Genomic DNA, 144,179 nt, shown 5'->3' with positions numbered 1-144,179 from the left:
TGACTTAGTCAAGAGCCATGCAAATCTTATGTATTATAGACTAATAGCAAATGTACCATAAATATCTCATCTCAGGACAAGGATTTATTTAATGACACCCAACAGACAGAATATAAGAGAGTCTTTTAACACAAGAAAGTGACAGCAAGAAAAAAACAGTGATAACAGTTCCTATTTATTGAGCATTTACTACACTCCAGGCACTGTGCTAAGGCCTTCACATGAAGTATTTAATCTTCAGGCAGGTAATTTTATTCACCTATTTTTTTACCAGAGGAAAGAGAAAAAACTAAGTTTAGCAAATTTTAGCAAGCTAAGTGACTTGGCCAAATTCACTTAGCTTCTAAGTGGCAGAGCTGGGATTCAGACTCAAAATATCAAAAATGTTGAGCCATGATCCAAGAAACGTCCAAGCTGTCATCAAGAATAAAACATAACCACGAATAACACACAGTCATAGAAGAACAAAATTCATTGTATTTACAAGTCAACAACATGTTATAAGGTGTACTGTGGGCATATACTATCAATTTATCCAATGTAAACAGAGCCAGAAGAGGGGGATAGAGAGAGAGATGACTGATAATTTGGAAAGATACCATGGAGAAAACGGTCTGTTACCCGCGCCTTGAAGGATGAGGAGTATTTTGACAAGTGGAAGAGAGAAAAAACATGTCCCAGGCAAAGGCAGGTGAGCACGAAGGCTCAGAAACAAAGCACGTGTTGGGTAACGTATTTTGTGCTGCTGGAATGTAGGAAAAGTAAAGGCAGACACAGCTAAAAGCAGACACTGCTAATTGTCCCCTAGTATTCATTTGTCCCTCTTCCTTTTAGTAAGAAAATCACCTTGTTTCTTGACACTCGAGTGCCCGGCAGGAGGCTGCCATTCCCAGCCTCTCTTACAGCAACGTGTGGCCATGTGCCTCGGTCTGAGTGCCAGTCCTGGAGCTGAAGTGAGGTGCTATGAAAGCACTGCCCCAGGAATTCCCTCTTTCCCCTTTCTCCAGGATGGAAATGGTGACAACTAGTGCAGCTGCTAGTTGGGACCCAGACATGGCATCCACAGGCAGAGGGTGACAAAGCTGCCCACCACACCTGGACACTTACCTGTAGACACATGGGAAAGGAAGAAGCTTTCATCTTATTTAAGTAACAGCAATTGGGGCTCTGGAACAAACTCCAGAATCATAAATATGTACTGTCTGACCCAAATCAATACACGGCCCAGCCTTGTAGGGCCTTAAATTCCATGGTAATATTTGGAAAATAGTTGGCAGGAAATAGGGTGTCTTGGTTTGACACCATCCATGCTCACACGGAAAGGTAGCATCTCACTTCTCTTTTCTTAAAGAGCACTAATAAATTAATGAAATGCCTTTCGAGCAACTGAGTTTTAAATTATGCTAGAGCTAGAGCTTGAGGGTCAGGAAAATGTGTTTGCCAGGATCTCATAGCACAGGGTAGTACTGGCTTTATTGAGAGAACTTTGCTTTCAAAACCATAAAAAGGGAAAGGAAAGTATATAAAATATGTGTCTGAGCAAAATTCCACAAGAATTTATTTGCCCCGACCTTCACTAAAGTGCTGTTCCCAGTTATTCTGGGATTAATCTAAGGTGGGTAAAGTTTAAACCAATGGTACCCAAGTAACATCCACCATTTTTCTTCTTCCATGTCAGAACATAACAACAAATTAGACTGAGAACTAGAGTAAGGTCTGTCTCATCTATGTGCTTTTAAGAGAAATGGGTATTTCAGATAAGTTAATTTTCCAGGTATCTGAAGGTTAAGTTCCCTTCCGTTACTTTATCACTGGCCAACAACAACTAAACTACTGCTACTGTTTTCAAGATGATCGTAAACAACTGCAGACACAGGCACCAGACTACATGCCAGCAATAATCAGAAGATGATCCTTTGGGTAATCAGAACCAGCATGCTTAATTTCTTTTAGATTGCCATTGTAACAGAAACACATTTAAGCATTTTCTAGAGAATGCAGGATAAATCTGTAACTCTCCTGTCTGAGAAATCCAATTGTAAGCAAAAAACATTTTGAGACATGTGGTCTATTAATTAATCACTGCTCTTTCATAAATATCGCTTTATAAAATATATTCAAGACATTATTCAACATGTGCTGTGTATTAAATATTTCTGCTACACAGACTTATTCCCCATGGATCTGTGCTAGGGAGGAACAATTTTAATGAAAAGCAAAAGTTTGTAGTTCTCAAATTGCACCTAAATCAAATAAGCAAAAAGTCAGGATACTTTTACTAGAAGATAAAACAGTCCATTTGTTTACAAGGTACTTGCATTCTTAGAAAACAAATGTATTTTACCACCATGTATAAAAGTATTTGTGTTTATAGGTAAAATGGAGTTCACCTCTAGGTTCGAGCACTTACAAATGGTTTTGTACCCACATGAATTTGTGGTGGAACATTAAAAAGCACAGGATGGGGTCAGGCATGAGGGTTCACGCCTGTAATCCCAGCACTTTGGGAGGCTGAGACAGGTGGATCACTTAAGGTCAGGAGTTCAAGACCAGCCCGGCCAACATGGTGAAACCCCATCTCTACTAAAAATACAAAAATCAGCTGGGTATAGTGATACATGCCTGTAATCCTAGCTACTTGGGAGTCTGAGGCACAAGGATCACTTGAACCCAGGAGGTGAAGGCTGCAGTGAGCTGAGATTGTGCCACTGCACTCCAGTCTGGGTTACAGAGTGAGACCCTGTCTCAAAAAAAAAAAAAAAAAAGCACAGGACAGTGCTGTGCATAGCAGGATGACCAGCATCCCTGAGCCCACCTATTAAATGCCAGCAACACTCCAATCATTGTGAAAGTAAAACCACCCGCCCCCCAAAAACTCTGAAAATGCTTCCCTGAGGGCAGTAGCACTCTCCCTGAGTGAGTACCGCTGTCGCAGTGCCTCGTCCAAAGCGCTGTCTTGATTCATTTCCTGGGGCGCATGGCCATGCACCTGCCCCACCTCGGCTTGGACATGTGCACTGGAAAACTGGCAAGGGGAGGTGTTCAGACAAACTGTCAGGTTTGCTGCTGGCTTCAGATTAGATGAGGCACTGAGCCTGAGTGTCTCATGCTCTCAAGGAAAGCATTTTTTGCATCACTGAACTGATGCAAGAAACGAGGTGGAAAGAAGGAAGAATTCTCGTGGTTTGGACCTCCTCAGTCAGCCTTACCTGCTCGGGGCCCCACAGCAGTGGGTAGAGGAGGTAACGACTGAGTGGATTTTAGCTACGGTGATAGTGAGCACTAGGGACACAGGCCCTCACCCCCAAAAGCTCTTTCTTTCATTGCCTAAGGGAGAGCAAGGAGTGTGGTAGGGAATTGCAACAGGCAGGTGGGGCTAGAAAGGTGGAATGTTGAATTCTCCTGAGAGGAGAGGGCAGAAGGCAGAAAGACAAGCACATGAGTTGCCAAATCTGAAAAAGTTTGACTGGCATCTTCAGGTGAAGGCATGGGATGTTTTCTCTGCCCTCCTGTTTTAGGGGCAGCTATGGATGGCCCAGGTACAAAGAGTATTGTGGACAGGAAGTCAAAAGAACGTGGGAGAGCCCTGCAAGCTGAGACCCCCACAAAGAATTAAGTCTCCAGTTAACGTGTAATGAGGTAGGAGGCAGGTTGGACTTGACTCCCAACCAGATTTAAGACTGGCCAAACCAGGAAGAGGTGCAGAAAGCACCTCTCCATGAGACATGCCCACCAAAGTCATGACAATTTACCGTTACCATAGCAACATCCAGTAGTTACTGCCCATTTTCTAGCAATTCCTGAATAACTTGCCCCTTAATTAGCGTGTCATTAAAAGTGGGTATAAATATGATTGCAAAACTGCCCCCAGGCTGCTGCTCTCTGCATGCGGCTATGGTGCAGCCCTGCTCCACAGAAACCATCACACTGCCACTGCCTCAGGAAAGCTGTTTCCTTTCTCTACCTGCTCACTCTTGAATTCCTTCCTGGACAAAGCCAAGAACCTGCCCTGCATCAGTAGCTCTAAAAACAGCCTCGTTTCGCTGAAACCATAGCATTCCAAAGATTCAAATGATTCTAAGCTAAACGTGCAGGTCTGTATGTCCTCAGGAAGGAAGGGAGATAGGCCAGGAACCTTGCATGGAGGAATGAAGTGCCTCTGAATGTAAGGTTTTCCTTCCTGGAGTCAGTCTAGCAAGGTTCTTTAACCACCATGAAGTAGAAGAACATCAGTCATACAGGGCTGCAAGCAAAATTCGGCCTTTCCTTGCTTTGCTTTCTGAAGTTCTATCAGCTCTAGCTCTAGGCTCTAGCTCTAGTTCTTGCTCTCTCTAATCATTTTTTCAGTTATTAAACTAGTCAGCCAAGATTTGTTTATCGTGCTTTTGGTAACTCTAGAGGAATAGAAATAGCATTATTTGCTATGGGATTATTTTTTCTCCTTATTTTCAAAAATCTGTGCACAAGTTGGAAATTCTACAAATTAATAGCTTTAAATTCCAACCTGTAATGTACTGAATGCTGTGGGGCTCTGCCTAGACCCCCCACTTCAGGAACAAGGCTCATTGCCCCAGCTTCCGGGGGTGTTGTCTGCCGATGCCCTCAGTCAAAGGGAATTGCCTTACTCAAAGCTACAGGGCCTCCAGGGAGGTAGCAGGCATGCAATGGGTGATTGATGCAAAGGGACAGAGGCCTGAGCCCTGGGCCTTAATTTGGAACATCTGTGAAGGGCTTTTCCAGCTCGAGAGCTCCCCATATGATAGGCTGAGGCTTCTTTCAGTTGCACCACTGTTCACCTTCTCTTTTTGCCATCTTGCTTTGCTCGCACCCTAACAGATATCTTTCCTGAGAGCATTCTCTAGTAAATTGCTTGCACACAAATCTCCCTCTGAGAGTCTATTTCCTGGGGAACCGAACCCACAACAGCAGATGTCAGGAGTGGTTCAAGATGACTGACTCTGAAATAGCATTTAGAGCTGGATAACTCTCTGGCTGGCTGGCTGGCAATGAGAAGCCCTTCGATGATGGTGGGGGGTGTGCTGAAAGACCCTGGCACATGGTAGCAATGCAATTGTCGCTGATTTTTTTATTTGTTTTGAGACAGGGTGTCACTCTGTCACCCAGGCTAGAGTAGGGTGGTACGATCACAGCTCATTGCACCTTCAACCTCCTAGGCTTAAACAATGCTCCCTCCTGAGTAGCTGGGACTACAGGTATGCACCACCATGTCCAGCTAATTTTTTATTCTTTGTAGAGATAAGGTCTCGCTATGTTGCCAAGGCTGGTCTCAAACTCCTGGGTTCAAGAGATCCTCCTGGTTTGGCCTCCCAAAGTGCTAGGATTATAGGCATGATCCACCATTCCCAGCCTTGTTGCTGTTTTTTCATGTCACTATTCATAAGCTGGAACGCAATACAGATAGAAGGGAACTCATGGGTGGGTAAACTCATGATGGGTACTCACGGGTAGAACTTCCCGTGAGAAGTTCACGGGAAGTAGTCAGTATACAAATTACAAGAATTATGGCCATCTCTGGGAGATATTGGTTAATCACTAATTTAAGGCAAAGTAAGAAAGCCAGAAGTCCTCCTTGACAAATTATGAAGACTCTGCTCACCTGACATTGGAAGGCAGCAAGCACTGAGATTCACACCTGAGACTCATTAATAGGAGTTGAGGCGTTCCAGAGAAGGTTGAAATCTCAACCCTAACTCGCCTGATGATAGCTGAGAGGGCCTGATCCACGGATGGCTGTGGAGGTGGGTAATAGTGCTTGGCATCCCCAAGGGCAGGACAGGAGGGCAGCCTAAAAAGTAGTGTTCAGTCTCTACCATCAAAAGATATTGAGGATGGACCATCAGGAGGCTAAGGGTGGCCAACTCAATTAAAAAGCCATGATCTCTTCTGGAGCTGAGCCAGTTTTCAGACCTGGAACCCATTGACTAAAGATAATGCCAAGGTCCAAGAATGAAGACCCTGCAATGCCTTGGCAAGTATATACGGTAAAAATTACCCCATTTCTTCCCCCCAAAGGACTTACACCCATTCACTTGGATAACCATACACAGAAAAAAGGACTATACCCCATCACTTCAAGAACTATTGGACACAGGGTCCAAATTGACCCAGGGAGACCACCCACCACACCAGCTGCCCACACACACATCGTTAGAGTGAGTGCCAGGTCATGAATAGAGGCCTGGCCCAGGTCTGTCTCACAGTCCATCCCCTGGGCCTATGTACCCTCTGTGTTATGCCCTTGGTCCCTGGAGGTAGAATTGAAATGAACACACTTGGTAGTTGATAGGACCCTCTTATCGATTCCTTGATCCATGAGGTAAGAGTTACTACAATGAAGAAAGGCAAGTAGAGGCCTCTGGAAATATTCCTTCTACCCAGCCCAGGCAGTAAATCAAAATCTATGTTGTATCCTCAGAGAAATGGCAGAGTGCTACCCTCAGACACCTAAAGGATGCAGGGGTGGTAAGTCTCCTTCACATTCCCACTGAATTCACCAGTCTGACTCCTGGAGAAAACAGATGGATCCTTGAGGATGACACTGGACTACCAAAAACTCAACCAGGTAGTCGCCCACTTGCAGCTGCTGGGCCTATGTGGCGCAGTGGCCAGAGCACGTGAACACGGCCTCAGGTATCTACTGCACAGCTCCTGACTGGTGGGTGTGTTCTCTTCCATCTGCATTCATTTTCTATTGCTGCTGTAAAAACTTGCCGCAAATTTAGTAGCTTGAAATAGCACAAATTTACTACCTGACAGCTCTGTAGGTTAAAAGTCTGACATGGGTCTCCTTGAGTGCAAATCAAAGGGTCAGCAGGGCTGCATTCCTTTCCAGAGGCCCTAGAGGAAAATCTACTTTCTTTCTTTTTCCAGCTTCTAGAGACCACCCACATTCTTTGGCTCATAGAAAGCCAGTAACATTGCATTTCTCTGACCATTCTTCCATAGTCACACCTCCCTCTAACCCCAGCTGGGAAACGTTCTCCACTTTTTAAGGACCCATGTAACTATATAGAGACCACCTAGATAATTCCTCTATCTCAAGGCCCTTACTCGTATCTGCATAGTCTCTTGCCATGTAAGGTAACATATTAACAGATCTCTGGGATTAACATGTGGACATATTTGGGTGGGGGGGGCGCATTATTCTGCTACCCTATCAGGAAGAATAACCAGAAGCAGTCTTATTCATACTGAATCAACAAGTATATAGGTTTGCCATATATTCATGGAGCAACGATATACATTTGCTCGATAGCAATGCTAATTCTCCTGCCCTTTCTCAGTATGACATTGGTTCACTATATCTGTGACATCATATCTGTCATATCAGCTTAGCAAGAAGGGAGAAGTACTTATTGGAGGCCTAGGTACTCTAGAGGGTGGAAGATAGAAAAACCTACAAAGATTTGGAGACTTGCCATGTCAGTGAACTTTTCAGGGTCTAGTAGTCTGAAATATACTGGAATCTCCCCTCCAAAGTTAAGGACAAATTACTGCATGTTTTACCTTCTATTAAGAAGGATGTGTAACACCTGGTCATCCTCTTCAGGTTCTGGAGGCAGCATATTCTACACATGGAAATACAGCTTCTGACCCATATACTGCGTGGCACAAAGGGCTACAGGCTTCGATTAAGAACCCTGAAGAGGAAAGAGCTCCACAGCAGGTCCAGGCCCATGTCAAGCAGAACCTCTGCTACTAGGGATACCTCTGATGGAAAAAGGCACCATGTGGAAATTATGTCAAACTCCAGTGGGAATATCACAGTGTAGAACCTCTAAAGTTCTAGAGAATGTCCATACTGTCTTTAGCAAAGAATTATACAATACTTGAAAAACTGTTTCTGTTGGGCAACATAGTGAGACTTCGTTCTACAAAAAATTTAAAATTAGCCGGGTGTGGTGGTGCATGCCTGTAGTCCCAGCTTCTTGGAAGGCTGAAGCAGGAGGAACCCTTGAGCCCAAGAGTGCGAGGTCACAGTGAGCTATGATAGCACCACTGCACTTCGGCTTGGTGACAGAGTAAAACCCTGTCTCTAAAAATAAAATAAAATAAAAAAATCACTCTTCCTGGCATGCCACTGGACCCTGGAGGAGATGAAGCACCTCCCTATGGAACCCAAAGTGACCCTGAAACCAAAGCTATGCATCAGGAGCTTGGTACCATTGGACCCAGAAAGCCATGAGGTCAGGCCCAGCAACCATCCATTGCAAGATGGAAGTGGTCCAAAAGGACAGAGGGCACAAGTATGCTGCATGTGCAGGTGGCCCTGATTCCCCAGTCATCCACTGCTTTTACACGAGTGCCTCTCCACAGCTCTCACTTATGTGCACAGGAAATGGCACAGAGCAGAGTGGGGTAAAGAGGGACTCTTTATGAGCAGCTGTCAGAGGAAGGAAAGGGCCAAGTTTGATTCACAGATGAGTCTGCTTGGCACATGGGTGTAATCTGAAAATGTTTCAGGCCTTCACAATAGCCCCATCCAGGTGTGGTCCTGAAAGACAGTGGTGAGGAGAGAACTTGCCAATGGGCAGAGCTTTGGGCAGTACACCTTGTCATCACTTTGTATGGAAAGAGAAATGAAATGTCCCAAGGTAAGAATATACAAACACTCATGGGCAATGAGGAATGGCTTGGATGGTTGGCAAGGGCTCTGGAAGGACAAAGACTAGAAGATACGGGACAAGGAAAAAAGACATGTGGAGGACCTATGGTAGTGGACATAAAGTGTGAAAATCTTTGTATCATGTGTTAACACCCACTTACCTACCACAGATGAGATAATAAAAAACAAGTAGACAGAATCATTTGACCAGGTGACATTAGCTAGCCTCTATCACCAACCACCCAGAGGCTGGCACAATGGACTCATAAATGAAGTAGCAATGGTGACAGGGATGAAGGCTACACATGCACCTATTTTCATGGGTTACATCTCACTAAAGTTTATCTAACCACTGGCATTGCCAAATATCCAAGCTTCTAGCAACAGAAATCACTCTGGATCCCTGCTCTGACACAATTCCTCAAGTACATCCACCAATCATTTGGTGGCAAGTTGATTACATCAAGCCCATTCCACCCAGGAAGGAACAACAATTCATATTACCTGGAATTGACACATATTCTAGGTATCGGTTTATCTTTCCCATCAATAGGGCTTCCTTAGCCACCACCACTATCTGAGGGATTCCGGAGTATTTGATCCACTAATTTGGAATTCCATGTAATATTGCATGTGACATAGGAACTGATTTTATAGCTTATTAAAGGAAGTGCAACAATCAGCCCATAACCATGGGATCCATTGGTGCATTCTGGACCACACAGAAGCTGCCAGCCTGGTATGATAATGGAATGACCTTTTTAAAGTGCAGCAGATGTACAAGGCTTGGAGATGCTCCCTGGGAAATTGGAGTGGCATTCTCCAGGACTCAACATGTGCCCTAAATCTATAGCCGTTATATTGTGCTGTGTTTGCAAAAGATAGAATACATGGTTACGGAAATGAAAGGGAGGAATGAGCCCCAATTACAATCACCTCCAGTGACTACTTAGAGAATTAGTGTTTTCCATCCTCCAACTCTAGGCTCTGTGGGCCTAGAGGTCCCAGTTCCCAGAAGGGCAACATCTCCACCAAAGGTGACAGCAAGAGTCAAGTTAAACTACAAACAGCCTCCCTGTCACGCTAGCCTCTTTATGTTAAGAGATGACCAGGAAGGAGAAGAGGTGTTATTCTCACAAGGATAATCAACCCTTACCATGAAGAGATAGGCTACTTTCACACAGTGAGAACAGAGAAGAATGTGTTTGACATTCAAGTGATCCACTGGGTGGCTCTTGGTACCCTCTTTTCCAATTTTAATAATAAATGGGCAAGTGCAGCAGCCACAGTATCAGGGGAAACCCCACCCCTGATATTTAACGTGGGTTCTTTTCTATTTCCCTAAGCATCTTGGCTGGTCTGAGAAATAAAGGGAAAGAGTACAAAAGAGAGAAATTTTAAAGCTGGGTGTCCAGGGGAGACATCACATGTTGTCAGGTTCCATGATGCTCCCTGAGCCGTAAAACCAGCAAGTTTTTATTAGCGATTTTCAAAAGGGGAGGGAGTGTATGAATAGGGTGTGAGTCACAGAGATCACATGCTTCACAAGGTAATAAAATATCGCAAAGCAAATGGAGGCAGGGCAAGATCACAGGACCACAGGATGGGGTGAAATTAAAATTGCTAATGAAGTTTCGGGCATGCATTGTCATCGATAATCCTATCAGGAGACAGGGTTTGAGAGCAGACAACCTGTCTGACCAGAATTTATTAGGTGGGAATTTCCTCAGCCTAATAAGCCTGGGAGCGCTACAGAAGACCAGGGCTTATTTCATCCCTTCAGCTTTGACAGTAAAAGACAGCCGCCTCCAAGGGCGCCGTTCATAGACCTACCCTCAGGGCGCACTCTCTTTCTCAGGGATGTTCCTTGCTGACAAAAAGAATTCAGCAATATTTCTCCTATTTGCTTTTGAAAGAAGAGAAATATGGCTCTTTTCCATCTGGCTCACTGGCAGTCAGAGTTTAAAGTCTTATCTCCCTTGTTCCCTGAACATTGCTGTTATCCTGTTCTTTTTTCAAGGTGCCCAGATTTCACGTTGTTCAAACACACATACTCTACAATTTGTGCAGTTAACGCAATCCTCACAGGGTCCTGAGGCGACATACATCCTCCTCAGTTTATGAAGATGACGGGAAGTAAAGACAGGCATAGGAAATCGCAAGGGTATTGATTGGGGAAGTGATAAGTGTCCATGAAATCTTCACAATTTATGTTCAGAGACTGCAGTAAAGACAGGCGTAAGAAATTATAAAAGTATTAATTGGGGGAACCAATAAATGTCCATGAAATCTTCACAATTTGTGTTCTTCTGCCACGGCTTCAGCCGGTCCCTCCATTCGGGGTCCCTGACTTCCCGCAACACCACAGCCTGATAAGGGCATGGTGACCTGGAGTTTGGAGCTCTCAAGAGTGAGAGTCTGGGTCACCTCACCAGATAAGCCACCTAGATGAGGAAAGGAGCAGACCAAGGCTGAGGGGCATCTACAACGGGTGGTAGAGAAAGGAGACAGTGAGTACCTCTGCAGGTGTGAGACCAGCCACAGCAGCAGGGCATGTTGTTTTAACCTTCTTATCATAATTTTCCCCCAGAAAAGAGATTAAACAGATTCCTGGATGAACTTTCCCAGATGGAGCAGACTTACTATGCAGAGCAAATGGATCCAAACAATCAAAAGATAGACTCTAGTGGATGATGTGGTAGACCACTCAGATGTCCCTGTCAGGACAAAGACACTCATTCCATCATCTTCCAGGAATGTCAGCTGCTGATGGCTTATAGGAATTGTGTTGGCCAAGGGGGTCCCCTCCCCAGGATTTGTGCTAGGCCAAAGGTTATGTTCTCTCCCTACTGGAGTTCACATATAATGATTGTTTGCTGCAGAGGTATGAAGGCATGGCCCCTTTGACTCAGTTCGGGACATGTTTAAAGGATCATCCCAGCTGCAAAGCTCCCTGTAGATTGGCTGAGATCTCTGTTACTACTGCATCATAGTTCACTTCCTCTTCCTGCCCAGCCTTGGGTCCCTCAAGGCTCATAGCTGTTGCTCCTTAAAAAGTATCTGAGTGCAAATGTCTGTCTCAGAGGGTAATTCCTAAGGAAACCAATCTAGGAATCCCAACATTTTCAGAAAAAAAAAATCACAATGATCATAATAAAATATTTCACTTTTTAAGCCTTATCTGGCTCGTACACAGTTAAATACACCGTAATTTCTGAAAGGCTGAAAAACATTGCCTAGGAATATTACTTTTGGGAAATAGGCTTGAATTCTTCAATTTACATAAGCAACACATGCACAGGGTTTGTGAAAATCTATTCAGATTTGTATGTATTATATTGAGTTCTGCAGTTACGTGCCTAGTCCAATATTTGGCTTGTAATAAATTCTCAAAACGATAGCTAATGCCATTTTCAACATCATCTACATCACCATCACTTGGCAGCTTTTTTGCTTGCCTTGTTACCTGATCCTCACCACCTTCTCTACTCTCCTGCTGCCACACAGCATTCAACTGGGCATTCTCCTCCTGCTCCTGCCATCCCAATGGTCAGATCTGTCCTCCTGCCCCCATGCTCACGGTTCGCCTCAATCCCACTTTACCCTGCAGATAAGATTAGGCATTATGCCTTCCTGAGATGATATAATTGCCTCCATTAGTGCCACAAAATATAAACCCCCCAAAAAAGCTTAACATGATTTTAAAAAACAAAACCCAAGTAAGCAATGATTTGCCAAGAGGAATGTGAAGTTTTAAATTTACTTAGTTTCCACAACTCTTTGTAAATCTCATTTGTAACCTTTCAAAAAAATATAGTCATCCCTTGGTTTGCAGAGGATGGTTCCATGAACCCCATGTATACCAAAATCTGAGTCCCACAGTCTGGCCCAGGAGAACCCACATATAAGAAAAATTGACCCTCTTTATAAGTGGGTTTCACTATCCAAGAATACTATATTTTCCATCCACATTTGGTTTAGAAAAACCCAAGTGGACTCTTGCAGCTCAAACCCAAGTTGTTCAAGGGTCAGCTCTACTTTATTACTTTATTGCAGGTTTTGTGGGGTTTTCTTGTTTTGGGGGGTTTTTTTTTTTTTGAGACAGAGTCTCGCTTGTTGCCCAGGCTGGAGTGCAGTGGTGTGGTCTCGGCCCACTGCAACCTCCGCCTCCCAGATTCAAGCGATTCTCCCGCCTCAGCCTCCCGGGTAATTGGGATTACAGGTGCCCGCCACCATACCTGGCTAATTTTAGTATTTTCAGTAGAGACAGGGTTTCACCATGTTGGCCAGGCTGTTCTGGAGCTCCTGACCTCAGGTGATCCACCTCCCTCGGCCTCCCAAAGTACTGGAATTACAGGCATGAGCCACCGCTCCTGGCCTATTGCAGTATTTTAAAAGGCTTTTTAAAATTCATTTTAAGATAGAGCTATAGGTAATAATATGGAAATAATATGGAAATATCTTTAATACATATTAAGTGAAAAAGCAGATTGGAGAACAATATGTTTAGTATAATTCCATTATGTATATCATTTACATTGTTTGCATTTTCATACCCATATTTATTTTTGTTCATTTACTCTTTCAGAAACCTATATATGTAAGTTAAAATAGCCTAGTATTAATATGCTTTTTCCCATTTCTCCTTATTTTTTTGCTTAAAAATGTTGATGTTATGCTTTTTGGCACCTAGAATATTTTAAATTTATATATATTGAGATAAATATATATATATATAAACATTCTAGGTGCCAAAAAGCATAGAGTTAAACAGTGAAATTCAATCTTTGACAATATAAATATTCTTATTATTCTGTATCTCATTTAATGCATTTTGGCCTGAATTCAGCCTTGTCTGAAGTTAATCATCATAACCCTGATATTTTCTGTTTGGCATTTTCCCATTCTTTTACAGTCAATCTTCCTGAATTTTTAAATTTTAGTTATGCTCTTATATATGGCATAAAATTTGGTTTTGTCTTGTGATATATCTAAAAGTCTTTTTGTTTTATTGACAAAAGCAATGTGTCTCATTTTTATGTTTTTGTTTTTATTACCTTTGTAAATATTTTATTATATAGAATCTGCTGTATTTGTGTTGTATGTTTCTTCTCATAATTAAAAACATGTGTGTTTTTATCCTAGAGGCTACTTTTAAAATTCAAACTTCATCAGACACCCTATAACTCTATATTTGTAGAATCTATCAATTCCCTACTGTGATCAATAAAAATAATGACATAGGATTTTCGTCTTGGTCACTTTGCAAGCTGGGGACCTCTAGCCAGTGACACCCTGCTTGGGCCTTGCTTAACCACACTACCTGCTGCAGGAGGTGGCCCTCCCACTTGGCCTGCTGGGGCCAGCTCTGGCTTGTGCACTGGTTCTCGAGTTCTTGTCCTGTGCCGAGAAGAATGAGGATGCGCTTACAATCAAAGAGTGAGCAAGGCGGGGAGTTTTATTGAGTGATAAAACAGTTTTCAGTGGAGAGGGGACATGGGGGATCTCCCTACCTGAAGGTGAGAGAGTCCCCTCAATGTGGCTGAGCCAGGACTTTTATGGGTTCAGAATGGGAGAGGGGCAGGCCGGAAGTAGTATTGGAAAAGGCAACATTCGATTGGTTAAAAGGTGTTGTTCAGAAAGAATCAACCAGAAAAGGGAGAGCAAACAGGAAAAGAGGTTCTCACTCTGGGTTGTGGGTTTCATCCTGGACAGCGGTCCAGTCTTTCAGCCCTCAGGCTGTTTTTGGTTCGAAGGTGGGGTTTCACTGGGGACCCACCCCTGTCAGTCTAGGCTTTTGGCTGCCTCCTGTTGCTATCAATAATCATTCTATTTCCTCCGTTTCCTTCACTCTGGATCACTCTTTTAGGGTTGTTTGTTATTTTGTTTTGTTTCCTATTTTGTTTTTTTTTTTTCTAGATGGGGTCTCCTTCTGTCACCAAGGTTGGAGTACAGTGGCGCAATCACAGCTCATTGCAGCTTCCACCTCCGGGGCTCAAGCGATCCTCCCTCCTCAATCTTCTGGAAAGCTGGGACTACAGGCGCATACCACTACTCCTGACTAGTTTTTATATTTTTCGTAGAGACAGGGTTTCACCATGTTGCCCAGGCTGGTCTGGAACTCCTAGGCTCAAGCAATCTGCCTGTCTCGGCCTCCCAAAGTTTTGGGATTATACATGTGAACCACTACACCTAGAACTCTTTTAGTGTTTACCTTAGAATTGTTACATACACTTTTATTACTTAATGTGCCGTTTTAAATAGCATCCTTTATCCCAAGGAGTCAACAAATTTATTTCATAAAAGATTAAATAGTAAATATTTTAGGTTTTGTGGTTCAATCTCTATCACAACAACTTAACTGCCATTATAGCATGAAAGCAGCCATAAACAATCGGTAACAAATGAACATGGCTGTGTTCCAATAAAACTTATTTATACAAAAACAGGTGGTGGGCTAGGTTTAGCCTGTGACCTGTAACTTGCCCATCCCTGCTTTAATGTAGCAATTACAGTAAGCAGTTATATAACTTTTCACCTTCTTTCGCTTGTTACTTCCAACTTTTGTTCGTTACATATGGTTCATACCATCAAGGAAAATAATATTTACTTTCTCTTATGTCACCCTAATTTCCATATTTACCTAGGTTTAGGTTCTACAGTTCGATGGATTCATTCAATGCTCACCACCAATGTTTTTATCAGTTTTCCAGCCTTCTTGCAGTTGAATATACTCTTTTATCTAGTAAATTCCTTAAGGAGGGTTCATGAGAACTATATTCCCTGAGTTCTTGCATGTTCAAATGGTAAGTTGCCTCTATAACTGAATAAAAGACAGGCTGGATACAAAATCTGCAAATCAAACTTTCTTTCTGGGAGGATTTTGGAGTCACTGCTGTTTTTTGTTTGTTTGTTTTTTGAGACAGGGTCTTGCTCTGCAGCCCAGGTTGGAGTGCAATGCGCAATCTCCGTTCACTGCAACCTCTGCCTCCCAGATTCAAGTGATTCTCCTGCCTCAGCCTCCCAAGTAGCTGGGATTACAGATGCCCACCACCATGCCTGGCTAATTTTTATATTTTTAATAGAGACGGGGTTTCGCCATGTTGGCCAGGCTGGTCTTGAACTCCTGGCCTCAGGTGATCCACCCACCTTGGCCTCCCAAAGTGCTGGGATTACAGGCATGAGCCACCGTGCCCAGCCTGTTTTCTGGCATTGAATGTTGCTGTGCAGAAACCAAAGCTCAGTCTGCTTATGCTTTATACATGACTTGATCTTATTACCTAGATGATAAAACACAGCAAAGAGTCTATACCATGAAATATTTACAGAAGTGATCAAAACAAAAGCACAATATAAAATAACATAACAGACTTATTTCTTGTGCAAATTTAAAAAAAAGACTTCTAGACGATCTCACAAAAAAAATCTAATTCCATCTATTGTTTCTTTTGCTTATAAGAAAATAATTAAAATGTTTAAAAATTTAGGAAAGTTGACTATAAAAGAATGGCAAAATGCCAAACAGAAAGAACATAGAGGTTCCAATTATGAACTCAGACAATGCTCCCAGGAGTCTTTAAATAGAGTTCAGTTGCAGTATATTTATTAAGATCTGTCTTCATGTGGATCATTCTTGGTCAATTTTCTCTGAAACCCTATTTACTTTTCCATTAAACACATTCAAGTCACTTATTGCAGGAAGTTGTGTTGAATCATATCAATAAATTTGTGTTCTGTCCCATTAATTTGATAATTTTTCTCTTGATCCTTCAGTTATTCATATTTCCTTTCCCTGTCTTCCCATTCCATCATTTTCTTTCAACCTTTTTCTTTTTCATTACCACATTTTAAGTCTTTTGTTTTGTTTCTAAAGTATTTGCTTTTTACTTTTTAGAAGTTTTGCCTTTTTCAAATAAGCATGCCTTTACTTTTTATACTTTAAATCCTTAAGATAATATAGTACTATAAATGAGAATATTTTTAAAAATCTATACATCAATTTGTAGAAAGATGCAACTCATTTTACAGAAGGTAAAAGGTAAGAGTCTGTTCTCAGAGTACACAGGCTATTAGTGTCTCCTAGCCTTTGAAATCCTTACTTTCTTTTTGTTTTACTCAGATTTCTCATGTATATCCTCTACAATCAAGAGTGTCGGTTTTCCTTCATGTTCCTTCCAACAGAGCCCTAATTTCAATTATAGGGTCTGTTTTTGTTTTTGTTTTAATTCTAGGCTCTGTGCTTGTGGGGGATGATAGATGTTTGACAGCGTTCTCACTTGTTTCTAATGTAATTGGTTTATATAGATATGTTATCATCCCTTGAAACTTATTTGGTAAACCGTATTATCCCTGTTTATATATCAGCAACTTTTAATTCAACACATCTCCCCCTGATCTTTTTGTCTCTTTCTTTTGGGTCCTTGGTTTAATTACTTTGTAAATTAATTCTAAAATATTTGCCTTTTTTTTTTTTTTCAGACAAGGTCTCACTCTGTGGCCCAGGCTGGAGTGTAGTAGCGTGATCTTGGCTGACTGCAACCTTCATCTCCCAGGCTCAAGAGATCCGCTGGGTGCGGTGGCTCACACCTGTAATCCCAGCACTTTGGGAGGCTGAGGCCGGTAGATCACCTGAGGTCAGGAGTTTGAGACCAGCCTAGCCAACATGGCAAAATGCTGTCTCTACTAAAAATACAAAAATTAGCCATGTGTGGTGGGCGCCTATAGCCCCAGCTACTCGGGAGGCTGAGGCAGAAGAATCACTTGAACCCAGCCTGGGCCACAGAGTGAGACTCTGCCTTAAGAAAAAAAAAAAAAGAGAGAGAGAGATCCTCCCGCCACAGCCTCCTGAGTAGCTGGGTCTACTGGCATGCACCTCCATGCCCAGCTAATTTTTTTGTACTTTTAGTACAAACAGGGTTTCACCATGTTGCCCATATAGGTCTTGAACTCTTGGCCTCAAATAATCCACCCACCTCAGCCTCCCAAAGTGCTGGGATTATGAGCCACTGAACCCAGCCATAATTTTTTTTTAAGTAGACTTTATTTTTTAGAGCAGTTTTAGGTCCATAACAAAATTGAGCAGAAAATACAGTATTCATATATACTCCCTGACGCAATGCGCAAATGGCCCCCACTCCACTATCAACATCCCCCACCAGAGGGGTACACGTGTTATGAATGATAAGCCTACAATGACAAATCAGTATCACCCAAAGTAATAGTTTATATTAGGCTTCACTTCTGGAGTTGTACATTCTGTGGATTTGGACAGATACATAATGACATGTACCTACCATTATACTATTATATAGAGTAGTTTCACTGCCCTAAGAATCCTCTGTGCCCTACCAATTCAGCCCTCCCACCACAGATCTTATTACTGTCTCCATAGTTTTGTCTTGTCTAGGATGTCATAAAGTTGGTATCATATGAAGCCTTTTCAGATCGGCTTCTTTCACTTAATAATATACATTTAGGCCGGGCGCGGTGGCTCAAGCCTGTAATCCCAGCACTTTGGGAGGCCGAGATGGGCGGATCACGAGGTCAGGAGATCGAGACCATCCTGGCTAACACGGTGAAACCCCATCTCTACTAAAAATACAAAAACGAGCCGGGCGAGGTGGCGGGCGCCTGTAGTCCCAGCTACTCGGGAGGCTGAGGCAGGAGAATGGCGTAAACCCGGGAGGCGGAGCTTGCAGTGAGCTGAGATCTGGCCACTGCACTCCAGTCCGGGCGACAGAGCGAGACTCTGCCTCAAAAAAAAAAAAAAAATAATAATAATAATATACATTTAAGTTTCCTCCATGTCTTTCCATGACTTGATCGTTCATTTCTTTTTAGTGCTGATTAATATTCCATCGTCTAAATGTACCACAGTTTATTTATCCATTCACCTACTGAAGCGTATCTTGGTTGCTTACATGTTTTACAGTTATAAATAAAGCAGCTATGAACATTTGTGTGCAAGTTTTTGTTCATTTGGGTAAATACCACGGAGCATGATTGCTGGATCATATGGTAAGAGTATGTTTAGCTTTATAAGAAACTAGCAAACTGCCTTGCAAAGTGGCTCTACCATTTTGCATTCCCACCAGCAATGAATGAGAGTTCCTATTGGTACATATCCTTGCCAGTATTTGGTGTTGGCAGTGTTTTGGATTTTGGCCATTTTAACAGGTATGTAGTGGTATCTCCCTTTTTTTTTTTTTTTTTTTTTTAGATGGAGTCTTACTCTGTTGCCCAAGCTGGAGTGCAGAGGCACGACCTTGGCTCACTGCAACCTCCACCTCCCAGGTTCAAGCGATTCTCCTGCCTCAGCCTCCCATGTAGCTGGGATTATAGGTGCCTGCCACTATGCCTGGCTAATTTTTTGTATTTTTAGTAGAGATGGAGTTTCACCATGTTGGCCAGGCTGGTCTTGAACTCCTGACCTCAAGCAATCCACCCACCTCAGCCTCCCAAAGTGCTGGGATTACAGGCATGAGCCACCATGCCCAGCCTCATTCATTTTTTAATGTCATAGTTTTATGGCCTGGGCTGCAACATTCTTCTAGAGTCTGTACTTCATTTGATATTTGTTTTTCCTGCTACTTTCCTTCTTTCTTGTAACATGTTTGTATATTACAAGATCCTGTGATGGTTCCTTTTTTATTACTTTTTATAGAAACAGGTGATTTTTTTTTCCCTGTATCAGCTGTTTGCTTTCTTACTCATGTGATTTTCCTGTATTAGCCAGCCAATTATGCTGAAAATGGAGACACAGAAGGACGGGGGGAAATGGGGCAACTCATATCTCCTTTTCCCTTCAGTTGTTCTTTTTTCTTTTCTTTTCTTTCAAAAAAGAGACAGCGTCTTGCTCTGTTGCCCAGAATGGAGTGCAGTGGTGCAATCACGGCTCTCTGCACTCCTGAGCTCAAGCGACCCTCCGGGCTCAGCCTCCAGGGTAGCTAAGACTATAGGCCTGCGCCACCATAACAAGCTAATTTTTAATTTTTTTGTGAAGATAGGGTCTCACTATGTTGCCCAGGCTGGTCTCAAATTCCTGGCCTCAAGTGATCCTCCCTGCTCAGCCTCCCAAAGCACTGGGATTACAGGTGTGAGCCTGTGTACACAGCTCAGTTTTTCTTTACTCATCAGTAAGTCAAAGGTACAGACTGTTGGTAGAAAGTCTGCATATCAAAAAGTGAAATGAAAACAATCTGAGTTCATTTTGTATAGCATTTCCATTGTTCTGGTAAACACAAAATATATGTGAATATAAAAACTAAGAAATGTAAATTGTATAATTTTAGTGGTTCTGCATAAAATTTAAATGTTCTTCTATTTACATTTAAAATTGCCATTTCATGCTAATATTAAATTTAAATTTTTCTTTTCTTAGAACAACAATAAATTTTTAAAACTTCATGACAAGTCGAGAGAGAAAGTGCAGAGGAAAGGAAGGAATTTTATGTTTTAGTAATTTTCATGTCACTTTTTCCTTGAGTTTTGAAGGAGGGCCCGGCATTTTCAGGCTCTGCAAATTATGTAGCCAACCTTGCGTAGGAGGTTAGTGCTAGAAAGACCTTAGAGATTATCTAGCTCAATCCATTCATCATACACAAAAGATGGACTGGGAAAGATGAAATGATATTTTGATGAGGAAATTAAAAGGGGAAAAACTTCCTCCATCTTCAGATCTTCAGGAGTGAACTGGAGTTTCACTGAAAGACACTAAGTCCACGGGGAGCCACACCTCTCAGATCTGTCTCTTTCCAGGTTATCTAATACCCACTCCCTCCCATGTTGATCTGGGCTTCTCTCACATTAGAGGGCAGTAGAGCCAAGTACCCAGCATCCTTTGCAGCTGCTGCATATTTTGGCCCCGTGTCCACCATTCTGGGTTTCCCCCAGTGGGTGTCCTTCCCACACATTCAACATCCAAGCAAGATCCTTCACCACCAACAGAATCCCGCCAGCCATGGGCACCTACGGGGACTTCCAGTGGACACGTGTTCCATTCTTGGGAACATTCGGTTTCTAAGAAGTCCACAAAGCCTTTAAAAGTTTGGAAAAAGAGTTGAAAAGAATTGTAAGAGGTGGGATTTAGAGGAGAACGGGGAGTCCCGATGCAACTCTCTGAGTCTTCCTCCCTTAGACAACTTTTTCCTTCCTATGAAGAGAGTATGCAAAGAAAAAAACAGAGTACTAGAACTGAATTGGGAACAATGCAATGTCTTTTTCTATTGCTCTGGCAAAATCCTTGCTGAGAAACTGAGAAGTGTTGATTCTGAAGGTTTTTTTAGAAATTCTTTCCAAGGCAACTTGATTCAATAACATACTTAACAAGAGTCTTTTGTCAGACATCCCGTCCTCTGATATTTTAGAAAACACCACACAGACACACACACACACGCATGCATGTATGCACACACACTTTCTTTTCACTTTTCTTCCCATCTAGTGCAAGGTATGCCCAGAGCACAGCAAAGCAACGCTTGTACCTTTGAAAGGACACCATGTCCTTTCAAAACATGATTTTGAATTTCACCCTGCCTTCTTTCCACCTACATTAAAACTCTTGAAGGACATTTTCTTCTAAGGATATCTTTTTTGGGACTTCTTCATGTTGCCTGCAAATTATCTCTTTCTGAATCACAGCATTTTGGGCACAGACCATCACTGCCCATGGAGTGATGAAGCAGACTGGGGCTGTGGTTACAGAGTCAGAAAGAAGGGTTTCCTGCCCCAGGGACCACCACACCCTCTCCCAGCATTCAAGCTGCCCAAGCTTTCTCAGAAAACATCTTTTCAGGCTGTCACCAGCAGTGGGTTTTACCAAAAAGGACCCTCTCTCTGGCTTCCTTGCTGATTTGTGGGTCTTGCTGGATCCACCCGCTCACACACGGCCCTCCCTACAGACCTCTGCTTTGGCTGGATTCTTCCCTTCCGCTGGCTCCTACATGCTGGACTTCTGGATTCTCATTTGCTTCCTGAATTTTGTCACCGGGACTCAGAATTCAGTCCTCCTGTCCAGTTCCGCTCTTGCGAGAGCCAACTCACATGCAAACCCTCAAATTCTTCCTCATTGCTCTGAAGCTGGTTCCGGAGCACTTGAGCAGGGCCTGTATTCTCGCATAATGTCATAGTGTTGCCTCCCGCACTAAACTGTAAATCAGGAACAATGACTCCAGGCCTCCCCTTCCGCCCAAATGCCTGGTGCTGGACTGGTATGCCAGTACACATTACATGCTCAGTAAATAATTGCTGTCTGAAACAGATGTTCTCCACTACAAGCACAACATTCCTTGTTAACATACCTGCACAAAAACCAAGAAAATAAATGTGGTTGTAACTTTGATTTCATTTTGATAAACGTCTTTCAGTTGTGTTTCCAGAACCCCTCCTCCATCAACTTCAAAAGGCTGTGAACCAGGAGGTTGTCACACACCTAAGATCCAGAAAGCCACGTGGACTGCTCTGCCCAGCTGCAGGGCACTAGGGGCTGTTGAACTCTAAACAGACCCTGGGATTATTTATAATTGAAAATCAGACTCCGAGAGCCTTTAGAGTCATGAAGGAATGTATTATTCTCCTTCCCCACGTGTTTCTCCTCTGTTTTTCCCACCTCCCCCTCTGACCTGACATCCGACCACACTCACAGCAGGCTTTTCAGATCCCCCCGGCCTCAGAGCACCTGTGCTTGGCAGACAGCCGCCTTCCTGCTGGACTGAGACCCACAGACCACCTGCACGCCCACACATACCCTTCTGACTGCAATGGAGCATCAAAGACTGAGAGCGAGGACCGGGTGGCCAGCTGAGGCGGAAACTCCGCCAGGGCTGACTTACTCCCAGGCTTATCTCAGCAGGGGGCTGCAGAAGTGGGGACAGGGAATTGAGGCCACTGTGAGTTTTCGGTGTAAGCTTAGTCCCATTTCCAATCCACATGATCACCTCCCTGCCCTCTTCTCCTCCGCATTCTTAGCCTGAGCCAGTCCCTCCCACGAACACAGCAAAGGCCAGGTGACCAAGAAAGTGGAATAATAAAGGATTTTAGACTGGGGGAGGCAACTAATGATCTTCTAAGCCAGTGAATAAAAAACTCTTTTAGCTGCCCAACCTTTCTTCAAAAGAACCTTATTGGAAAGTCAAACAGGCAAAACCTATAAAAACCCAGAAAGAACAATCCACACTTCTGCTCTCTGGTTTTGCTTCTATCTGGCTATGATGTTTTCATCATTTTACTCTTCTGTCTTAGTTCCTTTTCATTCCTGACAAGCAGAGGCCTCTGACATCTCAGAGCCCAAACGCAAACATGGGTACAGCAGTGCTTCTAAAGCCAGCAGTGCCAGGCCAGCAGCAGAACTTCTCTTGCCCATCCGGGAATGGTGTTTACCGAAAACCAGAGAAGACAGGCACATTGATGAGTGCATCAGTCAGAATATTCTTTCTTGAGAGTGGCTGAAACCTGTATTAGTTTGTTCTCACATTGCTATAAAGAAATACCTGAGACTGGGCAATTTATAAAGAAAAGAGGTTTAATGGGTTTATGGTTCTGCAGGCTGTACAGAAAGCATGGTAGCATCTGCTTCCGGGGAGGCGTCAGGAAGCTTCCAATCATGGCAGAAGGTGAAAGGGGAGTAGGCATCTCACATGACAGGAGTAGGAGCAAGAGAGGGACGTGGCGGAGGAGCCACACGGTTTTAAACAGCCAGATCTCACGAGAACTCACTCACTGTCATGAGAACAGCACCAAGGGGATGGTGACAAACCATTCATGAGACATCTGCCCCCATGATCCAATTACCTCCCGCCAGGCCCCATCTCCAACATGTGGGTTACAGCTCAACATGAGATGTAGTTAGGACACAGATCCAAACCATATCAAAGCCCAATACAAATAAGTTTAATTAAAATGAGGCTTTATTGGAAGGATAGTGGAACATCCACACACATACCTGGGCTCCCAGTACCTAGAATCGGGCCTCAGTGCCATGAGGACCCCTCTTTCTCTGCCTCTCCTCTCTCATTCTCTCCAGTAGAGATGAGTTTTCTCTGTGTGACCGCAAACACAGCCTCTGGGAGCTTTAGATTCCCATCCCTCCAGACTCCCTCAGCCAAAATGCCCTCACCACCACCTTCTTTTCAAACAATCCTAGGAAAGCCTCTGATTGGTCCAGATTCCGCCTGAACCAATCACTGTAGCCAGAGGGATGGACACATGCTCTCCCCATGGCCAGGGTGCAGAGTTCTGGGACTGGCAGCTCCCTCCCGGTCACCGGCAAGGAGACCAGGAAGAAGTAGTTCCCTGAAGAAAGAAGGGCTTCTGTTAGCTGGATGGTGAACAGCACAGGTTCTAAATATTTCGATAGAGACTCTCTTGGAAACTCCTATAACCGAAAAGATGCTTTAACCAAAAAGATTGTACCTTTGACTTCAGAATCAAAGTAACTGTAACTGAATTCCATAACTAAGAATTTAGTCCTCCTGACCAGTTCTCTCTATTGCTCTTACAAAAAACAACTCAAATGCGACCCCTCAAGGCCTTTGTCATTGTTCTGAGGCCTGTTCTGGAGCACTTGAGCAGTGCCTACATTCTAACATAGTATCTGATCTAATTAATGTTTGCCTCCTCCACTAAACTCTAACTCAGGAACAATGAGTCCAACTCCAAGCATTAGAGGCTGGGGCAAGAGAGCCTTGCAGAGCTCCTCAGACCACCCGCAGAGGGAGCCCCCACTCTCCTTCCCTACACACCAGAATTAAAAACCAAACATTAGCTGGGAATGCATGTGTTGCTTTTCTTTTGAGACTTGATTCAACTTGAAAGGACTCTTCGCCTTATCTTGTGCAAGTGAGCAAGGGAAGAGTGTTGGTTCTATGGTGCAATAAATAACCTGTCATTATAAGAGGCCTCTCTCCACTTAGCCATTTGGAAACCATAATCTGACATTACAGAAGCTTTTCTTGTGAGACCAGAGATATCTGAATCACTTCTCTTTTCAAGCAACTTCAGCTCATGGCTTTCCATGCTATTAGTGGAACAAGTCCAAGCTATCGTTGATTTGTGGTCGCTTGATTGGGTCCTGAAAGGAGAGGCTCTGCTTTGCAAGGAGGGATAATTGCCTGGGAATCCTGCAGAGTAATTTAATTCCTGTGCAGTTGGAGGGACCACAAATTTGGAGAAACTTAACTCCTCTGGAGAGATGACAATATATGCGAAGGTTCCTCTCTCCCGCGCGGGCCCTTCCTTTCATCTGACAGCTCACTTCAGCCCTTTCTGCCTCATCAATTTTCCTGACACCGGGAATGTTTTCCTAGAAAAGAGGAGATTCTTCTCAGATCCTGCCACACAAAGCCTGAGGCCACTTAGAAAATGATCCAGCTGCATAGCCTGTCTAACAGGTCAAACCACCGTATTCTTAGGCACAAGGTCAGCATCTAAACTCTTGCAAGAACCAGCTCAAATGCAACCCCTCAAGGCCTTTGTCATGGTTCTGAGGCCTGTTCTGGAGCATTTGAGCAGTGCCTACATTCTAACATAGTATCTGATCTAATTAATGTTTACCTCCTCCACTAAACTCTAACTCAGAAACAATGAGTTCAACTCCAAGCATTAGAGGCTGGGGCAAGAGAGCCTTGCAGAGCTCCTCAGACCACCCGGGAGCCCCCACACTCCTTCCCTATACAGCAGAGTTAAAAACTGTCTGAATTTCAAACTTACTCCAGCAACCGTAGGGTGGTCAGAGTGGGAAGATAGTAGTGTGTGAGGCCAAGAAATTGACCATCCTTTACTAATAGGAAGGGAGAGACCAAAGCTGCCTGAACCCGAGGGCCCACGGGCCCATTATAGGAGTCTTTGGTACCATTTGAACCAAAAGAGTTGATAGATCACTGCTATGGGTATTCACAGGTTGAAGGAAAGATACCAATGAGATTGCACTTGCTTCGACGTTGGAAACCCAGCTTCATTTTCAGAACCATAACAACCAAAGGTTATCGCAGGCTAGGAAGGGACTTTTTCTTCTCAATAAACTTTCTGTTTTGGAATAATTTGAGAAGTACAGAAAAGTTGCAAATACAGTACAGAGAATTCCCATATGCCTTTGACCCAGTTCCCACTAGTGTTAACATCTTTCATTACTATGCTACATTTGTCAAAACTAAGAAATGAACATTAGTACAATACCATCAACTAAATTTCAGACATGATTCAGATTTCATCAATTTTTCCATTAATGTTCCAGGATCTCATCCAGGATCCCACACTGAATTTAGTCAACATGCCTCTTTCATTTCCTCTGACATGTGATGGTTTTGTAGTTTTTCCTCATTTATCATGACCTTCACAGTTTTGAAGGATACTAGTCAGATATTTTGTCCCTCAATTTGGGTTTGTCTCATGTTGTCTCCTGGTTAGACTAGGGTTATAGGGTTTGAGGAAGAAAAGCCAAAGGTGAAGTGACTAGAAGGGATTTTTTAAAAGAAGAACAGGTGGATCAGAAGTTACAAACTGACTTATCTTCAAGCCAAATCCTGTTTTGTTTGTTCCATCCTATGTTTCTTAGAAATGTTGTATTAATTTTGTACTGAATTTTTCCAATTCAGATTTCCAGTGTCTCTTAAAAAGTAGAAAGAGCTAGTGACTCCAGGCCTCCGAGGTAGTTAGAGGTGGGCACTGAGAAATGGTTGGCCCCTCCAGGGCTACGTCTTCTTTGGGTCACACCAGTCCTGTGGCCTACTCAGCATGGAGGTCCAGCATCAGCTACCATTGATCATGTCCATAGTGCTGGTTTTCTTACAGTAAAAAAGAATTCTCTATATTTCTATCATAACAGAAACAGACCCTGTATTAGTCCATTCTCATGCTGCCAATAAAGACATACCCAAGACTAGGTAATTTATAAAGAAAGGAGATTTAATTGACTCACAGTTCCCATGACTGGGGAGGCTTTACAATACGGCAGACAGTGAAGGAGCAAAGACACGTCTTACGTGGAGACAGGCAAGTAAGCTTGTGCAGGGGAACTCCCACTGATGTAACTATCAGATCTCATAAGACTTACTCACTTTCACAAGGACAGTATGGAGGAAGCCACCTCCATGATTCAATTATCTCCACCTGGCCCTGCCCTTAACACGTGGGGATTATTACAGTTCAAGGCGAGATTTGGGTGACACAGCCAAACCATATCAGACCCAAATAATCTCACCCTTCAAGAGGAATAAGGCAAGAGCAAGAAATGTGGGGAGCTAAGTCTAAGGAAAGTGCATTTAACAGGAAGCAGTGTGGATGCACTCTCTAAAAACTCCATGTGACTCTCTGCGACCACTGTCCATGTGACATGGTTCTCACCTCTTATTTGGCAACAGAAAAGAGAGATGTGGGTCAGAAGGGAAACCAACTGTAAAGGAAGTGGATGGATGAAGTGAAAGGATGGTGAAACTTATACCTGCCCTGACTTCCTCCCAAGACCTTTCCCTAGGCCAAATCCAAATCACCTCCTGGGAATAACCTGTGGCCTGCCGGGACACAGTCATCTGGCACAGACACTGGATTTCCAGTGCTGCCAGTTTCTCCTCAGAAGCCTGTTAGAGGCATGGTGAGGGTCTGCCTGAGGTCTCCCCTACTCTCCCGTTCATGCTGCCTGTGAATGAGATGTGCCCTGTCACAGGAGCTAGACTTCTGAGCCCCAGTCTCCCCTTCCCAGGAAAAACGGTGACAAAATCCCCAACTTCTCTTCTTCCTCATCCTCCTCCCCTTTCCCATCCTGCCCCAACACTCTAGCTTTGAAAGCTTTAGGATCTGCCTAGAATGTGGCCACAGCAGGTGCCAAGGCAGTGACCAAGCCAAGTCTCCCAGCACCCACTCATGTGATAAGGCCTACCCAGTACACCATAAAAGCAGACCTAGGGCAGGACAGGGGATGAGTGGGTGGGGTTGTACCTCAGGTGAAAGGAGTGAGCACTGGACCAGGAGTCTGAGGATCTGGACCCCAGTCCTTGTTCTAGTGCTGTGTGGTGCTAGGCAAATCACTTAACCCCTCTGAGCCTGCGTTATCTCAGCTCTCAAATCAGGTGACATTTTTAGCCGCCTTGCCAACCTCCTGATTATGCGATGTATAAAGATAATCAAGCCTGACTCATTCCCTTTACTCCCAAGCCCTAGTTATATCCTTCTCTATCTGTCCATAGCAGCCCAACTTTCTCTTTCACTGTACTTATATCACATTCCCTGCTTATCTGTTAAACCTGCACCCCTGCCATTAATAGAATTGCCTTGGAGACAACATACACATATTTAGACATGGGGCCTAGTGCAGTGATACCTGTTCTGGGACTTGATATAGGACGTGCTCAAGAAATGTTAAATGAACAAATGAATTCAGCAAGCAAGTAAATAACATAGTGTGTGTGAAAGTGTCTTTTCAACTATCAGGCTTGATCTAAATGTGAAGGACCAGGGATGAGACCTAACTAGTTCCTGGGTAGCTGACCTGCCCTGGCCCACAGCCAATGCCAGTTACCTGCCCCTGCCCTCTGGTCAAAAGCAATTGGATTCAAGGTTGACACCTAACTCAAATCTGTTCATCTATTGGCTGACAAACTGCCAACCAGACTCTTCCAGTATTTGAACTGTCACAGAAATAATAAATCATGAGATGAAAGTGGGTGATTGAACAGAAACATTATGCAGAGTCATGGCTGGGACAGGCATATTGGTCCATTACACTAGAAGCAACCAAAGAGAGGGGAGACAGAGAGACAGAGATGAGAGAGATCATCTAGGCCTTAGAATTGGAGAGGAGATCTCAGTTCCCAACCTTCTAGTCACATTTCCAGTCTGACTGTATTTTGTGTCTTGTCTTTGGAAGTCTGAGAGATTTTCCCTTGACATTGTAGAAGAAATCCTTTGCTTAGGCTGGGGTTGGAATGGGGATTGGAGTATCTGTTCCTTACACTCAAATAATCTTTCATTAAAACACTGGGAAAACAAGATACAATCTCTTATTAACAGGTACAATCTTATCTACAAGGAGAAGAAAAAGACACCCAAGAGGGCTGAGGCACATGTACTCATTGCAGGCAGGAAGAATTCTGAGGAATCTCCTCTGGCCCAGAACAAACCGAATCCCAAGGCTGATGGTGGGAGTGATCATTCTCTGAGGATGTTCAGAGATACTACTCTTGGATGAGCAGAGGAGGTTGAGCCAGAAACCAGGAAAAAGTTCCAAAGAAATAAAGCGTCAGACTGGCATGTTATTGCTGGAGCTGAGGGCCAACAGTTGGTGGCCAGTGCAGGCAGTCTCCCAGGACCCGCTACAGAGATTGGCTGACTAGGGCTGGGAAACCCACCAAACCAAGAGATGGCCAAGCTCACAGTAGGCCAAAACGCAAACAAATCATATGCACAAAGCAACATAACTAAGAGAAGGAGACATGGCCAACTTCAGGCATGGTCACTGGGATCCTGGTAAGAATAGAGTCCTCATCCAGAGCTGTAAGTAACTCAGATGGTGTTTGTCATAAGATTATGAAACACTGTGGGACTTGTGGTTTCTGTAATTTGTCTGCCTCAGAAGAGCTAATGTTTACTGATTTTCTTCTGTACAAGGCAGAATCATCCATTTGGTTTCCAGTGTTGAAAGCTATCAGGTTTCTGGAAGAAGCATGAACCAAAAGAATTAAAATGAATATCTCTATATCAGTTTTCTTCCTAGTCACAGAGAGTGAATATTGCTATCATGAAAGCTTTCACAAACATCCAGAATTTAATTCTTTTGCAAGTCCTCAGAAATTGAAAATGATGGAAGGAAATGAGCATTTATTGAATACCTGACATGTATCAGGCAGTGAGCTGGGGCCTTTCATAAGACAGCAGTGAACTTGATCCTTTCAAGACCTCCAAGAGTTATTGTACTATTTAACTGAAGAGAAAACTGAAGTTTACAGAAACTAAATAGCTTGTCCAATGCCCCACAGCTGTTATGGAGCCAGACTGAGATTCTGACCCATGTGTGTCTGTCTCAAGTCCCTGGTTTTTATGTGTCATCATACTGCCATTCTATGACTGGCTTCCCAAGGACCTTGGGAACCTAAAGAGCCCATGAAGGAAAGTACTTAGGCTGCTTGTGGGGTGCTCATTCTTGACTTACAGTTTCATGTGAAAGTCTTGGGGCAGAAAGGATGGGAAACATGGAAACTCCTTTTATTAACATCCTTTTGCTAATATGCTATTTTTAATTTTTTTTTTTTTTTTTCTGAGATGGAGTCTCACTCTGTTACCCAGGCTAGAGTGCAGTGGCACAATCTCGGCTCACTGCAACCTCCGCCTCCCAGGTTCAAGGGATTCTCCTGCCTCAAGGGACTACAAGGCCACCATGCCCAGCTAATTTTTGTATTTTTAGTAGAGATGGGGTTTCACCATGTTGGCTAGGCTGGTCTCGAACTCCTGGCCTCAAGCGATCCACCTGCCTTGGCCTCCCAAAGTGCTGGGATTACAGGCATAAGCCACCATGCCCTAGAATCATATTTTTAATCCACCTGGAATTTATTTTTGAATGAGATCTGAATTAGGAGGGCTTTATTTTTGTCTTAAGGCCTACCCATCTATGGTAGTACAATTTGTTTTTTAAAGTTATCCTTTTCCCATTGAATTATGACACCTTTGTCATTCATTATGTTTTTATATTCATTCACCCTACTCCTAGACTCTCTTCTTCTCTCCAGTGGTCTATTTTAGCACCAGTTCCTTACTGTCTGAATCCTGTAGCTTTGTTTTAAATTTAACTACCTGGTAAAGCAAGTCACCACTCTTAACTCTTCTCAGATACTTATTCTTCTACATCATCTTTAACATCTTTTTGTCTATTCCTGTCCATTCACTGAAAATAATCATTTTGATTCCAATTAAATTTAATTATATTTGCATATTAATATGGATTATAAATAAGAATTAACATTGTAAATTAAATCTTACATTATGAAATTAGTGTATATTTCTTCATTTACTCAATTTTGTCTCATGTCTTTTAACACAATTTGATGTTGTTTTCAAATATGTCTTTTACTCATCTTATTGGACTCATTCCTGAGTATTTTGTAGTTTTTGTTTCTACCAAGAATAAGTTTTTTTCTTATTTTCATTTTTTTTTACACATATTATTTTATGAATAAATAGACATTAATATATTTACAAAACTGAGATGCTACAGTATGAAATTGGTTATGATTCTCTTTATAGTGGATCTTTTTTCTTTTTTTTTTAATTATACTTTAAGTTCTAGGGTACATGTGCATAACGTGCAGGTTTGTTACATATGTATACTTGTGCCATGTTGGTGTGCTGCACCCATCAACTCGTCAGCACCCATCAATTCGTCATTTATATCAGGTATAACTCCCAATGCAATCCCTCACCCCTCCCCATGATAGGCCCTGATGTGTGATGTTCCCCTTCCCGAGTCCAAGTGATCTCATTGTTCAGTTCCCATCTATGAGTGAGAACATGCGGTGTTTGGTTTTCTGTTCTTGTGGCAGTTTGCTAAGAATGATGGTTTCCAGCTGCATCCATGTCCCTACAAAGGATGCAAACTCATCCTTTTTTATGGCTGCATAATATTCCATGGTGTATATGTGCCACATTTTCTTAATCCAGTCTGTCACAGATGGACATTTGGGTTGATTCCAAGTCTTTGCTATTGTGAATAGTGCCGCAATAAACATACGTGTGCATGTGTCTTTATAGCAGCATGATTTATAATCCTTTGGGTATATACCCAGTAGTGGGATGGCTGGGTCATATGGTACATCTAGTTCTAGATCCTTGAGGAATTGCCATACTGTTTTCCATAATGGTTGAACTAGTTTACATTCCCACCAACAGTGTAAAAGTGTTCCTATTTCTCCACATCCTCTCCAGCACCTGTTGTTTCCTGACTTTTTAATGATTGCCATTCTAACTGGCGTGAGATGGCTTTAAAGTTCATATGGAACCAAAAAGGAGCCCGCATTGCCAAGACAATCCTAAGTCAAAAGGACAAAGCTGGAGGCATCACGCTACCTGACTTCAAACTATACTACAAGGCTACAGTAACCAAAACAGCATGGTACTGGTACCAAAACAGAGATATAGACCAATGGAACAGAACAGAGTCCTCAGAAATAATACCACACATCTACAGCCATCTGATCTTTGACAAACCTGAGAGAAACAAGAAATGGGGAAAGGACTCCCTATTTAATAAATGGTGCTGGGAAAATTGGCTAGCCATAAGTAGAAAGCTGAAACTGGATCCTTTCCTTACTCCTTATACAAAAATTAATTCAAGATGGATTAGAGACTTAAATGTTAGACCTAATACCATAAAAACCCTAGAAGAAAACCTAGGTAGTACCATTCAGGACATAGGCATGGGCAAGGACTTCATGTCTAAAACACCAAAAGCAACGGCAGCAAAAGCCAAAATTGACAAATGGGATATGATTAAACTAAAGAGCTTCTGCACAGCAAAATAAACTACCATCAGAGTGAACGGGCAACCTACAGAATGGGAGAAAATTTTTGCAATCTACTCATCTGACAAAGGGCTAATATCAAGAATCTACAAAGAACTCAAACAAATTTACAAGAAAAAAACAAATAACCCCATCAAAAAGTGGGCAAAGGATATGAACAGACATTTCTCAAAAGAAGACATTCATACAGCCAACAGACACATGAAAAAATGCTCATCATCACTGGCCATCAGAGAAATGCAAATCAAAACCACAATGAGATACCATCTTATTTTCATTTCTAACTGGATGTGCTTATTTAGAGAAAAGCTATTGATTTTGTATGTTTCTCATATTCAGTCACCTTAATTCTCCTCTCCATCCTGGTGAGTTATTGAAGTCACTAAATTCTAACAGATTATCTAAGTAACTGAATTATGCTTATATTTTCTGCAAAAAAAAAAAAGAGATAATTTGTTTTGTTTTTCTCCAATATTTTACACATTATACTATTGCATTATTTAAAACTTCCAAAACAATACTAAATAATGGTAATAAGGGTGGGCATGGTGGCTCACACCTATAATCCCAGCACTTTGGGAGGCCAAGGTGGTCAGATCATCTGAGGTCAAGAGTTCGAGACCAGCCTGGCCAACATGGCAAAACCCCTTCTCCACTAAAATACAAAAATTAGTTGGGCGTGGTGGCACACACCTGTAGTCCCAACTACTCAGGAGGCTGAGGCAGGAGAATCGCTTGAACCCGGGAGGTGGAGCTTGCAGCAAGCCCAGATTATGCCACTGTACTCCAGCCTGGCTGACAGAGCAAGACTCCATCTCCAAAAAATAATAATAATGGTAATAGCAGGCAATCTCTTGTTCCTGATTTTAAAATGGCTTCAGTATTTCATAACTTGCTAGAGTTATTATTATGTTTAAAAAGTTTTATTCTCCTATTTTACATGGAGCTTTTATTAGTAATTTTTAAATTTTATGAAATGCCTTTTATCATCTACTGTTACAATACAGTTGTTTTCTCTTTTCATCTGTTAACCTAGTAGATATATTTTGTTGATGAATACTCTAGGTTTTTTTTTTTTTTTTTTTTTGAGACAGAGTCTCGCTGTGTGGCCCGGGCTGGAGTGCAGTGGTGCGATCTTGGCTCACTGCAAGCTCCGCCTCCCGGGTTCACACCATTCTCCTGCCTCCGCCTCCCGAGTAGCTGGGACTACAGGCGCCCGCCAACACGCGCAGCTAATTTTTTTGTTATTTTTAGTAGAGACGGGGTTTCACCGTGGTCTCGATCTTCTGACCTCGTGATCCACCCACCTCAGCCTCCCAAAGTGCTGGGATTACAGGCGTGAGCCACCGCGCCCGGCCTACTGTAGTTTTAAACTATCTTTACACACCTAAAATAAACTTGATTCAATTTCCATGTATTATTTTTACAATTTTCTACAGGATTTTATTGACCAATTTTTGCTTAGAATTTTTGCTTCTGTATTTGTAGATGAAGTTGCCTAGTTTTTTCTATCTTTATCATGCTTTAGTATTAATTATTCTAGCTTTATAAAATGAATTTGGAGCTATTTTCATATTTTCCTATGGCCTAGGATAGTTTAAATAATAGCCTGCTACTGTTTCATGGATACTGATACGACCCTCCTAGATTAGAGACAAAAGACAATTTATTACTCATAGCAATAGCAGTAGTCAGATATCAGCATCTGTGCACCAATGTCCTAAGCCCTATCTTCCCCAGGCCGATGTGAAGAGTGACAGCTGACACCTGCACATACAAAAGGTTGGATCACAGGAGAGGCATCCTGAGCTTAGGAATCTGTTTTATAAAAAGTATTAAGCATAACTAGACACTATATCTTCCAAGGTTGTAAGCAAACCTACCCTTTACTCTGAAGAGAAACACTATCTCCATCTTCCAAAGTTATTTACTATACTAACAACCTTGAAAAGATAGTCCAGTATAAGGGACAGTCAGTATTTCGCTCACAGATGCACAAAACAGTAAGAAACCCATGAATAATTACTTCCCAGCGATGTGTAGCTGAGGCTGAAAGGACAAAACATTAGTACTTATTAATCCTTAGGTAGTGGCCATATAAATGTTATTACACTATTTTCTGACTTCTGAAATAGTTTTAAAACATCTCCCCCTTGGCCGGGCGCGGTGGCTCACGCCTGTAATCCCAACACTTTGGGAGGACGAGTCACTGAATTTATTTAAGTCACTGATCTCAGGCAGATCACCTGAGATCAGGAGTTGGAGACCAGCCTGGCCAACATGGAGAAACCTCGTCTCTACTAAAATACAAAAATCTGCCGGGCGCGGTGGCTCACGCCTAAAATCCCAGCACTTTGGGAGGCCGAGGCGGGTGGATCACGAGGTCAAGAAATCGAGACCATCCTGGCTAACACGGTGAAACCCCGTCTCTACTAAAAATACAAAAAAATTAGCCTGGCGTGGTGGCAGGCGCCTGTAGTCCCAGCTACTCCAGAGGCTGAGGCCAGAGAATGGCGTGAACCCAGGAGGCGGAGCTTGTAGTGAGCCGAGATCGCCCCACTGCCATTGCACTCCAGCCTGGGCAACAAGAGTGAAAGTGTGTCTCAAAAAAAAAACAAAAACGAACATTAAAAAAAAAAAAAACTCCCCTTCGTCCCCAGAAAGAAAAAGAAACGAGACTTGTCTAATAATGGAATATTGCCTCAAGATTTAGTGGCTGATCCAATAAATATGGGTGACTTCCCTTCAGTGATGGGTGGGGCAAGGTAGGGGCCTTTTAATTCAAAGAATCTGCAATGTTGGATGGTCAAGTTAGAGGGCATTTGAAAGAGTCCCTTAGCTATTCTTACTTAGTACCTCCTTATTTCAACGCATTCATAGGTGGATCAGGTACAGATGGTTGGAAAACTCTTGGAAATCTCTCTCTCTCTCTCTCTCTCACACACACACACACACACTACACAAACACAATTACCAAATAAATCGTGCTTGGGATTATCCATGTTTCTTAATCTCTTTAGACTTTTTAAAATGAAGTCAATGGGAGGGCTGTTATTTATCATCTTAAAGCACTGGTACATGGAAAACATAATGGACATAGGAAAGTCAGTGGTGAGCAACAGAAAAATGACCCTGTTCCACAGAACTAAGTATCAGGGAAGATAAATAATTTGATAGAATAATAAGATGTGATTGGATCTCAGATCCACTAGAAATTGATTTAACCTCACCTTCCACATGTACTCAATCACTAGCTCCCTATGAAGTCATAATCCGAAAGAATAAGTACAGTTTTCTTGTGATTGTTTCTAAGACAGGAATAGAACAGCAGGGCCAGGGAAACGTTAGATTAAAAAAGACCCAGTGGGATACTGGTTAACAAAAGGTATTTACTTAGGTGACTTTGCTCTCTAGCTCAGATTTTCCTTTACAAAAGAAATTCAAATATCTAGCTTCATACCTCACATAAATACTTACTGCTTTAAAGCACCCAGCAAATCTAACATAGCATTAAAAAGTCCAAAATTAGAAATATTCTTTTGAGGTCTCTGCCCAAAATGCAAGACCAGCATCCCCAGGACCTTCTTCTCTCCTGCCCCTTCAAACATTGTGCGGACAACATTCTTGTGGACATAATGATACATAAAACACACATAAACACACACACATACACACACACACACACACATGCACGTTTACTTTCTCTATGTTTCTGAAAACTTCCCCTTATTCACTCTCAAAGTCTGAGAATGTAGGAGGGGCTCCTATTGCTGAAATAGACACAAGATTCACTAACGAAAATGATGATTTATTTATCCATCCTCTTAGCAACAATAAAAATGCGGCTGCAGTTCAATTTAAGCAAACACCTGAATAAAAATTTAGATTTATGCAAAGTATTAAATTAATATTAAATCAATTTAATAGTCTTTATTTTTGAAAAGAATCAGATTAGGCCAGGCTGCGGTGGCTCACACCTGTAATCCCAGCACTTTGGGAAACTGAGTCGGGCAGATCACTTGAGATCAGGAGTTTGAGACAAGCCTGGCCAACATGGTGAAATCCCCATCTCTACTAAAAAATATAAAACGCCTGTAGTCCCAGCTACTCAGGAGGCTGAAGCTGAGAATCACTTGAACCTGGGAGACAGAGGTTGCAGTGAGCCGAGATTGCACCACTGCACTCCAGCCTGGGCAACAGAGCAAGATCCTGTCTCAAAAAAAAAAAAAAAAAAATCAGAGTAGAATTATTGTATTTAGCAACCTCTCCTAGCAACTGTTTCAGAAAAATATTTACTCTGAAAAATGAAATGTACCTGTAGTTCATTGTTTTTCCCCAGATTTGATCCCAGGGATACCTTAAATTAGATACTGAATGAGCATAAACGCAAAAGCAGATCGTAGTTTCCTTTGAAAGCTGGACTAAGTAACAATCACAACCTGCTACATCAGATATGCTGAGCTACAGCAAATGATTTTGAAAGATGGGCTTCATCTGCCCCCTGCTGTACTCTAGGTAAATAACAGGACTCTCTAATTTAGCATTGGTAGACAAGGCTACGGCAAAAAAGACAGCACATGGTTCACCACTGTGCCCCCACCATGTAACATAGTACCTGGGATATAGTAGGCACTCAATAAATGTGTTGAACGAATGAGCATACAGGTAAGGAAAGTATGCTTACAGACTGAATAGGCATAATACCAAGTTTTACAGGCCCAAGGAAAAAAATGCAAATGTTTTGCAATGTTCATACGTTTTTGAAAATAACTTGGTGCTCATTGGGTATGTATTGGCAGCAATTCAAACTTGCTATCCTCTAATAATTCCACTAGGTTGAAAGAAACTAATTAGAATATTCAGACTTAAGGATATAGGTAAATTTTCTAAATGTGACTGTCAAGAAATAACTTTTTGAGAGCTTAGAATCTGAAAGGCATAAGGTGCAAAACCATCTAATTGTCTCCAAGACAGCAGAACTTGCAGAGATCATGCAAAGTTCCCTATGCCATCTCCCATTCCTCGCCCCAGGTGACCCCTGCAGCTGCCAGCCCTCCAGTGATTATTTCTATCTCTCGAGGATTAGTGAAGGCAGATTGGAAGATAGGCATTATATTTAATTGGGAGTACATTTATTGAATATAAAGGAAGCCATGCAAGGGCCAAGATTTCAACATTTCATATAGAGGCATCCCTTGGAGATATTGTGGGTTTAATTCCAGACAATTGAAATAAAGCAAATACCACAATAAAGCAAGTCACACAATTTTTTTTGTTTCCTAGTGCTTATACAGTTATGTTTACGTGATAATGTAGTCTATTAAGTGTGAAATAGCATCATGTCTAAAAAACAATGGATATACCTTAATTAACAAACACTTTATTGCTAAAAAGTGCTAACAATCATCTACGCATTCAGCAAGTCTTTTTGCTGGTAGACGGTCTTGCTCGATGTTGATGGCTGCTGACTGATCAGGGTGGTGGCTGCAGAAAGTTGAGGTGGCTGTGGCAATTTCTTAAAATAAGACAATGAAGTTTGAGGCATTGATGGATTCTCCCTTTAATGAAGGATTTCTCTGTCACATGTGATGCTATCTGATAACATTTTAACCAAAGCAAAACTACTTTCAAAATTGGAGTCAGCCCTCTCAAATGCTGCCACTGCTTTATCAACTAACTGTATGTAATATTCTAAATCCCTTGTTGTCATTTCAGCAGTGTTCTCAGCCTCCTCAGCAGGAATAGATTTCATCTCAGGAAATTGCTTTCTTTGTTTATCATCAAGAAGCAACTCCTCATCTGTTAAAGTGTTATAATGAGGTTGCAGCAATTCAGTTACATCTTCAAGCTTCATTTCTAATTCTAGTTCTCTTGCTATTTCCACATCTGCAGCTATTTCCACCACTGAAGTCTTGAACTCCTCAAAGTCACCCAGGAGAACTGGAATCAACTTCTTCCAAATTCCTGTTTATATTGATATATTGACCTCCTCCCATGAATCATGAATGTTCTTACTGGTATCTAGAATGGTGAGTTGTTTCCAGAAGCTTTTCGATTTACTTTGCCCAGATCTATCAGAGGAATCATTGTTTATGGCAGCTATATCTTACAAACTATATTTCTTAAATAATAATGTGTCTGGAGTTGGGTCCTTCCAGTGGGTTCTTGGTCTCACTGACTTCAAGCATGAAGCCACAGTTCTTAAAATGAAGTTACAGTTCTTAAAGATGGTGTGCCCGGAGTTTGTTCCTTCCAATGTTCAGATGTGTCCGGAGTTTCTTCCTTCTGGTGGTTTCATGGTCTCGCTGACTTCAGGAGTGAAGCCGCGGACCTTTGCAGTGGGTGTTACAGTTCTTAACGGTGGCACTTCCGGAGTTGTTTGTTCCTCCTGGTGGGTCCGTGGTCTTGCTGACTTCAGGAATGAAGCTGCAGACCCTCACGGTGAGTGTTACAGCTCATAAAAGTAGTGTGGACCCAAAGAGTGAGCAGCAGCAAGGTTTATTGTGAAGAGTGAAAGAACAAACCTTCCACAGCGTGGAAGGGGACCCAAGTGGGTTGCCGCTGCTGGCTGGAGTGGCCACCTTTTATTCCCTTATTTGTCCCCGCCCACATCCTGCTGATTGGTCCATTTTACAGAGTGTTGATTGGTGCGTTTACAATCCTTTAGCTAGACACAGAGTGCTGATTGGTGCATTTTTACAGAGTGCTGATTGGTGCATTTACAATCCTTTAGCTAGACACAGAGCACTGATTGGTGCGTTTTTACAGAGTGCTGATTGGTGCATTTAGAATCCTTTAGCTAGACACAGAGTGCTGATTGGTGCATCTACAATCCTTTAGCTAGACAGACAAAGTTCTCCAAGTCCCCACTCGACCCAGGAAGTCCAGGTGGCTTCACCTCTCAATAAGACTTGAAAGTCAAAATGACTCCTTGATCTATGGACTGCAGAATGGATGATGTGTTAGCAGACATGAAAACAATATTAATACATATTCTTATACACCTCCATCAGAGTTCACAGGTGACCAGGTGCATTGTCAATGAGCAGTAATATTTTCAAATGAATTTTTTTCTGAGCAGTAATTCTCAAGAATGGGTTTTAAATATTGAGTAAATAATGCCATAAACAGGGATGCTGTCATCCAGGCTTTGTTGTTCCACTTACAGAGAACAGGCAGAATAGATTTAGCATAATTCTTAGGGGTCTTAGAATTTTTTTTTTTTTTTTTTTTTTTTTTTTTTTTGACAGAGTCTCGCTCTGACACACTGGAGTGCAATGGCATGATCTCGGCTCACTGCAACCTCCACCTCCCCGATTCAAGCATTCTCCTGCCTCACCCTCCCATGTAGCTAGGATTACAGGCGTCCACCACTACACCTGGCTAATTTTGTATTTTAAATAGAGATGGGGTTTTACCACATTGGTCGGGCTGGTCTCAACCTCCTGATCTCAAGTGATTCACCCACCTCTGGCTCCCAAAGCGCTGGGATTACAGGCATGAGCCACTGCGCCCAGCTAGGATTTTCATAATGGTAAATGAGCATTGGCTTCAATTTCAAGTTGCCAGCGGTATTAGACCCTAACGAGAAAGTCAGCCTGTCCTTTGAAGCTTTGAAGCCAGGCATTCATTTCTCTCTAGCTATGAAAGTCCTAGATGGCATCTTCTTCCAATATAAGACTATCTCATCTACATTGAAAATCTGTCCTTTACTGTAGCCACCTTCATCAGTGATCTTTGCTAGATCTCTTGGATAACCTGTTCCCACTTCTACTTTAGCATTTACTGCGTCACCTTGATTTTATGTTATGTTACAGAGATGGCTTCTTTCCTTAAATATCATCAACTAACTTCTGCTAGCTTCAAATTTTCTTCTACAGCTTCCTCACCTCTTAGCTTTCACAGAATTGAAGAGTTAGGGCCTTGCTCTGGATTAGGCTTTGGCTTAAGAAAATGTTGTGACTGGTTTAATCTTCTATCCAGATTACTCAAAGTTTCTCCGTACCAGCAGTAAGGCTGTTTTGCTTTCTTATCATTTGTGTCTTCACTAGAGTAGCACTTTTTCTTTCCTTCAACAACTTTTTCCTTTGCATTCACAACTTGGCTAACTGGTGCAAGAGACCTACTTTTTGACAAATCTTAGCTTTCAACATGCCTTCCTCACTGGGCTTAATCATTTGTAGCTTGTGATTTAAAGTGAGATACACGTGACACTTCCTCTCACTTGAACACTTAGAGGTCATCGTAGAGTTATTAACTGGCCTAATTTCAATGTTGTTGTGTCTCAGGGAATAGGGAAGCCTGAGAAGAGGGAGAGTGATGGGGGAAGGCCAGTGGTTGGAACAGTTGGAACACACACATGTATCAATTAAGTTTGTCATCGTCTTTGGGCACAGTTTGTGGTGCCCCAATTACAATAGTAACATCAAATATCACTGACCAGAGATCACCATAACCAATACAATAAAAAAGAAGATGTTTGAAATATTGCAAGAATTACCAAAATGCTCAAGCCTGTAATCCCAGCACTTTGGGAGGCTGAGACGGGCGGATCACGAGGTCAGGAGATGGAGACCATCCTGGCTAACACGGTGAAACCCCGTCTCTACTAAAAAATACAAAAAACTAGCCAGGCGAGGTGGCGGGCGCCTGTAGTCCCAGCTACTCCGGAGGCTGAGGCAGGAGAATGGCGTAAACCCGGGAGGCGGAGCTTGCAGTGAGCTGAGATCTGGCCACTGCACTCCGGGCCGGGTGACAGAGCAAGACTCCGTCTCAAAAAAAAAAAAAAAAAAGAATTACCAAAATGCAACACAGAGACACAAACTGAGCACATGTTGTTGGAAGAATGATACCGATAGACTTTCTCGAGGCAGGGTTGCCACAAATCTTCCATTTAAAAAAAAGTGTGATACATGCAAAGAACAATAAAGCAAGGCACAAGGAGATGAGGGCTGCCTGCACCTATCTACACACCTTCCTTGGAGCAGCGGAGGCTTCCCTGAGGAGCTAACACAATGTGCATGTGTGGGGCAATTCTAAAGGGAATACAGGTAAGTAGCAATGCGTGTGACATAGACAATGGCTAGAGGACTCCGTACAAGGGAAGTATGAAATGGGCCTGACCTCTCAGGCATGAAGAAGCTGCGCCTTGGGAACCATGGATATGAATCACCTAAGCAGAAAGCAAGCATTTCACACTGGGGGAAGTGAATGAGTAGAGACAGATGGAGCACTGGCATGCCCTGAGCCGCTCTGGAGAGAAAAGCGACTTTTCTTCTCTGCTTGATAAAGTTGATCCCACCTTGCTTTTTCCCTTCTCTTTTTTTTTTTTTTTTTTTTTTGAGGCAGGGCCTCTCTCTGTCACCCAGGCTGGAGTGCAGTGGCCAGGTGGTCTCTAACTCTTGGCCTCAAGTGATCCGCCCACCTCAGCCTCCCAAAGTGCTGGGAATCCAGGCAGGAGGTACTGCGCCCAGCCCGCCTTGCTTAAAGACTCTGTAATAACTACCTTAATGATATACCAATTTTCCGCATGTCATTTCTACTGGACCTAAAACTATAATTATATCCACTTATCCCATGAGGCCAATTAGAAAGTGAAACCCTAGAGAAAATACATATCAAAACCAAAAAAAAAAAAAGCTTTTCAAGTTTTGCTTATTTACTCAGAAAACCTGAGTAATACTATTCGTGAGAATGGATTCTGTGGATGCTAGATGATGCTAGATTGGGCTACATTGTAACAAGAATTCACTTTAGAGGTTCCAAAGTTAAAGGATTAGGCAAACTAGGAGAGGTTCTAATTGTTTGCCCTAGGACATGATTCTAATTGTGTCCTAAAATCTGGACTCAATGGTGGCCTACACTAAATAAAGTTGAGATGTCAGGAATTCCTGAGTACAATGTAAAAGACTGTTTCCCCAGCCACTCCAGTGCCTGCTGGATAGCTTCAGGAACCCCATTACCATGGAAGGAGGAATGGAGGGGACACTTGGGCTCAGCAAACAGATTTCACACGGAAATTGATCTGCCTACCACCATGGCTGAGAGCCCAGTCTGTCAACTCTGAGCTTCCAATATGGTGCAGGAACCCAAGGAGATTAGTTTGGCATCTGGTTAAAAGGTTACAAAGAGCGGGGCCCGGTGGCTCACGCCTGTAATCTCAGCACTTTGGGAGGCCAAGGCGGGCGGATCATGAGGTCGCGAGATTGAGACCGTCCTGCCCAACATGGTGAAATCCCGTCTCTACTAAAATTACAAAAATTAGCTGGCTGTTGTGGCGCACACCTGTAACCCCAGCTACTCAGGAGGCTGAGGCAGGAGAATTGCTTGAAACCAGAAGGCGGAGATTGCAGTGAGCCGAGATCGCACCACTGCACTCCAGCCTGGTGAGAGACAGAGACTTTGTATCAAAAAAAAAAAAAAAAAAAAGGTTACGAAGACCACTTTCATCACCGAAAGGCTGCAATTTGTCTCCACTGAGACACTCATTCTGGTTATGGATTAGATTTCCCTGTATGGTATCCTTTTCAGATGTACTAAATACCTTAATCATGACCATAATATTCTACCCAAAGGTGCTTTTATTTTATTTATTTTTGAGACAGAGTCTCATTCTTGTCACACAGGCTAGAGTGCAATGGCACAATGTCGGCTCACTGCAACCTCTGCCTCCTGGGTTCAAGCAATTCTCCTGTCTCAGTCTCCTGAGCAGCTGGGATTGCAGGCTCCTGCCACCACGCCTGGCTAATTTTTTTGTATTTTTAGTAGAGATGGGCTTTCACCATGCTGGGCAGGCTGGTCTCGAACTCCTGACCTCAGGTGATCAGACTGCCTTGGCCTCCCAAAGTGCTGGGATTACAAGCATGAGCCACTGCGCCAAGCCCCAAAGGTGCTTTTTATGAAGAAATTTATTTTACAATGAAAGTAATAATGCAATAAGCCAGTGCTCACAAGATATATGGCAAGACCAGTGAATGCTTTTGCTGTGAAGCAGGTAACCTTCTAGAATGGCAGAATGGCTTTCTGAACTCTCCAGTACCAGCCAAGAGACAGCACTTTGTAAAAGTGGGTGTTGTCCTACCTGGTGCAGGACAGGCTCTTAACAGGAATCGAATGGTATTTTGCCAACAGTCAGAATGTATGTCTGGGTATCAATAAATAAAAGTGAGTGTATATATAAGTATAACTATCTCAAGAACACAAAGCTTTTAATTCTGAAATGCAGTTTTGTTTGGGGGTAGGAGAAACAGAAAGTAGAAGGAATGTACTGGGTGTTCTCATTTGTTTGTACTAAAACATGCCCTGATCAATGAAACCTAGAATGATTCATGCTTGATGTGCAACTTGTAAAGAATTAAGAGGTAAGGTAGATGGATCCCCCTTAAATTTTGAGAAAATCAGTGATGCACAGAGCTCGTGCCACCCAACGGGGCAATGCACATAAATAGTAAGTTCAACCTCTTGTAGTGGATGGTCAGGGACATTGGTGATAACAAAGATATTGATGAGACAACTGGGGAAATGTGAATGCTGACTGGATATTTGATATTAAGTAATGATCTATTATTTTAGGATAAAGGTATTGTGGTTGCTGATATATGCCAAGTATTTATGATAGAAATGATATAATATCTGGGATTTCCCTCAAAATAGTCAAGCTTCAGGTGGGGGGAATGGAAGTGTGTAGATAAAACCAGACTGGATATGTGCTGATAATCATTTAAACTGGGTCATAGGTACACGAAACTTCATTACACTATTCTCTCTACTTTCATATTTGAAAATCTTCATAGTAATGTCTTTAAACAACCTTTTAAATCTACCAGGCTATAGGTAGGTTTAAAAATTTTCTGCGGCCGGGCGCGGTGGCTCAAGCCTGTAATCCCAGCACTTTGGGAGGCCAAGACGGGCGGATCACAAGGTCAGGAGATCGAGACCATCCTGGCTAACCTGGTGAAACCCCGTCTCTACTAAAAAAATTACAAAAAAACTAGCTGGGCGAGGTGGCAGGCGCCTGTAGTCCCAGCTACTTGGGAGGCTGAGGCAGGAGAATGGCGTGAACCTGAAGGGCGGAGCTTGCAGTGAGCAGAGATCTGGCCACTGCACTCCAGTTTGGGCGACAGAGCGAGACTCCACCTCAAAAAAAAAAAAAAAAAATTCTGACTGACAATTGATTGAGTTTATCTGAAGACCTGGGATAAATAGAAATGAAATGTCTGGGTTAAAATAAAAGATTGTGGAGACCAAAGTTCTTATTTGCAGAAGAAGTCTTCAGGTAGTAGACTTCAGAGAGAATAGGCTGTAAAATGTTTCCTGTCAGACTTAAAGTCTGTGTTGATGTGAATGCCTGAGAGGTTTAATTAGGCATATCCGATCCCCACTTCCCATCATGGCCTGAACTGGTCTTTTAGGTTGAATTTTTAGAGAGCCCTGGCCAAGGACAAAGTCCATTCAGATAGTTAGGGGAGGTCTTAGAATTTTATTTTGGGTTGACAATTGAGTACCTATTTCAGAATTGTGGTAATGCAATTGAAGATACTCTAGTCAGGGCTCTCTGCTCCTCCCATTTGACAGACAGCCACATCTTCTCATGTAGCACCAGCCACATCCTGAGATACCATGGTGAAGGTGAAGGCCAGAGTCAATGGATTTGGCCATACCGGGCACCTGATCACCAGGGCTGCTTTTAACTCTGGTAAAGTTGATATTGTTACCATCAATGACCCCTTCACTGGCCTCAACTACATAGTCTACATGTTCCAGTATGATTCTACCCATGGCAAATTCCACAGCACTGTCAAGGCTGAGAATGGGAAGCTTGTCATTAACGGAAATCTCATCACCATCTTCCAGGAACGAGATCTCACCAAAATTAAATGGGACGATGCTGACGCTGAGTACATTGTGGTGTCCACCAGTGTCTTCACCACCATAGAGAAGGCTGGGGCTCACTTGCAGCAGGGAATCAAAAAGGTCATAATCTCTGCCCCCTCTGCTGACCGCCCCATGTTCATGATGGGCGTGAACCATGAGAAATATGAAAACGGCCTCAAGATCATCAGCAATGCTCCTGTACCACCAACTTCTTAGCCCCTCTGGCCAAGCTCATCCATGACAACTTTGGCATTGTGGAAGGACTCATGACCACCATCCACACCATCACTGTCCCCCAGAAGACATTTTACAGCCTATTCTCTCTGAAGCCTGCTACCTGAAAACTTCCTCTGCAAATAAGAACTTTGGTCTCCACAATATTTTATCTTAACCTAGACATTTCCTTTCTATTTATCCCAGGCCCCTCCAGGAAACTGTGGTGTGATGGCCACGGGGCTCTCCAGAACATCATCTCTGCATCTACTGGTGCTGCCAAAGCCGTAGGCAAGGTCATCCCTGAGCTGAATGGGAAGATTACTAGCATGGCCTTCCACGTCCCCACCACCAATGTGTCAGTCATGCATTTGACCTGTCATCTGGAAAATCCTGCCAAATATGATGACATCAAGAAGGTGGTAAAGCAGGCATCGGAGGCCCCTCAAGGGCATCCTGGACTACACTGAGCACCAGGTTGTCTCCTCCAGCTTTAACAGCGACACCCACTCTTCCACCTTCAATGCTAGGGCTGGTATTGCCCTCAGTGACCACTTTGTCAAGTTCATTTCCTGGTATGACAATGAATTTGGCTACAACAACAGGGCAGTGGACTTCATGGCCCACATGGCCTCCAAGAAGTAAGACCCCCAGACCACCAGCCTCAGGCCCTCAGCTGCTAGAAATTCCCTGTTGCACTAGGTCTCCTACCACACTGAGGATCTCCCCTCCTCACAGTTTCCATGCAGACCCCCCTGAAGAGGGAGGGGTCTAGGGAGCCCCACCTTGTCATGTATCATCAATAAAGTCCTCTGTGCTCAGCCAAAAAAAAAAATACTCTAGTCAGCAGGATTCCATGATTTTTCTCCAACAATATTCAACTGCTAGGTGTAGGTACAGGTAGAGACTTGGGTTTATAAACAGAGTTGAAGTTTCATTAAGTGGGTACACAGAGTAGCTAAGGATATTTTTAAGGAATGTTTGTAGTGCTGGACCACTGCATCTCAGCTGAGTAAGAAGGCAAGGAGATAAGGGCAATATGTATGAACAAGCAGTAGGGTGAAAGGATGAGGCTTCAATGAGATCAGAGGATTGTTTGAAAGGAAACACTGCAGTCAACGAACTGAAAGGAAGCCATAAAATCTAGATCTGGGAGGTAGTAATGACACAGTAGAAGGGTATGACTTATGAGTGAGCAGACATGGAGGAAAGGAGGTCTTTTGGGGGCTGAAGAAATCAAGAGATAGATGGGTCATTCATGTGGCATTAAGGATCCAAGAATGACCACAGAAGGAACAAGAGAAAAAGGCTGGAAGCCAGGTGCTAGAGTTATCAATGAAGGAGAGGGCATGGTAGGGAGGTCAGTAGATCGCCTACAGTAAGTTGGGGTGACAAGTGGAAAAGTCTGACAACTTTAAAGAAGCTGTTTTATTTGCTGTTTAATAGAAAAAAGACTTGAAAGGGAGCAATGGAGCACAGGAACATCACCTCTGTTAGGACCGGCAGTACCTAGGGAGGGAGAAAGCCAGCCTTGAGGGGGCTGCACGGGAGAAATTCTACTAGGGGAATAGAAGACACCAGGGTTTCAGTTAAAGTGAACAATGAAGAGAATGCACACAGAGAGAAAAAGTCTTTAGACAAAGTGTTAACAACAGACTGTGGATTATACAGAACACAAAAGACAGGTGTGGGAGGCCAGGGAAGAGCTGAAGATGGGGTTAGATTAGGTAGTGATTCTCAGTCCTAGCCGCACAACAGAATCATCTGGGGAACTTTTGAAAATACTGATTCCTGCACCCAGATCAACTGAATTAGAATCTCTAGGGGGTAAGGCCAGGGTATGCACAACATAGTAACCAAACTTTCAAATACAGTCATCACCCAGTATCCATGGGTGATTAGTTTCACGATCCCTGTGGATACCCAAATCCACAATGCTCAAGTCCCTTATAGAAAATGGCCTGCATAGAAGCTACACACATCCTCCCATATGATTTAAATCATCTCTAGATTACTTATAATAACTAGTACAATGTCAATGCTATGAAACTAGTTGCTTAGGGAATAATGACAAGGAAAACAAGTCTGTACTGTACATGCTCAGTACAGATGCAACCATTCACTCTTTTCAATTTTCCATCCGAGGCTGGCTGAATCCATGGATGCAGAACCAACAAATACAGAGGACCACTTGCTTGTACACACTAACACAAATAACAGATGAGAAGGCGGAAAATGGTATCGGTGTTTATCTCTGATGAGTACATCAGAATCTTAAGGGTGAATGTCTTTATACTTTCAAATTTTCTTGTGCATATTTCAGATTGAATTTTAAAAAGGCTTTCATTTGTTTGAGGGGGATTGCTTAAAGAAAGGAATTTATAATATAGTCTCAATTTCTACTGTTTACACATGGAATTTATTTGGTCTGTCTGACCCAATCTGTTTCTGGTAAAAGGAGCATGACATGAGCTTTGAAAAAATATCTAAAACTTAAAAATAAAGGAAAAAGCAGTCATACTGGGGCATTGCTTAGCATGCCTATCAAGAAAGCTTCTAGGCAAATTGCTAAAGAAAGTTATATATTTCTTTATATATTGAATCCTAGCAGATTGTGTGTGTGTGTATGAATATATATACATATTCACACACACACACCTATATATAGGTGTGTATATATATATACACACACACAATGAAATATTATTCAGCCTTAAAAAAGGAAATCCTGCTGTTTGTGACAAGGAACCTAGAGGACGTTATGGTAAGTGAAATGAGTCAAACATAGAAAGAAAAATACTGCATGATCTCACTTACGTGTGGAATCTAAAAGTAAAAGAAAGAAAGGGGGAAAAAAATCACATAGTAACAGAGAGTAGAATGGTGGTTACCAGGGGCAGGAGAATGGGAAGATGTAGGTCAAAGGGTAAGTCTAGAGATCTAACACGCAGCATGAAGACTACAGTTAATAATATTGTATTGTATATTCGAAATCTGCTAAGACAGCTTTTAGGAGTGCTTAGTACAAAAAAAGGAGGGGGTAACCACGTGAGATGATGAATATGTTAATTTGCTTGACTATATCATTTCACTATGTATATAAAAATGGCATGTTGCATACCTTCAACATATATAATTTTTAAAAGTTAACATATAATTGGCTTATTTTTTAATGTTTTAACATTTTTGTTTTAATTTCTAATAAGATAAATACTGGCAGACCATTTGGGTGACTCAATTTTTAAAAGCCAAAGGGGTTCCTGTGGCTAAAGCCTAAGACTCACTGATCTTGATCTGTCTGGCATTGCCATTTACTACTAAGGGCTCACATTACTCAGCATACTCATTTCAAAATGCCCTTCCTGGTGGACTACATAACTCCTATTTCTCCAATTCTGCTTTGAACCAGCCTTTTGCCATCTCTGGTTTCCTCATTAAGGAGTTGAATAAATTTTATTATGTATTCATTGTGCATTTGGATGACAGTCATGTATAAATTTCAGGATTACACTTTGATAGGAGGTATGATCTGCTGATTTATACAATTAGTCCTGAGGTTCTTTTCTCTGTAGTCAAAAGCTGATGAAAGAACAGGGAATATTATGAAGTGTCATAATCATTCTTAAACATTTCCCTAATGAAATGAAAGAAGACTGCAATAATCAGCTATGTCTAAAACTATTGTGTTCCTTCACAAAAGTATTTAAAAGGAAAGAACAAGTACAAAGCTTGTGAAGCAAAATGGCATAGTTTTGAAAGAATATCCAAGCTTCAGAATGCATCTGTAACTTGAGAGACAACATTTACTTTAACATGGAAGAAGTGCACACTTCCAATCTATGGCCAAGATCTTTCCCTCCCGATACAAGTTCCACCTTCCTCCCGGGAAAGAACACAGTACAACAATGTAATTTCAGCTCTGTCTGTGCAGAAAGCTTTCCTAGTCAGAAAAGTATAGAAACAGCAGGAGAAATCCATAATTCTGCTACTTATTAGGAAACACTTAACACTGATCTCAAGCTTCAGTGTGCGTTAGAATTATCTGAGAGACCTGGTAGAAATACAGATTTAAATTCACTATGCAATGTGGGTGGGGCCCAAGAGTGTACACTTACAACACAGCACTCCAGGTGACTCTAATTGAAAATAAAAAGCAAGCCAGGTGGAATGGTGCATGCCCATAGTCCTGGCTACTTGGGAGGCTGAGGTGGGAGGACTGCTTGAACCCAGGAGTTTGAGACCCCACCCCCAGCCCGTAAAAAATAAAAATAAAAATTCATACTTTGAGAAACTAGAGTATTAGAATTGGCTGCTTAGCTGTTCTATTTTTCTAAGAATCGTCCATGTAACCTTAATATCTAAATGTCAAGCCCCTCTACCTGATCTGAAAGGCCCTTCACCATCTGACCCAGGTCTTTAAACTTCAATTCCACTCCTACATCCATCTCTGCCCTTCAGTAACTCCCTAGAAGAGCCACGCTGGACAACTGCTGCATTCCTCCTTGATGTTGACCCTTCTCTCTCTTTCCTCTTCTCTGGGAGGTACTATTTACTCTTCACAGTGGTGTGGTAGGGTGGGTAAGTACATAGCACTCTGGACTCTAAAGCCAGTAGACCTGGTTTCAAATCCCAGAGCACACTCCCTTTGGTAAATGTGGTTGACCTCTTTGAGCCTGAGATGACTCCTCTATAAAATCAGAGGTAAGAATAACCCACGCCAAGGCTACTGCATGAGCACTGGCAGCATTTAGTATAGATGACAAACATGTTGATATCCCCCGACACACACAAAACCTTCAGTCTTCCCAGGAAAAACTGCCCTGTCCTCTCTAAATAATATAAACATCCCTCTTGGAGATAAACACAAACACACATTTTTATATGTATACACACACACACACACACACAGGCCTGTCCTTATAGGACAGCCTGTAAACCCAATTCTGGTAGGACTTATATAAGCAGATACTCAGGACGCTGCATTAAATCAAATCAGTATACTAAAGCTTTAAAAATAACATAGGCCAGGTGCGGTGGCTCACACCTGTAATCCCAGCACTTTGGGAGGCCGAGGTGGGTGGATTGCCTGAGGTCAGGAGTTTGAGATCAGCCTGGCCAACCCCATCTCTACTAAAAATACAAAAATTAGCCAGGTGTGGTGGCGGGTGCCTATAATCTCAGCTACTCGAAGGCTTAGGCTGGAGAATCGCTTGAACCTGGGAGACAGAGGTTGTAGTGAGCCAAGATTGTGCCACTGCACTCTAGCCTGGGTGACAGAGTGACACTCCGTCTCAAAAAAGGATAACCCAAATCCGTAAGGTAGCCTACCCTCACCATCCCCCCAAAGTTGTTTTACCAGGGTTTTTTTTTTTTTAATGATCATATTTCTTCATATTTTGATATTTTGATGCCAAGGGGAGAAAAAGCAACCAATATTTAGGATCCCACAGTTGCCAAATAACCAAGCTTACCTACAGTAGGTGGCATATGCCTAAGTATGGAAGGCGGATGGAGTTGAAATTGACTAATCCAGTCCATGTTAAAACATTGAGCATTTAGTACGCACAAAAATGTTTGATAATGTAAAAACGGTGCATAAAGTATGGTTTCTTCTTTCCAAGGAGCTCAACCCATTTGGGGAAAAGTACTGACAAAATGCTTTCTTCCATAGACAAAAATAGCAATGACCACCACCCTCCAAAATTCATCTTGTTCATCCTCTTCAGGAAACAGAGGAAGTTAAAAATAAGTACAATTTGGAAGATAAGTGTTTGTTTACAAATATCAGCGTCATAAAAAAGATTTAAAAGACTGTCTGCCAGGATGTGGAAATTCTCATCACATCCTCCTAACATCTGTGAGGGGTAATATCAGTCCTATTTTATAGATGAAGAAGCTGAGGCTCAACTGCTATATAAGCGTTAGCACCAATTCATGAAGCTTGTGGGGGTGGGGGGGTGGAGCTAGGAACAAAGTTCAGTTTTAACTATAAGCTCATCTCCTTTGCTTAGAATTGAAATTTAAGTATTCTTCCAGATCTAGGTTGAGTTTTTAGGTAGTCTTCACGTTTTGTAACCGAGAAGTCTAAACCATGCCATTTTAGATGACCTGTCTTACTGTCCTTGGCTGCAGACCCATTTGGCTCCAGAATGAGTATGTTGTTTACTAATTACCATATAAATTTGTCAGAAAGTTAGAGAACTCTTAAATAACAGCCCAAATGCCAGGGATGGGGTGGGGGTGGTCGGGGAGTAAGTTATGGACAAGCTTCAAGTACAGGTGGCTAAACAGCAGATCCAGCCTTAAAACAAGCAAACTTGAGGGCACGATTTTCTGTTCTTGTATCTGCTTCCCAAGCACCCTTCCTTCACATTTTATTTGATTCTCTCAACAATCCTATTATAGGAGGAAAACTGCCATAAAAAGAAAACTCTTAGCAGTTGTTTTAGTCCTTTTTCACACTGTTATAAAGACATGCCCAAGACTGGGTAATTTATAAAAGAAGAGTTGACTCACAATTCCACATGACTGGGGAGGCCTCAGGAAACTTACAATCGTGGCAGAGGCAAAGAGGCACGTCTTACGTGGCAGCAGGTGAGACAGATTGAATGAGCGAAGGGGGAAGAGCCTCTTATAAAACTATCAAATAGATCTCGTGAGAACTCACTATCACGAGAACAGCATGGGGGAAACTGCCCCCACAATCCAATCATCTCCCACCAGGTTCCACCTGGTGATTATGAGGGTTACGGGGATTACAATATAAGATGAGCTTTGGGTGGGGACACAGAGTCAGGCTATCTCAGCAATGATCCCAGGTCTAGTGTTCTCTCCTTAAAACTCCACCTACCCTAAGAATCAAAGTAACCATTAAATAATTACATAATGACCTAGGAAAATATCCCCGTTACATGAAAAAAATATATCATGTGCAGGATAATTCTATTTTTGTGTAAAACAAAAAACGAGTATATTTTATGCATATGTAGACATGTCAATAAGCAGAGGAAAGGTTCCAATAGTACACACCAAAGTAATGGTTCTCTCAGGTGTACAATCAAATGGACAGGAACATTTCTACTCTTTGCGTCATTTTTTAGAGTGGTAATGTTATGGGTAATTTTCAGCTTGTTTCGGTATTAGCAAGTTGTTACTTCCTCCACTTAGTGCCTTTAGAAATGCAGCCAAGACAATCCTTGCATCTTGAGTTGGGAATATTACTTGTCATTGTCTAAAGCTTCTGATTGAAACCTCTGGAGGTGTGTATAGTAGAGTCCTAAGTTGTAAGCCTGAGATGCCCAAGGTTCTTTTGGTTGAAGTGGTTTCCTACCTATCACACAGGACTGCCACTGAGTATGGCGAGTACTAACGTATATATGGAGGTGCTTTATTGAGCTATGCAAAGGCTGTGACTTCCCTCCCCTAAGCCCTTTCCTGTGTATCTCTAGGCAGTTTGGACCTATTCAGCTGATACATTTGGCTCTGAAAAGCAGCAAATGTCACAATCCTAAAAGGACATGAAAGTTGTATTTCACTGAGTACATTAAGGGCAGCTCAATTCCTCAGTCTAACTTAAAGCAAAATGCAAATCTGAAAGACAGAAGTTCCTAGGATCTAATGTAAGACTTCAGTAGAGAAGGTGAGGGAGCAATTCTCTGTGCTGCCTGGGAAACCCTCCATCTAGCTTTGACAGGAAGCAGTAACTGGAAGACTCCCCAAAGTCACATTCTCTTTCTGACAGAGGTTCCAAACAGAATCTAACAGTCATTTGATGAGTAATCTCTGGCCAAGTGAGAAGATGGCTACCAGAGGCACAGCAACTCAAGCTAATTTTCATCCTCACTCCACGACTATGACACGAATGGAAAAAACCCAAGATGTGCAGATCCATTCTGGTCAAGTTAGAGGGAGGGAGGGAATTCAGGACACGAATGTTTAGGCTAAAGCCTAAAAGTGTGAAATGGACTTAAGCAATGCACACTGGTAGATAAGCAGCTAATCAAAAAGCCTATTTATTACCTGGTTAAAAGCCTAAGCATCTGCTTTCCAAAAAGCCATTTGGATATAAACACAACAGACCATTAACAGCCATCACCACAGTGCTTTCCAAAATTACGTGGTATATTTTAATAGGTTCTTAATCACACTAAGACCCAAAAAAAAAAAAATCCCATAACAAAACAATGTAATTAAAACAGCACTCATACCTACAGCAAAAGAGGTCTCTTGCCCGCCCAGCTTAATTCTGAAGTAAAAAAATGTAGCAACCCCAGCAGAAAGTTCTCCGGAAATATAGCCCTCAAGAAGGAAATACTGCTATTGAAGTCTATAAGTAGCATATTTTCACAGTACAAGCAAGACTAGCTATCTTCATGAGAAGTATGTAAGGAATACTCAATAGCAGGGTCACAGATGATTGCCCCTTTCACAACAGCGAATTATTTGTATCTTAATTTGGAAGATAAATCATTTGTCCGTGAGAAAATCTGCATCTCTTTTTAAAAACCTCACTGGTAATACAGATTACTAAAAACTTTGCCACAGAAAAGATGCTAACACCAAAGCTGATGTGTCAATCAACAACTTTCAGTTTGTCTTTCCTCCTCTTACTGCTTCGTGCTTAACAATGTTCAGAATCTTCCAACAGAAACACCAAAGTGCTTTCTTGGAATCCTGCAGAGAATTGTCTTCTTTGAGGAAAGCACGCTTTTCCAGTAAGAAATGTAAGAAAGCCAATGGTCTAGATTTTAACTTTTTAAAGGTAAGCTAAGTCTTTAATTTCAGAAAATCTGCTATTATACAACAAATTATTTTTTCATTCATAAAAAACAGTCCACGGCATTCATAAAACAGGGTGGCAGAATAAAGACACTTTTCAGGTGGATTCTTTAAGAACAGATGAGTAAGTTAGCAATTTAATACAGATGGAAACAAATACAATCCATATAAAAACAGAATCTGGGAGTGGGAGGGAAGATGTATCAACCGAAGTAAATTCAGAGTTTTCACGCATGTAACTCAACACCTGCATTTTCTTCACTTAAAAAGCAAACTAAGGGCCGGGTGTGGAGGCTCACACCTGTAATCCCAACACTTTGGGAGGCCAAGGCAGGTGGATCACGAGGTCAGGCGATTGAGATCATCCTGGCTAAAACGGTGAAACCCTATCTCTACTAAAAACACAAAAAATTAGCCGGGCGTGGTGGCACACACCTGTAGCCCCAGCTACTCGGGAGGGTGAAGCAGGAGAATCACTTGAACCCAGGAGGTGGAGGTTGCAGTGAGCCGAGATCACGCCACTGTACTCCAGCCTGGTTGACAGAGAGAGACTCCGTCTCAAAACTAGGTACTTTAATAGGTGTTCATAAAGAAGACCACAAAAGTACTGAAAAAATGTTAGCCTTACATATACCACCAAAAAAAAAAAATTTACAAAAAGAGAAAGAAATTAACAATCCCCATCTACAACTAGGTTAATCATAGGATTTCCCTTACAGAGACAGACAGAGAAAAGTAACTTTTTACAAGCTTAGCTTTGAGGTACAATGCCTCAGAGCTCTTAACTGGGGTGTTTCCTGCTCATGCTCTTTTCACTATAAACAAAGGTGGTTTATGTAGTGGAATACATACTTGAAAAAATTCCTTTAAAAAGAATCACAAGTTTCATTTTATATACAACAAATTTTTAATTATGTACTGAAAATAAATTACAGGAAATAACTTTAAAATGCAACAGAGGACAAAGTCACAATAAACATTCCCATTGAATTCCCTTGGGGCGGGGGGTGAGATTGCAGTGCTCAAGATAAATATCACAAATATATCAAAAACTTCAAATTGTCTATGCATTCACACACTGACATGAGCCACAAACATTCCTTTCACAGGGACTGTACTTATTTAGCCTACCACAGGACCAGATTTTGCCATAAACTACAAAACTTTTAATACAAAATCGTATTTATATATTTATAATTCATATACATGCCCTATCTGTGATTTTAGAAAATAAAAGCTACACACTGTACAGACACTCTTAACTCATAGCTGTAGGCAACATTTTTGGATGGAATTTCTTCCCCAATAAAATTAATGGCATATTTTATGTACATGAAGGCTAAACTGCAAAAGACAGTTCAGTTTCCCAGATGTGCATCTCCTTTTAGGGCAGGTTTATAAATTTAAAAAGGCAAGACAAATGTACACCTCAGAATTACTTTCTTAGCTACAAGAGTTGTCATGTAATTTCTGTGAAGTTTCTGATACATGCATTTATGTAATACTGGTATTGAAGGCGGTAAAGCAATATACACTTTTAATGTAGTGGCTCAATAAAGGCTTCATTGTCATTCCAATCTGGTTCTTGAAACAGTGATTCATAAATTCTCTAAAAATTAAAATTTCAATGGGACACTGTGTTAAAGAGACTCTAAATAGATTTCTGAAAATATTTCCCTGAAATATCCTTTTACATAAGACAAATTCACTAACATTAGATTAAGTAAAAAGAAATAAAAGAATTAAACATGGCACAAAGGTGCATGATTAACCAATGCTCCTCAGCAAATCTGCATGCCTTAGGAGCCATTAAAAGAATGCTTAAAACTAACAAACAATTTTCACACTCTGTGGCAGCCATCTGTGAAGCCAGTTACACTAAACTACTTCTACAGTTGATTGTAAACTTTGGTTTATTTTTATTTGAGTTCTCATTGTACAGCAAGCATGAAAAAAAAGAGAGTGGAGTCCGTGAGGAGATGAACTGTCAGTCTGTCTTTAACCTGGCATGATGAGACACCTGGTCAGTCAGGCCTGCTTTGATAGAGTTTGTTACAGACTGCCTTATGTTTTCCTCCATCAAATGATCGCCCAGGGGCTTCAATACCTGTGGTATGAGAAATGTGCAAAACAAACAAAAACATGAGGTAAAAAAAGAGTTACATATAAAAATAGATATAAAAATTCAATTCAAAGCAACGATGAAAATAACCAGGAATATGGGAAATAAAAAGATGCTTCTCTCAAAACAACTTATGATGCTACTAGACATTTTATAATGCAACAAAAATTACTTTCCTCTTATTCAAACCATTTACAATTCCTATGAGATGGATGTGCAATTCCATACCCTATATGCAGCATCAAATCTGGTATTGTGTATACAGCATTTATGCAGACCGGCCCAGACGGTCCTGCTTATTGTCCTACATGTATAAGTGTGAACACTTCAGATAGAGAAAAAGGTTAAAAATACTGTCTAATTTTTCTTCTTGTTATTGTTGGATGACAGTCTCTGTCGCTGTGCTGATGAAAGAGCACGATGAACCATTCGACGTCTAGTAACTTCAAAGAGTTTGGAAAACACCTAAAACATGAAGTGATTTGTTAGGAGAATGACTCAGAGTGCCTCGAAGCTAAAGAGTTTAAGACTACAAGAACTTGAGACTGTAGGTTCTCACCTTCCTGGGACTCCTCTGAAGCAAAAGAAAAGAGAAATGCAAAGAAATTTAGACAAGGTTTGTTGACACAGCACAGATCTGACTAGTTGATCACCTTACCTCAACTATACTGAAAATGATTTTGTACACTTTAGATTCTTCCATTTAATTGTTTTGTAATAATGGTACCTCTAAAATCCTAGAATCAATGCTGTTTAAGAGATGGATATTTCTCAAAAGAAGATATTGTATAATTACTGAAAATTATACTGCAGAAAATAATGATCCAAAATTTTAAAATAGCTAATTTTTTCTTAAAAGTGAAGTTGCGCTAGTTTTGCATCCATCTTCTATTAGAAGATATCAAAGAAACATCAAGTAGTGAGATTGAGATAAAAATTTAAATAGAATAAATACCCAAATATAAACTTCCCAATCGGATCTGAATAGAGCATTTCTCTAAAGAGTAAATACAAAATCCAAATTAATATAGTGGATCACTTTATAAAATAATATCATTACAAGAAAAGTCAATATCCAATCAACTTTCTTCAAAACAAAAATGGTCTGCTTCTTCAGTCTTCGAGTTTATAGCCAAAACAAACACCGACTCGCATATCCTAGATCTTCAAATAAGCTCAGTATTTCATGAGCCCAGAAATGACATCTGAAATGTCTATTACAGAGGTCATCATTAATTACTGTAGCTTTCATTCTGGTCCTTGACATGATGTTCAAGTATTTCACAAGGATCATTTTAATAACATCCGTAAGTGGAATTTTCTGTCCACAGGTAATTCCAGCACACAGGAGGCAGATACACAAAATGGCTTTCCTTAGTAGATACTTGCTGGGCAAGAGTTCACAGCCTGGCTTTGAATTCTGCTTTGAGGTAAAAGATTATGATGGAACGTGGTTCTCTGCTCATGGCGCTTTGCTTTACTAATTAATATTTCCGTAACACAAAAGTCAAAGTTTCCTTGGTAAGAAATCCCTACAGGATTGTTCCTCATAGTACATCAGGAAATCACTACTATCTTCATGGAAGGCAATGAAGACCTGTCTACCATCCAGCATTTCTCCTGCATTGCTGCTTGCCAGTATTAGGAAAAAACTTATTTTCCTTTCCAAAAGCACCACTTCCAAACTTCTTCTCCTTACCTTCAAATCATTCGTTGTTTATATTTTCTTTACTCAAAGAAAAAAAATCATTACAGACTCTGATCCTGCCCACCATCTGGTATAATCAGGCCTACAACTAAGAAGCTATCCAGAGGACGGTACAGATTTAGGCTAACCAAAGTACATTAAAATTGTAACTTTAAAGAAAAAAATCTTCAATTCATAAAGATTCTACATCTGAAAACAGAAGACATTCTTTTGACATTTCTCATATGAAGGAAAAGTAGGAGTACAAATACTGCAAAGGATGGAAAATCACAGGAAAATAAGATTAGCCACTGAAAAACCAAAAGATAGATACCAACCTGTTCCCATAGTGTTTCAGCAATCTGATCAATCATTGTTCCAATTTCTCTGAACTCCCCAGAGTATTTAACATATGCCCAAGTACAAAGAAATGTCAGTGCTAACCCCATGACAAGGTTACACAAGACGGCTATAGAGTTTAGGCCAATGAAGCCAGTCAGTCCTGAGATTATATACATAGCAAACATGACCGCAAACAGTGTGGCTGGGGTACGAGCAGCATAGAAGATATTTTTGCCATCATTGTGCTTTATAAAATTTGCATAGGTTTCTTCAATTTCAGCTTCAAGCTGGTCCTGATAACGACGGCAGAACTCATCTCCACCCATCTTTTTTACAGAACGAAATTGTTTTATCGCCACTTCCTTGAGATCCAAGTGTTTTCGCTCCAGATCTGAAGGTGCAATGTAAGGCTTGTCCCCTCCACATACCTGGACAGAGAGAATTACAGTATTACATGCTAGAAATAATTAACACTTGAAAGAAGTTCCTGTTCATAGATTTTAGTCTCAGAAAGTCAAATCACTTACATGATTCAGTTTTAAACTCACAATACCTCACAGGTTATCATAATCTAGTTATTTTTTATATGTTGAACCTTCTCAAGCAAAATAATTTTCCAATTATGACTAACTGAAACTGAAGACAGAAAAATTTTACACTGCGCTCTGTACCTGCCTTCACTTGACCATCCATACACCATAATAGTACACAAAATTGTTGGCAAGAGAGTGGTTAAAACATAATGCCCCAAAAATATATTTTAATGTTTGAGCAAGCAAGTACAGAAACTGCTACTGGCCTTAAACTAATGCTACTAACATCAGAAGTCACTAATAACAGCACTCTGAATCACACATTTGTCAGAAGATATTTCAGTAGAGTTTATCTAACAACTTACTGCTCAAATTCTGCTCTCTAAAATGTGAATTATTTTCTTATAGTTTATTTCCAGCAAAGACCATAAAGGGGAATTAGGGAATAATGTACCAAAAGCTGCATGAATTAGCTCAATTATTTTAAAATATTTTTTTAAGTACTTTTTAAAAAAATTTAAAAATCTTCTCACTCTAGCTTCAAATTTAAATTTTAAGTACAAACCTGTTCCATACTTTTACAATAGGTATCTCTTGCTCCTGCTACTGCAGCAAGATTATTAGCTTCAGCTGTTGCCTAAAAAAAAAAGTGCCATTATTATGCAAAAAAAAGACTCTAAAAATTCTGATTAACGTAAGTTATGTACAATAAACAAGTCTGAAAATGAACCAAATAAAGTAACTTCCAGTTTTTCTTTCCTATGGAAGGGTACACTGGTATAAAGGATACAATGGTAAGTGGTTCCAATAGGACTGCCTGCCTAAGTTTGTTTCACTTAGGTTGATGTTAAAGTGTGTCTGTAGAAAACACCACATATGCTCAGGAAATGGATAAAGATAAATAGATATAACCCTAAAATGTGTGGATCTCCAGGTGCTAGGAATCGAGAATTACCCATATGGGTCTCTCTCTCATGATCAGTATTTTACAAGACATTTTCAAACCCACAGAACTTATTGCATGAATTTTTATCAGAAAATACTGTTTAATCTACTATAAAATGGAAAAATAGCCTAACGTAGTAAATTTTTAAAAATATGAATGGGTTAAAATGGCACTGTCCCAAAAGAACACCATTTGAAAGAGAAAAAAAAAAAAAAGACATATATATTCACTAGAAGTAGCTCTAAATCATTAACACCAAATAAAAATAAGACTTATTTCAAACAACATTCATTGTCAAAGACTCAGAATAGAAGCAGCTTAGTTCAGAGAGGCCCACATTAAGTCATCTTATAAAACAGAAATTTTCCTGTACTTTGAGCATCGGGAGAGAAGGTATTGTGGACTCTTACTTCTGGTGGCCTAGACACATGGAAGGCCTACAATGTGCAGTTACAAAAAATGTATGAAATCTGAGGACCCATGACACATACGGCCTTAAGCAAAATGTATTTGCGTGCAAAAAAGCACCCCCCATTTTCAGCATTTCTCTCTAAAGCAAAAACTTTTATTCTCCCTCATAAATAAGTATATGTACAACACACATCACTCTCTCACTCTCTCTACCTGAAGCATGGACTTTGGATGTGGAAGTTCCTCTCCTTGATAAATTTTGATGTAAGCCTAAAAAGGGAGAAGATTTGTTAGACTGATGGGTTATGCAATTTGGCTCACATCCCCAAAGAAAGAAAAGTCAATAAATATTAAAATAATTCACGCCATTAAAAGTAAATTCTAGGCTTTAAAAATCACCTTATTCCAACAAAGTTAACCCTATTCTCAGTATTATTAAATTATATGCTGCTAGATAATATCATAGATATTTCTATAACAAATAAAACATAAAAGTTGTAACGCATAAAGTTAGATATAAAATGTCATCCTCTTTATGAAAATAAATTCACAATTACCCCCTACTGCCAGTGTTTTAATATTTAAAAAAAAATTTTTTTCTCTTTCTTTAGAGATGGGGTCTCACCCTGACACTGAGGCTGGAGTGCAGTGGGATGATCACAGCTTACTGCAACCTTGAATTCCTGGGCTCAAGTGATCTCCCTGCCTCAGTTTCCCAAGTGGCTGAAACTACAAGGTGTGTGCCACCACATCCAGCTTAAGAAACAATTTTATCCAGTATTTTACTTTGACCAGCTTAAATTGTATTTCAGCTCAAGAAAAAAAACAAAACAAAACTTAATTTGTGGTTTAAGAGTAAGAAGGAAAAGATGAGAGTTTGTTAGAAATCCATATAGGGTCTTTCATCTCAACTTTTTTTTTTTTTTTAAGACGGAATTTCGCTCTTATTGCCCAGGCTGGAGTGCAATGGCACAACCTCAGTTCACCACAACTTCCGCCTCTTGGGTTCAAGGGACTGTCCTGCCTCAGCCTCTCAAGCAGTTGGGATTACAGGCATGCACCACCATGCCCAGCTAATTTTGTATTTTTAGTAGAGACGGGGTTTCACCACATTGGCCAGGCTGGTCTTGAACTCCCAACCTCAGGTGATTAGCCCACATCAGCCTCCCAAAGTGCTGGGATTACAGGCATGAGCCACTGTGCCCGGCTCATCTCAACTTTCTACTGACAAAATTCATTCATAATTGGGAAGGAAGCAGAGCAAGATGGCCAAATAGAAGCCTCCAGTGATTACCACCTCACAGGAATATCAAATTGAACAACTATCTACATAAAAAAGCACCTTCATAAGAACCAAAAATCAGAAGCAATCACAGTACCTGGTTTTAACTTCAAATCACTGAAAGAGTCACTGAAGAGGATAGGAAAAATAGTCTTGAATCGCCTACACCACCTCTCCCCCATCCTCTCAGCAGCAACCACATGGTGTGGAGAGAGAATCTGTGTGTTTAGGGAAGGAGAAAGCAGTGACTGTGGAATTTTTGCAATGAAATTCAGTGCTGCCCTGCCACAGTGGAAAGCAACATGGGGCAGAACTCAGCCAGCACCCATGGAGGGAGCATTTAGACCAGCCCTAGGCAGCCAGCCCTGACACCATGGGCTACAGTGCTCTGAGGTCCGAAATAAACTTGAAAGGCAATCTAGGCCCCAAGAACTGCAATTCCTGGGCAAGTCCTGGTGCCGTGCTGGGCTCAGAGCCAGTGGACTTCGGGTGCATATGATATAGTAAGACACCAGCTAGGGCAGCCAAGGGAGTGCTTGTGTCACTCCTCCCCCAAGCCCAGGCAGTGTAGTTCACAGCTTTAAGAGAGAGTCTTTCCTTCTGCTTGAGAAGAGAGGAGAGGGGAGACGAAAGAGGCCTTTGTTTTACAATTTGGTTACCAGCTCAGACACAGTAGAATGAGGCATAAGACAGAGCCCTAAGGCCCCAATTTCAGTCCCCAGCTCCCAGACAAGATTTCTAAACACACCCTGGGCTGGAAGGGAACCCACTGTCTTCAGGGGTATGACCAAGTCCTGGCAGGGTTCATCACCTGCTGACTCAAGAGCCTTTGGGCTCTGAATAAGCAGCAGTGGTAGCCAGGCAGTACTTACTATGGGTCTTGGGTGAGATTCAGAAATGTGTTGCCTTCAGGTGTGACCCAGCACCTTCCCAGATGTTGTAGCTATGAGGAGAGTCTCCTTCTGCTTGAGTAAAGGAGAGGAAGGCCGGGCACAGTGGCTCACACCTGTAATCCCAGCAATTTGGGAGGCCAAGGTGGGCAGATCACCAGAGGGCATCTCTGAACCCACCCAAGGCCAGAGGGAACTTGCTAGATTCGCCACCTGCTGATTGTAGAACCTTTGGGCCTTGATTGACCACAGGCAGTACCACACAATAGTCACCATGGGCCTTGGGAAAGACCCACTGCTATGCTGGCTTCAGGTCTGACCAGTGAAGTTCCAGGGATGGTGGCCACAATGGTGCTTGTGTCACCCCCTCCCCCAGCTCCAGGCAGCTCAGCACAGAGATAGAGACTCCATTTGTTTGAGAGAAAGTAAGAGAAGAGAACAAGAGTCTCTGCCTGGTAATCCAGGGAATCCTCCTGGATCTTACCCAAGAGCACCAAGGCAGTACCTCTACAAATCTGTAAGAACCACAGCATTATGGGCTTGAAACGTCCCTAATGCAGACACAGCTGCAGTGACCAAGATCACAACACCCAAGTCCTTTCAAATAGTTAGAAAGCCTTCCCAAGGATGACAGGTACAAACAAGCCCAGACTGTAAAGACTATAACAAATACCTAACTCTTCAATGTCCAGACACCAAAAAATATTCACAAGCATCAAGACCATCCAAGAAAACATGACCTTACTAAACAAACTGAAATAAAGCACCAGTGACCGATCCTGGAGAGACAGAGATAAGTGACCTTCAGAGAATTCAAAATAGCAGTTTTGAGGAAACTCTAACAAATTCAAGATAACACAGAGAAGGAATTCAGAATCCTTTCAGATAAAGTGAACAAACAGACTGAAATAATTGTAAAGAATCAAGCAGAAATCCTGGATCTGAAAAATGCAACTGACATACTGAATAATGCATCCAAGCCTCTTTTTTATTTTTATTTTTTATTTTGAGATAGGGTCTTGCTCTGTCTCCCAGACTGGAGTGCAATGGTGCAATACTGGCTCACTGCAACCTCTGCATCCCAGGCTCAAAAGATCCTCCTACCTCAGTGTCCCAAACAGCTGGAACTACAGGATGCACTATCATGAGCCTGGCTAATTTTTGTATTTTCTGTAGAGACGAGGTTTCACCATGTTGCCCAGACTGGTCTCAAATGATCTGCTTACCTCAGCCTCCCAAAGTGCTGGGATTATAGGCATGAGCCACCTCACCTGGCCTCAGAGCTTAACACAAGACCAGAACAAGCAGAAGAATTAGTCAGCTTGGAGACAGGTTATTTGAAAATACACAGCTGAGACAAAAGAAAAAAGAATGAAAAAGAATGAAACATGCCTACAAGATCTAGAAAATAGCCCCAAAAGGACAAATCTAAGAGTTCACTGCCTTAAAGAGGAGTAGATAAAGAGATAGGGGTAGAAAGTTTATACAAAGCAATAACAAGAGAACTACCCACACCTAAATACCAATATTTAACAACAAAAGATTATAGAACACCAAGCAGACTTGACCCAAATAGGACTACCTCAAGACTACCTACCAAACAAACTCCCAAAGGTCAAGGGTAAAGAATGGATCCTGGCTGGGCATGGTGGCATATGCCTGTAATCCCAGCACTTTGGGAGGTCAAGGTGGGGGGACTGCCTGACCCTGGAGTTCAAGACCAGCCTGAACAATGACATCTCTATTAAAAACAACAACAGACCAGGCACGGTGGCTCACATCTGTAATCTCAGCACCTTGGGAGGTTGAGATGGGAGGATCACTTGAGGCCAGGAGTTGGAGACCAGCCTGTTAAACATAGCAAGACCCCATTTCTGTTAAACAACAACAATAACAAGAAGCACGAATGGACCCTAAATGCATCAAGAGAAAAGAAACAACACACAAAAGAGCTCCAACACATCTGGGAGTAGACTTCTCTGTGGAAAACATTTTTCCTAGAATAGTATATCCAATGAAAATACTTCAAACATGAAGGAGAAATAAAGACTTCCTCAAACAAAAGCTGAGGGATTTTATCAACATCAGACCTGTCCTACAATAAAGGATTTTAATGAGCAGTAAGAAATGACCTAAAGGTACAAAACTCACTGGTAATAGTAAATACACAGAAAAACAGAATATTATAACACTAATTGTGGTATGTAAACTAATCATATTCTGAGTAGAAAAACTAAAAGACGAACCTATAAAAAATATTAACAATCACAACCTTTCCAGACATAGACAGTATACTATCAATAGAAACAACGAAAAGTTTCAAAAGTGGGGGGATAAAGTTACAGTGTAGAATTTTTATTAGTTTTCTCCTTCCTTGTTAGTTTGTTTAGGCAATCAGTGTTATCAGTTTAAAATAAATATATTATAATTGCAAACCTCACGGTAACCTCAAAAGACATACAACAGATACACAAAAAATAAAAAGAAATTAAAACATACCACCAGAGAAAATCACCTTCACTAAAAGGAAGACAGGAAGGTAGGAAGACCGCAAAACCAGCAGAAAACAATAACAACATGGCAGAGGTTAACTTCTTATCAGTAACTTTGAGTGTAAATGGGCTAAACTCTCCAATTAAAAGGCACAGAGTGGCTGAATGGGTTTTAAAAACTGGTGATACACACTTCATCTATAAAGACACGCAGAGACTGAAAATAAAAGTATGGAAAAAGATATTCCATGCAAATGGAAATCAAAACAAGAGCAGAAGAAGCTACACTTATATCAGACAAAGAAGTTCATTATATAATGATAAAGGGATCAATTCAAGAGGAGGATATAACAATTGTAAATATATATGCACCCAATACTGGAGCACCCAGATATATAAAGCAAGTATTATTAGAAACTAAAGAAAGAGGGCTAGGCGCAGTGGCTCATGCCTGTAATCCCAGCACTTTGGGAGGCCAAGGCAAGTGGACCACTAGAGGTCAGGAGTTCGAGACCAGCCTGGCCAACATGATGAAACCCCATCTCTACTAAAAATACGAAAATTAGCTGGGCATGGTGATGTGTTACTGTAGTCCCAGCTACTCAGGAGACTGAGGCAGGAGATTCACTTGAACCTGGCAGGCAGAGGTTGCGGTGAGCTGAGAGTGCTCCACTGCACTCCAGCCTGGGCCAAAGAGCAAGACTTGGTCTCAAACAAATAAATAAAAACTGAAATTATATCAAGTATTTTCTCTGACCACAATGGAATAAAACCAATAATGAGGAATTTTGGAAACTATACAAACACATGGAAATTATATTAATACAACAGGCTCTCGAATGACCACTAGGTCAATGAAGAAGTTAAGAAAGAAATGAACACATTCTTGAAACAAATGAAAATGGAAGCACAACATACCAAATGTACGGGATACAGCGTTAAGCAGTACTAAGAAACTATACAGTAATAAATGCCTACATCGAAACAGAGGAAAAACTTCAAATAAAAAACCTAACCATACATCTTAACCAGAAAAGGCAGAGCAAACCAAACCCAAAATTAGAAGAAAAGAAATTAATGAAATTGAAATAATACAAAAGATCAATGAAGCAAAAAGTTGATTCTTTAAAAAGATAAAGTCAACAAACCTTTAGCCACACTAAGAAAAAAAGAGAGACGACCCAAATAAATAAAATCAGAGATGAAAAAGGAGACATTACAACTGGTATCACAGAAATCCAAAGGATCATTAGAGGCCACCATGAACAACTATATGCCAATACATGGGAAAGCCTAGAAGAAATGGATCAATTCCTAGACATATACAACCTACCAAGATTGATCCATGAAGAAATCTAAAACCTGTCAGACCAATAACAACTAACCAGATCAAAGCCATAATAAAAAGTCTCCCAACGAAGAAAAGCCCGAAAGCTAATGGCTTCATTGCTGAATTTTATCAAACATTTAAAGAACTACTACCAATCCTACTCAAACTATTCCGAAAACCAGAGGAGGAGGGAATACTTCTACACCAATACTACAAGGCCAGTATTACCCTGATACCAAAACCAGAAAAAGACTCATCAAAAAATTACAGGCCAATATACCTAATGAACATTGTCGCAAAAATCCTAAATAAAATACTAGTCAACTGCATTCAACAACACACTAAAACAATCATTCATTATCACCAAGGGTCAGACAGGGATGCAAGGATAGTTCAACATACACAAATCAATCAATCAGTCAATGAGTGTGAGACATCATATCACCAGAATGAAGGACAAAAACCATATGACCATTTCAATTGATGCTGAAAAAGCATTTGGTAAAATTTCAATATCCCTTCATAGTAAAAATCCTCAAAAGGTACAGAAGGAACAGATCTCAATATAATAAAAGCTATATAAAACAGACCCACAGCTAGTATCATACTGAACTGGGAAAAATTGAAAACCTTTCCTTTAAGATCTGAAACAAAACAAGGAAACCCACTTTCACCACTGCTATTCTACACAGTACTGAAAGTTGTACTTCAGTACAAATTTTGAGAAAATGACAGTGGCTTCAATAAATGGTGCTGGGAAAACTGAATATCCATATGCAGAGGAATGAAACTAGACCCCATCTCTAGCCACATATGAAAATCAAATCCAAATGGATTAAAGACTTAAATCTAAGACCCCAAACTATGAAATTACTAAAAGAACACATCAGTGGCCAGGCATGATGGCTCACACCTGTAATCCCAGCACTTTGGGAGGCAGAGGCAGGCAGATCACTTGAGCTCAGGAGTTTGAGACCAGCCTGGCCAACATGGTGAAACCCTGTCTCTACTAAAAATACAAAAATTAGCTGGCATGGTGGCAGGTGCCTGTAATCTCAGCCACTCAGGAGACTGAGGCCAGGCGAATTGCTTGAACCCGGGAAGCGGAGGTTACAGCAAGCCAAGATCACGCCACTACACTCCAGCCTGGGTGACAGAGCAAGGTTCCATTTCAAAAAAATAAAGAAAAAAAAGAAGAAGAAAACACTGGGGAAACCCTCCAGGACACCAGTCTGGGAAAAGATTTCTTCAGTAATACCCTACAAGCACAGGCAACCAAAGCAAAAATAAATGCATGGGATCATATCAAGTTAAAAAGCTTTTGCACATCAAAAAAGTGAAGACGCAACCCACAGAATGAGAGAAAATATTTGCAAACTACTCATCTGATAAGGAATTAGTAACCAGAATATATAAGGAGTTCAAACGACGCTATAGGGAAAAGAAAAAAAAAATCGAAAGATCTGATCAAAACACGGGCAAAAGATCTGAACAGACATTTCTCAAAAGACATACAAATGGGACACAGGATATGAAAACATCACTGATCATCAGAGAAATGCAAATCAAACTACAGAAAGATATCATCTTCCTCCATTTAAAATGGTTTTTATTCAAAAGACAGGCAATAACAAATGTTGGCAAGGATGTAGAGAAAAGGGAATCCTCGTACACTGTTGGCAGAAAGGTAAATTAGTACAACCACTATGGAGAACGGTTTGAGGTTCCTCAAAAGACTAAACATAAAATGACCATATGATCCAGCAATCCCACTGCTAGGTATATACCCAAAAGAAAAAAAAAATCAGTATATAGAAGATATATCTGCACTTTTATGTTTACTGCAGCACTAGTCGCTACAGCTACAATTTGGAAGCAACCTAAGTGTCTATCAGTATACGAATGGATAAAGAAATGTGGTACATATACACAATTAAGTACTATTCAGCCATATAAAAGAATGAGATCCTGTCATTCGCAACAACATGATGGAACTGGAGGACATTATGTTAAGTGAAATAAGCCAGGCACAGAAAACACAAACATCACATGTTCTCACTTATTTGTGGAAGCTAAAACTTTAAACAATTGAATTCATGAGATAGAGTACTAGAATGATGGTTACTAGAGTCTAGGAAACCATTGTTCTAGTACTCTGCTATGCTATCAATACTAGATCTTATTCTAACTATATTTTCCTAGACTCTAGTCTAGACTAGAGGTTGGAGGGGGAACAGAGATGGTTAATGGGTACAAAAATATAGTTAGAATAAGATCTAGTACTTGATAGCATAACAGGGTAGTTACAGTCAATAATAACTTACTGTACATTTTAAAATAACTAAAAGAGTATAATTAGATTGTAACATAAGGAAGGGATACATGCTTGAGGTGATGGACACCCTATTTACTCTAATATGATTATGATGCATTGTATGCCTGTATCAAAAATATCTCATGTACCCCATAAGTATACATACTACATACCCACAAAAATTTTAAAAAGTAAAAATACATTTTAAAAAATTCATTCATAACTAAACAAAGATAATATGAGAGTAACTATCAAGTATCCAATAAGTGAACAAAATACACTCTTAGTTAAAACTACTACAAATAATACAACCTTCCACAACGGTCTTGTTCTGGCAGGCAAGCTATAAAGACTAGAAAAGAATAGGGGGAAAAAAAACCTATGAATACTTTACTTGAACCAGTATGAATACTTTCAGCTGCTCTTATCAAGTCCTCAGAACTCTGAGGGAGTGTTTTTGTGAGAAGTAAGGATGTAAAATTATGTTCTCCATTCCTATTATCATTCACTAATGACAGAGTAGTATTATAGTATGATGGCTTGTTCTCTCCATATCTGAGATGGAGAAAAAGATAATTTTGTAAATAAATTAAATCACTGTCTAGGAGACAGAAATCTGCTATAATCTTTTAAATATCCTTAAACACAGGTACATCTAATTCAAGTCAGAAAGATAAATTACAAATCTTACTCTTTTTTGTTTTAAAATAAAGACAAGGAATTTCTTACATATACAGATGAGTTTTAAGTCAACTACATTTCTATCTTAGACAAAGCCGTTTAAGAGCTCACCTACCTTAAAATATTCTACAAGATCTCTACAAGTGACTTTAGATCCACTTATCTCTTTTTCTACCAAATTTTCAGGGGCAAGCAGCAATGGAACCAGATTTCGAAGCTCTCGTTTAAAGTCTTCATCAATATCTAGAAAACACAAAATTGAGCAGCATATTAGTCCAAAAAAAATTAGGTCCCTATTGGTTCGATTTCATAAAATTCTGTTTTATGAAACAAGAATACATAGCTATTACTGAAGTGGATTCATTTTTTTTAAAAAAAAGAAAAGAAAAGAAAAGGCCGGGCGCGGTGGCTCAAGCCTGTAATCCCAGCACTTTGGGAGGCCGAGATGGGCGGATCACGAGGTCAGGAGATCGAGACCATCCTGGCTAACACAGTGAAACCCTGTCTCTACTAAAAAAATACAAAAAACTAGCCGGGCGAGGTGGCGGGCGCCTGTAGTCCCAGCTACTTGGGAAGCTGAGGCAGGAGAATGGCATAAACCCGGGAGGCGGAGCTTGCAGTGAGCTGAGATCCGGCCACTGCACTCCAGCCTGGGCGACAGAGCAAGACTCCATCTCAAAAAAAAAAAAAAAAAGCTCATCCAACATGCCATAGGAAAAAATATAATCCCCCCCTACTCTACTAGGCTATTTTCCCCAAACCCCCAGTAACACTGCCAGTTCAAATAATAAATAAACCATAAATAAATTTGTGGACTACCAAGACAAATTTCACTTTTAGTATAAACGAAAATGTCCTTTTTCAAGAGGCAAACAATTCATAAAATTGTATTAAGTTTTACTACTAGATTTTGTTTTACCAGCCATGCTGTGAAAGTTTTGTCAATCCCCAAGCGTTTTGCCACCACACTCAAAATAATCCTACAACATACATCAACTATACTATCACTCCCGAAACAGAGACTTATGTCTGATTTCATCAATATAATAAAATGATAAAACCTTTTAACAGACTGCAATCAATTGAAAGGAAATGCTCTCAGCCTTCAGAATTTTCAGGACATCAGTGCTGAGCTACAGACATTATAAAATAGGTTAATCAATATGCTAGACAGCTGCAAACAAATCAATGAAATGCTAGAGAAACAACACAGAGCATTACAATCACAACATGAACAATGCATCCAAACATTCTCCAGTATAAAACAGTACATTTAAGGCGCCATGTATTTTCTTAAAAAACTTTCCACCTCTAATAAATAAGTTCAGATTTTAAAAAGAATGGGAATTCCCACCTTTCAATCTCCCATCAAAACTAGGATTAGTTGCAACTTTAAGACCAGGATGTGGCAAAAGGAAGCAACCAAGATTTGAGAAACAATTGTGTATGTGCTTCCTTACATTCTGAAGCTCTTCATGTTGATTTTGTTTTACCTGAGGGCAGAGAGAGACAGGTGAAGTTGTAAACAGCAGAAAGAAAAAATTTTTTAAAGAAAACACACACAGACTCACATGCACACTTAACTCAGATGCTACTCCTAAGGAGTCTTTTTTGACAATACAAAAAATTACGAAGGCCCATTTCTGACCACTTTGTTAAGACCCCACTTTTTTTTTTTTTTTTTTTTTTAAGACAGAGTTTCGCTCTTGTTGCCCAGGTTGGAGTGCAATGGTGCGATCTCGGCTCACTACAACCTCCGCCTCCCAGGTTCAATCGATTCTCCTGCCTCAGCCTCTTGAGTAGCTGGGATTACAGGCATGCACCACCACGCCCGGCTAATTTTGTATTTTCAGTAGAGACAGGGTTGTCAGGCTGATTTCGAACTTCCGACCTCAGGTGATCCACTCACCTCGGCCTCCCAAAGTGCTGGGATTACAGGCATGAGCCACCGCACCCAGCCAACCCCACATTTTCTTAAACCAGAAAAGATGTTTTTCCCAAGTAAGCTGCCTGGAACAGCAAAAACTACAAATAAGGTAGTTAATCACAGTATCTAATAGCCAAATAACGAATTACGGTTGTGACTTATACACCAGTAAATAAATTAAGAATTTACCTTTAAAGTACTTATAACAGCAACAAAACAGAACAAAACAAAGTATAAATTTGCCTACAAATAAAAAGTTCAGCCCCTGCAAAGTAAAAGCTAAGATAAAAAAATTACAGTGCAGTACAAAGACCTTAGAAATGTGTTAGGATTTCAGGTCCCTCTCTACGTGATTATTTATGATTTATGCTAGTTATTAGAATTTTGAGAAGGGAAACTGGCATGTATTGGGGGGAAGAAAATCTTAAACTTAGAAACATTTTAGATAATTACTCATTTATCCAAATATAACTCACATAGTCTCCTAAATACTTTTCTGGAAAATAATTTTAACAAAATATGCACTATTTATAATTAAAACCTGGAAACTACCTAAATCTCCAATAACAGCAGAATGGAAAAACTGTTGTCTATTCATTCAATGGATATTATACAGCAATGAGAATAAATGAATTAAACTATATGCAACATGGATTAACCTCAGAAACATAATATTGGGTAAAAAAAAAAAAAAAAAGCTAGATTCAAACAAATACATTCTTTATGTGATTCCATCCATATAAAGTACAAAAACAAAGCCTGTGAGAAGTCAGGATAGTGGTAGAGGGTTTTGGGTGGGGGTTGGTATATGGAGGTGGGTGCTTCTAGGTGCTGGCTAAATAGCTATGTTCCTTTTTTACAAATTCATCAAGCTACACGCTTATGATTTGAGCAATTTTCTGAATATATGTATCACATTTCAGTAAGGTTTTTTCCAAACAACTTTCTTGTTTTTCACTTACATAATTCTGAGTTTAGTTAGTATGTCTATTGTGCTTTGTGTTAATTTCTTCTAAATGAACCAGAGAGAGAAAATGCGATGACTCAAATTATTTCCAAAAGTAGGGTCTGGAAATGCCTTTCGAATAATCTAATTATGTTGAATTGGTTTTAACCTCATTTAAAAAAAAAAAAAAATGGTGCTTGCTTTCCCCTTCACCTTCCGCCATGATTGTAAGTTTCCTGAGGCCTCCCAGTCATGCTTCCTGTTAAGCCTGTGGAACTGTGAGTCAATTAAACCTCTTTTCTTCATAAATTACCCAGTCTCAAGTAGTTCTTTATGCAGTGTGAGAACAGACTAATACACAAGTACTTCAATGGGGGGCTACCTTTAGGAATAAAGGATCATGATCCTTAATTTTGATTCAAGGCACCGTCTTCTTCGGTAGGAATGCAACCACTTTACTTTTCATCAATTACAAACAGAGTCACTTGGGCTAACCTGGAATACTTTATTCCAACGACAGGTAAATACTGGCAATGTGACCAGCAGTCCGGACAGCCCACCCCTTTGCCTAGCTTGGTGCTTATGCTCTCCTCTTTAAGAATTAGGTCTTACCTGTAATCTCTTTTCAAGAAACTGCTTTCCACCTTCCAAACCATATGAATGTTCATAAGGATAGCTCCAATCTCGAATCAAAAACATTAATGTCTATACACACAAAAATAAAAATTGTTTATTTTACAATAAAGAAAATTTACAAAAATAAATCACAACTCTAACAACTGAAGCCTCCCTTACTCTCCTAAACAATGCTTATCAAAAGTTATAGTAACCAAATGGTCACTTCCGGTCATGGTTATATCAAGGACCCACTTAAACAACATTCCCAGGCCCTATACCAAGCAATTACCAGCACTGAAGAACTTCACTAAATATGAAGAGTCACCACAAGCAATAATACAGGATTTTTAAAAATGAAAAACGGGTATATCAGGACATGCAGATCATAATTTTATATCATGGTTGTATAACTAACTACAAGACCAACTAATTCTTGATGGCTATCTAGACTGATTATAGATCTGGTGTCAATAAGGACATTTTCACAGGATGTTTTTACTCATAGAGGGTGAGATTTCTCAACCTCAGCACTGCTGACATTTTGGGTCAGTTAATTCTTAGTTGTGTGTGGCTGTACTGTGTACTGTAAAACGTTGAACCATATTTCTGGCCTCTATGTGCTAGATACCAAGTGGTGCTAAGCTCCCCCACAAAACTGTGACAACCAAAAATGTCTCCAGACATTAGCAAATGTCCCCTGGGTGGCAAAATTATCCAAGTTCAGAAAAAACTGATATAGGCCAAATAGGGTATATTTCACCCATAATCTGCTCAACTACTTAATAAAAATTGGCATGACTGTCTTATATTTCCTATTAAGTTTAGAATAACATCTATTAAGATAAACATTACTCCCCTTAATCTAAGTGAAAGCATTAAGAATTAGCCTAGATTCATTTATTCTATTTATCCTGTTAGCCTATTACTGGTAAGTATGCTGATGATGACATTACCAAAGGTTAGTTTCAACTGCACTGAATCTGTGGCTAGCAATGGGTCTGTTGTAATATCCTGGTGTCTCCAAAATTACAAACTGAGGTGGCTTCACAACTTCTCATAGGCAAATCTTTAAAATGTTAAAATGACTTTTTTACCTGAAATGGTTTCTGGTAGATTTCTTCCATCGCAAGTCTTCCATACTCTGTAAATAACTATTAAATTGAGTTAGTTAAAATAATGCCTCTAAAGAGATTCAAAGAAGACATGTGTAAACCTGTTCTACATCAAAGCTCCAGGTACCAGAACCTTTAAAATCATTTGAAAACCAAACATTTAATTTTCTAACACACTAGGTACATACAAAATTTCTTCCAGTTAAGAAGTCATACATCAGTTTAAACCCATACAACATTCAATCGTGTTACCAGTATTATAGGCTGCCAAGTGTAAATTCACAATAAAGTGAGAATTAAATTTTCAATACTTGGCACATTTTCTTTAAGAAACATGTGCTTGCAGCTGGGTGCAGTGGCTTATGCCTGGTAATCCCAGCACTTTGGGAGGCCGAGGTGGGCGGATCACCTGAGGTTAGAAGTTCAACACCAGCCTGACCAACACAGTGAAACTTCATCTCCACTAAATATACAAAATCAGCCAGGTGCGGTGGCGCATGCCTGTAATGCTACTTGGGAGACTGTGGCAGGAGAATCCCTTGAACTTGGGAGGGGGAGGTTGCAGTGAGCTGAGATTGTGCCATTGTACTCTATCTAGTCTGGGCAACAAGAGCGAAACTCCAACTCAAAAAATTAAAATTAAAAAATGAAATACGTACTTGCAAATGTTGAAGATCATCTTCTTGAATATTCTGAGACAGATTATATACCTGTTAAAACAAAATTTATTTTGTTTTTTATTAGTGTTTTGAATACCCAGCTTGTATATAACTTTACTTGTGGAAAAAAGGTTATTTTGTACCTCAGCACAAAGGAATCACTTAACTACTATCTTGATGAGTGACATGTGAAAAGGATTTTCTCTTTTTTCCTAACAATAGTCAAGATGGAATATTAAGGAAGAAGCAGTGGCAGTAAAATATGTAAAAAACATGAATATATGCATATTCATGGCCTAAAAGTGGTAGAAAAACAAGTGTGCTATCTAGTAGGTTTCTTTTACTCCTTCTCAAAGCTCTTTAATGTTATGATATGATCATCTTTTAAAGAGTGTAGGTTATTTCCACCATCGTTTTTCTAAATTAGTGAATACAAGGGGCAATAGTTTACAAAGATAAATTCCTCCCTGGTACAATCAGAGTATACAGTGACTCAGTGGGTATCTCCACTACCACTGACTCTAGTCTAGTGTGGTTCTCTTTTTACTCACACTCCTCAGTTTGCTTACTCATCAGTTTTTACTTCCACTCAACATGACAATTTTACTGGCCTGTGGAAGCTAATAAAAATAACAGTAGGTGGCACTATTGCCCTTTCCAGAATTTTTTGGAGGCAACTAGAGCTGATAAAGGAGGGTCTAAACATCCTCAGGAAAGGGGGATTTTCATCCATTAATTCTAAGACAGATCTTTAGAAAGTAATCTACACTGCCACAGGAGAAAAGTGGCCATCAACAGGTATCACCTCTGCTAAAATAACTTACATCTTAAGGAACCAGGGTGACTCCAAAGATCGAACAATCTGTTCTAAGAGCAAATAAGTGATACTCTGGCCAAACCACTTGGAGGTCAAGAATATAGTCAATTTAGGCCAGCAAACCTAAAATAATATTCTTAGCTACTAATTCCAAACAAGGATTTAAAAGTAATTGATGACTGAGGTGATGATTTAGATTTTAACATTTTTAACATAAACTCTGACACCATGATTAACCTATGCGGGCCTTTGCTTTTAGAAAACAGGTCTGGATCATTTCATTGTCAGGGCCAGGAAACAGAGAAAGGGATTTATTTAACTTAGATCACTAATACTTAGCATACTGTCTTGTATGTAACAGGTGCTCAGTATGTATTTGTTGAAGGAATAAATGACAAGAAGATCAAATTAACATTTATCTATCAGCCAGATATCTTACACAAGGAAAGAAAACTACCCCCTCAAAGGCAAGGAAGAAAATAATCATAATCTTAATCTTCTTGGTTATTTATACTTTACAAAGCACTTTCATATGCATTATCTCATTTAGCTCTCATTTCTGACTGCACATAACAACCACATGCAAGATAGGCAAGATGAGTAAACTCATTTTACAGACAACAAAGTGGCTGTACAGCTTTAAGTGGCTATCTAAAACCAGGTCTCTTACTATCAGAAAGTTGAATAAACAAAGAAAAAAAGACAAAGGGTAAGTTATAGGACAGAGAACTCCCTCTAGAGCCAGCTAACCTGAGGGGCTTCTGCTTGCTTCAAGGGAATCACAGTTGTGCCATCTTGCAAGATCAGAGAGAAAAGAGACTTAGAGGGTCCCCACCAGCATCACTTAGTGGGTAATGACAAATATCCCAACCTTATAATAAACTGAAGCCAAGCTGAACAGTACACTTCTTTTAGCTCATGTTAACAGCCAACCTTCTTTCCACTCTGATAGCTAGGTACTTCAAACTGAGGAAGGAGGAAAATGGGAGCTTAGAGAGACGAGTCACATGTTCCAGACATTACTGGAAAGCATTAAAAAAATCCAAGACACTGTGACAGCATCACCTATGATCTACCATTGATAAGAACAATTTCTTATCTTGGGAGGATCACATACCCATTTTTAAAAAATATTTGCAAATATACTTCTTGATACACCATCACCAGCTGCGCCTAACCGTCATACTTCAATAATTCATGTTTCAGAGATGTATCAGCCACAGATGATCTCAGAAAAGAAAAAGTAAAGAAATACCAAATGACATGTGGTAGTTTAATTCAGTCCAATCCATCTAAATTATCCAGAAAAGAAATGGCCCAGCCTGAAGAAACTAAAACCTGATAGAACACCAAATACAATTTGAATATAAGTGAAAAAGAGAAGGGATTTTATCCCTTCCTAAATGAAGATGCTAAAAATCCTGTTTATTATTACATAAGCATTATTTGGGTTTTCTAAATTAAACATTAATTAATTATTCTGCTTTTATCTCCTTTAGTTCAAATAACTGAGTACCACTTGTCACAGATATAGAATAAAAAACTAGACTTCTAAGCTTAATTACTTGGGTTTTTTGTTTGTTTTAGCCAAAAAAACAAAAAAACAAAAATATACTCTCCATATTGCTGTGTCTGGTAGCCATCTAACTGATTTCAATTACAGATAATGTGGTATCTTTCCCTTTTTAAAAAAAAAAATATATATATATTCCATAATGAAAAAATAAGAGACTGGTTGTTGGTTTATTGCATCCTTTGTAACTATCCAAAGTACAAAATTTCACATCCTAAGCCAGAAAACCATGCATGGAAATGTAAATAACCAATAAGAAATGTAAATAGCTTTCAAGAAATGTAAATAGCTCTCTTTAATTTTAATTCCTTTTTTTCCCTTCAATCAAAAGGCATTTTGCCAGCACAAGGTGGCACATGCTGATAGTCCCAGCTACTTAAGAGGCTGAGGCAGGAGGATCACTTCAGCCCAGGAGGAAAAAGCTAGAGTGTGCATGATCACACCCATGAATAGCCACTACACTCCAACCTGGGCAACATAGTAAGAATCCATCTCAAAAAAAATTAAAACGGCATTTTCAAGAGGGGCCAAACACCAGGTGCGGTGGACCGTGCCTGTAATCCCAGCACTTTGGGAGGCCAAGGTGGGCGGGTCACCTGAGGTCAGGAGTTCGAGACCAGCCTGGCCAACATGGTGAAACCCGTCTCTACTAAAAATACAAAAAATTAGCTGGGCATGGTGGCGGGAGCCTGTAATCCCAGCTACTCGGGTTAGGAGAATGAACTCGGGAGGCAGGGGTTGCAGTGAGCCGAGATCACGCCACTGTACTCTAGCCTGGGCAACAAGAGTGAAACTCTGTCTCAAAAAAGAAAAAAAAAAAAAGAGGGGTCAAATGATTATGTGAACTGATCGTACCACTTACTCTTGTGTCTCACCTGGACAGAGCTAGTCATAGTGCTCAGAGCAAACACCGTTGCACAGTCTTTGATAGTTGACTGGCTATCAAAGGCACCCTGGGTATCCATAAGCAGCACGGCAACCTAGGAATTTGAGAGTTTAAAATACTTAGTAAAACAGTGGCCAAAAATGACTATAAAAAAAAATCAAATGATAAATTTGAAAATCAGTCATTAAATTAAGAAAAGTACTTATATCTCATACATTTGACATAATAATCCATATGTTAAAGTTATCAAACATTACTAGTTCTGTGTTGTTTTGATTTCTGATATCAGAAAATAGCCCAAGAAAGAACACAGGGTAGAAAAGTATAAACAGAATTTTACTTTCGTTCCATTAGGTCTGTCAATCACAAATACTTCATTCCAAACTTGTATGCCTGTTGTTTCTCTTTCACAGCCACCTCGCCATGTAAAGCCTGTCAATGGTTCATTGTTTCCACCAATCCAACTTTGAGAATCCTGTCAAAGTTAAGGATAAATGTAAAATAAAACACAATTAAGAAATAAAAGAAACCCAAAAAATCACCCATCCTTTATTTTACAGACAGGGAAGCTAAATCCAGAGAGATAGAAAACACTGTGTAACAAACAAGTAGTTACAAAGCAGTCCTTAAATCCCATGTGGGGTTCTTTTTCTTGTAGAGATGTAGTCTCCTCCAAACTTGAATCTTCTCAAATCAGCTCACACTACTACTCTCTAGGCTTCTAAATAAGTGAGGTCATACTTACTTCCCTCCTTTTTAGAAAAATTTCCTGGCTGGGCATGACAGCTCATGTCCATAATCCCAGCATTTTGGGAGGCTGAAGTGGGCAAATCACTTGAGGCCAGGAGTTTGAGACCAGCCTGGCCAATGTGGCGAAACCCCATCTTTACAAAAAGTACAAAACTTAGCCAGGCATGGTGGCACACCCCTGTAGTCCCAGCTACTCAGGAGGCTGAGGTACGAAGGATCACCTGAACCTGGGAGGTTGAGGCTACAGTGAGCTGAGATTGCACCACTATACTCCAGCCTGGGTGACAGAGTAAGATCCTGCCTCAAAAAAAAAAAAGAGAGAGAGAGAGAAAGATTTCCTAAAATGTTAAAAATCATAAAAAAAAAAAAAAAAAAAAAAACTCGGCACCAATTATTTTAACATGTTCTTACACAGATAAGCAAAACTAAGTTTCAGGTAGAAAGACTGTCAAAACAGCATTGCTCTCTTTAGAAACAGCTTATACTCTTTAAAAAATAATCAATTTTAGGCTTGGTGCAGTGGCTCATACCTGTAACCCTAGCACTTTGGGAGGCCGAGGCAGGTGGATCACCTGAAGTGGCTGAAGTGGGCAAATCACTTTTGAGGCCAGGAGTTTGAGACCAGCCTGGCCAACATGGTGAAACCCCATCTCTACTAGAAATACAAAAATTAGCCGGGTGTTGTGGCACACGCCTATAATCCCAGCTACTCAGGAGGCTGAGGCAAGAAAATCACTTGAACCCGTGGGCAGAGGTTGCAGTGAGCAGAGATCGCACCACTGCACTCCACCCTGGCAAAAAGAGTGAAACTGTCTCAAAAGCAAAAAAAATCAATTTAAAAAATAACCCCAAGACTTGTTTGGAACCTGATTTAAACAAACTAACTATTTAAAACGCCTTTTTTGAAACCAACAGGAAAATATGAACCCAAACTGGTTATCTCATTAGATGGTGTTAAATTAGGGTAAAGAAGATTGTTTGGTGTGCTAATGATACTGTGGATAAGAAGAAAAATAATAGAGTCTTTATCTGTTAGATACTCAAGTATCTACAGTGAATGGATATGCCTGGCATTTGCTTTAAAATATTCCAGGAGGTGAGGAAAAAAGAGAACAGATAAAACAAGACCAGCAAAATGTTGACAGATATGCTGGAGTTCATTATATACAATTCTCTTTATTTTAGGGTATGTTTAAAATTTTCCACAATAAAAGTTTTTAACTAGAACCGCAGGGCTAAATTGTTATTATGAAATAATATGAAAGTTAATATATAAGGTAATTTTTCTAGAAAATTTAATCTGGGACATAATAAATGAGTACCTTTGACAGACGTCAAGATCCCTATACTTCAGTATACTTAAAGCCCACATAGCCTTTACTCAATGTACCCCACAGGAAAAATTCCTTTGTTTCAGAAATACTTCTAATAAGCTTGGATATCTAGTCTAAAACAAATTACAAAGACTGAATTAGGAGTGGAAGACGTTTAAGACAGGACCAATGAGGAACGAAGCAATTTATTAAAAGCAGACACACAGTGGCAAAAACAAAAACAAAACAGTGTCAGCCAGGCATGGTGGCTCACGCCTGTAATCCCAGCACTTTGAAAGGCTGAGGCGGGTGGATCACTTGAGGCTAGGAGTTCAAGACCAGACTGGCTAACATGGTGAAACCCCATCTCTACTAAAAAGACATAAAAAAAAAAAAAAAAAAAAAGTAGCCAGGCGTGGCAGCACATGCCTGTAATCCCAGCTACTTGGGAAGCTGAGGGAGGAGAATCGCTTGAACCTGGGTTTCACATGGGTTGTGGGAGGTGGAGATTGCAGTTAAGTTGAGATTGCACCACTGCGCTCTAGCCTGGGCAACAGAGAGAGACTCTGTCTCAAACAAAACAAAAAGTATCATCCAGACCATCACCTAACATAGCCTTAAACTTCAAACCATCTTTAATTATTATCATTATTATTATTATTCCACAAAACTCCCATCCCCAGTAGACTACCAATCCTATCAATTACAAACTTCTCTTGGATTCATTTCTTTTTCTTCAGTTTTCAATACCTTCAACTTAAAGACCTCATCTATGCTGGTCAGAAGGCTGCCACCTGAGACAATTCCATTCACAGTATATATGATGGACTTGTGTTTCAGGAGGCACCCTTCACAGGACTCAGAAGCTTATTTTGACACTCCCCAGACAAGCAAAACTGGTGATCTTGCCCCTTGACTGCATATTTGGATACTTCATATTGGTCCCTACGCAACTCCTGCTCTATCCTCTAACCCATTTTTCCATAGTCACTGAATGTTCACAAGAAATGTAATCGTGCCACTGTCCTGCTGAAAAGTCATCTGTGGCTCCCCACTACCAATAAGACCATCTGGAGATCTGCTGCATTAAGAATCCTTTTTTCTTTTTCTTTTTTTGAGACAGGGTCTCACTCTGTCACCCAGGCTGGAGTGCAGTGGCCCAATCAGCACTCACTGAAACCTCATCTTCCTGGGCTCAAGTGATCCTCCCACCTCAGCCTCCCAAGTAGCTGGGACTGCAGGTGCACACCACCACACATGGCTGATTTTTGTATTTTTTGTAGAGACGGAGTTTCACCATGTTGCCCAGGCTGATAACAATCCACCTTTAATTTACTCTTCTTGTCTGTGCTCCTGATATTCCCCACAGATCTCAACACATATCTTCCTGATTCTACCATACCAAAAAAAGTTACCATTCCCCAAACACATATGTTGTTTAGCTTAGGTATACCTCTGTTCCACCTATTGTCTGCCTAGACTCAGCCAGCAGTCAAGAAACTTCAACTTTTCTGTACTGTTAAAGCATATTATTGACACTGCATGGTTGTTACCTTTATATAGTTTTGCAGTTCTTATGTGAGTCTCTTGAGAGCAAAGGCTGTAAAGAATCATCTTTGTTCACCAAACTGCTCCTATCAAAGTACCTTGCACTGTTGTAAGTTCTCACATGGAGAATCTCATTCTCCCACAATGTCAAAAAAAAAAAATTTGGTACTTAATGGAATTTATGATTTCTAAAAGTTATAGCCTACACAAATAACTCCTCTAAGAGAACTCTGGTTTTACTCTACATTTTACTTATTTCTATCTCCTCTACAAGAAGGTAAGTTTCACTAAAGTTGTGTTTTTTTCATTCTTACAAGTATTCCCAGCACAGAGAATAGTGTGCCTGGCTTGTAGTAGGTATTCTAAGTATTTCTTAAATAAACAAAAAAGTTTACTTATAAGTTTCGATGTACTCCCTTTTGAGCATGGGTAATAAATCCAGAAGAAATATGATCTTTGTTATTATTCCTAGAAACAATTACATAAAGAAGACAGTAAAAATAAATTTTTTAAAGTATAGATGACTGAAATCATAGGCTTATATGTTTGCTAGCCGCCTCTTCCAAAGAAACTTTAAAAAGAATTGGTGTCTCATAAAAATCTACTATGTATCATCTCTTCCTAAGTTACCTTGGAATAGAAGTGTTAAAAAAAAATACTAAACTGATTAGTCAGCAAAAGGATGAAAGACGCTAAGTGTGGTGGCTACACCTGTAATCCCAGCATTTTGGGAGGCCAAGGCAGGAGGATCACTTGAGGCCAAAAGTTCAAAGCTGCAGTGAGCTATGATGACACCACCACACTCCAGCCTGGATGACAGAGTGAGACCCCGTCTCTATTTAACAACAGCAACAACAAAGATGAAAAGATAAATCAGAGAACTAATCAGATTCTTTAAAACTTGTAAAAGTCTATAATTTCTCTAACATAGTGAATACTGACAGTTTTCATAAAACACATTCATTCATTAAATATTTATGGAACATCTATCATGTGCCAGCCATTTTTCTAGGGATACAACAGTGAACAAGAATAAACATTCCTGCCCTCAAAGAGAATTTTAGTGGGAGCTAGAGGCAGCTTTGCTGATAACAGACCCTATTTGCTGTGATAATTTACTAAAAGCAAACCTAAAAACTTGAAAACACTAATCTGATACTATTTACTACTATGGAGACAAAAGCCTCAAAACTCAGAAATACAAAAAACAAACAAACAAACAAACAAACGAGTACTTACAGAATAAATCTCAACTGCCAAAGGCAATCTAAAATCACCAGAAGTTCTTTTTTTTTTTTTTGAGATGGGGTCTCACTTGCTATGTTGCCCAGGCTGGTCTTGAACTCTTGAGATCAAGCAATCCTCCCACCTCAGCCTCTCAAAGTGCTGGGATTACAAGCAAGAGCCACCATGCCCAGCCTAAAGTTTAAGTATAATCAAATAGTGAATAAATACAGCCCTTGCCAAAAAGACGTCCTACATAATATAATTATCAGCAATAAAGAAAACTTACCTATTCTAAACAGGAAGAAACAAATTCATATTTTGCCAAAGGAAAGGTACAGTCCCTAGCAACAAAGTGAAACAACTATGTAAACATTTATTTATTTAGTTAGAAAGAAAAAGAGACAGACAGACAGACAGGGTCTTGCTCCATCGCCCAAGCTGTAGAGCAGTGGCATGATCATAGCTCACTGTCCTCAACCTCCTGGGCTCTAGTGATCAAACAAGGTGTTGGTCCTCCTGCCAGGCCTACATGTATCAGAGCACACCCGCTCCTGACTGCTGGCAAGCTGACTCCCTTTCACAACGGATAGGCTGGAAAAATAAAGGTTCATACAGAAGCCATAAATCATCACAACTAGGAGCAAAAGGAATAAAAAGGATGAAATTAAGATCCAAGTAGCACTACAATAATAAGCGAGACCCTCCCTAGTTGCATGGCATTCCCCACACCACCACAAATGAAAATCTTCATCTGTATAAAACTAGTACCTATTCAGGAGACAGGTTATGAACACTCAGCCTCCAAACTGATAGACAGAATAAATACTGTACACATTCTAACCACCAACTGTATTTACTATTTTCATTTGAATATGTGAGAACACTCTGCAAGTCCTGGAACAAATTATAAAACACTTGACTTTAAAATAGTTAAAAACTGTCTAACATCTTATCCAACCCCATCCTCACCCCATACCCAACTCTTCCCATCTGGGACTGGACAAATCAATGAAATTATGACTGAACCAAGTCATAAGCCCAGGAAAAGGACAACTCTAACAACTCAGGTACATGCTAAAGAGGAATTTAATATATTTTGATAGAAGGTTCTGTTTAAAAGGTGTCTTTGACCTTGAAGACACGATGCTAAATGAAATAGGCCACACACAAAAGGACAAATATTCTATGATTCCACTCATATGAGGTGCTTAGTCAAATTCACAGGGACAGAATGTTGGATGCCGGGGGATGGGGGAGAGAAATGGGGAGTTAGTGTTTAACAGGTACAGAGCTTCAGTTGGGGAATGAAGAAGTTCTGGAGATGGATGGTGGCAATGGCTGCCCAACAATGTGAAGAGAGTTAGTGCCACTGAAGTTGTACACTTACAAATGGTTAAAGAGGTAAATTTTACATTATGCATATCTTACCAGTTAAAACAAAAAAGGTGCCCTTGAGGGCTAACAAAATGGAAGGAGCAGACACCTCTCGTAATTAAACTGAGATTTGACTTTAGAGTCTTCCATTGGACTTCCAGTTTCAACTTTCTCTTGTAAAAATTTAGAAGTCATCAGACCCATCTTTACAATAAGAAAAAACCTTAGCAAACTGAAAAATCAATAACTCTCCTTTCTCAGATCAAAGAATTGAGATCACAAGTCAAACCACCCCTACAAAATCATGACAGACAAACTAACACAAAGGATCATGAGCTGAGGTCAGCTTACCAGCAACTGCTGCAGCAACTGGTAGGAACACTTAAATGACAATTTGAATGAATTGTCAGAAGCTGAGAGTGAACTAGTTTAAGCATTAAAAACCCTAGAGTCTTAGCAAATCCCACACTTTCCTGAATATTATCTCAAAGAACTCCACAAAGTTCTCAAAGTAATAACGGAAGAAAGTTTCCCTCATGACTGACAAGGAAGGGGAAGTAACCCTGGGAAAGTAACCACTATCTGTCTGTCTGTCTGTCTGTCTGTCTATCTATCTATCTATCTATCTGTCTATCTATCTATCTCTATCTATCTAATCTACATACACACACACACACACACACACACACACACACACACACAGCAGTCCCCACAACAAAAGCCTGCCCTCCTGAGAAAACTACCTTACCAGAGCTTTATCTGACCCTAGGGAGGAGCAATCAGCCAACTCCAGCCCCATCTAGGCTTCCTGTCTAGTTTTTTTTTTTTAAAAAGAAAAGAGTCATAGACCAGGACTCAGGCCCACTAAAAAACTAAGGAGCCAGGTGCAGTGGTGTGTCTGTAGTCTCAGCTATTCAGGAGACTAAGCTCAGGAGTTCGAGACCAGTCTGGGCAACATAAGGAGACTCTGTCTCAAAAAGAATAAAAATAAAACTAAGATTTAACCATAAGGTGACATATGACATATGATGCTTCTGCTCTCCTACACGTTACCACCTCATCAACAATGCTCCAATATAATGACAGTGGATTACAAATAAAAAAGTTGCAAGACACAGAGTTCAGTAAATTCAATAAAATTTCTTGGGAAATCCCAAAGACAATGGGAGAGCAGGGAGAAACTGAAACCTCTAGGATCTGCAGCTACAAAACACATTAAACATAGCCCATCTCCTAACTAGATTAACATATAATCTCATAATAAAAGGCCAAATCTTCAGTCTTTATTACCTGATACTCCATGTCTGGCTTTCAGCAAAAAATTACAAGCCATGTCAAAAGGCAAGAAAAAATAGACTGAAAAGACAAGGCAAACATCAGAACCAGAGTTGGATATATTTCAGAATTATAAAATAGGAAATTGATCCAGGAAGAAGAGAGGTGTTTAAAAGGTGTCTTTGACCTTGAAGACACTATGCTAAACAAAATAGGCCACACACAAAAGGACAAATATTCTATGATTCCACTCATATGAGGTGCTTAGTCAAATTCACAGGGACAAAAAGCAGCATGGTGGATGCCAAGGGATGGGGGAGCGAAATGGGGAGTTAGTGTTTAACGGGCACAGAGCTTCAGTTGGGGAATGAAGTTCTGGAGATGGATGGTGGCAATGGCTGCCCAACAACGTGAACAGACTTAGTTAGACAGAAAGTTATTTATGTCGCCAATACCAGGCAGGATATATACCAAAAAATCTCTACTAGGTATGTCACGGGCCTAGCTGCAAAGTAACACAAAGAGAAAAATCTTGAAAGAAGTCAGGAACAAAACACTTTACCTATAGAGGAACAAAGTAAGAATTACACTGGACTTCCCATTACAAATCATGCAAGCAGCTGGGTGTGGTGGCTCATGCCTGTAATTCCAGCACTTTGGGAGGCAGAGGCAGGCGACTACTTGAGGTCTGGAGTTCAAGACCACCCTGGGTCAATATGACAAAACCCTCATCTCTACTAAAAATACAAAAATTAGCCAGGCGTGGTGGCCCGCACCTGTAGTCTCAGCTACTTGGGAAGCTGAGGCAGGAGAATCACTTGCGCCTGGAAGGTAGAGCTTGTAGTGAGCCAAGATCACGCCACTCCACCCCAGAGTGGGTGACAGAGTGAGGTTCCATCTCAAAAAACAAAACAAAACAAAAATCATGCAAGCAGGAAGGAAATAGGGTAAAATGTTTATAGAGCTGGGGGGAAAAAAAAGCCTCCAAACTAAAATTCTGTATCCAGTAAAGTTATCCTACAAAAGAAGTAAAGACTTTCTTAGCCAAAAACTGAGGAAGGTTGTCGCCAATACATTAGCAAAAAGGAAAATGATATAGGTGAGAAACTCAAATCTACATAAAGAGAGAAAGAATGTCAGAGAAGGATAAAAAGGTAAAATAAAATCTTCTAGATGGTTATAGTATATAGATCAGGGAAACAAATGACAGCAATGTATAAAAGACAGGAGGGAGGAACTGGGACTATGCTAAGGTAACTGCACTATCCATGAAGCAGTATAATACCTGAAAGTGCACTTAGCTTAGTTGTAAATGTATATTGCAATGCAATCAAGTTAAATGTTCAACTAAAATTGGAGAAGGCAGAAAAAAAGGGGAAGATAAAAAAGAAAAAAAAAGTACACACACAAACACCAGAAACAATTACACGCATGGCAGCTATGAATCCAATTATATCAACAATCACTTTACATCTGAATGACTTAAATATACCAAGTAAAAGAAATTGTCAGCTGGGCACAGTGGCTCATGTCTCTAATCCCAGCACTTTGGAAGGCCGAGGCAGGTGGATCACCTGAGGTCAGGAGTTCGAGATCAGTCTAGTCAACACGGGGAAACCTTGTCTCTACTAAAAATACAAAACTTAGCCGGGCATGGTGGCAGGTGCCTGTAATCCCAGCTATTCAGGAGGCTAAGGCAATTTGAACCAGGGAGGCAGAGGTTGCAGTGAGCCAAGACTGCACCACTGCATTCCAGCCTGGGTGACAGAGTAAGATTCTGTCTCAAAAACAGAAATTGTCACAGTGGGTTTTCAAAAAATAGAGCCAACCGGCCGGGCGCGGTGGCTCAAGCCTGTAATCCCAGCACTTTGGGAGGCCGAGACGGGTGGATCGCGAGGTCAGGAGATCGAGACCAACCTAGCTAACACGGCGAAACCCCGTCTCTACTAAAAATACAAAAAACTAGCCGGGCGAGTTGGCGGGCGCCTGTAGTCCCAGCTACTGGGGAGGCTGAGGCAGGAGAATGGCGTAAACCCGGGAGGCGGAGCTTGCAGTGAGCTGAGATCCGGCCACTGCACTCCAGCCTGGGCTACAGAGCGAGACTCCGTCTCAAAAAAAAAAAAAAAAAAAAAAAAAAAAAAAAAAAAAAAAAAAAAATAGAGCCAACCACATGCTATCCATTTTAAAAACCCCACTTTACAAAGACACGGGTTAAAAGTAAAGGTATGGGAAAGATATACCATGCCAACACTAATCAAAAGAAAGCTAGAATAGCTATGTTAATTACAGAAAAAGCAGTTTTCAAACTAAGAGAAAAATGACTTCTGAACAAAGGTTAGAGCTGAATTACACCAAAATACGTGAAGCAAAAATTGAACTCCAAAGAGTAATAGACAAATCCACTATTAAACTGGGAGACCTCACACCTCTTTATAGGTAGCTGATATACCCAGCAAGTAGAAGACCAGTAACACAGTTGAGCTGAACAGAATCAGCAATCAAATGGATCTAACTGACATTACAGAACACTTCATTCAACAACAGCACAATACATACTCTTCTCAAACTAAGAACATTCACCAAGGTAGACGATATCCTGAGCCTTAAAATACACCTTTAAAAATTTAAAGGTATAGATAATACAAAGTATGCTCTCATACCACAACAGAATTGAACTATTAATAGAAATCAATAGCAGAAACACAGCTGGAAAACTCCCCAAATAGTTGGAGTTTAAAACAACTCACCTCAAAATAATACAGGAATCAAGGAAATCTCAACAGAAATTTTAAAATACATTGAACTAAATGAAAATGAAAATAAAACCTATTAAAATTTCCATGATTAGAGGAGATTTGTAGCATTAGATGCATACAGTAGGAAAGAAAAAACCGTGATTAGAGGAGAAATTTATAGCATTAGAGGCATAGAGGAGGAAAGAAAAAAAGTTCTAAAACCAATACTCTAAGCTGCCACCTCACGTAACTGGAAAAGAAAGACCAATATAAACCGAAAGTAAGATGAATAAAATCAGAGCAAGAACCAATGAAACTGAAACAAGAAAACAGAAAATCACAACAGAAAAAACAAATCAATGAAACCAAAAACTGGTCCTTCAAAAAGATCAATATAATTGATTGAAGAGAGAGAGGGGGAAAAAAAAGAGAAGACAAACTAATATCAGAAATCAAAGAAGAATCATCATCACTAATTCCATGAACATTAAAAAAAAAGAATACTAAGAATTCTATGCCCACAAATTTAGTAACTTAGTTGAAATGGAGCAATTCTTGGAAAGAAACAAACTACCAAACTCACACAAGGAGAACTAGATCATCTATTTAAAAAAAAAAAAAAAAAAAAAAAAGGCCAGGTGCAGTGGCTCACACCTGTAATCCCAGCACTTTGGGAGGCTGAGGGGGTGGATCACCTGAGGTCAGGAGTTTAAGACCAGCCTGGCCAACATGGTGAAACCCCCATCTCTACTAAAAATACAAAAATTAGCCAGGCATGGTGGCGGGAGCCTATAATCCCAGCTACTCAGGAGGCTGAAGCAGGAGAATCGCTGGAACTCGAGAGGCAGAAGCTACAGTGAGCCGAGATCACACCACTGCACTCCAGCCTGGGTGATAGGCAAGACTCCATCTCAAATAAAATAAAATAAAATAAGATGACCAATAAATAACCTTCCAAAAGAAGGATTTACAAAGCCCAACTGACTTCACTGGAAAACTCTACCAAGCATTTAAGGAAGAAATGGTACCAGTTCTCTACAAATTCTTTCAGAAAATAAGCAGAGGGAATACTTCCTAATTAATTCAAAGTATTACCCTAACATCAAAACCAGACAAAGATACTACAAATAAAGGAAAACTGCAGACCAGTACATACCATGAACATAGATGTGAAAATCCCTGACAAAATATTAGCAAATCAAATCTACAATGTATAAAAAGAATTACACACCATGATCAAGTGGGATTTATTCCAGGAATGCAAGGCTGGCTCAACAACTCAAAGTCAATAAATGTAATCCATCATAACAATAGTCTAAAAAAAAAAAAATCAGCTGGGCACGGTGTCTCACGCCTGTAATCTCAACACTTTGGGAGGCCAAGGCAGCCAGAATATCTGAGGTCAGGAGTTCGAGACCAGGCTGGCCAACATGACGACACCCTATCTCTACCAAAAATACAAAAATTAGCCAGGCATGGTGGCGCACGCCTGTAATCCCAGCTACTGTGGAGGCTGAGGCAGTAGAATTGCTTAAACCCGGGAGGCAGAGGCTGCAGTGAGCCAAGATCGTGTCACTGCACTCTAGCCTAGGCGACAGAACAAGACTGTCTCAAAAAAGAAAAGAAAAAAAAGAAAAACACATATATCAATAAACACAGGAAAACTATTTGACAAAATCTAACACTCATTCAGGACTTAAAAAAAAACAAAAAACAAAAAACTCCCAGCACACTAGGAATAAAGAGAAACTTCAATTAAAAAAAAAAAAAAACAAACTACAAAAAATCCTACAGCTAACATAGCAGTGAGAAACTAGATGCTTTCCAGAAACTAGGTTAGAAAACAGACAAGGATATTCACTATTTATCACTTGTACTCAATACTACTGGAGGTTCTAGCTGGGACCATTAGCCAAGACACAGAAAAAAAAGTTTCCCAGATTAGAAAGAAAGAAGTAAAACAATCATCATTTGCAGATGACATGATCTTGTATATAGAAAACTCTAAGGAATTCGCTAAAAAAAATTATTGGAACTAATAAACAAATTCAGGATTTGTTTCAAGGATACAAGATGAATATGCAAGTCAAGTATATGAACTATAAACTTGCATGAACAATTCAAAAACAAAATTAAGAAAGCAATTCCATTCATAGAAACATCAACAAAAGGAATAAATTGAAGTGCAAAACTTATACTCAAAAACTATAAAAAACATTTTTGAAATTAAAAAGATAACATCCCATATTTATGGACTGTTAGACTTAATATTGCTAACACAGTAATATTTCCCAAACTGATCTTTCAGATTCAATCAATCGCCAATAGAATCCCAGCTAACTTCCTGTAGAAACTGAGAAGCTAACTCTAAAATTCATATGGGATTGCAAAGAACCCCAAATAGCCAAACAATCTTGAAAAAGAACAAAATGGGACTCAATTCCTCATTTCAAAATTTACTACAAAGCAACAGTAATGAAGACAGTGTGGTACCAGTATAAGAACAAGACATGGCCTGGCGTGGTGGCTCACGCCTGTAACCCTAGCACTTTGAGAGGCCGAGGCAGGCAGACTGCCTGAGCGCAGGAGTTCAAGACAAGCCTGGGCAACACGGTGAAACCATGTCTCTACTAATATACAAAAAAACTGGCCAGGTGCGGTGGCTCACGCCTGTAATTCCAGGACTTTGGGAGGCCAAGGCAGGCATATCACAAGGTCGAGAGATCGAGACCTTCCCGGCCAACATGGTGAAACTCCATCTCTACTAAAAATACAAAAAGTAGTTGGGCGTGGTAGTGCGTGCCTACAGTCCCAGCTACTCAGAAGGCTGAGGCAGGAGAATCGCTTGAACCCGGGAGGCGGAGGTTGCAGTGAGCTGAGCTCGAGCCACTGCACTCCAACCTGACAACAGAGCGAGACTCTGTTTCAAAAAAAAAATCAGCTGGGTGTGGTGGCACATGCCTGTAGTCCCAGCTACTTGGAAGGCTGAGGCAGGAGAACCGCTTGAACCCAGGAGACGGAGGTTGTTGCAGTGAGCCAAGATAGCACCACTGCACTTCAGCCTGGACAACAGAGCAAGACTCCATAAAAAAGAACACATATATAGATCATGGAATAGAACTGAGAGTCAAGAAATAAATTCATGTCTATAATCAACTGGTTTTCAACAAGGTACCAAGAGCATTCAATAAAGTGTTAAACAGTCTTTCCAAAAATGGTGCTGGGACAACCAACCAAAAAATGAAAGAACCATCTTTCATATTATTATAACATATACACATATATTTTATGTAATTAACATATTATATATTAGTATGATTTATAGCATTACTCCTAATAGTCATAAAGTCGCAAACAAACCAAATGTCCATTAACTGACGAATGGATAAATAAAATGTGGTATATCCATACGAGAGAATATTATTCAGCCATAAAAAGAAGTACTGATACATAATATAATATGGATGAACCCTGAAAATATTATGCTAAGTGAAGCCAGTCACAAAAGACCACATTTTTTAAGATTCCACTTACATGAATGTCCAGGATAGACAAATCCATAGAGATACAAAATAGATTAGTGGTTCCTTTAGGTTGAGGGTTTGGAGAAAGGATCAGCTAAAGGGCTGTTACCGGAATTCATTTTGAGATAATGGAAACTTTGTTTCTTTTTGAGGCTGCGTCTTGCTCTCTCTCCCAGGCTGGAGTACAGTAGCACAATCAGGGCTCACTGTAACCTCAACCTCCTGGACTCAAGCCATCCTCCTGCCTTAGCCTCCTGAGTAGCTGGAACTACAGATATACAACACCATGCTCGGCTAATCTTTTAATTTTTTGTAGAGATGGAGTCTCCCTATGTTGCTCAGACTGGTCTCAAACTCTGGGCTCAAGCAATCCTCCCACCTCAGCCTCCCAGAGTGCTGGGATTACAGACATGAGCCACCATGCTCTGCCAATGGAAACATTTTTAAATTGTGGTAATAGTTGCACAACTCTGTGAACATACTAAAAACCACTGAACTGCACACTTTAAGTGAATGACTTATATGGTAAGTGAATTATATCTCAATAACACTGTTAAAAGGAAAAACAGCACTTTGGGAGGCCGAGACGGGCGGAACACGAGGTCAGGAGATCGAGACCATCCTGGCTAATATGGTGAAACCCCGTCTCTACTAAAAAATATAAAAAAAAAAAAAAAAAAAAGGAAAAACAAAAAAATCAAATACCCTTAGTGTACAAGTTCAACAAAGACTCCTAGTCACATGAAACCCATTTCTATAACACTACCAGAGTCTAGGGGAGAACGAATGGCCCACTGAAGTTTCTGTTAACTGTCCATGTATTAGTGCAATGTGACATAAATCTTATGGCTTGAACTTGCTTCTGGATGAAAGAATTATGGTATACATTCTCCAATCCATAGAAAATGTATCCCATTAAAGGAAAGAAATTCTGAAGCCAGGCTCAACGGTGCATGTCTTATAGTCCCAGCTACTTGGGAGGCTGAGGCAGGAGGACTGCTTGAGACCAGGAGTTCAAGGACAGCCTGGGCAATAGAGTGAGACCCAGTCTCACAAGAAAAAGGAATTCTCAACTAAAATGCATAAGCTGGGCCACGCACACTGGCTTACACCTACAATTAGAGCACTTTGGGGAAGCCAAAATAGGGACTGCTTGAGCCCAGGAGTTCAAGACCAAGCTGGGCTAAAGAGTAAGGTGCTTCAGGGTTGATCACCTGAGCCCAGGAGTTCGAGGCTCAAGTGAGCTGTGATTATGCCACTGCACTCCAGCCTGGGCAACAGACTGAGACCACATCTTTAAACAAATAATAATTTTTTAAAAAATTTACAAGCTGAAAAGCAAAACTGTCCTGGCAGAGTGAGGGAAGGAGGTAGGGAGTTAATTACCTTAAAAAAAAGTCTCAGCTACGCATGGTGGCTCACACCTGTAATCCCAGCACTTTGGGAGGCAGAGGCAGGCGGATTACGAGGTCAGGAGATTGAGACCATTCTGGCTAACATGGTGAAATCCGTCTCTACTAAAAATACAAAGAAAATTAGCCGGCCATGGTGGCGGACACCGGTAGTCCCAGCTACTTGGGAGGCTGAGGCAGGAGAATGGCACGAACCTGGGAGGCGGAGCTTGCAGTGAGCCAAGACTGTACCACTGCACTCCAACTTGGACGACATAGCAAGACTCCAACTCAAAAAAAAAAAAAAAAGAGTCTCCTCCAAAAACAGTTAATATTAACATAAAAGGAACTTACATTATACAAGATGGCTTAACTCCCTAAATGTTCTAAATTTGGTGTTTGAGTAGTCAGTGTTTAACGGTTTGTTGCTTGAAGTATTTTTCAATAAATAGCCTAAATAAAACAAATTACTTTAGAAACAGTTAATGTAACCTACTGGAACAAAGACTTTGGAATGAAAAAAGATCTATAATTTATGTTCTCTCAAATCCAAAATGGAAATATGTGATGAAGGGAGGGCCATAATATTTATGATACTGCAAAAGAGGCAGTACATACATTTGGGGCTAAAAGTTGCAAAGGACAGAGTATTTTCAGGCAACAGGTTCAGGAATGTAACCAAGAAAATCTCTCCTAAAACACTGCAATAAAGACTTCAAACAATATTGTAAACACTTCTTTCCATCTCGTTTATTTCTGATTCCTCTACCTTTGGCAACATTTGATGAAGTTTTTCGAAGTGAAATCTAATCCAATTTGAAACCTGCATATGGAAAAATTAAAAATTAGTTTTGATTCTAAAATCCAAGTCTTAGTACCAGGGACCCCAATATGCTAAGGGGAAAATAGTCCACATAACCTCTATATCCAATCCCCTTATCTTTTTTTTTCTTTTTTTTTTCTTTTGAGAGTCTCACTCTGTCACCCAGGCTGGAATGTAGTGGCACGGTCTCAGCTCACTGCAACCTCTGCCTTTGAGGTTCAAGAGATTCTCCTGCCTCAGCCTCCTGAGTAGCTGAGATTACAGGTGCCCACCACCACCCCCAGCTAATTTTTTTGTTTTTGGTAGAGACAGTGTTTCACCATGTTGGCCAGGCTGGTCTTGAACTCCTGGCCTCAAGCAGTTGACTCGCCTCAGCCTCCCAAAGTGCTGAGATTGCAGGCATGAGCCACCGAGCCCAGCCCAATCCCCTTATCTTATTTTCAGGTAAAAATAAAAATCATCATCATCATCATCATCATCATCATCATCATCCCACAATTTTAATTTCCTTATTGATTCTTAAAATTTTGGTCAAAGTTTGCCTGCTTCTCATATTGGCAAAAATAATACAAAATTCAAATTTTCAACATTTTGTTACATAAGTTCTATAGTTTCACTTATAATAAATATTCAAAAGTGAATTCAGTTAAAGTAATAATTAAATGAATAAGCTAAACTTCTACATTAAATCTGGCAGTTTTATGAGCAAATGAACTTGTATACAGCTGTATATAGATAATTTTAAATCAACAAAATACACATCAGAATAGCTAACATTAAAAAGATTGACAATACTGTTTACAAGATATACTGCAACTCTAAGTCTCTCACAATGCTGGTGGAAGTAAAATTAGTGAAACCACTTTGGAAAAAACTTTGGCAATCCCTACTAAAATTAAATGGGTATTTTCCCATGACCCAGCAATTCTACTCCTGGGTATAAACCCAACAGAATTTACTGCTTACATCACCAAGACTTGTACAAGAACGTTCATTAGCAGTTTTATTCATAACAGACAAAAACTAAAAACCCATATGTCTATAAGTAGAAAGGGTAAATTACGATATATTCATCCAATGAAATATCACTCAGCAATAAAAATAACATACAACATATTTTTGACACATGTAACAACGTGCATACACCAGTCTTAATGCTTAGTGAAAGAAACCAGACACAGGAGTACATACTCTATGATTACATTTATGTGAAGTAGGCAAAACTAATCTACATTAATACAAGTCAGAACAAAAGTGGCCCTTGAGAGCTGGAGATAGCACTAACTGGGAAGGGGAATAGAGAGCCTCCTAGAATACAGGAAATGCTCTCTCTCCTGATCTGAGAGACAGTGGTTACAATAGCATATGTATATAAAAATTCACTGGCTATATTAAAGTTTATACACTTTATGTATATAAGTTACACCCAATAAAAAATAAATAATAGGCCGGGCACAGTGGCTCATGCCTGTAATCCGTAATCCCAGCACTTTGGGAGGCCAAGGCAGACGGATCACAAGGTCAGGAGATCGAGACCATCCTGGCTAACACGGTGAAACCCCGTCTCTACTAAAAACACAAAAAAACCAGCCAGGCGTGGTGGCGGGTGCCTGCAGTCCCAGCTACCCGGGAGGCTGAAGCAGGAGAATGGCGTGAACCTGGGAGGCGGAGCTTGCAGGGAGCAGAGATGGCGCCACTGCACTCCAGCCTGGGCAACAGAGCAAGACTCCGTTTCTAAATAAATAAATAAATAACCCAAGGAAGAAGCATTTTAAAATATTGTTCCTTCTCCAAATACATTTCATTCTTGAGAAAGAACATAAAACAAAGCTTTTCTTCACGTTTCGCACATGTCTCATGAAATCTCAGACACTGTTATCCTTAAAGAAGAAAGTAAAATCAAGTTCAACATCTCATAGGGCTCATTCTGAGATACTTGTGCTTGTGGCCAGTTATATGTAGCAGTGCGTATGGATTCTTAAAGATAGTTTTTTACTCCTGGTCTCTGGCAACAGTTTGGGGAGCAGCTCTTTAAATAGCAAAGAATAAAAACATAAAGGACAGTTTTTTAAAAGCACCATTAGCAAATATGCTGTGGATGGAGTTAAAAGTCTTGTGTAGCAAATAGAGCAAGGATCCTTTATTTACTAAGCTTAGATACCAGTGGATAGCAAGAAATTTACATTTGTATTCACACATATCCTCCCATCAGTCTAGTTCAACTCTGAAGTAAATAAAAGTAAATATTTACAAAAGAATAATTTAATGTAGGTATATCCTATAAAGTAACCTGTACTTTACATATTGTAGATATATGAGAAAATGACCAAACATAATTTTACGTAACAGTTTTTAGAATAACGGCTTTGGCATCAAACTGCCTAGTCTGGAATTTAAGCCTTGCCACTTAGAGTCTCATTTCTTCAACTACCAAGTTGAAATACAATTATCACTATCACTGCACAGGGTTATTTCTGAATACTAAGTAAGATAATGCCTGTTAAATGCTTAGTAATCAAAATACCTAGAATTCAGATTCAAAAAACGTTACATCATAAAGTAGTATGTGCTTCTTAATGGAAGAACACATCATCATCTATGAAGTACTCTTGCCAAAAGAGTGTCAAACCTGAGTCTGATGAAGTCTCTAGATTCAACTAACAACTTACAGAAGATTCACAGAACACAGAACATGTAAAACTACAACAATGGGATGCAATCAACAAATCCAGAGTGGGAAACCCTATAACCAACATCAGTATCTTCAACAATAAACTGCCAAGAAAGAGAGAGGGAGGAAGGGAAACCTAAAATGCATTAAAAACACTTTAAAGACAACCAATCACAATGTGGACCTCAGCTGGCTGGATTCAAACTATTAAAAAAAAAAAAAAAAAAAAAGCAGTTGAGGTGGCCAGGCACGGTGGCTCACACCTGTAATCCCAGCACTTTGAGAGGCTGAGGCGGGAGGATCACTATAAGTCAGGAGTTCCGATATCAGCCTGACCAACATGGTGAAACTCCTATGTCTACTAAAAATACAAAAATTAGCCAGGCGTTGTGGTGCACACCTGTAATCCCAGCTACTTTGGAGGCTGAGGCAGGAGAATCGCTTGAACCCACGAGACAGAGGTTGCAATGAGTTGAGATCACGCCGCTGCACTCCAACCTGGGAGACAGAGAAAGATTCTGTCTCAAAACAAACAAACAAACAAAAAAAAATACAAAAGCAGTTAAGGCAACTTGAAAAGTGAACACTTATAAGACATTTTATAATGTTAAGAAATTATTTTTATGATAATTGTTGTAATCTTCCAAAAATTTCTTATTTTTAAGAAACATACTGAAATATTTATAAATTAAATGATGTCTGGGATTTACTTCAAAATAATACATCAGGTGTAGAGTGAGTTATAGATGAAATGAGATTGGAATTGGTAAGTGAAAATTGTTTAGGATATGGGCATTTATTATATTACTGTCTACTTTTACATGTGTTTATTAATAAAATTCTTCATAATAAAGTTTTAAAAAACAGAAAAAACAGGAAATGGTATAAAAGTAGAAGCAACTCTATAGAGAATTAAGAATCCTTATCTAAGAGAATTCAGTAATAGCTATCATCATTACTTAGCATCAATATCACAAGCACTGTGTTTAGTTTCATGTATGTAATTCTACTAAATTAAGTTTTGACCGCTGTAAACTGATTCCTAGAATTCAAACTATTTTTACAACAGCCAGATGTGACAATCTAATCAGCATTTTTCTAACAGTTCCTACTGACACTGGAATAATCTATTTCACTTTGAAAGGGTTTAACTAAAATTATGCAGCCATGAAAAAGAATGAAATCATGTTCTTCGCAGCAACATGGATACAGCTGGAGACCATTATCCTAAACAAATTAATGCAGGAACAGAAAACCAAATACCACATGATTTTACTTAAAAGTAGAAGCCAAATAAGGGTACTTATGGACACAAAGACGGCAACAACAGATAATGGGCAGTACTAGAGGAGAGAGGGAGGGAGGGGTCAAGGGTTGAAAAACCGTTGGGTACTATGCTCAATACCTGGGTGACAAGATCATTCGTACCCCAAACATCAGCATTAGGAAGCATACCCTAGTAACAAACCTGCACACATAGACCCTGAATCTAAAATAAAAGTTAATTTTTTTTTTTTAAAGTAAACAGTGTGGATTATAACTCAAGTATAAATGAGCCCACACTGATATAAAGGATTGAATAAATAAATAAATAAACAGGGAGAAGATACAACTCTTCCCAACAGAAGAATCCTAAATAATATATTTAGATGCCTTCCTCCTATCAGAGGGTAGAGCTTAATCCTCCTCCTTCCCTATTCTTTGAGGTTGGGGTGGAATGACTAAAAAATAGCAAGTCTGCAGTGGTGAAACCTGGCAAACACAAGCTTAACCAAGGGATGAAGAGTAACATTCCTAGCAGTATCACATGACTATACGCACCCCCAGATACAATGTGATGAGAAGGGTATTTGACCTCAGTAGTATTCTTTCCAAAATCCCATCACCTCAGTCTAACCATGACAGAAATGTAAGACAAACTTAAATTGAGGAACATTCTTCAAAATACCTTACCAGTACTCCTCGAAATAGTCAAGATCGCCAGGCTCCTGCCTGTAATCCCAGTACTTTGGGAGGCCAAGGCGGGCAGATCACCTGAGGTCAGGAGTTTGAGACCAGCCTGGCCAACATGGTGAAACCCCATCTCTACTGAAAATACAAAAATTAGCTGGGTGTGGTGGCAGCCACCTGTAATCCCAGCTACTTGGGAGGCTGAGGAGAGATAATTGCTTGAACCCAGGAGGCGGAGGTTGCGGTGAGCCGAGATTGCGCCATTGCACTCCAGCCTGGGCAACAAGAGCAAAACTACGTCTCAATTAAAAACAAAAAACAAAAAAAAAGGCCGGGCGCGGTGGCTCACGCCTGTAATCCCAGCACTTTGGGAGGCCGAGATGGGCGGATCACGAGGTCAGGAGATCGAGACCATCCTGGCTAACACGGTGAAACCCTGTCTCTACTAAAAAATACAAAAAACTAGCCGGGCGAGGTGGTGGGCACCTGTAGTCCCAGCTACTCGGGAGGCTGAGGCAGGAGAACAGCGTGAACCCAGGAGGCGGAGCTTGCAGTGAGCTGAGATCCGGCCACTGCACTCCAGCCTGGGCGATAGAGCAAGACTCCGTCTCAAAAAAATAAATAAAATTAAAATAAAAATTAAAAAAAAAAAAAAGAAAAGAAAAAAAAGAAAAAATGTCAAAGTCAAGATCATGAAAAAAAGGAAAGGCTGATAAACTCTCACAGACCAGAAGAAACTAAGGAGACATGAGAGCTAAATCTAGGAATCGTATTCTATATTAGATCCTGTAATAGAAAGATGAGCACCAATGGAAAAACTGCAGAAGCCTGAATGAAGTCTGGGGTTTAGTTAACAGTACTGTACCAATATTGGTTTCTTAGTTTTGCAAATGTATCACACTAATGATAACATTAGAGGAAACTAGGTAAAGGGTACAGGTATACATGCTCTCTTTGTTGTATTTCAATACAAAAAAATGTGTTTGAAAACTTAAAAAATATATGACCTCTAATATTGTGTTACAAATGGGGAGGAAAAAAAAAAAACCTTTAAGAAAAATCAGTCTGGGCATGGTGGCTCACGTCCGTAATCCCAGCACTTTGGGAGGCCCAGGGGGGTGGATCACCTGAGGTTGGGAGTTCGAGACCAGCCTGACCAACATGGACAAACCCTATCTCTACTAAAAATACAAAATTAGCTGGGCATGGTGGCACATGTCTGTAATCCCAGCTACTTGGGAGGCTGAAGCAGGAGAACCGCTTGAACCTAGGAGGCGGAGGTTGCAGTGAGCCAAGATTGTGCCATTGCACTCCAGCCTGGGCAGCAAGAGCGAAACTCCATCTCAAAAAAAAAAAAAATCAGTTGACTAAAAATCGTAATATCAAAGCAAAACCCCATCAACAGTTAAATGGATAAGTAAAATCTGGCACAATCATACAGCAGAATATTTAATTTTATTTTTGTTTATTTTTGAGACAGAGTTTCACGCTTGTTGCCCAGGCTAGAATGTGTTGGCGCAATCTCGGCTCACTGCAACCTCCGCCTCCCAGGTTCAAGCGATTGCCCTGCCTCAGCCTCCCAAGTAACTGGGATTACAGGTGCCCACCACTACGCCCAGCTAATTTTTGTATTTTTAGTAGAGACAGGGTTTCATCATGTTGGCCCAGCTGGTCTCGGACTCCTGACCTCAGGTGATCCACCCACCTTGGCCTCCCAAAGTGCTGGGATTACAGGCGTGAGCCACTGCGCCCTGCCCTCATACAGTAGATTAAGGAAACAAAAACAATGCAAAAACATGGGTACATCTCAAAGTTAGAATGTCAACAAAATAAGCCAAACACAGAATACCTATGGTATGATTTCATTCATGTAAAGTTCAAAAACAGCAAAATGAACCTGTGGTGAGAAGCTCAGAACAGCAGTTACTTTGGGAGGGTAGATATTAACTGAGAAGGAACACAAAATGGGGGTTGTTCTATATTTTCATCTGGGTGGTGGTAGTAAGGGTGTATACCTACGTAAAAAATTTCATCAAGCTGTACCCTTAAGATTTGTACACCTTTTCTGCATGTAAATTATACTTCAAGGGGAAAAACTTTTTAAGGAAAAGATACATTTATCTAAAGCACACCCCTAAATAAGTAAATAAGAATTAGAAGGGGGGGACGGGGTATAGAATACTTGAGTGTAACATTTATTTAGGAGGGGAAAGTCAACATCCCTCACACCAGAACCATATCCACCAATTCTGTCTTTGATTAGATTTTAATCTCCTCTTGTAAAACTACTCACTACTTTCGTCAACTGTATACTTACATACATTGACTCAGGTCAACATTGAAAACTTACACCGTCAGTATGTCACTAGTCTTCTTTCAGCTAGCATCCCACCTGTGCAGGCATATAGGTTAATAAAATAAATCCAACTATCCCATTATTTCTCCTTCTTAACTTTCACCTCATAGGAAAAGCATGACCCACCACATCATCAGTGTAGTGGAGGTACATTATCCAAAAATTAGATTATCATTTAAATGCAATTTTTGATTGACAGAATAAGGTGATTTATATCAGGAATTCTATAGGGCAATACTATAAATGAAAGCTAATAAAGATATTTCAGCTTAAAAGCCATTAACAAGATGTACAACCTCGCTCAAGCCACCATAACTTTTGCAAGGTTTCTGCAACTCCCCCAGGAAAGAGAGTTCCGTTTGCACAGATATTGCAAATATATGACAATGGGGCTGCTACTCCACTCTGAACAGCCACTACTAATGGATCAGAGATGGAAACAGAAATGGCACCTGAGGTGCAACTTATATGCCATTCCTAGATAAGTGATCTAAGCTTCCCTCCCCTTCTAACTTTCTACTGTCTGTGACGTACTTGGAACAAAATACATTTGCACTGAACAGCTTAGACACAGATAAATACAATACACACAAGCTAACTTAAGGACTTAAGGGGACCTCAAAATATAGAAATCTTTTATCATCTTTAAATGTACAGTTTTTAAAAAAATATGTCACTACTTAAACATTTCTCTATTTCAGATGTAAAATTCTAGATCAAGTCTAAATGGGAAACCTTTAGCTGAGCATGGTGGCTCATACCTGTAATCCCAACATGTTGGGAGACTGAGGTGGGAGAATCACTTGAGGCCAGAAGTTCAAGACCAGCCTGGACAACATAGTGAGAACCCCATCTTCACAAAAAATTTAAAAATCAGCCAAGCATTGTGGCGCATGCCTGTAGTACCAGCTACTTGGGAGGCTGAGGTGGGAGGATCACTTGAGCAGAGGAGGTTGAGGCTGCAGTAAGCCATGTTCATACCACTGCACTCCAGCCTGTGTGACAGAGCGAGATCACGTCTCAATCAATGAGAAAAACTTTAAAATGATTTATCTTTCTCAATGTTCCAAACATGTAAAATATTGTTCTCTAATATAAACTATGTTATTGATACTCGGGTATATTTGAGAATGCCTGAAATGATCCCCATGAAAAAACTTTACTGAAAAGCTTCCTGGAAATACAAACCAAATGAGAATGTTTATCTTATTTCTTATCTCGAAGAGAATGCACACCCAATTACAAATGTACACAGAACTCATAAAGGTGATCATCCTGACAGGTGTTTAGACAATTACATAATTCTGTCAAAGTGTTATTTCTAATAATTCATGTGGCTTCTGAATGTCACAAGTTCCCTATATAGCAATTCCACTAAGTGTTCCACTGCAAAATTTCCAATTCCTTCTCCTGTTCCCTTTCAAACTCCCATTTCCTCAGTCCAACTTGCAATTATCAGAAAAACATTCCACTTCAAGTGAAAAATTTTTTTTCCCTTTTTTTTTCAGGAGAGAAAGAGTCAGGTAGAGATAGGTAAGTAACAATTTTCTGGTACCATCTCAAAGTGAAAATGCATAGAAGGGAAAGAGATTTATCAATTAAAATGTAAGTATCTCCTAAGACCCAATTCTTGTGCCAGGTGCTTGATGATCAACAGAGGGCCCACCCATGACAGAGATTAAAGTAGTCAGAAAAAATAAGCAACTAAAGTAATATCAATAAAACATACAACCATGAGTTAAGGAAGAGGATGTAATATAGTCCTAGATGTCAGGGAAGGCCCCTATGAAAAGATGAGACAAGAATATCATAATATTTGAGAAAAAACATGGCATACTCAAGGAACAGCAAAAACTAGAGTTGATTTTAGACATATGAAGAGCAAGAGATGAGATTCAGAGATCATGAATGCCTGTAGAAGTCACTCTAAGGAACTGGACTTTATCTCCAAAGGTAATAGTCACGAAAACTGACTTGTCTGAGGAACATAGATACACTTTTTCAAAGGTCTCTATCCATCTACTTTACTCACTGTAAAGGTGGCCAAAAGGAAAGTGTGAAGAAATAACAAAAAGGGAAAGAAGATAAATAGTACTTCAGAGACTTCTAGTATATACTCAGACAACTTGGGTTAGAGCTACAATGCCTGGAACACAGAAGCTCAATATATGCTTCCTTATGCAGTATATGCAGAAGGGAATTATGGCGATGAAGAATCAAGAGCTCAAACTCACATTACTGTATTGACCAGGAAGTCCTATAAAGAATTATATTTCTATAGAATTAAAAATGCAGTTCTGTCAGCCTGGACAACAAAGTGAGACCCCCATTGCAACCAAAAAAAAAAAAAAAAAAAGTTTTTTTAAGAGTTGGGCTTAGTGGCACACGCCTGTAGTCCTAGCTTCTCGGGAGGCTGAGGTGGGAGGATTGCTTGAGATTGGGAGGTTGAGGTTGCAGTGAGCCATGATCACACCACTGCGCTCCATCCTGGGTGACAGAGTGAGACCACTTAAATTAATAAAAAAAAAAAAAAGATACAGTGCTGGTTTTTGTCTATTTTTTTCACAGGCTTGGTTGGTACTTTTTTCTTTTTAACTGGGTTCAATTTAAAAGACTATTCACCTTGTTATACATGTATCTAAGCATGAAGTCCAGTAGAAATGACTTCCCTTTACGAAAAGCTCCTGCTACAGATACCACTACTATGTTAAGATCTCGTATGTGCTCCTGTAGCAGTATCTGCTCCAAAGCTTCTTCATCAAGTTCAAAGTTATGGTCATCTTCATGAGCAAGAACAATCTGTACTGGACATGGTTTCTTCATAACCTCATCAGAATTTACTAAGTCATCATCTTCATAATTCTCACCTAGAATTTAAAAAGAAAGAAAGTGGTTACTTTAATCCCTACATTACGAACTTTCATTAAGGACTGCAACTAAAGCAAAATTTCAAGTAAAAAATTGCCCCTTCTCTCATTATAGATCATTACAATGTTCCTTTGGATTTCTCACTCCCTCTGTAACAGGACAAAGAATGCTGGTAAGATTTCCCATTTGATATGGTTGGCTGTGTCCCCATCCAAATCTCATCTTGAATTGTAGCTCCCACAATTCCCATGTGTTGTGGTAGGGACCCAGTGGGAGGTAACTGAATCATGTGGGAGGGTCTCTCCTGTGCTGTTCTCATGATAGTGAGTAAGTCTCACAAAATCTGATGATTTTATGAGGTTTCCCTGCACAAGCTCTCTTCTCCTCTGCCACTATGTGAGTGAGATTTGCCTTTCACCTTCCACCATGATTGTGAGACCTCCCCAGCCACATGGAACTGTGAGTCCATTAAACCTCTTTCTTTTGCAAACTGCCCAGTCTCAAGTATGTCTTTACCACCAGCATGAAAATGGACTCATACACCATTATACATATAGATAAACAATAATACTAAATATGGCCTCTATCTCAATGAAGTATTAACAGCTAAATGTGAACAGCAGCTGTTTTTGAGCCCTGTCTTATTCTGTAAATAACTTTTGCAACTGTATGCACACAAAAACTAAAGAGGGGAAAAATCAATTTCACCTAATGTTTCAGATCCCAATTTTCCTGTAAGCATCACCTAGAAAATTTACAAACATTACTCTACTTTACAAACGTTAAAAATGTATATTAAAATTGTTCATGTGGCTGGGTGTGGTAGGTGTAATCCCAGCACTTTGGGAGGCCGAGGCGGGCAGATCACCTGAGGTCAGGAGTTCAAGACCAGCCTGGCCAACATGGGGAAACCCCGTCTCTACTAAAAATACAAAAATTAGCTGGGCATGGTAGTGGGTGCCTGTAGTCCCAGCTACTTGGGAGGCTGAGACAGGAGAATCGCTTGAACCTGGGAGACAGAGGTTGCAGTGAGCTGAGATCGCGCCACTGCACTCCAGCCTGGGCAACAGAGTGAGACTCAGTCTCAAAAAACAAAACAAAAAAAAATTATTCATGTTATTTTTCATTCTGACACCTAAAGAGGAAAATTAGGGTTCTAACAAGTTTCCAAAAATGATACTTACAATGAGTCCCTAATTTAATAACAGTAACCTAAGCACTACAGCCTCCTCATTAAAGCAAAGCATAGGATTAATGTTTCAGTAAAGAACAGTCAGTGAGATGCAGTTATATCTCAGAATTTCATCTCCCACTGGAGCTCTTTCTTACCAAACACTACTGCCACCACCACTTTAAGACTACATAGCTCCCCAAAACAGCCATATAAACCCTTCCTTTGTTCACCACAACACACTAAAATTAAGGTAACCTTTGCAGACATAATTTACTGAATAGTGATGAAGAAGTACAGAAAATGTAAATAGCAGAGATAAACTTCCAAAGTCTAGGTTTCTGTTCTTCTTTTAAAAAAACACCTAGCTTCAGAGGACACATACCTTGTCTGACTTTCTTCTCTACCAACTGCTTGATCCCATGTATCAACTAGTTACTCCAGGGGACCTTATCTTCCCCCACATCAAAATTTCTAAGAGACTCCCTCCTTGAGCCTGTCTACTAAGTGTCAGTTTCCACTCTAAGGACACATACGGTATCCACTGTTTTCAGTGCAATCAATGACTGTCCTTCTACTCTGAGGAGAAAGCCAGTCCACTGAGGCGTGGTACAGTATTAGTCAACAGTTCAATAATACCTTATCCACATAACCAATATTCACAGAGCAAAGATTATATAACTACATTAGTGGATTTTTAATCTTATTACCAAAAGAAGCATCTCATTTCTCTGCCTTTACCTCCACATCACGAGGCACCTTTGACTGTATATAGCGAAGTCAACAGCACTATTTCAAAATGTGCTGCAAACAATGACAGTGCATTATAATGAGCAAGCCGCTTCAAAGGAGAATCTTTGAAAGGAAAAACAATCATTATTTAATTAAAGAGGACATTATCACTGCCTGTATCAATGGTATATAGCAATAGTCAGGTATGCTATTTGAATGCATGCAAAAAAGTGAACTTTCCAGGAAAAGTTCCAATACAGTTAAATTCTAAACTAATGTCTCATTAGGTAGATCCAGATAAATAACAAAACAGGATGCAAATGGTGTAAGTTTCTAAGCTTAGTTAGTGGTTTAAGACCACGAACTAGGGAGCAAAACTGCCTTGATGTATGTCACTTAACTTCTCTGCACCAGTTTTCTCATCTGGAAAATGGGGGTGTGTAAAACAGGTGTAGCAGTACCTAACTCACAGGGTTGTCATCAGGATTCAATGAGCTGAAATATATATGCTACACAGTAAGTACCATAGGTGTAAGTTAACAGTAACTTCAAAATAACCAATCCAACAGAAGCTTTTATTTTCCCCTTGATATGTCAAAATGCTATGGTGATTTTCACTTGACCAGTGTAGCTGTGTACTGACACTGTCATCCACCCATTTGCTCTGGCACAGACCTGCTGGCTGTCCTTGACATATAGAGATACATCTATGCGTCTTTTACTTACCCCTAAATCTAATCAATAACCACCTTCTTAATTTGTCTTCATTTCTGAATCTCTATTGATAACATTCCTGCACTTGTCACTGCCATCTTATCTCACACTGTAGCACCTAACTGGTCTCCCTTCATTAATAATACTCTTGTCCTCTTACCCAAGCAATGTAATCTCTACAGAGTAGCAACTAAATAATATAGTTAAATGTAAAGCTGACCAAGTTACTCTCCTTAAAATCATTGTTACAGAGGACTAATGACTAAAATCCTACATATAAGATCCCGTACTCACCGCCAATCTCTGTTGCCTCATTTGGTGGTATTCTTCTCTTTAAACCAGTGGTTGCCAATCTTTTTGGTACCAGGGACTGGTTTCATGAAAGACAACTTTTCCACAGAACGGGGAGCAGTGGTTTCGGGATAAAACTGTTCCATCTCAGATCATCAGGCATTAGATTCTCGTAAGAAGCACACAACCCAGATCCCTCACACATGCAGTTCACAATAGGGTTCACGCTCCTATGAGAATGTAATGTCACCACTGATCTGACAGGAGGCAAAGCTCAGGCACTAATGTTCGCTTGCCTGCTACTCATCTCTTGCTGTGCGACCCACTTCCTATCAGGCCACAGACGAGTACCAGTCCAAGGCCCTAGGGTTGGGAACCCCTGGTTTAAATTAGGTAGCCAAGCTAGCCTTTCATCAGATCCTCATGCTGCTGTTAAGCTCTTTCTAGATTCTGCTGTAATATTCCTCTGCCTAGAGTACTCTTTCCTGTGTTGTTTCCTAATGAGTTCAGACTTATTCCTTACATCTCCGCTCAAAAGTCACTTTCCAGGAACAAGAATCTTCCCTGAGGATTCCAACCAAGTTTAGTCATCCTATACTCCCCAAATTTTAATCTATCACTTGAATATTTATGTAAGTACATACTTACTAAATGTCTCCCCTCTTGGATTGCCAATTTACCACTTAGTTTCCCATCATAAGCAGAAAATAGACAAACAAAAGAAGAAAGCCCTTAAATACCTTACCATGGCTTCCACAGTCGTACACGATCTGGGCCCAGCCTCCTCTCTCTAGGAGTGAGCAGGGGACCTTATAAAGCATGTTTCATTTTACAACACACTCCTATTCATTCCCGAAGCCTGGACGATCTGGCCATCTTGCTGTTCCCTGAGGAAGCTAACCCTGTTTCCCACCTTAGAATTTTTGTCATGTGTTGTCCCCTATCTGGAATGCTCTGTCCTTACAAATTCACGTGGTTTATGTTTCCATCATCCAGCTCTTTAGCTCAAAGGTTATCTCCTCAGCGTGGCCCTCCCTGACCACTCAATCTAAATCACAGATCCCCTTCCTTAACACTTTAATGAAACAGGTTTATTCATAGTTTTTTAAAATTCCTAAAACAACCTTTTTTCATTTGTTTAAATGTGTACCTTATATCTCCCACTCCACAGAATGTGTGTGCCACTAAAGTAAGGATCCCAATCACCCCATTAACCATTCTCTACCAGCACCGAGAACAGTGCCTGACACCTAGCCTAGCAGGTGCCTAATTTAGGCATTTTACTCAGGAGTCTTACATCTGCCCTTACCTTTTTTTTTTGAGGCAGAGTGCTCTGTCACCCAGGCTGGAGTGCAGTGGTGCAATCTCGGCTCACTGCAACCTCTGCCTCCTGGGTTCAAGCCATTCTCCTGTCTTGGCCTCCAGAGTAGCTGGAACAACAGGCGCCCAACACCTCACCAGGCTAATTTTTGTATTTTTAGTAGAGACAAGGTTTCCCCATGTTGGCCAGGCTGGTCTCAAACTCCTGACCTCAGGTGATCCACCCACCTCAGCCTCCCAAAGTACTAGGATTACAGGCATGAGCCACTACGTCTGGCCCTGTCCTTACCTAGTTTATAAGCAAATGTGATAATCAAATAGTTTAGGGAAATACCTCCGGCAACTCAAGAGTATTAAGTATATATAACACAAAAATTCCATAAAAATTATGAAGTTTGGCCAGGCACAGTGGCTCATACCTGTAATCCCAACAATTTGGGAGGCTAAGGAGGGCGGATCACCTAAGGTGAGGAGTTTGAGACCAGCCTAACCAACATGGAGAAACCCCATCTCTAATAAAAATAAGAAATTAGCCAGGAGTGGTGGCACATGCCTGTAATCCCAGCTACTCAGGAGGCTGAGGGAGGAGAATCGCTTGAACCCGGGAGACGGAGGTTGCAGTGAGCCAAGATTGCACCATTGCACTCCAGCCTGGGCAACAAGAGCGAAACTCCATCTCAAAAATAAAAAAAAAAAGTATGAACCAAGTAAAACACTTTTAAAAAGAACTCAAAAGTAATAACTGCTAAAATATCACAATGACCAAATGTGGAGGTTGGTGATTTTGCTAAAACCAACGAACAGTTTTGTTCTTACTGTAAAGAAAGCATTAGTTGGTTGTTTAGAAGTTTAAGGAAAAAAAAAAAAAAACCCCACTGGGCAGAAAACCTTTGTTAACTTGAAAATTCACCTACATTAGTTGGCCACAGTTACTATGCGACCAAATTTATTGGCATAGACAAAGACAGGCCTTTCAAATAGACAGAATATGTCTACATATTTGTCACTATTATCTATTCTACAGCCTTTTAAAGAGAAGGGGTAGCAAATAGATTTCAAAGGTATAATGGAGCATAACAATGATGTGATTCACCTGCATCTATCTACTTACTCCCCATGGTGATTTCTCTACCAAATAGGGACTAAATACAGTACTCCATCAAATACTGATACAAGTAATTGAATAAAAGAGAATTGTATGTAAAGTTCATTAGGATACCTGTAAATACTGTATTAGCATTTAGTGATTACCTATAATTAAGTCTTTAAATCCGGCACTACTCTAAAATTTTAAACTGAAATTACATCCTCTGTATACAATAGTGATTTTATTTCCATTTTTCAATGTCAAAAATTTACTGGGACAAGTAGATTTCAGTCCTCCAGCACATTTTTGTGATTCACAGTTCCAAGTCAGTTCTCCCTACTCTAGCCCCCAAATCGGTCTTTCAAGGTCAAAGCTAAAAGACACCTACAGATGATCACCTGCTTCTCAAATATCTCTCCACACATTAACACTAAGGTACCTACCTAATATCTATTTGCCACAAGGCCTAACAAAAGAAAGGTGTCTTAGTAAAAAGAACTGTGATTGCCAGGGGTTAGGGGGACAGTGAGGGATGAACAGGTATAACACAAAAGATTTCTTAGGGCAGTGAAACTATTCTCTGTAATACAAAATTGGTTGATACCTGTCACTATACATCTGTGAAAAACTCATTGAATGTACAACCCCAAGAGTGAACCCTAATGTAAAACTATAGACTTTGGATGATAATGATGTGTTTGTTAGTGAAGGTTCATCGATTTTAACAAAAGCACCACTGTGGGTGAAACGCTGATGGCGGGGGAGAGTGTATATATGGAGGGGCAGAGAGTATGTGTGAACTACACTTTCGCTTCATTTTGCTGTGAAGCTAAAATTGCTCTTAAAAAAAAAACAAAAAGTCTATTTAAATAAGACACCTGTCTTTTTGTTGTCTAATCACACTTTATCTTAAATCTGCCAAATTCATACACTCAGCATGTATTCCAACAGCAAAATTTACACTTCAGGGCTGACCTGGATCCATCAGCAAAATTCAAGCTTAATTATAAACTAAGATAATAAAAAAAGTGCTACAAATCTACATTATAATAAAATGTAGCATTAATGTTAGATTACATCAACCCAAAACTAAACTTATAAAAAGAGAACAAAGAATAATTCACCTTTCAACAGGAATGAAAAGTGTATTTTATTATTCATATTTCAAACAAAAACTTGAAACAAATTTTTATGGAAAGTAACCTTGATTCAGTCTATTCAGTCTACTTATAAAAATTAGTTATCCCACAAAAGGTAAGTAATGTGTTAGTGCCTAGTACTTGAACCTCAACATTTATATTTCATACCCAAGTGAAAACAGTATCTAGGTATTCAAGTTTATTCTAGCACATATTTTTTAAGAGCCTTAAAGAGGTTATACCATGGTTAAATATATTTCTAGGGATTTATTATAAGGAAATAAAGATGCTAATGAAGATGTTCAAGTTTACCAATTTTATTTCTGGGGGCAAAAATTAATGTTGCATACCTCAAAATTGGCAAGTGGCCCAACAGTTATTTTAGCCATATACTGACATATTATGCAGCCTAAAAAACACATTTACACTCTTAAAAAATTATACATATATATATATATTTAAATTCTTTTTTTTTTTTTGAGATGGAGTTTTGCTCCATCGCCCAGGCTGGAGTGCAGTGGCGTGATCTCGGCTCACTGCCACCTCCACATCCCGGGTTCAAGCAATTCTTCTCTCTCAGCCTCCCAAGTAGCTGGGACTACAGGCACCTGCCACCATGCCTGGCTAAATTTTTTGTATTTTTACTAGAGACGGGGTTTCACCTTGTTGATCAGGCTGGTCTCAACTCCTGACCTCAGGTGATCTACTCACCTCGGCCTCCCAAAGTGCTGGGATTACAGGTGTGAGCCACCGCACCCAGCCAAAAAATACATGTATTTTTTTAAACAGCATAAAATTGGTCAGGTGTAGCTTTTCAAGCACTGTTTTTCAAGCAATGGACAACAAGTAGCACAAGGAAACTTTCAAGGTGAGTGCCATGATCATTCTCAGCTCTCCGCCTGGGAACAATTTCCTAACTATAGCGTGAGGAACTAGAGCACAAAAATCTGAGTTCAAGATTACTAGAGCAGTAGGAATCTGTGAGGCAGGATACCAGAGAAAAAGGATCTATGCAGACGTGGAGCCCAGAAGCCCTTGGACAAGGACAATAAGCATCACAGGTGCAGGGGAACACAATACTATGCAACGCTTACCAGAAGGAAGCTACTGCAGGGTTGAGAGAGAAACATAAGTCAAACATTACTGAGACACTTTGGAGTTCTGGCGCAGCCAGAGTGGAAAGAAACATCTATACCTCAGGCATCAAGCTGAGACACTAGAATGGACATATCTTAGAATTAAGGGTCAAGTTCTAGAGTAAGGCCTACTGACAATCCATCCAATCAAAGTCTAAACAAAACCAAGACTTGAAAAGATCTGCAAGGTACACAGTTTGGAAATTTAGTACCACTAAGTTAGGGAGATTTCCTCTAAGCTTTCCATAGAACCACACTAACGAAGTATGAAGCAAAGCCAAGGTCAAGATCCATCAGTAATTAAACTGCTTGCCAAACCAAAAACAAGGTAAGAGAATCCAAAATCTCTACAATGTATAACATTTAACATACAGTATATAAATCAGAAATTACTAGACATACAAACAAAGAAGGAAATGCAGCCCATAGTCAAGAAAGAAAAGCAGTTAACAGTACCAATTCTGCCATGACCCAGATGTTGAATTTAGCAGACAAACGCTTTTAACCAGATACTATAAATACGTTCAAGGACTTACAGGAAAATAAAGTCTTAATAAATAAATAGATGAGGAGTCTCAGCCAAAAAACTACAGAAACTATTAAAAAAAAATGAAAATTCTGGAACTGACAAGTACAATAATTAAAATGAAATACTCACTGGATGGACAGCAGCAGACTGTAGGTAACAGAAGAAAGTTTGTAAACTTGAAAAGAGATCAAAAGAGATTTTCTAATCTTAAGTACAGAGAGAAAAAAGAATAAAGAAAAACTAAGAGAGTCTCAGGAACCTATGGAACACTAACCAACTTGCATTTAGAATCCCAGAAGAACAAAGTGAGGCTGGAGCTGAAAAAATATTTGAAGAAGTAATAGTCATAATGTCACCAAAAGTTGATGACAGAGATTTACAGGTCCAAAAAGCTCAGCAAACCTCCAGTAGGATAAATACAAAGAAAACCACATCAGCCAGACTGCTAAAAACCAAAATCCAAAAAAAAAGGACACAGAGCAGAATAATTCAAATATTATTATATAGCTATTTAACAAGTATACACTTATTATACAGAGCAGAATAATTCAAATAACCGCTTCTTATCACATCATCACTGAAGCACTGGAGGCCAGAGGACAAGGGATTGATAGCTTTATAGAGTTTCAAAAAAAGTGTCAACCTAGACTTGTATATTCAGTGAAAATGATCATTCAAAAATGAAAGTAAAATAAAGACAGCAAAAGCAAAGAGTATGGCCGGGTGCAGTGGCTCACACCTGTAATCCCGGCACTTTGGGAAGCCGAAGTGGGCAGATCGCAAGGTCAGGAGATCAAGACCATCCTGGCCAACATGGTGAAACCCCGTCTCTACTAAAATACAAAAAATCAGCCAGGCATGGTGGTGCACGCCTGTAATCCCAGCTACTTGGGAGGCTGAGGCAGGGGAATCGCTTGAACCCGGGAGGCTGCAGTGAGCCGAGATCGTGCCACTGCACCCCAGCCTAGCGACAGAACAAGACTCCATCTCAAAAAAAAAAAAAAAAGCAAAGAGTATCTGTCATCAGCAGATGTGCATTACATGAGAGCTATATAATGTTCTTCAGGCTGAAATGAAACATTATCAAATGGAAAGTCTCTTTATTACTTCCTATTGCTCTGAATCCAAAATAGTAAATAGATACAAACATAAAAGACTAGTTCTTTCCTCCAACTAATTTCCTTAAAAGATAATTGATCAATGTGGGGTTTATAAAGTATGTAGAAGTAGAAAATTTTAAAAGACATGTTACAAGGCAAAGTAAATGAAATTACACCCTAAGGTTATGATTTTAAAGTGGAAAGTGGTAAAACTTTGATTCTAAATAGACAGATATATTAAAGATGAGTATCATTAGCCCTACAGCAATGGCTTTAAAACAAACAAACAAACAAAAAAGTATAGCTTAAAAAGCCAATAAGGGGCCAGGTGTGGTGGCTCATGTCTGTAATCCCAGCACTTTGGGAGGCCAAGGCAGGAGAATCACCAGAGGTTGGGAGTTCAAGACCAGCCTGACCAACACAGAGAAACCCCATCTCTACTAAAAATACAAAAATTAGCCAGGTGTGTTGGCACATTCCTGTAATCCCAGTTACTTAGGAAGCTGAGGCAGGAGAATCCCTTGAACCCAGGAGGCGGAGGTTGCAGTGGGCCGAGATTGTGCCACTGCACTCCAGCCTGGGTAAGAAGAGTGAAACTCTTTCTCAAAAACAAAAACAAAGCCAATAAGGAACCAAAATAAAATACTAAAAAATATTCAATGAACCCAAAGTAAAAAAATAAGAACAAAAGACAAAAGAGATGAATGAAAAACACGCAAGATGGCAACCTTAAACCCAACTAAATTCAATAAATACATCAAATATAAATACACTAAACACGCCAATAAAAAGGCAGAGATTGTCAGATTGGGTAATAAAAGCAAAACTACATACTGTATTTTGTTGTTGTTGTTGTTGCTGAGATGCAGTTTCGCTCTTGTTGCCCAAGTTGGAGTGCAATGGCACAATCTCAGCTCACCGCAACCTCTGCCTCTGGGTTCAAGCAATTCTCCTGTCTCAGCCTCCAGAGTAGCTAGGATTACAGTTGCCCTCCACCACGCCCCGCTAATTTCTGTATTTTTAGTAGAGACAGGGTTTCATCATATCGGTCAGGCTGGTCTTGAACTTCTGACCTCAGATGATCCACCCACATCGGCCTCCCAAAGTGCTGGGATTACAGGCATGAGCCACCACGCCTGGCCATACTGTATTTTAGAGGTGCCCTTTTAATAGAAAGACAGAGATTGGTTCAAGCAAAAGTTTCAAAGTAAAAGGGGAAAAGGTATACTACACAGACATTAATCATAAGAAAGCTAAAGTAGCTACATAAACATCAAAGCTGGCTTCAAGACTAAAAGCATTACCAGATATAAAATGTGTACTCATCAGAAAGATATAATAATGCCAAGTAAGAAACTCAAAATACATGAAGCAAAAATTCAGAGAACTAAAAAGAAAAATAGATAAATGCATAGTCGCATTTGGATGTTTGTCTTTTTTTTTCTTTTTTTTGAGAGTTTCCCTCTGTCAGCCAGGCTGGAGTGCAGTGGCGTGATCTCGGCTCACTGCAACCTCCACCTTCCGGGTTCAAGCAATTCTGCCTCAGCCTCCTGAGTAGCTGGGATTACAGACATGCACCACCACACCTAGCTAATTTTTGTAATTTTAGTAGAGACCAGTTTCACCATGTTGACCAGGCTGGTCTTGAACTCCTGACCTCAATGATCCACCCACCTCGGCCTCCCAAAGTGCTGGGATTACAGGCATGAGCCACCATGCCTGGACACATTCGGAGAATTTAACTATTCTAAGCAATCAATATAATAAGAAAACAAAAAATTACTATTAAGAATATAGAATAGTGCCAGGCGTGGTGGCTTACACCTGTAATCCCAGCACTTTGGGAGGCCGAGGTGGGTGGATCACAAGGTCAGGAGATCGAGACCACGGTGAAACGCCATCTCTACTCAAAATACAAAAAATTAGCCGGGTGTGGTGGCAGGCACCTGTAGTCCCAGCTACTCAGGAGGCTGAGTCAGGAGAATGGTGTGAACCCAGAGGGCGGAGCTTGCAGTGAGCCAAAATTGCACCACTGCACTCCAGGCTGGGTGACAGAGCGAGACTCTGTCTCAAAAAATATATATATATACACACATACACATACATATATATATGTATATGTATATATATAGAATAGACAGCCCTATCCACAAGAAAAATTAGCCACATATGTAATTTTAAGTTTTCTAAGTCACATTTTAAAAAATCGTTTAAATAATATTTTTATTTACCAACCCAAAATATTATCATTTCAACCTACTCAGTATTTTTCACTTTTTCTTTTTTTTGAGACAGGATTTCACTCCCGTCAACCAGGCTGGAGTGCAATGGTGCAATCTTGGCTCACTGCAACCTCTTCCTCCTGGGTTCAAGCAACTCTCCTCCCTCAGCCTCCCAAGTAGTTGGGACTACAAGCGTGAGGCAGCTAATTTCTTTTTATATATTTTTTGTAGAGATAAAGTTTCACTATGTTGCCCAGGCTTGTCTCAAACTCCTGGGCTCAAGTGATCCACCCACCTCGCTCAGCCTCCCAAAGTGGTGGAATTACAGGCATGAGCCACCATGCCTGGCCGATTATTACTTTACATACAGTCTTCTAAATCTGTTGTGTATTTTACACCTATGGCACATTTCAACTTAAGACACTAAATGCTTATCAGAAACATGTAATCATTTAATTTCATAAAACTTACAACTGAAAAAGTAGACTTAGGTATAAAAGTTGTTCCAACAAAGTTGTCCAGCGTAATAACTAAATCAAATATTAATCATTTTCCATTCATGTATGTATCCATACTAACAAAACTATTTTTAATGTAAATAAAATTAAATAAACCTGAAAAGTTCTTCAGTCACACCATTCAAACTGCTTTAATACTCATTTCTTTACTAACAAGCATTTCTCTGCATGTTTCCTCTTATATGAACTGTCTATTCACCATCTAGATAGCTTTAAAGAAATATTTAAATTACCACCCTAAAGTCCCTTTAATTCTACACTAAATCAGATGCTTAAACAGTATTTTACAGACAGGTTTTTTAATTTAAAAAATTTGGTGTTGCCTATAAACTGGAGTACCTTGTACACAGTACATCCTTTAATGCTGGAACTCTAATTTAAAAGGTTTAGCCGGCTGGGCACGGTGGCTCACGTCTGTAATCCCAGCACTCTGGGAGGCCGAGGCAGGTGCATCATGAGGTCAGGAGATCGAGACCATCCTGGCCAACATGGTGAAACCCTGTCTCTACTAAAAATATAAAAATTAGCTGAGCATGGTGGTGGGTACCTGTAACCCCAGCTACTCGAGAGGCTGAGGCAGGAGAATCACTTGAACCCGGGAGGCGGAGGCTGCAGTGAGCCAAGATCGTGCCACTGCACTCCAGCCTGGCAACAGAGCAAGACTCCATCTCAAAAATAAATAATAAATAAAATAAAAAGCTTATAGTTACTATACATATGCTTGTTTAATATACTTATGATTAACTTCCTACAGAATCCTCAGTCAGAAATGTTTCCTATCACATTTGGGATTAAGGAAAAAAAAGAAGTAGACATGGTGAAACCTCGTCTCTACTAAAAATACAAAAATTAGCCAGGCGTGGTGGCGCGTCTGTATTCCCAGCTATTCAGGAGGCTGAGGCAGAAGAATCGCCTGAACCCAGGAGGCGGAGGTTGCAGTGAGCCAAGATTGCACCACTGAACTCCAGCCTGGGCGACAGAGCAAGACTCTGTCTCAAAAAAAAAAAACCTCTAGAGATACTTTTTTATATTGGGGAGGAAAAGCATTTTCTAAGAACTACAAGGTTTTAGGCATTAATAGAATATACATATATACCCTAAATATATATCAAGATACATGAGAACATTCAAGTTCTAGTACATATGCTTAAAAATTAGCCTCAACACTTAAAATTAAAACTATTATATCACTCCCACAGGCTTTATAGATTATGCAGCCCAATTTGCTCATTTTAAAAATAAGAAAAACATACAATTAAACTACTGTTTGGGGGGAAATCAAGGCCAGGTCTTATTTAATGTTATTTCATCTACAGCAGTGCTTGTCAAGTTTAACATGAATATACATCATCTGAGTATCTTGTTCAAATACATATTCTGATTCAATAAATCTGGGCTTGAGTTTGAAACCACATTATTAAATCCAAGATGATGCCAACATTGCTGGTCCTTAGGCTATAAGGACTAACAAGGTTCACTCTGTTTCACAAGTGTTTAGGTAAGTGCCATTCATTTAATTTCATTTCATGTAGTTTCTAACAATATTAAAATAAAATTTTCAAGGAAGGAAAAAGTTTTCAAGCTAAAACTGTAATGCTCTATTTTTCCTGGGAGACTGCTAATACTCTGATAAAACTAGCCACTCCAGGGTTGCTATCAAGGGTTTGATATACCAAAGTTCAAAACAGTCAAGGTACATAAAACAATCTCTACTTTAAAAAGGAAAAAGCTATAGAAATTATTTTAAAATGTTAACATGATATACAGCTAGGATTGAAAACTATCAGCTAGTTGAGCTTTATTAAACTATTAGTCTAGCTCATCCAATCACCTGGGTGAGCTTTTATGACAGTGCTGGGTCTCCCCCACAAGACTGATGCACCCTGGGATACGAGGATTACAAGTACTGACAAAGACACAAACTTGGATTTCAATAAATTTTTTTGAAAGAAAAAAACAGCTATTAGTCAAATAGATACTACAAGAAAATATTTTAACTCATAATCTGGTCCCATAAAACATTAAGAACTTATAAAGTCAAATTTATCTCATATAAAATTAGAACTACAATGCAAATTACAAAAGCAAAAATTTTAAAGACTCCAGGAAAGGACCTATTAACAATTTCAGTTACCAAGTATTTTCTGCCATTAGCCTTGTCCCTTTCTAGCCAACAACAAAAGACCATCCTAAAAGACTTTTAAAAATGCTTTAAAGAGGGCAGATGCAGTTGCTCATGCCTGTAATCCTAGCAGTTTGGGAGGCCAAGGTAGGTGGATCACCTGAGGTCAGGAGTTCCAGACCAGCCTGACCAACATGGTGAAACCCTGTGTCCACTAAAAATACAAAAATTAGCCGGGCGGGGTGTCACACGCCTGCAATCCCAGCTACTGGGGAGGCTGAGGCAGGAGAATCGCTTGAACCCCAGAGCCCGGTATATGGAGGTTGTGGTGAGCTGAGATCCCGCCACTGCACTGCAGCCTGAGCGACAGAGCCAGACTCTATCGCGAAAAAAAAAAAAAAGCTTTAAAGAGTATATATAATATCATTCATCTTCCTTCATTACTATTAAATCAGGAAACAAAGAGTTGTTTTTCCTATAGGATTCACATACTATTTTCCACTTGAAATGTACCCCGTTTCCATAGTAACTACCACTGATGTCACAGAATTTTTGCTGTTCCCACTCAAAGAACACTAAGGCATTTAAAAATGTCTTTATGCGTTTATTTAAAAAAATGAAGAAAAATGTAAAACAGTTTGTAAGTGTATAAACTCAAACTATTATTCCCAAAGTTTGTCATCAAATATTAACCAGTTCTTAAAGCATACACCTGAATATAAGTGTACTTTAAAAAAATACTAAAGTTAGCTGGGCGCGGTAGCTCACACCTGTAGTCCTAGCCCTTTGGGAGACCGAGGCAGGTGGATCACTTGAGGTCAGGAGTTCAAAACAAGCCTGGCCAATATGGTGAAACCCCATCTCTACTAAAAATACAAAAAAATAGCTGGGTATGATGGCAGATGCCTGTAATCCCGACTACTCAGGAGGCTGAGACAGGAGAATCGCCTGAACCCCGGAGGCAGAGGTTGCAGTGAGATGAGATCGTCGTGCCACTGCACTCTAGCCTGGGCAGAGCAAGGCTCCATCTCAAAAAAAAAAGAATACTAAAGTAAATTTAAATTTGGTATTTTAAATGAGGTTGAAATTTAAGAAGTCAACTTTGTTAGCTAGTCAGGAGATTCTAGAATGAACGATGGCTCAGGGGAATTTTTTTTTAAGATTTTGGGTGTTTTGCTTGTTTGTTTTGAGATGAGGTCTTGCTCTGATGCCCAGGCTAGAGTACAGTGGCACAATCACAGCTCACTGTGGCCTTGACCCCCAGGGCTTAAGTGATCCTCCCAACTCAACTTCCTGAGTACCTGGGACCACAGGCATGTACTACCACAGTCAACTAATTTTATTTTTTATAGAGACCAGGTCTATGTTGCCCAGGCTGGTCTCAAACTCCTGGACTAAAGGGGTCCTCCTGCCTCCGCCTCCCCAAACTGCTGGGATTCCAGGTGTGGGCCACCACACCCAGCCTCGGGGAACTCTATAATCAACAAGACAGAAACTCAGACATTCTATTGCGGTTCTGCAAGTCCTCGCATTAAGGCTCTTCATTTCCTCCTACAGAGAAGTCTTAAGAAAATCTCACCTCAAGTCAAGACCAAAAAAAAGGGTCTTGGACTGGCTCTTAGGTACTTTTTTGGGGGGAGATGAGGGAGAACATACTTTTGTTATGTGGACCAGATTTTTAAAGAATGAGAGCACACAATATTGAAACTTTCTTACTTTAATATTTTTTAGGTAAGTTGTTTATACGCTAGAGAAATTCCTGCATACATATACAAGAAGAATGAAACATGGTTCCTTTTCACCAAACTATTGTCTGTAATTACAAAAAAAAAAAAAATTTGGAACAACCTAAATACGCATGGATAAATAAAAGTCAGAGAATTGAAATTAATGCATAAGATCTAAATATTTACATATGGATAAGCTCCCACACCAATGTGGAATGAAAAAAATTAAATCAAGCTACAAAAGAATACAGTCTGAACCACTCATCATGTTTTAAACACAACAAAATACTGTATATTATTTATGAAATAGGCAAATGTTATAAACTATTTAAAAACCAGAAAGCATACACCACTTTCAGGACAGATGTATGTATACCTATGAAGAAAGGGGAAAAGAGAAAGGTTATTAGGAGAATCATTCAACTGCATAGTAACATTTTATTTCTCTTTTAAAAAGGATTTGAAATCAGTATGGCAAATATTATATATTAGATTAATGCAATGGCTACTTTGGTATCTATTTTATCTTTCTCTGTCATTTTTGTAAGTTTGAAATACATTACAATTGTTTTGAATGAAACATTTTAATTTGCCTAAAAATTTACTTCCACAGGCAAGAAAACTTACATTTACTGAAATGACTCAATGAAATAATCCTCTCAACAACCCAGTAACTTAGCTATTAGCTCCATTTCAGAGAGAGGAAATGTGGATATTCAAATCTTTTTTAAAAAATTATTTGGCCGGGCGCGGTGGCTCAAGCCTGTAATCCCAGCACTTTGGAAGGCCGAGACGGGCGGATCACGAGGTCAGGAGATCGAGACCATCCTGGCTAACACGGTGAAACCCCGTCTCTACTAAAAAATACAAAAAAACTAGCCGGATGAGGTGGCCGGCGCCTGTAGTCCCAGCTACTCGGAGGCTGAGGCAGGAGAATGGCGTAAACCCGGGAGGCGGAGCTTGCAGTGAGCTGAGATCCGGCCACTGCACTCCAGCCTGGGCGGCAGAGCGAGACTCCATCTCAAAAAAAAAAAAAAAAAAAATTATTTAAGATTCTACAGCTACAATGCATGCATCAAGATTTCTTTTAAACCCATGCTGTTTCCATTATACCAAACTGCTTTTCGATGTTATGGGATAATTCTTAAACAGATCAATCATTGTTCCCCAGTGATACAGCCATAGAAAGGAGATTCAAATCAGTCCACATAATGATGCTTATCATTTAAAATAAATCCCTAATATTAGCTAATAAATTCTTATGAGTAAAAAACTATAAGTGCAGAATAAGAATGGGTTTAAAGGGCTTGTTTTTGCTTGGGAAAGGTGGATTCACTAACATCTGGTATTTGAGATTTCTAGCTCCCTAAAGTTTCACATTAAACTAGATGTTTGGGAAAAAACTAGAGTAACCAAAATAATCACAATTACAAATACACATAACCCTTCCTCACCAAACATATCACAGGGTAAAAAAACTGCTCCCTAAAGAAAGGTCAACACATTTGTAATTCAATTATTTATCATGGACCTATGACTGAGTTAATACTGTCAATATTTAATGAGCCACAGCCACACCGTAAAACAGTGAGTCTCACACCCACTAGAGTTTAAGAACCATCTGGGTAACCGGCTCAGAATACAGATTCTTAGACCCCACCTCCAGAGTCTGATTCAGCTGATCCACAGAGTCCAGAAATCTACATTTTTACCAAGCACCCCACTAACCAGCACCATGGCAATTCTGACACAAGGGGTGAAAGGTCTAGAACTGGAGATGCATAAATCTTTATTCTTTCAATAGTCACTGAACACCTACAACACAGTTCTGAGAACTACAGATTCAGTAGTAAAACAAAATTAAGAACAACAACAAAAATCCTGCCCCTAGGAGCTTACATCCTAAAGACAGAGCAAGAGAAAACATGTATGACATCAGCGAGTGTTAAGTGCTACAGAGAAAAGTAAAGCAAGCCAAGGGAAATGGAGGCAGGAGTTGTCATTTAAGACAATAGTCAGAGATAGCTTCTCCTACAAGATGACATTTGAGCAAAGAACTGAAAGACATGGACATCTGGAGGAAAAGAGGAAATAATATTAGTAACTTTCTCATCCCTCAAAATAATTTACTGTATGAAATAATTTTAGGTGCTGTAGCTTTTACTACAAAGAGTGAAAAACACAGAGTGCCTACTATGTGCCTATTATCTCTTTACACCTCAAAATCACTTTGTGGAGTAGCTATGAGTTTCCTTGTTTCCATAAAGGAAGACACTGAAGCTCAGATTAAGCAATCTGCAAGGACACACATTTTGTAAGTAGTCAACTCAGGATGCACGACCAGGTCTTTGCAACTGTCAAAATGCATTATCTTCCAACTAAGCCAAACTGTTAGTGTCTTTATGATCAAATAAGCATGTCTGTTGAATAAACTCAGAACTGAATTCTTATATGCTCAGTATTTCTAGAAACCTGAAAAAAGTTACCAAAAATACAAGTTGTTTATTTAAAAGGGGGGGCGGTATTTATCGTCTTTGTAACAAATCTTGGCATACAGCTATTTTTCCAAAAATTTCCTAGTTAATATTTATACAGTCAGCAAATCATTTACACAGTCTCCCAATATTTGGGGAACAATTTTTTCTTCATAAACTTTCTAGAAGGGCAAGTGTTAAATTGCACACCTTTAAAATATAGGACGCAATAATAGTCTATTTGCCCATCTTTGGCAAGATATGCACATATATTTAAATATAAGTAAATGTGCAACTCCCTGTTTCCTATTCACTGACTCCAACAATTCTCAGGACACCTACTATCCAATGTGTCGTGAATTACGAGGAAGACCTCCCACCCTACCTACTTCACACTGGTAACTAGAGAGCAAGGCACTATGCTAGACAGAAGTACAATTCAATAACAACAGTCCTTACTCTTAACGGTTCTAACACAAACAAGTATAAAAGGATACTATAATATAAAGGAAATGCTATTTGAGTAAAAAAAAAAAGCAGCCCTTTTTGGATTATCTAAACTAGGGTTATCAATCAAGACATTCTGAAGACGGCTGCATCTCTTAAGCCCTGAGGATCAGATTAAGGCTAACTTTAAAAATGTAGTCTGGGCCGGGCACAGTGGCTCAAGCCTGTTATCCCAGCACTTTGGGAGGCCAAGGCAGGCAGATCATAAGGTCAGGAGTTGGAGACCAGCCTAACCAACATGGTGAAACCCTGTCTCTAGTAAAAATGCAAAAATTACTCGGGCATGGTGGCGGATGCCTGTAATACCAGTTACTCAGGAAGCTGAGGCAGAAGAATCACTTGAACCCAGGAGGCAGTGGTTGCAGTGAGGCAAGATTGCGCCACTGCACTCCATCGTGGGCAACAGAGCAAGACTCCATCTCAAAAAAAAAAAATAAAATAAAAATAAAAGTATAGTCTAAGAATGCTGGACATCATCCCTGAGGAGTACCACTGACAATTTCAGAGCAGAGGAGAGACAGAATCAAAGCTGTGTTGCAGAGATAAACTCAAAGTGATGAGTAAGAAGTGTAATGAGCAAATCAGATATAAGGCAATTTCAAGAGCCTGGATATAAAGTGAGAAGTCCAAAGTCAAGAGGTGACGGTAAAAATGGAAGAGCCAGTTCTTCAACATCATTCTTTGGCCTAAGGCCACAGACAACACTAAATTATTCCATATTTGTTATAAGAGACACTCACTTTTCTTACATGCCTTACAAAAAAAAAAGTACTACATTTCTATTTCCAGAAGTATTTTTAGTACAATGACTCTAAGAGTTCCAGGATTTTGTAGCACAGGGATCAAGAATTAATCAAAAACAGAGAAGGTTTCCTTGACTCAGGCATATAGTTGAAGCATTCTCTTTTAGGCTCAAAAACTAACTTTGTAAGAGTTGTAAAGTATCAAGCCCATAAAAGAACTATGAAATTTGGGATAGCCAGTTAGCAAGGGAATCATACACACACACACACATACATACATATACACACACACACACTTAAAGTTAGAATATTTAAATTTAGGATAGACATTTAGATTGAATAGGGCTACTATGACAAATTTCAAAAAGCTTTATGCCAATACTCTGGAAATTTAGACACTAAGTTCCATTCTGCCACATCTCTCTACCTCTGATGACTGTTACAGCAGCAGTTTAAAAAAAGAGAAGGCCAGGCATGGTGGCTCACGCCTGTAATCCCAGCACTTTGGGAGGCCAAGGCAGGCGGAACACCTGAGGTCAGGAGTTCAAGACCAGCCTTGCCAACATGGCAAAACCCTTCTCTACTAAAAATACAAAAAATTGACCAGGTGCAGTGGCTCACACCTGTAATCTCAGCACTTTGGGCGGCCAAGGTGGGTGGATCACAAGGTCAAGAGTCTAAGACCAACCTGTCCAACATAGTGAAACCCCATCACTACTAAAAATACAAAAAAAAATAGCTGGGCGTGGGGGCAGGCGCCTGTAATTCAAGCTACTTGGGAAGCTAAAGTAGGAGAATCGCTTGAACCCTGGAAGCAGAGGTTGCAGTGAGCAGAGATCACTCCTGGGTGACAGAATGAGACTCTATCTCGAAAAGAAAAAAATTAGCCGGTTGTGGTGGTATGTACCTAAAATCCCAGTTACTTGGAAGCTGAGGTAAGAGAATGGTTTGAACCTGGGAGGCGGAGGTTGCAGTGAGCCAAGATAGCGCCACTGCACTCCAGCCTGGGCGACGACAGCAAAACTCTGTCTCAAAAAACAAAAGGTAAGTATTCACTCAAATTCCAGACTTGGCTCAATACAGACAAAAGTCCTACTACAAGAGCAGCTGTGAAAAGAAGGGAATGGTGCCAAAAGGAGACAAATAAGCATCCTTCCAACTAGATAAAATGTGACTAATTTGAAAAAAAACAAACAAAAAAAAAAGTCAGAGCTTCGCACTATACTCTCCTTTTATCCCCTCTCTAGTTTGGCAATTTGAGGGTACATGTCAGGATTCCTTGTAGTAAACGAACACACACGCTCAAAAACAGGAGGAAGGAAGGAGACATTAGCACAGTTTTTAAGTTGCATTTTGAGCCCCTCAGACAATTGTTCCAGGAATTGTCCAGTTATTTAAACCAATTCTTTGCTCTATTTGGCTACAGAAAAACAGCCCCATTCCTTTTTTTTTTTATGAGGCATACTCTAATACCATTTGGTCTTTCAGTTGCCTCTATCTAATTGCTTTTAAGTATTTTTTTAAGCATCTCTTTCAGATTGAAATTCTCAGAAATCAGGGTCAAATGCTTAAATTATGTCATAAAAAGGTTACCAAAATACTGCCTATCTTTTTATCTTCAAACCAGTGGCAAAGCCTACACTTTGCTCTCTAAGATCTAACCATTCTTCAAAGTGTGACAAAGCCTCCCTCTTCCATGAAATGTTCCTCTACAACTCTAACACATGGCAATTTCTACTTCAGAACATATAAGCTTAATAATAAACTTAACTCACAAATATGCATAAAGTCTCTATGATCTACGCGAAAGCTTAGAGCAAGCACCTGTCCCACGTTATTTTTTGTAGGTATTCGCTACAAGCAGCTCAAAAGCCCTTTTATGAGGTAGCTATACAATATGTCAACTAAAACTATCAAGGGAAAAAAGCTAATTCTTTGTCTAAGTATGGTCCTCTATTTGCCTGTCCCATTCCAGCCTCTAGTCCCAAAAGAAAACTAACCCCAGTCCCTTCATGTCCTACCCTCAAGAGAAGAGATGATAACTTTGTGCACTCAGTACATGCCAAACACTTTAAGACATTATCTTTATTACTATTACTATTATTTTTTAGCAACAGAGTCTCACTATGTCACCCAGGCTCAGCTCCATCCTGCAGCCTCAGCCTCCCAAAGTGCTAGGATTAGAGGCACGAGCCACCGCACATAGCCAAGACATTATCTTTTAATCTTAAAACTTTTCAGGTAGGTTGTTTTTACTTCAGGAAACTAAAACTTGTTTGTAGAGATCCGAACCCAGCGGCACTAAAAGAGATGCCCACTCTCTGACAATAAAAAGAGATAGGAATAAACAATCAATATATCATTAACAATTTAAGGCCAGGTACGGTGGCTCATGCCTGTAATTTCAGCACTTTGGGAGGCCAAGGCAGGCAGATCACAAGGCCAGGAGATCGAGACCATCCTGACTAACACGGTGAAACCCCGTCTCTACTAAAAATACAAAAAAAAAATTAGCCGGGCGTGGTGGCTGGTGCCTGTAGTCCTAGCAACGAGGGAGGCCGAGGCAGGAGAATGGCGTGAACCCAGGAGGCGGAGCTTGCGGTGAGCCGAGTTCATGCCACTGCACTCCAGCCTGGGCAAGAGAGCGAGACTCCGTCTCAAAAAAAAAACAATTTAAAACAATTTTTTTGGTTTTTTTTTTTTTTTGAGACGGAGTTTCACTCTTGTCACCCAGGTTGAAGTGCAACAGTGCGATCTTGGCTCAATGCCACCTCCACCTCCAGGGTTCAAGTGATTCTCCAGCTTCAGCCTCTGTAGTAGCTGGGATTACAGGCGCTAGACACCAGGCCCACCTAATTTTTGTATTTTTAGTAGAAACGGGGTTTCACCTTGTTGTCCAGGCTGGTCTCAAACTTCTGACCTCAGGTGATCTGCCCACCTTGGCCTCCCAAAGTGCTGGTATTACAAACGTAAGCCACCACACCTGGCCTAAAACAACTTTTTAAAAGTACTCAATAGCACGCCTAAAGACTAAGAGACTACCACTAATAAGTTCAAAAAAATTGCCAATTTATTTAAGAAAAACACGAAACCAACACATACAATTCTCACCAAAAAAATACAGAATTAAAAAGCAAATATGAAAAATAATTTCCTGCATGCAAACAGGCTTTTATAAAACAATAAAGGAAATACTGAGAAATGCTCAAAAAATATTAAAAAGCAATTAATAAAAAGAATTCAGGACTGGGCACAGTAGCTAATGCCTGTAATCCCAGCACTTTGAGAGGTGAAGGTAGGAGGATCGCTTAATCCCAGGAGTTCGAGACTAGCCTGGGCAACATACTGATACTTCATCTCTAAAAAAGTAAATTAAGTAATTCACATTTTCAATTACCATATTACTATTCCAACATCAACTACAATCAAAAAGTTGCAAATTAAACTAGTACTAAGCCCATTTTTACCTATGTGTTGGCATTTACTTTTAATTAACAACACCCACCGTGAACAAAGGTACTTGCAAACAAGCACAAACCTAACCCTGATGAAGAATAAATGGATAAAACCTTTCTGAATGGATCTAGCCATGTGTGGCTTTACTCTTGAAAATGTACATGACAGGCCAGGTGCGGTGCCTCACGTCTGCAATCCCAGCACTTTGGGAGGCCAAGGTCGCTGGATCACCTGAGGTCAGGAGTTCAAGACCAGCCCATTTTTAGTAGAGATGAAACTCCATCTCTACTAAAAATACAAAATTAGCTGGGCGTGGTGGCACATGCCTGTAATCCCACCTACTTGGGAGGCAGAGGCACGACAATCGCTTGAACTCAGAAGGTAGAGTGAGCCGAGATTGCTCTACTGCACTCCAGCCTGGGTGACAGAGTAAGACTCTGTCTCAAAGAAAAAAAAAAATTTTTTTTTAGTAGACACAGGGTTTCACTATGTTGCTCAGGCTGGTCTCGAACTGCTGACTTCATGATCCACCTGCCTCAGCCTCCCAAAGTGCTGGGATTACAGGTGTGAGACACCACACCAGCTAATTTTTTTTTTTTTAAATGAGCCAGGCACGGTGGCACACACCTGTAAGTCCCAGCTACTCAGGAGACTAAGGCAGGAGGTTCCCTTGAGCCCAGAAGGTGGAGGCTGCATATTTGAGACCCTGTCTCAAAAATAAGTACATAAATAAAAAATAAAAAGTGCTGATAAAAAGAAAACAGCAATTTATGAAGATGTTATTAATAGCCATCTCGAAAAAAATCTAAGAACAGGGGTGTTTTCCCATCAAAACTTCTCTCAGATTTGTCATTTAAAAAAATCAAGACCAGAAGGTGGCTCACACCTGTAATCCCAGCACTTTGGGGGCCAAGGTGGGTGGATCACCTGAGATCAGGAGTTTGAAACCAGCCTGGCCAACATGGAGAAACCCTGTCTCTACTAAAAATACAAAAATGAGCCAGGCGCAGTGGTGGGCGCCTGTAATCCCAGCTGCTCGGGAGGCTGAGGCAGGAGAATCACTTGAACCCGGGAGGTGGAGATTACAGTAAGCCGAGATCACGCCATTGCGCTCCAGCCTGAGAGACAGAGTGAGACTCTGTCTCAAAAAAAAAAAAAAAAAAAAATCAACCCAGCCGGGACAGTGACTCATGCCTGTAATCCCAGCACCTTGGGAGCCCAAGGCAGGCGGATCACTTGTGGTCAGGAGTTTGAGACCAGCCTGACCAATGTGGTAAGACCTGTCTCTACTAAAACATACAAAAATTAGCCAGGCGTGGTGGCAGGTGCCTGTAGTCCCAGCTACTTGGGAGGCTGGGGCAGCAGAATCGCTTGAACCCAGAAGTGGAGGTTGCAGTGAGCCAAGTCTGTGCCACTACACTCCAACCTGAGCAACAGAGCAAGACTCGATCTCAAAACAAAACAAAAAAATCAGTCCCTGGCCCAGCAGGGTAGTGCAAGCCTGTAGACCTAGCCACATAGAAAGCTGAAGTGGTGGGGGCGGAGGGCACACCCCAGAAGTTCAAGGTTGCAGCAAGCTGTGATTGAGCCACTGCACTCCAGCCTGGGCAACAAGACTAGCCCCTATCTCTGGGGCGGGGGGGGGGGGCGGAATTAAAGAAAAAAATATAAAAAGATTAGGAAATGGCAAAAATCAACTCCCCAATTCTGATAAAGGTGAAATTAAACCAACTTTTGGCATCCCACAAATTCATTCATTGAAATGTTTAAAAAGCTCCCCATTTACTGTGCCAGCTTTCCTCCTTTAACGAGTTTCTTTATAGAAGGCTTTCAAATTTCTAAAGTGCATTTATAGGTTTCACCTCTTTAATAAAAAAGAAAGAAAGAAAGAAATGGCTGGGTATGGTGGCTGATGCCTGTAATCCCAACACTTGGGAGGCCGAGATGGAAGGAGTCCAGGAGTTTGACACTAACCTGGACAAGACAGGGAGACCTCATCTCCACAAAAAATTTTAAAAACTAGTCAGGCGTGGTAGTACACTCCCATAGTCTTAGTTACTCAAGAGGCTGATTCAGGAAGACTATGTGAGCCAGGGAGGTCAAAACTACAGTGAGTGGTAATCACACCACTGCACTCCAGCCTGGGCAATAGGGCAAGACCTCATTTCAAAAAATAGAAACAAAACAAAATTAAAAAAAAAAAAAATCACTGTAAGTTTGCTAGGGTAGATATTAACCACTGGGAAGGGGGAAAAAATGTTACAGAAAAACATTACAGACCCAGGCAGGGTGCAGTGGCTCATGCCTGTAATCCCAGCACTTTGCGAGGCCGAGGTGGGTGGATCACCTGAGATCAGGAGGAGTTCGAGACCAGCCTGCCCCACATGGTGAAACCCCGTCTCTACTAAAAATACAAAAATTAGCTGGACGTGGTGGCAGACACCTGTAGTCCCAGATATTCGGGGGGCTGAGGCACGAGAATCGCTTGAACCCATGAGGTGGAGATTGCAGTGAGCCAAGATCACGCCACTGTACTCCAGCCTCGGTGACAAAGGGAGACTCTGTCTCAGAATAAATAAATAAATATAAATAAAACATTACAGACCTAGTATTAAAATCCAAGTCTCCATTCTAAATCCATTTCAAAAGTCATAGGAAGTTTACAGAACTAAAGTTAAAATGTTAAAGATGTTAAAGATGGATGTAGTTCTAATCACTGTCCATGACTCTATTCTAAAGGATTAAATGAAGGGAAAAATAAGGTTTTATGAGATTCACTGTTAGTATGGTTTCAAGTCAATAAGGGTTTTTTGTTTGTTTGTTTGTTTGGCAATCCTGTGCATAACAGATCCAAGTTAGATTTTGCAGATTTACTGTTTGAAAAGCCAATGCACTATACAGTCAAGTCAGCCCTCCATATCTATGAGTTCTACATCCATGAATTCAACCAATCAGGAATAGAAAAATTCTTTAATTGCATCTGTACTGAACATGTACAATTTTTTCTTGTCATTATTCCCTAGGCATACAGTATAACAATGATTTACATTGTATTAGGTATTACAGTCTAGAGATTAAAGTATATGGGAGGATGCACATAGGTTCTATGCAAATACTATACCATGTTATACCAGGGACTGGAGCATCCTTGAATCTGTCATCAGAGGGAGGTCCTGGAACTAATCTCCCATGGATACCAAGGGACAAGCGTACTTGGAAACTGCTGTAACTACTCATATGAAATCCTGTAATTGAAATAAACAACTCCAGAAGAACTACTTCGCCCCAGGATTAAACTGTCTAAAACGCACGTTTATTAAAATGAAGATCGCTAAGAAGCATGAATACATAATCACTTATGTTAAAAACTGAACAAACACCTTCCAAGTTGCCTATTTTGAAAATTACTTTTTAGTTCAAAGGTTCATCTTAAATAACCACCCATTATAGTAACAACCACCTCCAACAGACTATTTGGCATTGGCTATTAAGCACTTTTAACACATTTGATACTTACAATAACCCTATCATCAACATTTTACAGCTAAAATTTAAAACTTGCCTACCACCCTTGCCCAAACTAAATCTCTGTCCACATTACAGGAAAAATTATAACTTTCTATTGCAAATATACACGTTATATATAATGGCATAATAACACAAGTAGCCACACTGGTACGTTCTTACATATATGTTACTATGCCTTAAGACACTTTTACAAACTGTAAAGTACTACAAAACACTTGTACCCTATCATCTGTTTCCCAGGACAGCCTTGTTACAGATTATCACTATTGTATGAGGGCTCAAGGCTCAGAGAGCTTAAGTGAAATCACTCATTTGACTCCTCATTCTTTTCCCACTACACTATATCCTCCTTATGATTAAAGACGCATTGCCGCCACAATCAGAGCATCTTTGCAATAAAAGATAAAATGTACTAGAGATCCTAGATAAGTATCTTTCACCAGTTACATACTTCTCCAACAAGTTATTACAGTTACCGGCCAGCAGGATATCCAGCTAGCCTCTAAGTGGTTGTTTGGGTGCCAATTATAAAGTTGTATGAACAAGAGTTGTATGAATACTTTTTATTAAGCTAGTAGCTTAAGCAAGGGAATCCCCTAGATTCTACTTGTACTGGTCAGAAGACCAAATCCAAGGTCAATCAAAAGTACATACTATACTATCTTCTTGGGAAAACAGAGGGTGTTAGTCTTTTACGACTTGAAAGTTGTTTCTAGTAACTATCATCAGACCATACACCACACAGCCACTTGTCTCAGAGTAGGTAGTGAAGGTGGCTACTTAAATACACATACTTTTACAAAACTGTATCCAAGTTTAGCAATATGTGTGTACACCCAAGCACACAGAGACACGTTCCATAACTTGGAAAATCATTTGTAAAAGTTATTTTGGCCTTGCACTTCTGAATACTTCATGCTTCTCCATGTCCATAACAGAATTATTCTACCTCCTTTACTAATTGTTCTACTTCTTTCTATAATATCTACCAAGTGTTATCCTATTGCCATCATATTTTCAGGTTGGTATTTTCTTCCTGCTATCCTTTTTTTCGGGGGGACAGAATTTTGCTCTTGTTGCCCAGGCTGAAGTGCACTGGCACGATCTCGGCTCACTACAACCTCTACCTCCCAGGTTCAAGCAATTCTCCTGCCTCAGCCTCCCGAGTAGCTGGGATTACAGGCATGTGCCACTGCAACCTCGACCTCCCAGGTTCAAGTGATTCTCCTGCCTCAGTCTCCCAAGTAGCTGGGATTACAGGCATGTGCCACTGCAACCTCCACCTCCCAGGTTCAAGTGATTCTCCTGCCTCAGCCTCCCAAGTAGCTGGGATTACAGGCATGCGCCACCACACCCGGCTAATTTTGTATTTTTAGTAGAGACGGGGTTTCTCCATGTTGGTCAGGCTGGTCTCAAACTCCTGACCTCAGGTGATCCACCTGCCTCGGCCTCCGAAAGTGCTGGGATTACAGGCGTGAGCCATCACACTCAGACTCAGACTGCCATCCATTTTTAAAGGCGTAGAGAAAGCCCTCAAGTGTTCTGTATCACGTGTGGTGTAGAGGACTAACAGGAAGAAACCTACTAGAATAATGAATTAACTGTGGAATCAAGTTCAGTTATTCTATGTTCACATCTACATTCCTTAAAGTAAATAACTCGCAAATTTTCGAGAAAGTAAATAATACACCTGGACTTTGAAAACCCACAATGTCTAGAAAATCAGAATACCATTACACTTTAAAAAGAAGAAAGAAAAGAAAAAAGCTGCTTCACTACACCTATCTGGAGAAAATCCTTGCTCTGTAAAGCTCTAAACCACCATTACCAAAAAAAAAAGTTTAACTTCTACTCCTATGCCTTACATTTCTGGTTGTTAACTTTAAGAGCCTGCCAAACAGCTTTGCTGACAATTGTGTGTGTCAAACAGGTCTTCCAAATGACCATTAACAAATTTTTAATATATCTTGCTATGAAGTTCTAAAATTTAAAAAACATATGTTGAACTTTAGCATCATCAAACTAGTTAATCAGTCTCCCCGTATTCTTAGCAGCTGCCTAATACCAACTGTGGAAAAAGCATAATTTTGGAAAAGGTCTAACAATTTCAAGAAAGTTACTTATACTTGTGAATATTCCAAAACTTTAAAGTTACAATACAGTCACAGAAAAACGAATCCTGAAATACACCTATGTGTACTTGACTTAAGGCCATAATCTTATTTTCACTCAGGGTCTTTTCCCTATAATATCTTTACTGTAAGGCAGCTCCTTCTCCCTAAATAATTTTGAAGTATTTCAAAACACTTTACTAAATAGATTTAATCATATCTATGGAATCCTATCAACTTTAAAAGCCAATAAAATGAGGGCTTATTTGCTTTCTAAAGATCCTACATTCCTAAAAGAATAAACACAAATCATCTTCCTAACACTAACCTACTAAAGTGACACTTGACTCACCCCAACTTGGTTTTTGAAGCTTATTTCTCCAGGAAGCAGACGGAGACAAAGAGTTTCTACAGAGTCAAAAATAGACGATTCCCTGTTCATTCACAGCCTGTTTCTTCTTACTTTAAACACAAATCCTACCAACTTCATTTAGTTTTTAACTCATTAATGAGTGGCTCGGAGCAAATAAGCAGATACAGGGGCTGTTTTAGGCAATCATTTGCTGGGAATGGCTATCAAGTGAAGGTCTTCCTGCCCTGTCCTAAAAAATAAAGGACAAAAACCTATGAGTAGCAGACAAAAGCATTTATTAAATAATAAATGGTGGGCCCTATTTCAACAACAATCTGAAGAGTATCACCTCTTCTCAAAGTACCACAGCACAAAAACTTTGATAACCATAACTGAAGTATAAATTTATGTTTCTTTTCATAAGGTAAATACAAATATTTTGAAACTGCATCTAAAACTCTTACCTCAAAAAAAAGGAAAGAAAGAAAGAAAAGAATACACACATCTTCCCCCAGAGTCCAACCAAAAGAGCGAAATTAATCCATCCGCATTCCAAAACAACTAATTACTTAAGAAATCCAACCAGCACAAATCTAAGGCGAAGCTTCTTCTTTGGTAGTATTTTATTCTACAGAGTGCTACCATTGTACAAACAGTTCTGTCAAGTGTTTTGGTTGGCAGACGATAATAAAATAAGCTTTATTTCCTTTTCTTTCTCCCTTAGCAAAACTCCGGTCTGTCATCACCTCTGACATGCGCCAAGGACTACCAGGAATGATGAAGTATATTTCAAATAAACTTTCCTATTAAAGCGAGTCCTTGTGGTTAATATCATACCAAAATGTTTTACACTGTATCCAGCAAAACCTTTACAGACTGTAAAAAAAGAAATCTTAAGACACGAGCTCGTATTTAGTGTATTTAATAATAAACTCTTATCTTGGCCGTACTTACCAAACCGTAGGCTTTTGCTATTTATAAGCCTTTGAAAAAACTTTACGCCTTTCTTAAGTACCATCAAAATTTTCAATCAGGATTTCATGCGATCAATTCGCACCACAGTGCGAGATCAAATGCTAAACTCCTATAAATAGGGGTGTTATGAGTGAGAGGGATACACAACACTGCGCTGCCAACGCAACTGCGTCTTCAAGGGGGTAGGGGCGCTCCTGGTACACGTACAGTAGGAGCTCACATTCAGCAAAAGCAGGGAGTCAAGGATCAGATGACTTCACACCACAGACACTTTCAGAGTGATCAGGCCTTACTATCGCCCAAATGACTCGTAAACGGCTCATAACCCCAGTTTGACCGAAAATCTGGACTTGCACACTAGCCACGCACAACCCGCGCGAATGGGTTCGGGAACCGAGGAGCCTCGAAACGCGAGCCCGGGGACAGAGCCCTGGCCTGCGGACTGCGGTTCCCTCCAGGAAGGGTGTCTAAGGAGCTTTCGGACCCGGCAGCAAGGTGTCTGCTCACCGCGCAACCTCCTCCTCCGCGGGGCCCATCGTGCCCCAGTCACCCCTTCCTCCCAGTACGCGCGAGGGACAGCGAGTGCCCGCCAGCTAACGGGTCGCCCCGCCGCGTCCAGAGCTCGCCGAGCGGAGCGGAGCCGCAGCCGACCTCCCCGCGCCCTGGGCATGCGGCCACCGCTCAAGGCCGCCCCCTAAGGTGGGGGCGGACACGGCTGCAGCCACGCGGCGGTCTGGCGGGCAGGGGGCCGGGCCGGGCGCAGACGCGCGCGCCACTGGTTCTCCCAGCAGCTACTGGAGCCACGGCCCACGAGCAGCCCTTTCAGGCCGCGCGCTGCGGGAGCGCGGGGCGCGGCTGAGGCTAGGCCCGGCGGGCAGGCGGGGCGGCGGGAGGAGACCTCAGCCAGCCGCGGACTCCGACTCCGACCCCGCCGCCGCCGCCGGTGCCCGCGAGCCCGAGCAGCGAGCGTCCTCTCCCCACCAGGGACCCGCGGCCTCTGCCCCGCTGGCCCGTACCTAGGGAGGCCGTGGACGAGACGTGGTTAACCGCGGCGCTTGGGTCGCTAGTCCGCCGCCGGCGTCGCAGCCCCTGGTGCGGTTGCTGCCCTCGCGCTGCCTCGTCCCCCTCCGCCATCTTGTACCGATTTAAAATTAACTCCCCACTGACGTCAAACGCCGCCGCCGCTTTATCAACCTCCCGGGAGCCGGCGGGGCGGCCGGCGGGTCCTAGCGCCTCCCTCGGCCCGTATCTCCTCGCCCTCCCTCCGCCCCCGCCCCGCCCATCGCTCTCTCGCTCCGCCCCCGCCCTGCCCGCCTGCAGATCCTTCTCTCAGGCTCCAAACTTCTGGTCGGACTGGGGCGGGGATGTCCCTGCCGCCGCCGTCTCACACCCCCACCTCCCTGAGCTCAGCACCACACCCCCTTAAGCGCTGGGCCAGGCTGTGCAAACGCAGAAGGGATCTCCACAGAACTAAGTCCCTCCCTCCCAATTCGCTTTACATCTCTAATCATTGATTCGTGCATCCTGCACGTGAGGTGGCTTTCCCACCCCTTCTCTCCTTTTCATCGCCCCCTCCTCATCACAGCCATTCCCCTCCTCTCTCCCCACCCACCCCCCAAGCTGTTGCCAGTGCTGTGCTTTTCCTCTTGATCTTTTCTCTCCTCACCCAAGTCCCTACTGCTGCTTCCCCTCCCCCCCACCATCCTAAGGTTTGTTTGCATTCGTTCCCCATCTACTTATGAAACCCTCCCCCATCTTCTCAACTGTGTATACCCTGGCCCTGTGCTCCTAGCACCTTACAGAGGCAAGCCACGAAGCACTCTAATCGTAAAATGAATCGTGGCAGGTTCTTTCCTAATTGTGATGAACCTTCTTCTGGGGATCCAGTGACATCCAGTAGAAAGTTCAGGTCACTTTTTAAAATACAAGTCAGCCTGTGGAGGCGTCTGTGAAACATGATCCCTTTGGATTTTTACCATGCTGCCAGCTGCATTAGAAATTCCTCTTCTCCAGTAAAAACAGATGTCTGGGTGTACAAACAGCTGTTTTGTCCAGGTCTTCTCATAAGTCTAAAATTCACAGCCTGCACGATCTCTAGAAAAGCACGATCTCTAGAAAAGGTGGTGTTATTGAAGCTTTCAAAATCCCATTCTAGGCAGGGCGTGGTGGCTCACGCCTCCCGGGTTCAAGCAATTCTCTGCCTCAGCCTCCCCAGTAGCTGAGATTACAGTCCCCCGCCACCACACCCTGCTAATTTTTGTATTTTTAGTAGAGACGGGATTTCACCATCTTGGCCAGGCTGGTCTTGAACTCCTGACCTTGTGATCCACCCGCCTCGGCCTCCCAAAGTGCTGGGATTACAGGCGTGAGCCACTGCGCCCGGCCCATCCAAATATATTTCAACAGAATATGGAGTTTGTTCTCATTGTCATATAAATCTAGGTAAATAACTATATACATGTTCTTGGCAATATTCTTTGAGTTACTAAGGTTCTAGTTCTGGGACTTGAACCATCTCCACAATCCAAAGAACAGTTACCCTTCCCCCTCCTTCATATTGGTGGCAGGCTCTTTATCAACTTGTTAAGTCATATTCCTCTTATGTCCTTGTGATATATGATTTGGAGAGCTCACTTTGTCAAGACATTTTCTGTTTTATCATTGGCCTGGAAAACATAGTATTGAAGAGGAAGAAGAAGAAGGAGAAGGAGGAGGAAGAGAAGAAGGGCAAAAAATCTTCACAAGGATTGTTCTACAAAGATTTATTTACTGTCATTTACTCACTAAACAACATTTGCTTAGGCACATGGAAAAAAGAAACCATTTACAAACAGCACAGCATAGGCCGTTTGCTAAATTAAGGTTGATACAGTCAATGACAACAAAATCTACCTGAATCCTTACCAAACTGCAGTGTTCACCTAAGCCAGATCACTCTCTATGCTTAGCATAGGCACTCCTTTGGAAGGTATTGAACATCTTACATGTAATAAAAGACCTTATGGTTTCTTTCACTGTGCCTTCGACTTTAAGGACTTCAATTCTATCTACTAATCTAGGCTGCTACCCTGTGTGTTTCGTGTTTTGATTGGTTTGCTCTTTTTTTTTTTTTTCCTTGACTATGTTCTTCTCTTTTTGGTGTTCTACCTATCTTGTCTCCCAAACCCACTCTCTCCCCAGTCTGTGGTTACTATACCTGAATCAAGAGAAGTCAAACCCTTACTGAAAAAAAAAAACAAACAAACCAGGCTTGGTGGTTCATGCCTGTAATCCCAGAACTTTGGGAGACCAAGGTGGGAGGATCACCTAAGATCAGGAGTTCAAGACTAGCCTGGCCAACATGGTGAAACCCCATCTCCACAAAAATACCAAAATTAGCTGGGCATGATAGTGGGTGCCTGTAATCGCAGCTACTTGGGAGGCTGAGGTGGGAGAATCACTTGAACCTGGGAGGCGGATGTTGCAGTGAGCTGAGATCATGCCGTTGCACTCCAGCCTGGATGGCAGAGTGAGACTCCATCTCAAAAAAAATAAAAGGCTGGCCCTGGGTACACTGCCTATGAGTTAGCCCTGCTCCGCAAGAAGCAATACCATTCAAAAAAGATTGCTGCCTGACACCACCAGCTCAAAAAACAGAATTAATTAAAATGTTTTTGTCCAGAAAAAAGTCAGTGATTCCTAAGGAAATTTTTTCCCTGCCACCTCTCAGGGAGACATTCCTTCTTATAAGTCTTCTATGGGAAAGCACAGGGTACTGAGAATATGAGAACTGACAAGAACTTGCCCTAGATCGTTTTAACCTCATGGAGATGGTGTAAGATAGAAGGAATGGGCCGGGCAGCGCGGTGGCGCATGCCTGTAATCCCAGCACTTTGGGAGGCCGAGGTGGGTGGATCCCTTGAGCTAAGGAGTTTGAGACCAACCTGGGCAACATAATGAGACCCTGTCTCTACAAAAAATACAAAAATTAGCCAGGCATGCACCTGTAGTCCCAGGTGCTGAGGAGGCCAAGGTGGGAGGATTGCTTGAGCCCATGAGGTCGAGGCTGCAGTGAACCAAGATCATACCACTGCACTCTAGCCTGGGTGACCAAAAAAAAAAAGATAGAAGGAAAGGTCCTCCCTGTGAGAGGTAGCGATTTAGATATCCGTTCGTGGCAACCACTCTCTTGCCTGGGGTGATATCAGATGGATGGGGCAAGGTTAGAGTAGGGAAAAGCCAAAGACAAATACAAAGCAGTGTTGTCAATAGAAAAGGTGTTGGATATTGCTGAGGCTGAAATGAGATAAACTACACTCTCTGAGAATGAAAAAGGCTGTCTATGTTGCGGGCAAACCGCATCTCTGTAGACCTTGTTATCTTTTCAGTGATGTGTTTCCTGGAAGTTTTGTTTAAGCTACACCCTGCTTGCAAACTGTTGCTCCTGAAGATATGTATTTTCTTGTGCAAGAATGGTTTACAGAAATGAAGAAGTTGTTTCTCTGAGACTACGTGGGGTTCTGGACACAGGCAGAGCTGCTTCAGGGCCCAGGTTACAAAAAGCAAAACAGGGCTGGTAAATTGGCCTCAGAGACCTGAAGCACTGGAGGTACTACAAAGCAACGAGCTTGACCCAGTCGCCGATATTCTCATGATGGACTCTGTAGGCTCCGTTCATTGATCTGAGGGGTAGAGACCATTGATTTGTCCCAGAAGTTGTACAGTGACTGTGGCTAATGAACTGATTTGCCACAGGCGAGGCTTCCTTTGGGGGAGGGGCCAGGGAGGAAATATTTTGCAGGGACAGAGGGAAATCGGAGTTTCTGCTGGAGTAGATGTGAACAAGAAAACGGACTCTGGTCTTGGCTTTATCTTTGTACTTGAAAAGTAAGTAAATAGAAGAGAATAGAATAGGGACTCTGGGTTATTGAGTGGCAGAAAAATTTTATTTATATCCAAAGCTAGTGATTCAGGGTCTAAGAAGACCTTCTAAGAGTGATCAAATTAAGAACATCAAGAATTGCTGGGTATGGTAGCTCACGCCTGTAATCCCAACACTTTGGGAGGCCAAGGGGGGCGGATCACAAGGTCAAGAGTTTGAGACTTGGCCTGGCCAACATGGTGAAACCCTGTCTCTACTAAGAATACGACAATTAGCCAGGCATGGTGGCACGTGCCTGTAATTCCCGTTACACAGGAGGCTGAGACAGGAGAATTACTTGAACCCGGGAGGCGGAGGTTGCGGTGAGCCAAGATCCCACAGCTGCACTCCAGCCTGTCTAGAAAAAAAAAAAAAAAGAAAGAAAAAGAACATCAAGGGTTTCTGGGGCTAATACTTGTTGTAGGAGCCTGGACATGGGCGCATACCTCTCTGGCATAGTCGTTCAAGTTGAGACTTGAGGGCATCTTCAAAGGCATATATTAGCCCCATATGAAACACTGTGGGTAGATGGGTTTCTGCCTGGGTTTACTTCTTAATATTAGGTGTTCTTTTTTTCCTTTTCCTTTTTCTTTTCTTTTCTTTCTTTTTTTTTTTTTTTTTTTTTGAGACAGAGTCTTGCTCTGTCGCCCAGGCTGGAATGCAGTGGTGCGATCTCGACTCACTGCAAGCTCCGCCTCCCAGGTTCACGCCATTCTCCTGCCTCAGCCTCCCCAGTAGCTGGGACTACAGGCACCCGCCACCATGCCTGGGTAAGTTTTTTTATATTTTTAGTAGAAACGGGGTTTCACCGTGTTAGCCAGAGATGGTCTCGATCTCTTAACCTCTCGATCTCTTAAGCCTCAGCCTCCGAAAGTGCTGGGATTACAGGCATGAACCACCGTGCCCGGCCAAAGTTCTTTTTTTTCTAGAGCAAGGGATAGACAGCTGTCCCTTGTTAATGCAAGAGGGAAATAATGATCCTTCCTAGCCGTATTCCTCTGCAGGGGCAATGTCTTAAACTGGGATACATGAGTATCAGAAGGGCTTAGTGGAAAAAATAGCAGCTTTGAGTTCACACCCCAGCTCTATCTACCTCTTGGTTTTATGACCAAGATCATTAACCTCTCTGACCTTCAGTTTCCTCTGCTGTAAAAAGTAAAGGTCTCTTCCTTGCATTTTTCATTATGATTATAGATCACATAGATAAAGTAGCCCAGTGCTGGCACATGGCAATAAATGATAGCCATCGTGATTAATGCTCCAATAAAACAGCTCTTTTAAGTCTAAGAACAGATTAAAGAGCAAGAACACAATTAGTAATAATACCTGTTCATAATTTCGTTTAATCTACGAAATACTTTCATGAGGGAAGGATTGTTGACATCATCCTCACCATCAGCATTCTACAGAAACAGGGACTTTAAAATGTTACATAATTTCTTCAAGGCCATATGACTAGTAAATTGAAGAGCTGAAATTTGAACCACTGAATTCTGTCTGTTCTGAGAGCCCATGTTCTTTTTTTCTTTTTTTTTTTTTTTTTTTTTTGAGACAGAGTCTCGCTGTTACCCAGGCTGCGGTGCAGTGATGCGATCTCAGCTCACTGCAACCTCCGCCTCCTAGATTCAAGCAATTCTCCTGCCTCCACTTCCCGAGTAGCTGGGACTACAGGCACATGCCACCATGCCCGGATAATTTTTTGTATTTTTAGTAGAGATGGGATTTCACTGTTAGCCAGGGTGGCCTCAATCTCCTGACCTCATGATCCACCCGCCTCTGCCTCCCACAGTGCTGGGATTACAGGCGAGAGCCTGGCGAGAGCCCATGTTCTTTTTTTTTTTTAAGACAGGGTCTTGGTCCTGGGGCGGAGTAAGACTCCATTTCAAAAAAAAAAAAAAAGGACAGGGTCTCACTCTGTCTACCAGGCTGGAATGCAATGGTGCGATCTCAGCTCACTGCAACCTCCACCTCCCGGCTTCAAGCGATTGTCCTGCCTCAGCCTCCTGAGGAGATGGGATTACAGGTGCATGCCACCATGCCTGGCTACTTTTTGTATTTTTAATAGAGATGGGGTTTCACCATGTTGGTCAGGCTGGAGCCTATGTTCTTAACCACGTATCTTCAGATAACAGACTAGCATTGTGGCTAGGTACTGAAAACTCTAATCACCTTCTACAGACAACTAAATAGCTAGAAGCATGGCTTCTGGATGTCCAGGGGAATTTGAATAGCTGGAGAGGACAAGGTTCAGATTTAGGTCACCCATGATCAAGATAACCGGCACTGTCCTAGATGCAATTGGTAGCTCCTACTTGAACGACTGACTTCTATAGAGTTCATAGGTGTCTTGTAGTTACCGAAATTATTTAGTAGCAGAAGGAACAAAAGTTCAAATCCAGAAACTGGATTTGTTTATGTTTGGAAAATTAGATAGATACTGGTTTTTTAATTACACTTCTCATATAGAAGAACACTGGCAGGAACTCTAGGCACAATATAATATCCTATAGTACATTTTTAAAAATAAAAATAAAGGAGTGGCCAGGCACAGTGACTCACGCCTGTAATCCCAGCACTTTAGGAGGCCGAGGTAGGCGGATCACCTGAGGTTGGGAGTTTGAGATGGGCCTGACCAACATGGAGAAACCCGATCTCTACTAGAAATACAAAAGTAGCTGGGTATGGTGGCGCATGCCTGTAATTCCAGCTACTCGGGAGGCCGAGGCAGAAGAATCGCTTGAACCTGGGAGGCAGAGATTGCGGTGAGCCGAGATTGTGCCACGGCACGACAGCCTGGGCAACAAGAGCGAAACTCAGTCTCAAAAATTAAATAAATAAAAACAAAAAATAAAGGAGTGAAAGTAAACACCATGACACAGAAAATGTGCTTGTAGCTTGAAACAAACATTGCCATGTGCTTTAGGTTCCTCCGAAAACAGGGTAATGAATGGTATCCTCCTTGGACAGCCTATCTGGACCACGCCTCATATGTTTCTCATAACTTGCCTGCCACCAGGAATGCCTTTGAAATCAGTGGGAAATCCAGATGTCATAGAAGCAACTGCATATCTTGGCCTCTTTTAAGATTAAGACAATATCTACATTGGCCCTATTACAGCCAACATAACCTCTCTGTAAGAGAGCAGCCAAATCTTTGTTTCCAACTCACACTCAAGCTTAATTCCTAACTTCTAAAAACTGGCTGGTTGATTGGGAGGAAGAAACACTATACCTTGACAATGTCCTTAGAGTCACTGTCCATGTCATAACCTATTTAATTATTGGATTCACTGCCACTAGAGTCCTTTCATTATACTTTGATGGTGAAATCTGTACTCACCTTAAACACTGCCTCCCAGCCTCACACCATTTCTCCCCTTCCCAAATAGTCTTGGGGTCTATCTTCAATTATAAATGCTCAGAATACGAGTTCCACCTTTTCATTTTCCCAATAGTTCTTTGCTCAGACTCAAATATTGCACGTAATGCCACTGCCACTTGGTCGGCCTGGTGAGTATTTATCTTTCAAGCTTATCCTGATCACCCTCCAAGAAGGCGAGCTATAATAAGACATAATAAAATGATTGTTGCTTTAAGACATTTTGTTTTGTAACTGGAGAGCAGCCAAATATTTCCTTTCATCTCTGTAATTTGTTATAGAGCAATAGGTAACCAGAACACATATCCAGGGTGTCATACCAATATATAAACATATATATGTGGTAAATGCATAAGCAAATACATAGCAATAATAAACTCTGAATTCAGATAGTGCTAATCACTCTCTGATAAAATTACTTGTTTGCTTCTGCTGTCTAAAGCAGTGGTTCTTAATTTTTTCATATTGTTTTGTTTTACAGTGATACAAATGACAAATGGCACTCACCAACAGGACATGTTCCATAGGTGTGACCCCATATCCATTGGTGACCACTGTAAATGAGACTATGTGCCTGTAAATGAGCTCCTATCAGGAACAGATTTAGTATTTTGGGGGGCCTGAAGCTTCTACAAGTTTGAGGAATTTCTTTAAGAAAACAAATTGTGAGGCAAGGCGTGATGGCTTATGCATGTAATCCCAGCACTTTGGGAGGCCAAGGTAGGTGGATCACTTGAGTTCCAGACCAACCCAAGCAAAATGGCAAAACCCCATCCATACAAAAAATACAAAAAGCCATGTGTGGTGGTGCACACCTGTATTCCCAGCTACTTGGGAGGCTGAGGTGAGAGGATCACTTGAGCCCAGGAAGTTGAGGCTGCAGTGAGCCAACATTGTGCCACTGCACCCCAGCCAGGGCAATGGGAGTGAGACCCTGTCTTGAGAAAAAACAAACAAAAAAAACCACAAAAAACAAATTGTGAAAGTAAACGCTTATTTAGCATAAGAAAATAAATCCCCTCAAAATCCCAAATTTTATCTAACACATACCACAAACATTACAAACACACAGAAAAATAATTTTTTTATTTATTAACTTCCTGGCATACTTTTCTAAAACCACATTTTCTGGCCAGGCGAGGTGGCTCACGCCTGTAATCCCAGCACTTTGGGAGGCTAAGGCAGGTGGATTACAAGGTTAGAAGATCGAGACCATCCTGGCTATCACGGTGAAACCCCGTCTCTACTGAAAAAAATACAAAAAAAATTAGCTGGGCGTGGTGGCGGGCACCTGTAGCCCCATGTAGTCCCAGCTACTCAGGAGGCTAAGGCAGGAGAATGACGTGAACCCGAGAGGCAGCAGAGCTTGCAGTTAGCCGAGGTCATACCACTGCACTCCATCCTGGGCAACAGAGCAAGACTCTGCCTCAAAAAAATAAAATAAAATAAAATAAAACAAAATCACATTTTCTTTTTTCCTTTCTTTCTTTCTTTTTTTTTAAACAGAGTCTTCTCAGCTGTTTTGCCCAGGCTGGAGTACAGTGGTGTGATCTCAGCTTACTGCAACCTCCACCTCCCAGGTTCAAGGGATTCTCCTGCCTTAGCCTCCTGCATAGCTGAGATTACAGTTGTGCACCACCACACCCGGCTCATTTTTGTATTTTTAGTAGAGACAGGGTTTCGCCATGTGGGCCAGGCTGGTCTCGAACTCCTGACCTCAAGTGATCCACCCGCCTCGGCCTCCCAAAGTGCTGGGATTACAGGCATGAGCCAACTCGCCCAGCCTAAACCATTTTCTCTGACTTTTTTGCTGTATAGTCTTTGACTCTTCATATTATGCCAATTTGGGGATATCATTTTCTTTTTTTTTTTTTTTGAGATGGAGTCTCGCTCTGCTGCCCAGGCTGGAGTGCAGTGGCGCGATCTCGGCTCACTGCAAGCTCCGCCTCCCGGGTTCACACCATTCTCCTGCCTCAGCCTCCCGAGTAGCTGGGACTACAGGCGCCCACTACCTTGCCTGGCTAATTTTTTTGTATTTTTAGTAGAGACGGGATTTCACTGTGTTAGCCAGGGTGGTCTCAATCTCCCGACCTCGTGATCCGCCCGCCTCGGCCTCCCAAAGTGCTGGGATTACAGGCGTGAGCCACCGCGCCCGGCTGGGGATATCATTTGGAAAAGAGAGAATAGAAAGGCAATTCAGTTTTTCCTGTAGTGTAGTGAATAAAGTTTTTATTTATCTGTGACTTAGAAAATTCTCTTTCAGTCTGGGTGTGGTGGCTCACGCTTGTAATCCCAGCATTTTGAGAGGCCAAGGTGGGCAAATGCTTGAGCCCAAGAGTTCAAGACCAGCCTGGGCAACATAGAGAAACCCCATCTTTGCAAAAAATATAAAAGTTAGCCAGATGTGATGGTGTGCACCTGTAGTCTCCGCTACTCGGGAGGCTGAGGTGGAAGAATTACTTGAGCCAGGGAGGTTGAGGTTGCTGTGAGCCATGATCATGCCACTGCACTCCAGCATGGGTGATACAATGAGACCTTATCTCAACAAAGAAGAAAGAGAGAGAGAAAGAGGAAGGAAGGAAGGA

General features: G+C 40.8%; 1 protein-coding gene and 1 pseudogene across 7 annotated transcripts; one reads left to right on the top strand and one right to left on the bottom strand.

The window, feature by feature from the left end:
- Positions 1-44,742: 44,742 nt before the first annotated feature.
- Positions 44,743-45,855, top strand: LOC117063000 (annotated as a pseudogene).
- A 9,024-nt stretch (positions 45,856-54,879) lies between these two features.
- Positions 54,880-134,577, bottom strand: ATL2 (atlastin GTPase 2). Of its 7 annotated transcripts, none has more exons than XM_033175988.1 (14): positions 134,332-134,496; positions 103,116-103,360; positions 77,897-78,031; positions 77,546-77,650; positions 74,281-74,331; positions 73,604-73,660; positions 72,504-72,596; positions 70,373-70,511; positions 69,134-69,261; positions 60,243-60,299; positions 59,238-59,309; positions 58,136-58,567; positions 56,670-56,684; positions 54,880-56,575 (listed from the first exon to the last, which is right to left on the bottom strand). In XM_033175988.1, exons 1-14 carry the CDS (start codon positions 134,447-134,449, stop codon positions 56,468-56,470), a joined length of 1,755 nt encoding a protein of 584 aa, XP_033031879.1. In that variant the 5' UTR covers positions 134,450-134,496; the 3' UTR covers positions 54,880-56,467. The 7 variants fall into 7 exon arrangements, with proteins under 7 accessions (XP_033031879.1, XP_033031881.1, XP_033031880.1 ...); XM_033175990.1 differs by lacking the exon at positions 134,332-134,496 and adding an exon at positions 133,295-133,708; XM_033175989.1 differs by lacking the exon at positions 56,670-56,684 and having other exon boundaries at positions 54,880-56,095; positions 134,332-134,495.
- Positions 134,578-144,179: the final 9,602 nt, after the last annotated feature.

The sequence above is a fragment of the Trachypithecus francoisi genome, unplaced genomic scaffold, assembly GCF_009764315.1.
Source record: "Trachypithecus francoisi isolate TF-2019V2 unplaced genomic scaffold, Tfra_2.0 Lachesis_group17, whole genome shotgun sequence".
Classification (NCBI taxonomy): Eukaryota; Metazoa; Chordata; class Mammalia; order Primates; family Cercopithecidae; genus Trachypithecus; species Trachypithecus francoisi.
This window is presented reverse-complemented; position numbering and strand designations above follow the sequence as displayed.

What these genes read in the sequence shown, in the direction of transcription:
- ATL2 (XM_033175988.1), bottom strand. Translation starts at nt 134,449, where the DNA reads ATGGCGGAGGGGGACGAGGCAGCGCGAGGGCAGCAACCGCACCAGGGG. An exon ending in ATCCAAAGTCCATGCTTCAG is followed by an intron (nt 59,310 to 60,242) that starts GTAGAGAGAGTG and finishes TTTTTTTTTTAG; the next exon opens with GCAACAGCTGAAGCTAATAA. An exon ending in ATTGTAAAAGTATGGAACAG is followed by an intron (nt 58,568 to 59,237) that starts GTTTGTACTTAA and finishes CTCTCTGTCCAG; the next exon opens with GTATGTGGAGGGGACAAGCC.